At 54.9% G+C, this 116739-nt stretch overlaps 9 protein-coding genes and 1 non-coding gene across 25 annotated transcripts; 5 read left to right on the top strand and 5 right to left on the bottom strand.

Annotated features, from left to right (window-relative positions):
• Window positions 1-2407: 2407 nt before the first annotated feature.
• On the bottom strand, window positions 2408-2489 carry Trnas-uga. The gene has a single exon. It is a non-coding gene; the product is annotated as a tRNA-Ser (tRNA).
• A 2488-nt stretch (window positions 2490-4977) lies between these two features.
• Window positions 4978-35626, bottom strand: LOC117639885 (UDP-N-acetylglucosamine--peptide N-acetylglucosaminyltransferase 110 kDa subunit). Of its 2 annotated transcripts, XM_034375836.1 has the most exons (13): window positions 35111-35626; window positions 34442-34595; window positions 34114-34357; window positions 33957-34025; window positions 28093-28289; window positions 9106-9195; window positions 8386-8887; window positions 8019-8300; window positions 7371-7931; window positions 6887-7291; window positions 6531-6783; window positions 6285-6408; window positions 4978-6200 (listed from the first exon to the last, which is right to left on the bottom strand). In XM_034375836.1, the coding sequence occupies exons 1-13, from the start codon at window positions 35196-35198 to the stop codon at window positions 6032-6034; spliced, it is 3138 nt and encodes a 1045-aa protein (XP_034231727.1). In that variant the 5' UTR covers window positions 35199-35626; the 3' UTR covers window positions 4978-6031. The 2 variants fall into 2 exon arrangements, with proteins under 2 accessions (XP_034231727.1, XP_034231728.1); XM_034375837.1 differs by lacking the exons at window positions 28093-28289; window positions 33957-34025; window positions 34114-34357; window positions 34442-34595; window positions 35111-35626 and adding an exon at window positions 15467-15663.
• A 9415-nt stretch (window positions 35627-45041) lies between these two features.
• Window positions 45042-53080, top strand: LOC117639974 (period circadian protein). 6 transcript variants are annotated; one of them, XM_034376095.1, is made up of 25 exons: window positions 45042-45190; window positions 46551-46643; window positions 46724-46804; window positions 46897-47077; window positions 47160-47313; window positions 47404-47688; window positions 47760-48035; window positions 48116-48301; window positions 48374-48528; window positions 48607-48729; window positions 48822-48968; window positions 49064-49188; window positions 49320-49325; window positions 49434-49547; window positions 49626-49733; window positions 49820-49910; window positions 49996-50366; window positions 50452-50606; window positions 50746-51071; window positions 51158-51268; window positions 51361-51458; window positions 51533-51644; window positions 51719-51799; window positions 51890-52165; window positions 52243-53080. In XM_034376095.1, the coding sequence occupies exons 1-25, from the start codon at window positions 45054-45056 to the stop codon at window positions 52348-52350; spliced, it is 3900 nt and encodes a 1299-aa protein (XP_034231986.1). In that variant the 5' UTR covers window positions 45042-45053; the 3' UTR covers window positions 52351-53080. The 6 variants fall into 6 exon arrangements, with proteins under 6 accessions (XP_034231986.1, XP_034231985.1, XP_034231984.1 ...); XM_034376094.1 differs by having other exon boundaries at window positions 49070-49188; window positions 49320-49547; XM_034376093.1 differs by having other exon boundaries at window positions 49320-49547.
• A 230-nt stretch (window positions 53081-53310) lies between these two features.
• LOC117639978 (sodium-dependent phosphate transporter 1-B) lies at window positions 53311-65258 on the top strand. The gene is made up of 16 exons (XM_034376108.1): window positions 53311-53463; window positions 59409-59556; window positions 59635-59697; window positions 60150-60932; window positions 61275-61373; window positions 61447-61590; window positions 61666-61848; window positions 61932-62060; window positions 62150-62363; window positions 62435-62510; window positions 62624-62699; window positions 62779-62837; window positions 62924-63060; window positions 63136-63321; window positions 63425-63577; window positions 63662-65258. Exons 4-16 carry the CDS (start codon window positions 60737-60739, stop codon window positions 63750-63752), a joined length of 1743 nt encoding a protein of 580 aa, XP_034231999.1. The 5' UTR covers window positions 53311-53463; window positions 59409-59556; window positions 59635-59697; window positions 60150-60736; the 3' UTR covers window positions 63753-65258.
• LOC117639981 lies at window positions 65250-67279 on the bottom strand. Its single transcript, XM_034376114.1, has 3 exons — window positions 67119-67279; window positions 66670-66944; window positions 65250-66567 (listed from the first exon to the last, which is right to left on the bottom strand). The coding sequence occupies exons 2-3, from the start codon at window positions 66934-66936 to the stop codon at window positions 66244-66246; spliced, it is 591 nt and encodes a 196-aa protein (XP_034232005.1). The 5' UTR covers window positions 66937-66944; window positions 67119-67279; the 3' UTR covers window positions 65250-66243.
• Window positions 67280-67308: 29 nt separating this feature from the next.
• LOC117639977 (protein O-mannosyl-transferase TMTC4) lies at window positions 67309-70529 on the top strand. Its single transcript, XM_034376107.1, has 9 exons — window positions 67309-67554; window positions 67650-67881; window positions 67967-68150; window positions 68225-68413; window positions 68496-68813; window positions 68888-69090; window positions 69163-69340; window positions 69417-69990; window positions 70066-70529. The coding sequence occupies exons 1-9, from the start codon at window positions 67482-67484 to the stop codon at window positions 70377-70379; spliced, it is 2265 nt and encodes a 754-aa protein (XP_034231998.1). The 5' UTR covers window positions 67309-67481; the 3' UTR covers window positions 70380-70529.
• On the bottom strand, window positions 70511-72148 carry LOC117639979 (aprataxin and PNK-like factor). 4 transcript variants are annotated; one of them, XM_034376111.1, is made up of 4 exons: window positions 71931-72148; window positions 71284-71728; window positions 71003-71211; window positions 70511-70915 (listed from the first exon to the last, which is right to left on the bottom strand). In XM_034376111.1, the coding sequence occupies exons 2-4, from the start codon at window positions 71721-71723 to the stop codon at window positions 70680-70682; spliced, it is 885 nt and encodes a 294-aa protein (XP_034232002.1). In that variant the 5' UTR covers window positions 71724-71728; window positions 71931-72148; the 3' UTR covers window positions 70511-70679. The 4 variants fall into 4 exon arrangements, with proteins under 4 accessions (XP_034232002.1, XP_034232003.1, XP_034232000.1 ...); XM_034376112.1 differs by having other exon boundaries at window positions 71987-72148; XM_034376109.1 differs by having other exon boundaries at window positions 71845-71986.
• A 77-nt stretch (window positions 72149-72225) lies between these two features.
• Window positions 72226-74046, top strand: LOC117639982 (eukaryotic translation initiation factor eIF1). Its single transcript, XM_034376115.1, has 3 exons — window positions 72226-72428; window positions 73132-73289; window positions 73376-74046. Exons 1-3 carry the CDS (start codon window positions 72401-72403, stop codon window positions 73520-73522), a joined length of 333 nt encoding a protein of 110 aa, XP_034232006.1. The 5' UTR covers window positions 72226-72400; the 3' UTR covers window positions 73523-74046.
• Window positions 74047-75840: 1794 nt separating this feature from the next.
• On the top strand, window positions 75841-90126 carry LOC117639976 (la-related protein 4). 7 transcript variants are annotated; one of them, XM_034376100.1, is made up of 17 exons: window positions 75841-76092; window positions 78655-79063; window positions 82925-83033; window positions 83117-83377; window positions 83865-84001; window positions 84087-84199; window positions 84285-84425; window positions 84507-84830; window positions 84919-85094; window positions 85174-85321; window positions 85405-85610; window positions 85691-85936; window positions 86049-86438; window positions 86527-86668; window positions 86786-86932; window positions 87037-87226; window positions 87305-90126. In XM_034376100.1, exons 1-17 carry the CDS (start codon window positions 75856-75858, stop codon window positions 87484-87486), a joined length of 3558 nt encoding a protein of 1185 aa, XP_034231991.1. In that variant the 5' UTR covers window positions 75841-75855; the 3' UTR covers window positions 87487-90126. The 7 variants fall into 7 exon arrangements, with proteins under 7 accessions (XP_034231991.1, XP_034231990.1, XP_034231992.1 ...); XM_034376099.1 differs by having other exon boundaries at window positions 85685-85936; XM_034376104.1 differs by lacking the exons at window positions 75841-76092; window positions 78655-79063 and adding exons at window positions 80840-81009; window positions 81506-81628 and having other exon boundaries at window positions 85685-85936.
• Window positions 90127-90696: 570 nt separating this feature from the next.
• LOC117639980 (ras-related and estrogen-regulated growth inhibitor-like) lies at window positions 90697-115886 on the bottom strand. Its single transcript, XM_034376113.1, has 6 exons — window positions 115591-115886; window positions 112185-112369; window positions 96714-96770; window positions 93643-93719; window positions 92330-92511; window positions 90697-92041 (listed from the first exon to the last, which is right to left on the bottom strand). Exons 2-6 carry the CDS (start codon window positions 112243-112245, stop codon window positions 91768-91770), a joined length of 651 nt encoding a protein of 216 aa, XP_034232004.1. The 5' UTR covers window positions 112246-112369; window positions 115591-115886; the 3' UTR covers window positions 90697-91767.
• Window positions 115887-116739: the final 853 nt, after the last annotated feature.

Raw genomic sequence — 116739 nt, 5'->3', positions numbered from 1 at the left:
GGGCCCCAAGTGCGGCAACTCGACGCGACGCTACTCCCATGGCCTCAACCCTGTCGCGGCGTCGGAGCCAAGCACCGCGACGACGATCCAGCAGGGCCGGGCTACACTAGGCCGCACTAGGCTGCAGAAAAGACGGCGGTACACTGTGGACTTGAGGCGAACCTGATTAGCCGCGCCCTGAAATGCAGCCATCAAGCGCAGCGTGGAAATTAGCGCGCGCGCCTTCCCTGGCGGCACTTGGCGGCGAGATTCATCGACGGGGAAGTCCCCAGCCTCGAGCACTCTGTCTCTCTCGCTCCCCTCGGGGACGCCCCGTGCGTGCGACAGAGACAGAGCGACAAAGCGATCCTCCGGTGCCGGTGGCCTGCCAGACACACTGCCAGACGCGTTGGCGACGCCGTCCCGCCGGCCACGATTTATGGACGACAGAGTTAAAGTTCGAGTTTGACGCAGGCAAGCGCAAATTAAAGTCGACCGCACACAAAAAAGGCGCGACTGGATCCGAAGAGGTTTGCCGTCTATTTCTAGAAGCTCGCGTGCATCTCTTCTGCTGCAGTGTGGCAGTCCCACTCGGAGCGCAGCGCGCTAGCCTCTGCTAGCTGCAGACTGATTCCGAGAATCACTGTCGTCGCGCTGTCTCTCTCGCACCTTTACGGGACGCCCACGAGTGCGAGAGAGAGAGAGACGAGATCGACTGGGTTGCAGCTGCTGCAGCTGCGGCAGCTCGCCTCGCCGCGACCTCCGTTTTTAGGTCAGTGGGTCGACCACACGTGGGGCTCTAGGCTCTAGGACCAGCCAATGGGAGGCTAGCATCTCCCCCCTCCCCCAAGCTCCCCCTAGAATAGCACGTGTCGAAAACGAAAAGGCCCCCCACTCTCCTCGCCGCGCCATCTCGCCGTCCAACTGACTCACTCACTCCTTTCCCGCGCGTTCCTCTAGCTCTCTCACTCCTTCTGCAACCCGCCAGGCCCGCCAGCAGACCGATTCCGAGAGTCGTATTCGTCGCTCTGTCTCTCTCTCTCTCAGTCACGGGGCGTCTAGCACAGGTGCGAGAGAGACAGAGCGACGAAAACGGCTCTGGGAATCGGTCTCCACTACACTCGCTGAATTCTCCCTTGCGTTCTCTAGCCTCCTGGCCGCCAGGACAATGTCGCCGGCCGTTTTTCGATTACAAAAGAGCGCGCTGGTTTGTGTTGTACGCCCCTTGCGATTGGCCGTCGTCCGGGCGACCTGCCCCGCGCCGCGCCGCGCCGACCAATCGGGGAGCGTGTTTCAAGCGGCCCGCCCTCGAGTACTTGACTGTTGACTGGCAGACGGAGTGCCGGTGGGGGTTGGAGTCGTTGGAGTTGGAACGAACGAACGTGCAAACCAGCCGAGGGGTTTGCTCTGCACGGCCGCGGGGCGTTCCGTGGCGTTCCGTGGCGTTCCGTGGCGTTCCGTGGCGTTCCGTGGCGTTCCGTGGCGTTCCGCTGGGGTGGCGGGGCGCGGCCGCACTGCCGCACCCGCGAGTAAATATTATGCAGACACGCGCGTGTGCTGCAGTTTCGGCGAGCGCCACACCCTACACTTCACCCTGCCAGGTCGGCTTCACCGGCACACCCCCTCGGTGCGCCCGGTACACTCTAAGTACGCCCCAGCCCGGGCGCAGCGCGCAGCAGCGCAGCCCCATGGCGCTAGTATAACGCAGCGCTGCAGGGCCGGCCGGGCCGAGGCAGGTCGTCGACCCCAGCCCGGCCGAGCCCGAGCAGTGCGAGCAGCACGTGTATCTGCCGTCCTTGCCGCACGCACTGTGCTAGCACACTGTGCACCCACCCCCTGATGCCTCGCGCTCCCTCATCGCTTCCTCGACTTCCTCCCCTAGCGCAGCCAGGGCGCAGCCAGCCGCCTCACTGCGAAGCGCGCCGATCCGTCTCCGTCACACTCATGGGGCGTCCCGTGGGGGCGCGAGAGGGACAGAGCGATCGTTCGGAAACGGGCGGTTGGCGAAGCTGGCGGAGCGGCGGAGCGCACCCCATCCTCCCTCTCTCCGGCGAGCTGGCGGGCTGGCGAGCTCCACCCCACCCTCCCGGGCCGTTTCGCCACCTGTCCTCGCCAGCGCTGCCGGGCGTCGCCACCCCACCCCACCCCACCCCGAGCTGCCCCGTGAGAAAGGTGCGAAATTCAGCTCCCGGCCGCGGTGCCGCGGTGCCGCGGTGGTCCTGGCTCTGGTCCTGGTCCCCAGGGCCCGCTTCGCCGGCTTCGCCTCCCTCCCCATACTCAGCAGTAACAAACTCAAGTGTAGCAGTAAAATGGCGGCTGTATCGTTCTCGGAACGACGCCCTAATTTAATCGCCGTCTCCTTCGCGGAACCCCTCTGATGCACACGTCGGCGAAGGAAGATGAAGCGGCGGGATAAAAAAAAAAAAACCGCTGCGGACAGGATTCGAACCTGCGCGGGCAATGCCCAATGGATTTCAAGTCCATCTCCTTAACCACTCGGACACCGCAGCTGCCTGGGACGGTCCCCGGCCGGGCGTGATAACGAGGGTGCGCTGCCGCTCCGGCTGGCTCCGAAGAGTCGCCTCGTCGCTGTCTCTGTCTCCGTCGCACTCGCGGGGCGTCCCGAAGGGGTGCGAGAGAGACGGAGCGAATCGTTTGACTGGCAGGCAGGAGCTGAGCCGAGCTCCCCGCCTTGCAGCCCTAGCGGCCCTAGCCCTGAAAGGAGACGAGAACACTTCCCTTGTCTCTCTGGCGCGGCACCGCGCCGGGGTCGCTCTCGGGCCTCTCGGGTCGATCGCAGTCTCCCTTCTCTCTCCCTCTCTCTGTCCCTCACGCACACGGGGCGACACGTGTAGGCAGCCGTAGGCAGCCGCGGGGGTTCGAGCTTCACTGTGCTTCGCTTCGATCTTGACATTACCTGGCGTTTCGTGTTCGTGCGACCAGTCGCGCGACCCCCTACCCTACCAGAAGCACTCGTAACTTCGTCCGGCGCAGCGAAAGTTAGTGCGGCGGGCCGCGGGCCTGGTGTGGGTCACGCCTGTACGCTACCTCCGGCCTGTCCAGGGGATGCGGATGAATGCGCCGACGCAAGTCTCAACCCGCGGACCACAGATCATACAAGGTCTTCTCGGAAAAGCAGTCGACTGGCGAAAGAGTCGACAGAAGTGACCTCGCGCTCCTTGCCGCTTCCGCGGCCGCGCGGCGCGCAGCTTCGAGTCACAGAGTCCCCGCGCGTTTCGGCGCTCACGGAGCTGGCCAGCACTGGACGCGGATTTGTCCTTTGCAACAAACAATGTATCGTCGATACGATACGCGATAGCGGTTCTTCATTGCGTATCGCGCTAACGCTAACCCCCTGGCAAAAAATTAGCGCGATACGATACGATAACGAATATCGTTATCGTATCGTCGTATCGACGCTCACCGATAAATTAGCGTTCCCAACCCTGCCTACCAGAAGCACTCGTAACTTCGTCCGGCGCAGCGAAAGTTAGTGCGGCGGGCCGCGGGCCGGTGTGGGGTCCACGCCTGTCCCAGCCTGCCCCGGCCTGTCCCCCAGGGGGTGGCGGCATGAAGGCGCCGACACGCAAGTCTCAACCCGCCGGCCAGCAGACTCATACCGAGAGTCGTGTTCGTCGCTCTGTCTCTGTCGCACTCATGGGCGCGCCGTGTAGGTGCGAGAGAGACAGCGCGACGAGAAAGGCCTCTCGGAATCAGACTTGCAGCTCGGTGCTCGCGGTGCATGTCCAGTTTCGCACTCCACCCTTCAGTCCCCTAGCTGCCACGGCCGCCCCGGCCACGCTGGCAGCCCTGGCAGCCGCGGCAACCCCCTCCCCCCTCCGCTCGATGGAAATTCGCCTGCACACTCATAGTGTGTCGCCGTCCCGTCGGGACTTGCGGTTTCGCTGCAACCAGCCGATAATTCGGTTTTCGAGGGTATTCGGTCGAGGCGCGGGTTTTCCCGTAATTGGCGGTGCAGGCCGCAGCGGGCCGTCGCTCTGTCTCTCTCGCTCTCACTTAGGACGTCCAATGGGTGCGAGAGAGACAGAGCGACGAAAGCGACTATCGGAATCAGTCTGCAGAGGGCCCGACTCGGGGATGCGGTCATGTTCGGCCTCGCCATGATGCGAGCCGCGTCGAGCTGCCAGGCTAGAGCCGCAGCAGCCCGGGCACGTCGCGCCGAACGCCGAATCTGGTCTCTAGTCTCTAGTCTGCAGCTCTGCCCTAATCAGGCCATGAGGGCCATGAGGCTGGAGCCGTGCCTGCGAAGCGGCGAAGCACTGCGAAGGCTGCCGAAGGGCTCGGCTACGCTCCCCCCTCCCCTCCCCTGCGCCCGCTTCTGTGGCTTCGTGGTCTAACGTTCACTTGACACAGTTTTCGCCAAATGATCTTTTTTTAGCGGTTTATTTCCGTCATCCTGGGACCCGCCTCGGCCGTCACGCTGCTGCCATCTGGCGGGCGGGCGACGAGCCGCGGCCGCGGGGTATGGACGGAGTGAAGGGGATGGCGCTACCCCGCGTCGAGGTGAAAGGGCCCCGAGCCGCGGGGTATCTGCGAGTGTTCGTGTACTCCTCGACGTAAGCGGACCTTTCGCCTTGCGCGAGGAGTCTGTCTGGCGCCTGGGGATTACCCCGCGGTGCAGTGGTTGGGGCTGCAGGGGCCGTTTCTCATTTCTCTTCACTAACATTGTAAATGGACTACAGTAATCCTAGTAAACTTTTGTCATTTTGTTCAGTTGCAGATTGACAGGGATAAATAAAGACAAATGGAATATTGTGATTTTTTTTTTAAATTTTAATAGTAACTATGTACACTAAAACATGTTGGGACTGGACCCCACTCAGGAGGCAGTTCAAAGCAAATCTACCTATAAATAATGTAATCACAGCAATCTAACATGTGCGAATAATAGCTCCACACATAATCACACTCACTTTCACACTCACAAACATACACATTTATATTTTTATAGGACGACACTTAATGCAGTACTTGATTGGGACAATTAATTACAAGAAAGGAAGGAAGGGACATCAAAGTGAGCTGCAATATTCGCACATGCCCAATTGCAAAATGTAGTGCTTTGTACCACTTAGAGAATAATGAGACATCAAATAAAATCACAATGGACACGAACAAATTGACACAGTATCAAACGAAAATTGAACTTTATACAGATTATATCACACAAAATATTCAAATAATACGAGTCAATTTGTCAAAGAAACATAGACATTTGAAGAACATAAATAAATACAACATGTCATTCATAGATTCTTTCAACATGTATAAATGTATACATGTATGCATTCACATACATAAACATATGTCTGTACATAGAGTTACAACATCCAATATGTAATCCAGAACATAGTCAAAAATATCAATTAAAATATTAATTCAGACTTGTTGAACAATAGCAGCATGCATCATCATACTCATCATAAGAGGCAAATTACGTTCACTTATTTGATTACATCAATGGTTCATGATTTCTGAAATTTGTCCCATAGATGCTGGTCCTCTTTTTTTGTTACCTTAACATAACTAGTTTCAAAGGGAAACATCAAGCTTCACACAAATTGAAACCTAAGCAATGTTTTAAGAAGGACAGTTTGTCAAATCTTGCATCTGAGAAGACATGATTACATCAAATTAATCAGACAGCAAATTAACTGCAGTCATACTAATAACAAAATAAGGGAACAGAGGATGGAATACGGAACTTCTAATGCAGTCTTAAGCACCACCATCAAAATATGTGCATCACAGTGGAATAACAGTGAACGTCTGGTAACCTAAACTTCTTCAAATGTAAGCCCTTCAAAGTAAAATAAATGATAAAGAAAAAAAACAAGACATTCACTTCACAGAAGTTACTAAACCACAATTAGAAACTTCAAGAACAGGAAATATAACTATATACACCAGCAAAAATCTAAGAACCAGCACAAAGCAATCTGCTTGGATTATCAGCAATTAAAAGGACGAACAAACCATTTGAAAAAGTTTAGATAAGAAAGATGATTGTGAAGCTATAGAGAGAAAGAATTCAGCAAAGCTGTTTCTTGACGGCGTGAACGTGGTCAGGCCTCTCACCACGAGCATGCTTCTCCCACATTCGCTCGTAAAGCATCTCCATTCCTTGAGCATACTTCCGGCAATCGAATAATGGGCTCTCTGTTCTTGTCAGCCATACTTGAGCCCTGATCGATTTCAAACTGAAAGTAAACAGAATATAATATTAGGATCATTCATTTCAAGAGTCAAGTAATTGGTGAAACGGAAAGAAAAGATCAACTCACTATTCACGATCAGTTCCCAAACGAATGGCAATATCCTGGTACTCCTGTCTTGTGCGAGCGATCAGCTCAGGAACACCCAGGGTGGCCAACTGAGAAGCTGCGACTCTTGAAGCAAGAGTCTCACCTAAAAAACAGCAAAGAATTTATTTTTTAAAAACAACAATATAACCAGAAGGAGAGGGGAGAGGTCAGCCTGCGAACAAGGTTTCTTGGCTCCGTACAAGCAATGACAAAAGGGCTTGCTACCTGGCAGGGTGACGACGGGGGTGCCGGTCCACAGCACGTCCATGCTGGTGGTGTGGCCGTTGCACAGTGGCGTGTCCAGACACACGTCGGCCAGCTGCCCGCGCCTCACGTGCTCCTCCTTGGCGGCCACGTTGCTGAACAGGATGCGGTTGGGGCCGAGGCCCAGGCTCTGGGCCGTGGCCTGCAGGTTGGCCTCGCCCACGGCCGGGAAGCGCAGCAGCCACAGCACGGACTTTGGCACATTCTTCAAGATCTGCGGGCAGCACAAGCAACGCGGGGCGTTAGGACGGCCTACGCTCCGACAGCGGCAGGAAGGGAAGATGACGACACACCACTGCGAGTGTGCATATACTTACATGGACCCACATCTGCAGCGTCGAGGGGTCGATCTTGTACAGCTGGTTGAAGTTGCAGTAGACGATGGCGTCGTCGGGCAGGCCGTACTGCTGGCGCGTCGTGATGACGATGCTCTGCGGGACCTCCTCGCCGGTGGCGGCCCGGTTGTTGGCCTGGGGCGTCGCCAGCCCGTTCTGCAGCACCACCCCGTTGACGGAGGTCTGCACCTGGCCGGAGGCGATCATGTTCTCGATGGGGGTGGTGGTGGGCAGCTCGGCCACCTTGAACGAGATCTCCCTGGGCTTGCCCTGCTCGGGCCGCACCACCTCACGGATCTCGTTCACGTCGGCGCTCTCCATGATGGGCGAGAGGTCGGTGGCGTTGATGACGGCCACGTTGTCGGGCAGCCCGTCCTTCTTGGGTCCCTGAGGGGAGAAAAAGCGAGTTAGCACCGCGCCGGGTCGGGGAGCGGAACACACAGCGCGCAGCGCCACCAACACAAACCTTGTCGGAGATGATGAGCCGCTCCTTGAGGTGGGGGAACATCTGCCTGTGGTCCCCGACGAAGTAGGTGTGGGGCATGAAGGCGAGCTTCTCGGAGTACTGGCTGGCCAGCTCCAGGGGGCAGGTCACCTCGTCGGTGATGAGGTAGTCCATGAAGGAGGCGCCCGACGTGCCGGGGTAGCCGAGCCACATGACCTGCACGGGGGCCGGCCGCAGCGCGAAGATCTCGTTGCGCGCGCCCTTGGTGTAGCCGTTCATGTTGACCAGGATGTGGATGCCGTCGGCGTGGATGCGGTCCGCGGCCTTGCCGTTGCAGGGGATCTGCGACAGGTCCACGAAGTGCTCCGCCTCGCGGGCGATCTTGGCGCGGAAGGTGGTGCCGTCGTCCGGGCTGATGGCGTAGCAGAACACCTCCACGTGGGCCTTGTCGTGCATGCCGGGGATGGACTGCATCAAGTGGGAGGTGGGGTGGTTGCCGAAGTCGGACGACACGTAGCCGATGCGCAAGCGCCCGTTCAGCTCCCTGGGGTACTTGTAGGGCGGCTTGTGCAGCACGTGGATCTGCAAGACAAGAAGGCAACGTCAGCCCCGCTCAAACAGAAAAAAAAAAAAAAAACATTTTCCGCACTTCGTTCCTCGTCGGCTCACCTTCTCGATGCAGAGGTTGGCGTGGCGGGCCGCGATGGCCCTGCGGAAGTCGTGGGTCAGCGGGTACAGCATGGAGTGGTGGGGGTGCACGGACGGCAGGCGGTTCTTCTCCAGCTGCTCGGCCACGATGCTCACCAGCTTCTTCATGCGGGCCTCGTAGTCGGTCCAGTCGCACACGATTTGCAGGCAGTGTGCCAGGTTGCAGTACGCGTCGGGGAAGTCGGGCTTCAGCTTCAGGGCCGTGCGGTAGGACTGGATGGCCTCAGGAATGTTGCCCGAATCCTTAACAAAAGATAGTTCAAAATCACATTAGTTTTAAGTATTTAATGGGTACCTTGCGCGGCCGATTCGATGCTCCAATCCTTACCTTGTGGATGGAGGCCAGGTTGCTGTGGGCGTCCGCGAAGGCGGGGTTGATCTGGATGGCCCGCGTGTAGCACTGCAGGGCGCCCTGGATGTCCTGCATCTCCTTGAGCGTGTTGCCCATGTTGCTGTACGCGTCCGCGAACGTGGGCTGGATGCGGATGGCCTCCTTGTAGTGCATCAGCGCCTCGTTGAGCTTGCCCTGCTGCTGCAGCACGGACGCCAGGTTGCTGTGCGCGGCCGCGAACTCGGGGAACACCTCGAGCGCCTTGAGGTAGAGGCGCGTGGCCTCCTCGATGTAGCCCTGCTCGCGCTTGATGTTGGCCAGGTTGTTGAGCGAGTCGGCGTGCGTCGGGCTGAGGCGCAGCGCCGTGTTGTAGCACTCCTCCGCCTCGCCCACGCGACCCTTCTCCTTGAGGGCGTTCGCCAGGTTGCAGTACGCGTCAGGGAAGTTGGGCTGCAGCTCGATGGCGCGCCGGTACGTGTCGATGGCCAGGTCGATGAGGCTGGACACCAAACAGACCCGTCAGACTCATCACGGAGGAGAGAAACTCTCCAACAAGACGCGTTGGGCGGGGCGAAGCGATCCCCGGAGAGCGCCCGGCGGAATGAGGTGGGCCGGCCCGTCACGCAGCCGAGCGCGCGAGTTGCCTACTCGCCGGGCGCTCTCCGGCGGCCGCCGGGAGCCGCGGCCGCCGTACACTCCAGTTCACTCGTCACTCACCCTTGCTCGTAGTAGACGCACGCCAGGTTGCCGTGGACCACGGCATTGTTGGGGCTGAGGTTGAGCGCCCGCAGGTACGCTGCTACCGCCCTGAAACACATGAGACACACGCCGTCAGACACATGGGCAGACAGACAAACACACACACACACACAGGGCCAAAGTGCAGCACAACACTGCCGGCCCTTGCCGGGGTACCTGGATAAGCCTTAGCGGTGGCGACGTGGCGGCCCTGCACAAAGCCGTCATCGGCATGCCACAGAGTTGGGGGGGGGGGGCGCCCTTGCCCCCGATATCCCCGCAAACGCCACGAAACCACCCCTCGGCCCCCTTCGGCGCGGTTGCCTTTCCGCGTGCGACAAAGAGGAAGGGGGGGAGAGGGGGGACGTTACGCCACAGGCAGACCGCAAGCCCTTAGCCTTGGATCGAGCACCCTTCGCCTTCGCCGCCAATCAAAATGCGCGACGACGCGGCCGCCTCGCCGCCCTCCTCGGGCTGGGGCTGTGGCTGTGGCTGTGGCTTGGGCCGTGGCAGGCCCGTCGTCCCGGCAAACAGCGACCCCCTCCCTCCCCACTGCCCCCGCTCCCGGATACGGCCGGACGATATGGGCCATGCCCGCCGCGTCGCCGCGCGGTCAGACCAAATTGCAGTCCCGCCCCGTCGCCCGTCCATTTGTTCGCTTTATCGTTTTACACTCGGCAATTGCGCGCGGCCAGGCTGACGCCGTCCGTCTCTCTCGCACTCGTGCGGGGGCGCGTGCGGGGTACGGGTACGCGTACGAGAGAGACAGAGCGTCGCCCGGAACGGCCGCAATACACTCGGACTCGGGTCGATGCCGTGCAAATGGGCAGACCAGGCCGCAACACTCGAGTTGACGGGGCGTGGCGTGGCGTGGCGGGGCGTGGCGCGACGCGGGGAGACACTCGAGCCCTCTTTCTCGGCCACTAGAAGCTCGCCCACCGACACGACCCTCGTCACACGGCGCCACTTAAGCCCCCGTCACGGCCCCCAAACACAAAACACTCACACCAACACACACACACACGTGTTACGTAACGCGAACATGGCTCCCTCCGGCAGGGCGAGCACATCGTGTGGGGCACGCCGGCGCCCCGCGTGGCCGCGGCCATGCCACGGCACTCGCGCGAGAAAACAATGCATAAATTGGGGGCCGGCGGGACGGGACACGTCGCGCTCTCTCACACCGCCAGGGCGCGCTGCCCGCCAGGCAGGCGCCTCCGTCTCCCTCCGTCCCTCCCCAAGACACCTGACACTCCGCGCTGCTCCGGCAATACAGCGGCAAAATGTGGGACGACTCCCCGGCCGCTTCGCGCGGCGGCCCGCGTCACAGGCCTTGGTATTCCGTCGGCAAGTCGTCTCCGTCTCCCCCCCCCCTCTCTCCCTCCAGCCGCCCCCTTCCCCCTAAAAGAACCGAGGGAGCGCGAGCGCGCCGCCAAAGGAGGAGGCAAATTTTACTCTTCACTCCGCCACTCAGCGGTGCGCGGCGCTACGTTACTGGAGCACCGTACACCAAACTCCACTCCCGGAGGCCACCTGTCTGCCTGCCCGTCTGCTCGCCGCAAGCCAGCAGCACGTGCGCCGCCCGTGCGGCCCACGCACGTGGCAAACGACCCAACAACAACAAAATGAGCAGAAAAACAAGAATTTGTCATTTCCGCGCGCGTGGTATCAGCGCCGCAGGCACGCGCTCCGCACGTCCCTCCATTTATCAAGCCTCTCCCCGCCCCCCCGCTCCCTCCCCCGGGACGCGCGTCGCGTCGCTCCACCGGCCCAAACGACCAATTCCGCGACAGTCCAGCTCACTGAATATCAGGGCGGCGGCCGTGGAAGGGAGACAAACGTCGACCCGGGCGGGGCGGGGCGGGGTGGGGCGGGGTGGGGCTCGCCAAATGAAACGACCCCCGCCCCGCCCCGCCCCTTATCAGAGCGCCACGCTTCCGACACACGGTGTCGCGCGGTCGCGCCTCCACCTAACCGCCGCCATCAACTCGCCCCAATCGCCCCCCGAAAAGCATTACGCTGCATCAGGCGGCCACCACATTTGCATGACCCGCCTGCGCCCTTCTCTCTCTCTCTCCCTCCCACCCTCTCTCTCCCCCACGGCCGGCGGCGCCATATGGAACGCGCCATTAACCACGACGCGGCTATGTCACTTCGCCCCGCTTGGCCCCGCTTGGCCCCTCGACCGGGCGGCCCGGGCCCGGCGGGCCGACCCAGCAACCAACCGGCGGCGGCCAGTTCGACAAGCCCTGACATCGGTGGGGACTCGCCCGTGGCGACGCGCCGAATATTGACCGCGCCGGCGATAGCAATCATCCCTTCACTTGACAACCCTCCCTCTCTCTCTCTCTCTCTCTCCTGTCGGGCCGCAGTGTTATGACACGCACACAAACGCGCCTGGCAAACACAATCACCATCGCACACACCCCCGCGGCCTAATTGCTGACACGAGGGCGACGACGGGGTGGTCGGTGGCGGGCAGGGCGATCGAACCGCCAGACAGTTCGAGAAGCGGCCGCCGCCTCCATCGCCGTCGAGGCCACGGAGACCGTCGGCGTGGCCGCGACGGCACCCGGGACCCAGGACGACGACGACAGGCCTGTGACCACTCACTGGCGGCTGCCCCGGCTGCCCCGCGTGGCCCGCTATCGACCGGGCCGCGCGACCCAACCTGGCCAGCGCCAGCGCCGCCCGCGCCAGGCCGGCACCCGAGCAACAAGTCGACGCCCCGCCCCGCCGAGCCCCGCCGAGCCCCGCCGACACCATGTCACCCGGCGGCAGCTTTACACGCCGCCGACGTATTCAAGCAGGGGGAGAAAAACGCGACACGCCAGACTAAACACGACGCCGGCCTCGCCCTCACGGCCTCGGCAGGTCCACGACGAGCGTGTTTCCACACTCCCCCCCGTTTCGCCAGCCCTCGGCCCCAGAACCACTCGGGGCGCCGACAGACCAGCGCCCCATAAAGGGGACCGGCGCCTTCGGGCGTTATGATCCACCGCCGTATGCCCCCCCCCTCTCTCTCTCGCACTCACGGGGCGCGCCGTACGTGTGCGAGAGAGACGGCGCGACGGGCTCGCTCCACCACACGCACACGCGGCGGCATCGGGCATCAAAGCGCATTCATCACACCAAACTACACATAAAAGCGGCCCCGTCCGTGCACCATCCGAGGCCGCTTCGGCCGCCATTCGCATCATGTCCGCCCCACTGGAGGCTGCCGGCCGCGCCTAGGCCGGAAGCGGGAGCCACCCGGAAGGCCGGGGCCTCGGCCGGGGCGCCGCGCGCATCCCAAAGACGGCCCCGCAGAGCGCCGGGCAGCGCGGGCAGGGCGCGTCGCGCAAGCGAGATGAGCGAAGAAAGGGCCGAAAAAGGATAAAGAACAAAGAAAAAGGATGTGTGTCCGGCGGGCAGCGAGCGAAGGACGGCGAGAGGGAACGGGCGGGGGCGGGGGGTTAAGCCGCCCCTAAACCAGCCCGCGCAGCGCGCAGCCCCATCCCACAACTCTCGTTGCAAATCAGCGCGCCGCGTCCGCGCCACATGCGCCCCGCCCCGCTTTCAGAGCCCCGGCGTCGAGCAGACACTCTGGTGTCGAGAGGACCACATGTCGTCCATCTCGGGCCTAAGCGCGCGCAGTGCGTGGCGGCGGGCCGCAAACGACCCTCCGCCACACCGGCCGCCACGCACAGCTGCACGCACACTGATACCGACAGACCTTCCCGTCGCTCTGTCTCTCGGGGGCGCCCCGTGCGGGTGCGAGAGAGACAGCGCGACAAGTCTCCAGCCAGGGTACCGCCGGACTGGGACTCGTCAAGCGGCGGACTGGGACCGACTCGTTCTGTCCCTCTCGCACTCTTAGGGCGTCAGAGGGACCGAAAGCGAGAGAGTGCCGCGCGGGGCCGGACTGTAGGGTGGGCGACGAAGGGCGCCGGCAGGCGTCGGGGCATGGCAACGGGGGAGGGAGGGAGAGAGAGGGAGGATAGTGGGAAGCGCCGGCCAATTCCCAGAGCCAATCAAGCCGCAGGATACGGCTGGACCGTGCGGAGGAAGAGGAGCAGAGAAGGGCAAGTGGGGACGCTAGCCAGGCCAGCCAGGCCGGTCAGGCCACCCGGCTCGGCCCAGGGTACGTGGACCCCCCGCGCACCCCGCCGAACCCCGCGCGCCGCGCTCGAGTGCTCACCGACACACAGACACAGAGAGATTGTGATAAGTTTTGGGGGCGCGCCCGGGCGAGCTGGTGCCGCCCCCGGTGCGCCGGCCAATAATGCTCCCACGCCGCCAACAACACCGACGGCAACATCCAGGTAGTCCGCCCACCGCGCCCACCCACCCCCAGGGGGGCGCCCGCCCGGGCAACTGCACCTCCACGAAAACAAGTCAACAGCGTATACACGCCCGGGGGGCGGGGCGGGAGCGGGGGCGGGGGCGGTTCGACAGAGAGGAGGAACCACGACACCCGGCAAGCGGAACAAAGACTTCCAGGACCTCCAGGACCTCGAGGTCGTTAACGGGGCGGCCGGCACGGCACCTCCCCGTTGTGAAAGCGCCACTTGGCCCGCGTCGCCGCGTCGGTCCATGACAACGGCCACGCCGACAGCCAAGCCAAACCCGATCGCTGCTGCCAGTGCGCCAGCGCCGCCAGCGCAGCCGGGTGAGACCACCCGCCACCAGTTTAGCTTGGCAGCCCTGTCACAACTTCCACTCCGGAGGGACGCCCCGCCCCGCCCCGCCCCGCCCGGCGGGGGAACCAGGGGATGGGACGGCCCCACCTGCAGCCCCGCCCCGCCCCGCCGTCGGCACCAGCAAACACTCTCAGATTGGATTATCGCAAAGCATCACAAAACGGGACCCCAGCCGCCACCTTCGACAAGTGCCTGGGCGGCGACAGGCGGCTTCGTTCTTTCTCTGTCTCCTTTCCCTTGCCAAGCCGCCACACGCGTGGCTCGCAGTCCCACGGGCAAAACAAGGCCGATTCGTGGCTCCGTCTCCGTCGCACCCCTCCGAGAAAGGCACGAGTGCGAGGGAGACAGCGCGACGACAGCGGCCCGACGGCGGATGCAGAACGATGATGCGACGCGACGGTCGCGCCGCCCGCCATTATTCAATAACGGGAAAACATTCAAACCCCGACACACAAAAAGCACAAACGGCTCTCGGCATGCGACAGCGGGCGAAGAAGGGAGGGGGTGGTTCGGGGTAAGAGATTGGAAGGGTGCAGAGGGGTGGTTTAGGGAAAGTGAGCGCGATGGGGTTGGTTCAGGGTTAGGGGTTGGACTGAGGTGCGCGCGGGTCTAACCTGGGTAAGCGGGAATTCGGACAGTGGGGCAGAGAACTGGTGGAGGCGGCCAAAACTCTAGACGCGTTTGAGTCGCTATACAGGACCCGGACCAAACGTGTGACCCCACCAATGGATTCCTCGTTCGGAGAGCGATCCATTGGTGGGGTCAAACGTTCAGTTCGAGGCCCGTTTAGCGACTCTGGAGCTCAAAACGCGTCTGGAATTTTGGCCGCCTCCACCGGTCCTCTGGCCCACCGTGTGCGGTTGGAGGGGAAAGGGCAACGCTGGCGTGACGTGAAGGTAAGGGCCGTGCCGCCGTGCCTCGGGCCCTGCATTCTTCATGGAGGCCAAGTGCGCGCGGTTCAGACCCGGCGGTGCAGTCCGGTGCGGCACACTGTGAGGCGCCACGGTGTGGCGGTCGGGGCGCGTGCATAAGTAACACGCGCAATCGACTTGGCCACACCGACGCTCCTAAGGTCGGCAGGGCCGGGCAGGGCCGCGTCGGACACGACAAACCCGTGCTCCTTGCCCACGCACCCCAACCGCCAAACACTGCGCGCGCGGCGACGCGTAGCCACACAGGCCGGCGCCGTCCTTCAAAGCGGCGGCGCCAACAACAACACGGCAAATTCTTTCCCCTTTGAGGCACACTAAAAAAAACGCGCGCACAGTCTCACCGGCGGCGGAAGCGCGCAAACACATTTCACCGCGTCGCAAAAAAAATGCGGCAAAATTCTCTTTTTGGCGGCAAGCCGTAAAATAAAGAGGTGCGCAGGGGCGAGGTAGGCGCCGGGCAGCAAGGTAATAAGGTAGAGGTGGGAGGCAGGGTTGCGTGGAGCCCGGCCCGCCCGGACCCAGCGACCCGGCACACTGCTGCGGCCTCCGGGACGGGGAAGGCCGGGCGCGCTGCCCGCTCCGGAACGGCTTCTCAACTGCCGTTTCTCAACCCTAACAAGCTCCGCCGTGAGCGAAAAAAAAACAAAAAAAAAACCTTTCCCCGAAAAATAAAACCTCGACCGGCACGCAGCGACGCGAGTCACTCGGCCATGCGGCAGGCATCACCTCTTGATCCAGCGCTTGATCCAGGCGAAGCAGCGGCGGGCGAAACCGGCAGCGCCGCGACCAGAGCCAGGAGCGCGCACAGGCTCCACCCAGGGCTCCCACGACGACCGGTCGGGCAGGATCGTGATGATGGTGTACACAATGACGCACTGGTAGTCCATGGCGGCGACGGCGGCGACGGCGCGGTGCAAGGTGAGCACATGGCGGGCGGCCGCCACATGACACTGGGGCCTGGCCGGCCCTCGCGCCCTCGCGGTCGGGGCGCCTAGCTCAGCCCGCCGTCGGGCCCGCCACTGTCATCGCGCGAAGCTCGCTCGACGGGGAGGGGTGGGGGCAGCGGCGCGCGTGGTCGCCGGGGAGCGCGCGCGAAGGTGTGTGTGTGTGTGTAGGTGTGAGTGTGTGTGTGTGTGTCGGCGAGGAGGTGCGCGCCCGTGTGCGTTGGTACTTGAGAGCGTGACGGTGCAAAGGGGTGTGCTCGGGGCGGGGGGCGTGTCGGTGCGAGAGACAGACGAGAGAAGAAGAAGGAGAAGACAGAGCGGCTAGGAGGGACACTACACTACTCTAGGCTAGAGAGGACCGGACCGGCCGGGGGAAGCACTACTGCCCTGGCTGGCTGGCGCGCCGAGACTGAGGGAACGGAACGGCGGCGACGGAGCCGAGGGGAGGCGGAGCGCGTAGCCGTTGGCGGAGCGGCGGAGCGACCGCCCGCCGGGGGGAGCCAGCGCGCAGCGAGCGCGGGGGGGGACGCGGCGGCGGGGCGGGTGCGGCCGCGCCACCACCCCCTGCCCCCGCCCCGCGCGCCCCGCGAGCATGTCCTGCGCCCGCGAGCGGAGAGAACGGGAGGTCCTGGATCGCCCTGGATCGTCCAGGGGTGGGGGTGGGGGCGTCCGCGACACTTCCCAGCCCTCCAAATGTAATGCGCGACCATTTACTTTGCGATAGGAACGCGCCCCCCTCTCGGTCCAGCGGCCAGCGCGACTTAGCCAAATTGCAACCCCCTCCCCCTCCCCTTTCCAGAGAGGCGAGGATTGCGACAGTCGTCGCTCAGCAGTTTGGGACGCGAGGCGCGAAGCGACTCCGGCTCAAAGTTGGTCGCGCAGGCCGATGGCGAAATCCAGCGGCGGCACGGCGTGCATCCCCATGCAGGGGGCGCATCCAGAGGCAAGCCGCGGCCGCCATGGTGGCGGGGCGGGGCGCCCGGACGCCACGCAAACAAACTTTGCGGGTATCGGGTTCCTCCCGTCTCGGCCGTCCCGGCCCCTGCCGCCCGAACATGGGGTCCGGCACGGAGTCTGCCAAACTGCGGTGGCCGGAAACGAGCGGGTAGCACGGGGGGTGGGGGCGGGGCGACAGGCCACCCTCGGGCCCGCCGGGCCGCCGGGCCGCCAACAAGAGTCAACACGCCCCCGACGGCCGAGCCGACCGGCGACATGGCCGAGCCCAGTGCAGCGCGGGGCCCCCACGGCCTCGCCCACGGCCGAGTCGAGCCGAGGCCGCGGAGCCAAAAGCCGGGAAGCCGAGGCCACCCACTCCCAGGGCCGGCGGCCGAGGCCCGGCCAAGGCCGCGAGGACCACGTCGGTCTTCAAAGCCACCCCACCGCACTCCGCCCTCTTAATCTCGCATGGCCAGTGGCGCAAACACCTTTGCAAACACGCCGCTACGCCACAGCCTGAGGAGGCCGAAACGAGGCCAGGCAGGCTGACGGGAGCGCTAAGCAGGCCACGTGCTCGGCTCGGCCTCGGCTCGGCCCGCAGACTGATCCGTCGCGCTCTCTCGCACCCATAGGGCGTCCAGTGTGGGTGCGAGGGAGACGGAGCCGACGAAACAAGACTTCAGGGTCGGTCGCCTGTGCTCGGCCAGCACAGCGTGGACCACACGGCGGGAGGGCTTGGGCGTGGTTGCGCCCTGTCGGCCTGCGCCGCGTGGGGTGGCCGTCAGGCCGTCAGGCCGTCCGGGGGGTGGGTGGGACAGCGTGGCGTTAGCGCGTCGCACGACTTGGCCGCCGCGGTACTGGGTCAGGGACGGCGCGTGCACGCCGCGGCGGGGCGGGGCGCGCCGCACGCAGTCAGCCTCTGTGGCCGTCGGGCCCGTCGGGGTCCGCGAGTTCAAACGGGTCCCCGACCCCCCGGTCGTCGCGCCTTGCGGTCCGCTGGGGCCTTCGGCCACGCCTGGCTAATCCCTGGCGGCTTCCAAGGACCCCCCACCTGGGGCCCTCTACGAGCCCCGACTCATTCCGGGAGTCGTTTTCGTCGCTGTCTCTCTCGCACCGATACAGGACACCGCTTGAGTGCGAGAGAGACAGCGACGAAAACCGACTTTCAGTCCGCTGGCTTACAAGGAGGCAGACGACCCTCGAAAGGTCGCCGTCGCGCCGCCGCTACACTGCCCAGCGACCGGCCAGACCAGCCGAGGGATCCATTGCCGCCACAAACAAGGCACTTGGCGGAGCCACTGTCTCCCTCGCACCTATAGGGAGTGCGAGAGAGACAAATCAGTCTCCGCCCAGGCCGTTACCTTGACCATTGCCCGCCCCCGTCTGACTCCGGCCCGAGACGAGATGAAGGGCGAAGGAAAGGAGCGGGCCGGGACGTCGTCAAAGGGCGGCGGAGCCCTAAAAGGGACCGTCCCAACGAGCCCCCGCGGACCCCGCGGCGCGAAGCGCGAACCTCCGAACCGCGACGCCGTCTCCTCAAACGCGACTCCGGCACGCCAAGGCTTTGCCTCCGCCTCGCCTTCCCTCGCCGCGCCTCGCGGACCCGAAAGCAAATCACCCCAATCGTGGGTCCGCCATCAGATTGATTCCATTCCGGCACGCCCCCCCCCCCTTCTCCTTGCTAAAGCAATTGCCTGCCGCGCCACCCGTTCCCCACCGCCCCCCCAGCCCGCACGTCGTACACCGCCGACGGCTCAACACGGGGCAACAAATTCCCTTCGCAAAATGAAATCCCACACGTCACACAAAAATAAACGACGTCACCGCCACCACCACCGCCTTCACCTTCGCCAGCACCGCGGCGGCGGCGCCACCGTCGGTGCGCGCGCCCCGCCATGCCTCCATCCATCTCGCCGCCACGCCACGCCACTAACAAGTTTCCAAATCAGCTCAGTTCCGGGGCCCGGCGGCCCGGCCCTGGGCCCAGCCTAGGGCGAGGCCTAGCGCCAGCGTGATTCCGCCCGCACAGCGTTTCGCCGCTCTCCCTCTCTCTCTCTCTCTCCTACAAGTGCGGGCCCGCACGGGTGGGAGGGAGAGAGAAACCCAAAGCGACAACAGCAGAAAAGTGTTCAGAATCCGGCCGCCGGCCTCGTCATCCACGACGACGACGAGGAGCGGAACCAGCAACGCCAGCACCGCCGCCCTTAATCTAACTTAAGTGCGCCCCGCCGCGCCCCGCCAGCTGCTATTGCAGCAGCAGTTGCCCTAATTGGATGGGATCACACGGACCATCATAAATACAGCCGCGTCCTTGAATCAAGCTCAGCCCCCCACCCCCCTGCCAACCCCTTCAATCTCGTCCCTCATCCTCGCGCCGTGACGCGCACAGCCACTGTCGTCGCGCCGTCTCTCTCGCACTCGCGGCGCGTCCCGCAAGGGTGCGAGAGAGAGAGAGAGAGAGAGAGAGAGAGAGAGAGAGAGAGAGAGAGAACATCCTGCAGCAGGCGCACGCAAGTGGCTGACGTACGGTACGGCCCGCAAGTGGCTGACGTACGGTACGGCCCGAGGGCGGAGGACGGAGGGAGAGAGAGGGCGTGGCGGTGCGGGAGAGCCGCCGAGTGAGGGGCGGCAGAGGTGAAAGGGTGGGAGCGCCAGAGCCGGTACCAGAGGTGTCGGTACGCTGGCAGAAAGGCTTTGGTTTTACCAGTCGACTGATTCCGAGGGCCGCCTTCGTCGCTCTGTCTCTCTCGCACTCGTGGGGCGTCCCCTATAGGTGCGAGAGAGACAGAGCGACGAAGGCGGCCCTCGGAATCAGTCGACAGTGTGAAGCGTGTTTAACGGGTGAGATAAGGAGGGTAGCAAAAAGGAGTGGGGGGGGGGGGCGACGACGAAGGGCCTCGGGACGCGCTTCGGATTGCGGTAGTTGCACGAACCCCAGCCGCCCCGCCCCGCCCCGCCCATCCAAGCAGCACAGAGGGCTTCGCGCTCGGCGCGCTTGCCGGGGCGGCTGGGGCTCGGAAACCGAAACCAGATTCCCCACTGGGGGATCGCTGCGCCGCCGTGCCACGCCAACCACACCAGTCTGCGCCTTACATACGTCCCAGGCCTTGCGCCAGGCCGCCAGCCGAGCCAGAGAAGACCACGGAAAAGCAGCTTCCAAGATTTCACCGCGGTAGTCCAATTTATTACACAGTACCCCCGGGCACCGAGGCAGGCCGCGGCAGGCCAGAGCCAGGCCCCGCTCGTCTACAGCTGCCTGGCGGGGCCCGGCTCCGCGTAACAGGTTCGGCGGAGGCCCTCCCCAGCGGGGCCCCCGTCCGAGCCGCACCCTCGTCTCGTCTCCGCTCGGCTCCGAGATGAATTATCGACATGTCGATTCGCTGTCGGGCCGATTCGGTGTGTTCGGCCCGGCCGACGCGTCGGATGACTGCCCGACCGATTCACTCGCCCATCAAGCCTCCAGTCTCACGCTACACTGGTAGAGCCCGCAGCACCCCATCGCTCTTGCTCTCCCCCCCTCGGTGCAGATGACGGCCGCTGCACGCGACGGCCAACTGGCAGCCCGGAGCGATGCCAGCTTCCAGGAGGGGGGACGGGAAACTGCGCCGTGGCCAACATCATTCTCCAGCCAGAGTGCACCTCGCCGCTCTCAGCCGCTCCCAGCTTCCAGGAGCTCGGGTAGCGGCGAGGCGAAGCGAGGCCGCTTGCTCGGCACAACCCGCACACTCACACACCGACACACACACACATCGCAGAATCCACCTCCCATCCCATCTTCCGCACCAGCTCTGCGCTTCCTCAAACATAACGGGCGCTATCGCGAGCGCCAGAAGAGAGACAACAGCACAGGGGAGAGAGAGACAGCCGCAGCAAGAAGAAGATACAACAGCAGAGCGAGAGAGACAAACAACAACAGAAAGACAGACGCGCCAAGCGAGTCGGCGGCGCGCGGAGCGCCGTGACGTTAGGCAACGCGGCCGCACCGCCGTCTCGGTGCTGCCTACCGTCACGGCGCTCTCCAGCGAGCCGCAGTGCTCTCTTCGCTCCGTAGCGACTCCGCCGCGCACTCTCGGGCCATCGCGGCTGGATGCCGGGCTGACAAATGGCCGCCGCGCCAGTGTCGATGTTGCAGGGGTAGTGGGTGGAGTACGCCCCGACGGAGGAGAGGAACGCCCGCGGGAACGCCCCTCGGCTCAGCCGGCGGGGCGGGGCGGGGCGGGGCGGGGAGGCAGGCAGGGCTCTTGCATGTTGATGAGCGCGCCGAGTGCGGGCTGCGCGCCGCACGGACGGGCGGGCCTTAGACCCTCCCCTCTGCCTTCCTGCCCGTCTCAGCACACACACCAGAAAATCAAGAGACAGCGCCAAGGCTTTGGCCAAGGCCGGACGCAGACACGCGGCCGAACCTTCATTTTTAGCGCCGAGGCGTCGACCGTCGACCCCCAGGCGAGAGGCCCCCACGCGGCCATCGCCATCGCCCGCAGCCAAAATGCAAATCCTCTGGCAGCCAAATGAAACGCGTAACGAGGTAAGCCCAGGCCGCCCATTTCAGAGTCGCCCGTGGACAAAAATTAGAGCAGCAGCACACCCGGCGCCGTCGCTCGCGCTCTCTCGCACTCGCGGGGCGCGTCGCGGCGGAGTGAGAGAGACCACTGCTACTACGGTCCTCACCCGCTCGGCTCCCGCCACGCTCAGAATGTCCCCGTGCTCCGACCACCTCAACCGACCCTCCGGGCTCCGGGCCGCCCGCTCGCCCAGAGAGCCCGGAGCAGCCCGGGGCAATCCGCGCCAACTAAAGTGAAAGACTTGAAAGGCGGGGGCTGGCAATAAAGGGGGCGGGGCCAGGAGCCTGACGCTCATCGCCTCGCCATCGGCTGAGCCGCCTTCATCCCAGTCGAAGCCGGGCTGGGGCGGCGGGGCCGGGCCTGCACCACGCCATAGACGTGTAGCCCCCGGCCGCCCCCGCGGCCCTCGGACCAAAGGCGGGGACCTAGACAAGAGGAAAATCGGGCTTCGGGTTCCCAAAGGAAAGGCCCGAGAGCGGCAACGCGTTTACCCGCCCGTTTGAATCCACACACTCCGCACCGCGAAAAGCACCGCCACCGCCCACTTCCAAGAAGACACGTACGTGCACTCACACACGCAAACACACATGCGCCCCTACAGACGCGCGCGGGAGGTACTACACTGGTTTCAGGCAAACGCCTCTTCCGTCAGAGACGAGGGGCGAAGCACGCCGCCAAGTGGGCAACAAGGCGCACTGGAACAACAACTGTTACATTCTGGATGCATGTGTGTGCTGTACGCGCATGTGCGTGTGCTTCCTGAACACTCGCCACACGACTCGGCCGAGTGGGCACGAGGCCAGCGTCGCCAGGGACGCCGAGCTGTGCGTCAGAGGCGGCCCACCACCACCACCACGACGACGACGTCCACGGTCGCAGCAACCCTCCAGATCAGACCGGCTCAGACGGAATGGTAAAAAAGAAAGGGTGGAGGAGGCAGGAAAGAGAGCGAGAGAGAAAGAGAAACGCAAGGACGACGTCTCCCCCTCGAGCCCGCATCGCACCCTCGTCAAGGAGTCCAAGGAGACGTCAAAGGCAAATAATTGCGTTTCCATGCTGCGTCAGAAGCTACTACGCCAACCCCTTGCCGGCCTCTCTCTCTCTCTCTCTCTCTCTCTCTCTCTCTCTCTCACCTGAGCGGAACGCCCCACGAGTGCGAGAGAGACAGAGCGACTGTTTGACCCCCGCGAACCGGCGCGCACCAGCTTCTCGCTTTTCGCGCCACTTTACGACCGCGAAACGCGAACCCGCACGCCTCGCCAAAACAGCGGCAGCAGCCCTCCGTCTCACTCGCACCCCTACGGCCCCACGGGGCGCCCCGCGAGTGCGAGCGAGACACGCGGCGACGCCGTTCGGAGCCACCCGCAGGAGGCGGAAGCTGTTGGATAGCTTCCACCACGCACACTGCACTAGCAGCGCCGCGCTCACCCGCCTCGCTCGCTGCAAAACGCTTCAAAAGCACACCGTTGGCGGGACGGCGGATCGACAAGGGAAATCAGCAGCGTCCCCCGCGACTTGCAATGCCCACGCTGTGGGGCACCACCAGCTACACGCACTACGCCCCACATGAAGTGCGGCTGACGTCGAACAGGCAGGCCCCTTGTTCCACAACAACAACGACCCCCGAACCCCTTCCCCGCCCCGGGCCCGCCAATAGGTCGCGCGCTCGAGCGACGCCTCGCGGGGCGGGGCGGGGCGGTGGGTGCACTCGAGCGTACGGCGAACACCGGCACGACGTGCAGGATCAGCCCCCGCAGCCAACCGCGAAATCGGCCGCCAAGGCGGGCGAACGCAGGCCGCCCCTGCGCGACGACCTCCGCGTCGCTCCGCGTTCGTCCTCCAGGACGACACGCTGCTCGACAGGAAGGCAGTCCGTCTCGGCGGCAAACCACCCTCTCCCCGACGACGCCCACGACCAGGAAGCGGAGGGGATTAAGTCCAATGCGGCGCGAGGGACAGAAGCCCCAGTACAGTCTGGAGCGAAACCACTCGAGCTGAAGTAAGCCCCTGCGGCGGCGGTGGCGGCAGCGCGCAGAGAGAGCAGCCCGTCAAACATCGCCGTCGCCTCCCAATACCCTGCCGGACCTGCGGCGGCCAAATCTCTCTCACTGCGCATTCGCCAAGGACGAGCGTGGGAGAGAAGACGAAGACGACGACGAAGAAGAAGAAAGAAAGTAGCCGCGAGGGTTCTGGCGCCGGGCTGTGCCCCAGCTGGTGCGGCCGAGGACCGGCAGCTTCTGTCTAATGGAAGGGCTAAGGGCCGGGCCCTGCAGGCAGAGGGCGGATCAACTGCACTCGGCCGTATCGACAAAGCGACGCGCATTCTCCCTCTCTCTCGCTCTCCCGCGCCGCGACGGCACGCCCCGCGAGTGCGAGAAGGATAGACGGCCGGCCTGAGGTAGTGGCGGGCCGACACTAGTGCCGTGTGGCAACTTGAGGCACTCCAGGACGAGGTAACGGCGTCGCGGCGCACCATCCGAGACGCCCCGGGGCTCCGCGGCGCCGCGCCACCGCCCAATCCACCCGTCAATCAAGCGGCCAATCAATCAACGGGGAGGCTACACCGTCACGGAGGGCCACGCCGACGCCCACCCCCGCGCCCTGCAACCACCCCCGCCCCGCCAATATCGTGCTGCACGTCCAGGTCCGCGACACGAGATGGCTGGCGCACACCTCAACCTGTTGCCCTCCTCGGCGCGCGTCGACGCGGTCCTCGACGTCGTCGCGGTGGTCCGCCACCACCAGGTCCGCGGCCATGCACTGCACGGCCACGCCCAGCTGCCGCTACAGGCTGATTCCGAGAGTCGCTGTCGTCGCTCCGTCTCTCTCGCACCTGTCGGGGATGCCTCACTGGTGCGAGAGAGGCAGATCGACGAGAACCACTCTCAGAATCAGTGTGCTGGCCGCGAGCCACGGGGATGAACATCCGCCGGCCGCGTCAGAAATAATCCCCACACTCATTGAATCTGGACAAGGCCGGCTCAAACGGGACGTGGGCTATTTCCGATTCGAGGCGCGCTCGAGAGAGAGAGAGAGCGAACGAGCGCGCGGGCGTCTAGGTAGTGAGAGCACGCACACACACACAGACGGACTTCAACATCCCCCCGCGCGCAAAAAAAAAGTCGGTCTGCCTCGTCCAATCCATTACACACCGGAGGGCACCAAAGGCATTCAGAATGGACCGGCCTGGGTCTGGCCGCGCGCCGCGCAGGCAACAACAGGCTGACGTCAAGTGTTCAGCCGACGCCCACGCCACCAGTTCGCAGTGCGAGTGGGGGGCGGAACCAGGAGGGGGCGGACCGCACCGCGCCGTACCGCCACCATCCATAACCCCCATTCAACAGACAAGTGCGCATCGCGGCATCGCAGCACCGCGTTCAATGGCGGCATTCTGCTCGAGCCCCTCCTCGCCGTGACGCCAGCCTCATTATCACTCAGTCCACCGTCGTCCTCATACATTTCTACCCCCACCTCGCCCTTCTGACTAGATAGCTGGCCCGGCCGACTTTGGAAATACTTCCCATCAAACGAAGCAGAACTCGGCGGCCAGGAAGCGCCGCGAGATGAGGAAGCGAAGAACAAGAAGACAAAGAAGAGTCCCGCCGGAACGGGGCTGCCGAGTTCGCCTCCCAGGTGGAGAGGTAATCAACAGTCGCGAAATTCCCCTCCGGCCTCCCCCAAGTCATCAGCCCGCAATTATTTTCGTATAAAACTCGGGCAAGGCTCTTTTTAAAAAGCGAAGAAAAAGACGAGAAAAGCCGAGCGGTGAAACAGAAAACGAAGAGAAAAAAAGTGGTCGAGGGCGAGTTCGTGCCGTTCCGGCCGAGTTCAACTTGGCTCGGGCGGTGGCCGCTGTGCTCCGCCACTGCAAATACTTTGCAACAGCTGCACCCGCCCGTCGAGAGGAGAGTGGCGGAGCGGCGCCATTCCCAAATTATATTCCAACTCGTAGAATGCGATCGATACCCCGCTCCTCACAAGTCCTCCTCCGCGTGGCCCGTTCCGAAAGACGCTCTTCTGTCTCTCTCGCACTCGTGGGGCGTCCCGTAGGGGTGCGAGAGAGACGGAGTCGGCACCCCGCGGGCCGACACGCCCGCCAGGGAAAGAATGCTGGAGCGTCCAGGTCGCGGGGCGCGGGGCTCTGGAGGGGGGACGGACATTCTCCAGGGGGCTGCAAAAACAAGCCGCGCCACGGGGCAAGCTGGGGCAAGCTGGGGCAAGCTGGGGCAAGCTGGGCGAGGCAGGGCAGCGGACGACGCCCTTACAGCGGAAAACACCGAGCACGGTCGACATCACGAGGCAGCGACAGCAAAACACGGCGACGGCGCCAGCGCGCTAGGGCTGGCGGCCACGGACGCTGCGGCCTCCCCGCCAAGGTGAAGGGCAGGGGAAAGAAACAGACAGACGAACGCACAGACAGACAGACAGACGGACGGACGGACGGACAGCGAGGCGCCCACGTCGTCAGGACCCCATTCTCAGAGCGCCATCAACGCACTCATCACACGCCCCCGCCGCCCCGTCCACTCTCCTCCCAGCCCCGCACCGCACAGCCGGAACAAACAACAACGCCGATCCAGCGTCTCCGTCGACTCCATTTCGTCTCTGTCGCGGTGAAAAAAGTGGCGAAAAACATAGTCTTACGCGACACGAAAAAGGGCGAGGACGACGACGACGAGATACTACAAGGAGAGGGCGCCGGGCCGGGTAGGGACAACCCCCAATCTAGCTATAAATCAACTTGGGTCGGGTCCACCGTGGCCGCACTCGAACAGCACGGCGAGGGAGCACGGCCTTGGGGCACGGCCTTGGGGCACGGCGCTGCAGAGAGCGCTCTAGACGGCCCCGCCCTCGAGGGCCTCGCCCCCGCCGCGGACAAGGCCTCGCGCCCTGACCCTGCGAAGCGAAACCACCGCGTCCGCGACGAGGCGCGAAGCCTTGGCCAAGCCTTGGCCGAGCCCGAGGCCCGAAGCCAGGCAGCGCGCGTGCGACACGAGAATAGAACAGTGTCAGGGTGAGGCGGAATGGCAGCAAACGGAACTCAAAGGGACCGGGCCGACCGCCAAAGACTGCCAAAGGCACACCGCGCCGCCGCAGCGCCGCGCCAAGGTAAGCCAAGGGCAGGCCGTCGCCCACCACGTGCCCACCACGTGGCCCGGCCGGGCGAGGCACTCCCGCCAACCGCCAAAATCACTGCGCCTCTGGGAGCCCACCGAGCCCACCGCGGCGACAGCGGGGCGGGCAGCGGGTACCACACTGGCGCCGGGTCTACGCCCTGTAAGCCCTCGGCACCGACCCTCGCCCCCCTCCCCTCTCCAAACCGGCGTCCTCTTTTATTACTGCCAACGCGTATTTCTTCCCCCGCCCCTTTCCAGTCGGGTGCTTTCCACTTTACGGGGAGGTAACCTCATTTGCCCCGACTCGACGCGCGCCCTGCCGTGCCGCGCCCTGCCCTGCCCTGCCGCGCCCACAGACGGGCCACCGCAGTGCGGTCTCCGGGCGAGGGGGGAGGGGGGGGGAGAAAGCGCGTTATGAAACGGCGCGGACGGCGAGCAAGACGATGCCAGCCGAGCCGACTTAGTTCCAAAACTGGGAGAACGTGGCGCCGCCACCGCAGCCCGTACTGCGTACTGCTCTGGTCGGGGTGGAAACTCGCAAACAGCAAGACCCAGCGCGTGTCGAGTGTGCCAAGCTCAGCCCGCCACGCCCCGCCCCGCGCACTAATTGTTTCTCATTTGTCCGGGGACGACGAAGGCGGCGGCGACGCGGCTCCACGACATCGGAGCGAAAAGAAATGAGCGTAAGTCGTCGTGGCGTCGTCCCTCGAAGACAGGTGCTCAGTCACTGTCCACCGCGTGCTCCACCACGGTCCGAAGACAGACAGACAATGAAGCCCCCTCCCCCAACCCCTGCGACGCCAAATCCTCGCACAATTTACACGCAGAGTCGCGGTAATGCTCATGCGAAGTGGTGGGGGAACCCGCATGCGCTAAGCAGGACGTAGGGCACGACACCCTCGGGGGCCACACACACACACACACACGCACACACACACAGCGCGATATGAAAACGGAAGGAAGCCCGGCCAGCAAACAAGGGAGGGGCGGAAAAATAAATGACACACAGAGGGATGGTCGGCCGAGGCCTTGGGCTCCGCGCCCGGCCCGGCCGGACAGACGGGCAGGCAGGCAAGCTAAGCCACAGTACAGCCCCCTCAATGCGACACACTGACGCACTCCAAGGCCACCGGACGGAGCCGAGCCGGACCCAGCCGAGCCACATCTGCAGCGGTTCCCGGTGGCCCCCTTCTTAACCCCGCAAGAACCATTAGGCGAGCGAGGTCGACCAATACCTCAACGAGGCTGGGCCCTTTTTTGCCGCCTCTCCGCCTCAACCCCGGCGGAGGGAGAGAGAGATCTCAAAGACGGCGGGTCTAGACTGTGTTTTTGCAGTGACCGCGGTGTGGGGGAATTCCGCCAAGGGGGTGCGTCAGCAGCACCCCCCGCCCCTGGAGCAGCCAGCCTCGCGCCACCCCTACCTCAAACCACCCCGCGTTGGGCAGGCACGGCAGGCGCAGCAGGCCCCACGCCGCGCCTGGCCGCGCGCCAGCAGAGTGCCTCTCTCTCTCTCTCTCTCGCACCCGCACCGAGTGGTACGCAATGCCCCGTGAGTGCGAGAGAGACAGAGCGAACGCCTTCCACCGCGCTGCGCACCGCTGCGCCGCCGGCCAAGTAAATTCCAGGGCGGCACTTGGGCGTGCCAAACACAGCAAAGTCGCTGGAAGGAATTAACCCGACGCGACGCGCTAAATGGAGTGAGCGGGCACCTCCACTGTGGCGGAGTTCAACGCGCCCTCCCACACACCCAAACACCGCAGCTGAGCTGCCCTACGAAAGGGACCGTTACTCACCGGTCGAAAATGCGGGCCTCCTTCAAGACGTTGCCGAGGTTGATGTAGGCGTCCAGGAAGTTGGGGTCCAGCGCCACGGCCTTCTCGAAGTGGTGGATGGCGAGCCAGATCTCGCCCTGCGCGTTGAACACGCACCCCAAGTTGCTCCAGGCCACGGCGAAGTCGGGCCTCGTCTCGATGGCTTTCAGATAGCACGCCTGCAGGGATGGAGGGGAGGGGCGGGAAGAGGGGAGGGGAGGGGAGGGCAGAACAGAAACCGCGTTGTAGACAAGAACAAGACTCGCAAAGACAGGTCGCCAGCGCGCGCAAACCTTAGCACAGACATAGCATCCGACCTCCCCTGCCAGAAAGGGCCCTACACCCTACTCGAGGGTAGTGCTGACGTGTCATCATGAGCCTCGCCAGTGCTAATCCATGCCAGAGTGGCCGCAATGGCCACAATCGACATCACAAAACCAAACCAAACGTCGACTTGAATCACGTCAACACTACCCTCTCTCTCGCACACACTCAGTCACTCGCTTCTTTTACGCCCCTCCAGTCGCATTCTCTCAAGGATGTGTAGTGACGCGCAGCGCGGCAGCCAGTCGACCGGGCAAGTCGGGCAAAAAGGAGAGAGAGAGAGAGAGCTCTGCCGAGACAGAAGCCAGGTAAGGGCGCCCAGTCCCACAATCCCACAGGTCGACGAGGCGTGCGTGTCTCAATGACTTGTTCGTGATGAGTCGTGTTGTAATGCGCAATCGAAAAGGGGTAGGTGTCGCAGGCGCGGCACGCGGCTCACGGCACGCGGCAGTGTGTGCGCAGCTACGCTAGGCGCGTGGGAGGCGGAGGAAAACAACTTCAGCATAACCTAAAAGACCAACATGTTGTATTATTGGAAATTTTACTATTACGTCAGCCAGCCTCCTTCAACTACAACTAGTAAGAAAGAAAATCAAAACAGGAAAAAAATAGACCAAAAAAAAAGGCAAATCAGGAAACGCAAATTTCTTGAATGGACTTCACATAATTCTCAAATACCCCCTATATCTCATTGGATTCATTAAAGCCAGATCAATGTCATGTATTAAAGCAGGGAAATCAGAAAATTCGAACATAAGGAGACTGGCTACCATGTCTACTTTACCTGCTGCAGTGATTGAATCGATTACCAAGCCACTACATAGATACACTGGAGCCCTGCCTCGTGGCTATTTCGGGAACGCCAAAGTAGATCAGCAACCGGTCCCAACGCTGCAGACCCAAGAGGCCCCAGACCTAGCCTAGTTATACATTACATAGAACAGTAAAAACCACACTGATTAGAAACTTGTTGAGACCAATACAATGTACCATAGCAATTTCAACTCCATGCCCAATGGACATGGGTCAGAAACGGGCATAGTCCACAACCTTTGTATTTCAGAACACCAAAAAGGCATTGATGAAATATAAAGGAAAAAGGAGCAAACCCAATACACAGAGCTACGTGCTTCCTTCCATTATTATGCCTAACATGCATTCTTTCAATTAAACCTCTAGATGAGGAGAAAAGGAAAGGAAAGAAAAGGCCAAATGAACAAGAGAACAGTAGAGGTTTCAGTAAGGCAGTTTGAATGTGATTTTTACATGAAACAGAAATTTCACCAGAAAAGAGATAGTCTTGAACACAGACAAAGGAAATTTATCAATAATTGTAAATTATTACTTTAAGACTACAACAAAGGGCAGTTTTCTTCATTCTACACAACATATGAGCTTTTGTTTTCAAATAAAAAATTAATTCTATGGGTAAATCAATGAGCGTTCAGACAAGATGATGAAAAGGAAGTGAGAAGATGAAACTGAGTGGCACCATGCACTTACAAGGGAACGTTTTCAGGTGTCAGGACCCGATTGCTCCTATACTTTGGGATCTTAAAGACCATTTCAAGAAAGAATTTTCGGCACCCACAGTTCGTGCTAAAAGTCACTACAACGCCATAAAATGAAAGTTGAAAATTGACCAATTTTCATAAACTTGACCAAAAAATTTATCTTTAAAGAACGTCCATGAAAGCAGATGATTCTTAGTTCCCGACGAAAAAATTTAAGAGCAGAAATTACAATTTGCCATGGTAATTGTTTTAGTTTGAAAAGGTCTTATGAATTTTCCCAGCCTATTAAAAATTGAAAATGAAATAAATTGGATCAGAAGAGGCTTTCCAAGGACCCACAGCACCGTGCGGGACACCATTACCCCTGCCACACCGCAGGACCTCTGACCATCCGAGCCTATCCTTTCCTCGTTTCGTTGTTTTTGTTTTTGGGGGTGGAGCACAAATACCCCAGGACATCTCGCAAGTGCCCGCGCCCGCGTACAAGCTCAGTGGGGCTGGCTAGGAGGGTCATTGGAGACGGTGCTCGGAAGCGGCCTTCTGGCATTGCGAGAGACTCTGAAGAGGCAACTCGCTCGCTTGCCCTCGCTAGACTTAACCTCATTGGGGAACTCGCTAGGCGCAGACGAGCAAGTACGACAAGTCGAACAAGAAGCTGGCTAGAGGCCCACTGGAAGTTTGGAGGCTCAACTGGAGCCAGGCACGCCTGACCTTTACACCCGAGGAGTCGCCACAGTCCCCAAAGGCTTGCCAGAGCAAGCGCCGACCCAGGCAAGGTGCACCAGGGATGAGTGAGCCACCCTCAGAAACAGAAACGAAGGAACGAGAAGAGGGTAGGAAAACAGGGATTCCGCAAGATCGTGCAGTTTGCGAAGTTGATTTCCTTTCTGTTCAGGTTTGACCAAACAGTGGTGGGGTGGATTTCGGTATAACCCGCGGTGGCAATGCCAACGGCCTAGTGGCCTAGCAACACTAGGAAGGACAACTCGAAGTGACACACGCACTTTCGTCGCGTGACCCGACTGACTGGCCACTGGCCGCCGTCCGACGGCTTGGCCAAAACGGGCCGGCCCTGACCTTACACTTTCATTTTAGGGCGTTGTAGTGACTTTTAGCACGAACTGTGGGTGCCGAAAATTCTTTCTTGAAATGGTCTTTAAGATCCCAAAGTATAGGAGCAATCGGCTCCTGACACCTGAAAACGTTCCCTTGTTAGCATAATACAAGCTCCTCCTCAACAACAACAACAAAAAAAAGGTGAAAAATAATAGCTTGGTTTACATCATGAGCAAAAGAACTACTGTTCCAGGCATGCAATGATTGACATTCCTAAAATGCAGTATGTGTAAGAACGAAATTAATGGGACAAGCAAACCACAGTTCCTCAGATTTATCAGCCCTGATCAGCCCATCAAAGTGATTCTAGCCATAAGTCAGGGTTTTAGAGAAACAATGAGGGTGCTATTAATTTCGACAGACTCTTTTTTTTAAGAGCCAATAAGGCTGAGACAGAGAAATATATTGATTTGAATATCAGGCAGGACACTAGGGTTAAATGTAAGCAAGGGAACCAAAGAAAGCAGCTCTTACATGCAAAATGGCTGAGGATAGTTACGGCAATACCTGACAACAATTACTTACCAACCACCCAATCAAAAACAGACATAATTGTTTATGCTATTGTTAGCTTAGATGCTTAAAATTCTTTGCTCATAATATAAATGCTCTTCAAACTAAGAGGTAACACATTGTTGCTTTGCTAGTAGTATAAAGGAAAACACTGCCAGAATTTTTAAAATTCCAAATAAGGGGAATATTTCAGTTCCTCAGAAGCATTGCCCTTGCAGGATACAATTTTTCTCTCAAATGAAGAAACGTCTGAAATATTATAACAAGTAAATTAGCAGAATACACAGTGGCAGGTCCCAATCAGAACAAAATCTGCTGAAAAATAAGACATGAATGGCAATAATCTTTAACATATGAGACTTGCTAAAAGGAAAGCCAACCATAAAAGGACTGACTTATCTTTCAGCAAACTTGTGCAAGGCGCGCATTACAGGGCTAGGTATGAAGGAATGAAGTTCATATGCACACATTCCACAAAGCGTTAGTTTGACTGACAAATATTTAAGACACACAAGTTATGATGCATTGCCCATGCGAAAAGTGCAACGATTGATCAGAATACGACTAACTCATTACAGAACCGATTGCCCGATTCCGGAGATATCATACTGAATAAACTAAGCTAGATTAGAAGTTACTTTTATCCTTTGTTTTTTTTCATACCACAGTTTATACCACAGAAAATACGATAATGCAAACAAATAAGTCCCGGCAAAATCAATGAAATCAATAAACAAGATCTTTCAACAAAGTCAATAATAAAGAAAGGTCCCATTACAGGTTCCAAAATGAAAAAAAAAAGGAAAGTAAATGTATCATGACCATTATTTTTTTCTGATTTCAGTTCTATTTAAGGTGTTTGTAACCAAAAACATATTTTCTGACTCAAGACGCAAGCGCACAACCAGCAAAGCGCTGCTGGGTGTCATAAATCCAAAGCTCTCCACCCAACCCTGATAAAAAGTTAAAATTGGTATGAAGAAAAAAATCAGCAAAGTTAAAAGGGGCTTAGAATATTCTAATAATAATTAGATCTCATTTGACAAGAATTGAGTGCAGAGGTTTGGATTGCAGATCAGTTAGAAAATGTTACTTACTTTCATATATGTATAGAGTATGTTGGCTGAGCCAAATTTGAATTACCAGACACATTAGCTAAGTTAGACAGAATTCAAAACAAAGAAGGTACGGGGAACACTTGTAAAATTCAAGTTCCACGATAATGAAAATCTATTTGCACAGGTTTGTGCAAGCGACCTGAGAAAAACTCCACAAGAAAGTATAACATTTCCTAAACCATAGCTCACTTAGTGTTTTTGTGATCTTGTCCCAAAGACACATTTATTTTTCAGTCCAAACTGGAATGTAGCTTCCAACCCACATAAGTGCCACATCAGGCAAAAGATGAACAATATTACATGACTAAGCAACGTCAAGTACCTTGCCTGAAGTTTATTATTATATTATTACATGGCCTAAGCCCATTCCCTAGGGACTGAAAAACAATTTTTATCGATGGAACTGTTATCTGAAGAGTCTTTGTCTTTCATAGGTATTATGAGACATGCAAATAGTTCTTCACTAGAAAACAAATTTGAATTAAATGATTTAGTTAAAAGAAATTTGCTACAAAAGTAACCGACAATAAGTCTGCAAATATGCTGGACCACATTTGAAAAAACAAAAAAATACTTTGAAGAGCAGACTTAACACAAAACAAACTAAAAATATAACAATACAAGCACAGTGCTCTAAACTAATAAAAAGGCACTTTGAATAATCAGTGCAGTCAAAGAAAAATTTGAAAAGACCAAAACTACCTCAGATTTACAGTAACAAGAATAAGTATCAGCTGCGCATTTTTACAAATCAGCAACATATTGAATTGGCTCAAAGCGATGAGGCCAATTACTGGGCAGGTACACCTAAAATGGGAAGAGGGGATTTAAGGCATGTCAATGCTTTGGATGACCAATTCAATTGACAACTCAAAACTTTCGCATGCAGCAGCAACCGAGCAGCAGCATGATCCATTCTGTCGTGGAAAAACTTCTGAATTAGCATGGCAACAGACAACAATACATGACCAAATGTTTGAAGAGCATCTGCTTAATGTAAAATGAAGAAAGCCCCTTATATTAATACCGAGTGTTCCAATACATCAAAAAATTTAGTATTTCCTTGCAAATCACTATCAGCTCACAAGTGGCTAGTTTCATTAACAAAATAAAATTTACTAGTTGACAAAAAAAAATAAAAAAATGGAGGTAAATGGATATGTAAATCTCTCAGAATAAAACTCAAGACAAGAAAAGGCCTAATACTCTTTGCTTTTGGACACTTGATATCATGATTTAGGATTTAAGCTCTTCCACCTACCTTAGCTTCATCAAGTCTTCCAAGAGCTTTAAGTAAGTTGCCTAAGTCACTGCGTACACAGTACAAGTCCTGTAAAAGAAAGAATAAGGATAAAAAAGAAGTTCCAAAACTAAGTGGGCAAAAAGATAATTTACTGCAATTATATTATTCAACTTACAGGGTTGTACTGGAGTGCAGTTACATATGCCTGGACAGCCTGCTCCATGTCCCCAGCAGCAACCAAAGCAGCAGCCAAGTTGATGTAACCATCAATGAAATCTGGCTTCAGTCGAACAGCATGTCTGTAGTTTTCCAAAGCTTCTTGAAGTTGTCCGCGTTCTTTGTAGACATTTCCCAGATTGGAGTATGCCTCTGCCAGCAATGGATTCTGCTTAATTGCCAAGGCACTGAAGTTAGCAGATCTAAAGGGAACAGAAAAATACTATAGTTTGCACAGACAAAACTTTACGTAATCAGGTAGATGAATAACGAAGTGGGATGCTCACTTATCCAACCGGCGGCACTGAAAGTGAATGGACGACAGCAGCAGAAGGACTCCAGTGTTGTTGCTCTCCTGGTGCCATAGTTGCATGCAGTGCCTCTCTGCATTCTCATAGTCACCAGCTTGATACTCACGGTGGGCCAGCTCCAACAGCCCCGCTGAAAATGAGAACGACAAATGAGTCAAGGGTGAAGCAAAGCCAACAAATATCCTAACCTCAATGTGAAAGGAAAATAGTCACAAGCTTCAATAAATTAATTGTCATGTGTCGTTAAAGTGACAGGAAGGAGAACTTGGCTCAAAACAGGGTTGGTCCCCCACGACAGATGCGCCCAGACCTACCATCGCGGCATAGATGCAAGACACAGAGTCCTTTGTTTTAACCACTAGCACAATAATAACATCATCAAAGCTAAGCCAAGGGTCGATATTTACTTGTAAACAAAAAAGGAGAAAGAGAGATGGAAACTCTGCACCAGCCATAAATTACAAAGATTGCAAATAGAGGAGTGAGGTTATCGCTAGAGATCGAACAAGTTGTTCATGAGGATGATCAATCATAGGCAGATGGTAGGTTATACAGCACAAGGTCGATAAAAGCAAAGCCACGCCACAATAACGAATAGGACCGTTCAACGAGTAAACAACAACGCAGCCTGCACGTCTGACTCACCTATGCTAGATATTTCGCTCATTTTTAAAATGACACTGGCCCCAGATGATAACTGGTGCTGAATCTGCTGCACTTGGGAGGACTGCATTGAAAATCCACTTGCTAAAAAAACTTGCACGGACGTTTAAAATGTCAATCTTTTTAGCCCTTCGCCAAAAGAGAGCGTCAATGGTAGCAATATTTGTCACGACAACGAATGAAAATAGTAAACAGACCGTAGCGACTTTCACAAAAATATGATCAACAAGCACGCGCAGAAACCCTTTCTAGAAATTAAGTAACCGTCCGGCTGATGCGATTGTTGGGTTGGGTGTTGGAAGCAACGGGGATACAGATGGCGCCACGGTGCGGCCGCATGGAACGGCATGGAACGCGGCCTCCGATTGGTCCAGGCCAGGGGGTGGGGGGTGAGGTGCGAAAAGTGACGCCGACCTTGAACTTCCCGATAATGGAATCAATCGTGTTTTTCCGAGTGGAAGGGACGCGCGAGTGACTGTCTGTAACGCCCCACCGGGACACTGACGATTTCGCGAGCGAGAAAAAGCCGCTCGCGAGTTGACCGATCGGCGCACTGCTAAGAGGACGCCGGCCGGTGCGCATGCGCGCGCGGCTGTCGGATCCGAGACGGCTCGCGCGGCAACAGCCCGCCCTTTGAAGCCCTGCGCGACCGCGACACTGCACGGGCCGACGCTCGCCTCCGCCGGTACTTCCTCCGCACGCGTCCGACAAAGACAAACACCACTGTCGCGGGCAGCGTTGCGGAATTTTCGAAATTTCACTGCGGACGGTTCGACGAGTGCCAACGAGGAGGGCGCGCGTAGAGAAACTCGGCCCGGCGAGTCGTGAGAGAGTCGTTTTGGCGCGCGCTGTCCCTCTCGCGCCTGCACGGGACGCCCCATGAGTGCGAGAGAGACAGCGCGACGAAAACGAAACGGATCTGGGAACGAGTCCGTAGCGACCCTCCTGTAAGAGATGCGCAAGCTCGAGCTTTGGTGGTCGCTGGGGAGTTGGGCACCTGCGCGAGGCTACGGTATGAAAAGATAGTCGGTCGGTTTATTGTCGCGCGTGCTCGGGCCAATTAAAACTTGTCAGGAGGAAGAATGCGGGTGGACGACGCCGGCCAGTCAGGAGCTAAAGTAATTTATTTCCGATTCAGTGCACTGCTTGGATCTGAAAATCAAGGCCAAGGAAACCTTCGCCAAAGTACAAACAGTGTGCACCAATAACCTCAACTCCACAAAGTTTCCGCCAGTTCTGAGCTGCAGTTATTGTTGTTTACCGCGGCACGGTTCCTCTCGGAGTAAATACAATTTTGATTTTAACATTTTGACGTTAGTTGCACGTCTTCACCAGCAAATTAAACTTTGTTTGGCGTCTTTGTGAAAACGCGTGTCGGCAACGCGGGCGTCTGCATTCGGGCGACTACTGTTTTCATACCCTAGCCTCACACAGGTCGTTTTTCGGTTCCCCGAGGCCCAGGGACCACCAAACGAACCAGGAGGCCGGATTCGGGCTCGGCTTGCGCATCTCTTACAGGAGGGTCGCTACGAGTCCGCTGCGCGCTGCGCACGCGCGAGCAGCGCGCTCTGCCGGTTGCGCGGCGGATGGCGGAAACTGGAGGGGAAACGGGGCCGTGGGGAAAGGGGGGGGGGACGGCATGGTGCGGACGAGGGAATGGAGCGCGTTTAGCTTCGCATTTCAACTCGAGTCGTGTCCCCAAATCGCCGCACGCTAACAGTACGGCCGCACACGCTGCCAAGGGCTTGTTTGCAGCCTGTCAAATCCTGCAGGCGCCCTGGATGTGGATGCCCACTGCCTTCTCCACAGCAAGCGGCAGCCGCGGCAGCCACCGCACCAAATCAACTCGCAGTGGGTACATGAGAGCGCGCTGTGCAAGATTTGACCTATTGGGCGAGAGCGCGTTGTGGCGGACGTTTCGAACCGTCGCCGACGTTTTACTTGAGTGTATGTGGAGTCAGAGTGTCTGGCAGCAGCATCATCGTGGAATTGCTGTTATTTATCATCGCGGCGTGTCGTATTCTATGCAGTCTCACGAGACTCCAAATCGAACTTCGCATTGATACCAACTGTCCCAGCTTCGATGACCCGGCGCGGATTTCTAGCAGCTACCCGACCTGTGGAACGCGTGCTGGGGAGCAGGAAGTAATGGGTCCGAGGCAGTCCCCGGAGGAAAAGGCGGGAAAATGCGCCAGAGCTGCATGCATATCCACAGCCGGAAAGGAAAGAAAATTAAATTATCAAACTTGTGCGACAGCGGGCTTTGACCGCAATCGACTCGCACAACGGGCAAGTGCATTCGGGTTGGGTCATTGCAAAGGGTAGAGGCATGCACTGGGTTTCAGCTTTCGCTTTCCCAGTGTGGCGGTACTGAGAGTTACGAGGCGCGGGCCGCCGGCGCCGCTGCGTCCTACTGCGTCGTCGCGGAACGCGGAGATGCACGCGCGGAAACACGTGCGCATGTATATCGATCGGGAAAAGCCTTCCGAGGCACCGCGAAACGGCAAGAGCGAAGCCTGGCGAAGCAAGCGAAGCACAAAGCGACAGCGATGGGGGTGTGCCCCGCCCCCTGCAGGCAACAAGTCGCACTTCGCGCCCGAAGGTACACTGAAAAACCAAACGTGGCCAAACGTGGTCTAGACCACACCAAACGTGCCCAAACGTGGTCTAGACCACACCAAACGTGGCCAAACGTGGTCTAGACCACACCAAACGTGGCCAAACGTGGTCTAGACCACACCAAACGTGCCCAAACGTGGTCTAGACCACACCAAACGTGGCCAAACGTGGTCTAGACCACACCAAACGTGCCCAAACGTGGTCTAGACCACACCAAACGTGCCCAAAGGCTGCCCCCAATGGTCTAGACCACACCAAACGTGCCCAAACGTGGTCTAGACCACACCAAACGTGCCCAAACGTGGTCTAGACCACACCAAACGTGCCCAAACGTGGTCTAGACCACACCAACGTGCCCAAACGTGGTCTAGACCACACAAACGTGCCCAAACGTGGTCTAGACCACACCAAACGTGCCCAAACGTGGTCTAGACCACACCAAACGTGCAACGTGTCTAGACTACACCAAACGTGCCAACGTGGTCTAGACCACACCAAACGTGCCCAAACGTGGTCTAGACCACACCAAACGTGGCCAAACGTGGTCTAGACCACACCAACGTGCCCAAACGTGGTCTAGACCACACCAAACGTGCCCAAACGTGGTCTAGACCACACCAACTGATGCGGTCAAAATGGCACCCATTTGACCATACCAGTGGTGTGGTCTAGACCACGTTCGGTTTTTCAGTGTAGGCAACTTTTGCGACGCCCTCACGCCTTCTGAACCCGTTTCTGGATCCGCCATTGAACCTGGCGTTAGTTCGGAGCGTACGCCGTCGTTGCCCGTTGTCGTGCCGGTGTCGAAGGCTACGCGCCGAATGGTATCAAACAGTGCTGCCGACGTGCGGCTCCCGTTTGTGGCGTTATGTTGTTGCTGTTGTTCTATGGCGCCGACTCGTCGTCGCATAGAACTTTGGCTGGATTTCGGAAGAAAAGCGGGAAAACCGGTGTATTCACTAGTGTATTAAAACTGTAGCGTCACGTGGCTCGCGGAACCTTCCGCTTGAAGACTTTCCACTGTGCTAGGCGGGGAGGTTGGGGGGGGGGGCTCAAAGTATCACTTTTTGCCTGACAGAGGGACAGAGGCAAAGAATGGCTTTTGCCTACCTCCACCCCATGCAACCGCACCTGTCCGTTAGCAGCGAGCAAAAGGGAAATTCCGCAATGCCTTCCTTTAAAAGCATGGATTGTGTGTCGATGCTCGAGTCACTCTCCGAGAAAGAGCAGAGGCCAGTGTACGCTTGATGAAAGGCCCTGTGTGTTGCGCCACACCGTATTCCCGGTGCTTCTATACGAGGAGGTGCAGCTTGTCCTTGAAGCCGGATGCGTCCCGGGCGCGTTAAATGCGGTCCCTTTGTCCCGAAGGGCTGAGCCTATTCCGACAACCCCCTGAATGGCCCGGATGGCCTCAATGGCCGCAGGCCGTGCCTCTCTCCATCTCGGCCGTTACCCAACGGGATGCGTCGCATCGGGGACGCCAGGCACGCCACTGGATAAAAGGGTTGCGCGTCTCTCGGCCCGCTCTTCGCCCTGCTCGCCCGTTCCGGGCTAAACATAGCCGCCACGCATTTGTCCGGCTTGCCCGGGCCGGGCTTGCCGCGCGGCACCTCCGGGGAAAGCTTCCTGGGCTTTCGGGGCTTTCGGGGGGCCGCCTTCGGTGTTCGGGCCGCTTCGGGCCGCTTCGGGCCGCGGCCTTCGGGGCTTCGGGCAACGGTCTGCAGCGGGACTGGGGTTGCGCGGGGCACGTTGCCGTTATACAACCCCCAGCGTGGCACCCCCCCCCCCTCTTTCCCTACCGTTGCGTTGGCCGGTGCCAAACAAGAGTATCCGTACCAATGTCGGCCGGCAGCGTGATGCTATTTTCAAGCGGCGTCGTGTAGGCCATTCCGGGGGGAGAAATAACGAGGTCTTTTGGCCCGTTTTTGTTTCTTGTTGTTGTTGTTCCTCCGGAACGTGCCCTCTGCTAAGGGCGGCTCCATGTCGTGTCGTAATCCTGATAAATCGTTAACGCGAGTCCTTGAGGACCGCCCGTCCGCCCGTCGCTAGACGAGGAGGCTGGGCTTTACTGCTCATCGTCCTGCAGCCCTCACGTAACCACGTAACGCAAGCTGCCCAAGCCCTATCCATTACCTAACGTTAAAAGATCCCTGCCCCCTGTCGCGGGCCTGATATAGCCCCGGCCTCGCCCCGGCCTCGCCTCACCCCGGGTCCTTGGCTCCTACACTACTCACACCTGCGTTGCGAGCCCGCTAGGGGACAGCTCCTCGCGCCGAAATAAACGGCCAAAGGGCAGAAATAGCGAGCCTTTCTGGAGGAAGCGTACCGCCCACGAGTCGCTATCATTGTACTCGAGTGCACGCACTGGCCCGGCCGTTGACCTGTGTGCAGTGCAGTCACGAGTTTTAAAAGAGGTTTTATAACCTAACCCGACCTAACCTAACCTTAACCAATTTTGGCGGGATTCAGAATATCTCCGTCGTTAAAAGGCGTTAGAACGTTTACGATAGAATTGAAGAGTGCTTGTCGCGGGTGTATTCAGCTGCACGTGTGCACTCGTGTAATCAAAACGCTGAGTGATTCCTCCCTCAGTAACGCGCCTGTGCCGCTCGAAATAGGCGGTATGACCCACACGTCATGATCCCCCCCCCCCCCGGCCGGGCCGGCCCTTGTCCCGCCCCTCGGACATGGACAAGGCGGTCCAGTTTGAGCCCCAGTGCCCCCACCCGTAAGCGCGATCTTAAGGACCTTCTTCAGAACGAGGCCGGTCTATTCCTGTCCACCTCCGAGGCACCCCCCCCCCTCCCCGTTTCACCGGGAAACGCGAGTCCCTCCCTCCAGGCCGTCTCCGTCTCCCCGGCGGCCGCGACGGCACCCCCGGCGTGTGGACCGCTCCTCCTTCCCCTCCGCACCGCGTCCTCCCCCCCGCGCCCGGGGCCGGCCCGGCGCGCCGCCAGTACACCCTTAGCGCCGGCTAGGACAACGCGGTGGACGCGCTGCTCCAGGACTGCCCGCCCCGCCCTCCCGTTGTGCTTCTTGCCGGCCAGGACGTGCAGCTCGTGCGACGGTGCTGCACGCGTGCACGGACCACTCTCCGGTCCAAGGTGAGTCTCGCCGCACTCGCATGCACACTGAGAGTCGTTTCCGTCGCGCTGTCTCTCCGTGCATGCGAGAGAAACAGGGCGTCGAAAACTACTCTTAAAATCAGTGTGCTGCTGCCAGCCGTCGTGTTGTTGCCTCCGGCGGCCTCTGGCTCCCCACCGCGGGGGTGTTTCACCAAGGGCCGCGCCGGTCCATGCAACAGGTGCAAGGGCGTGCAAGGGCCTCTCTCTTGCTCCGTCTTTCCATCGAGAGAGAAGTTCCAGTTCGTTTCGCCCGTGCGTAGAGAAACGTTGTCGGCCTAGCCCTTAGTGGTAATGGTAATGGGCCGAGCGCCCGGCGCGTAGGCCATCCCGCTACTCGCGCGCTCGGCAGGCTTGCCTACCCCGAGGTTCGCAGGCGCCATAGGGCGAGAGGCCGCAGATGCTGCGGGCAGGGATCGCACCGAGCTGGCGACCCTTTGCTGTGAGCTTACATCTTGCTGGAGTCTTGCTGGAGTCTTGCTGGAGCCTTGCTGGAGTCTTTCACACCTTGCTTGTCCCTTGGTCGAACCTTTCTGGCAAGATTTCTGCTGTATTTGCCACACATTTCACCTATAGGCTCTTTTACCGTGGAATGCGTTCATGTTTTGCGCAATGAAAGGGGGTTTGATCCAGCCACCTTGAATCCTGCCACATGCTGGAACCTTTCCACTCGATTTCCACCCTTGCCGGAACTGCCCCCCACTCTTCCCCGCGTAAGACGACACTGCCGTTGCAACCCAAGCCAAGCATGCCTCTGGGCGGAAACCAATCCGCGCGCCCCGCTCACAGAGTCTGTCTCTCTCGCTCCCTTGCGAGGCGCCCCGTGAGTGCGAGAGAGAGGGAGACAGTGCCAAGACATAACGGCTCTCCGGTATCACTCTGTCTGCAGGGGATGTATTTCCACGCACGCGGCGCGTGCAGCGCGTGCTGTCGGAAAGGCTGCAAAAGTGACAGATTTTGGGGCCGACTTTCCCTGCCTCGATTGGCCGCGCAAAAAGTGGTTCATGGGATAAGACTTCGGCAGCTTTAGCAAAGACATAGGCAGCTACAGCTAGGACTACAGGCAGCTACAGCTAAGACATAAACAGTTCCCAGGGAGTCCCTGGAGCCGTTTTCGTCGTGCACGCTGCCTGGCTCCGGAAATAGAAACATGCTCATCCTGGAGGGCCGCACGTTTCTCTGCCGCCCGGCCCTGAGGGCTCGCTGCTCTACAGCAATCTCATTCGTCGCTCTGTCTCTCTCGCACTCACTGCGCGCCCCGTGTGGGTGCGAGAGAGACAGCGCGACGGCGGCATGGCGGCGGTCCGAGCGTCGCTCGTCGCTACGCGGGCTGCGACAGCTGCGCTGCGCTTACGTAAAGCGGGGTGGACGGTCTGATTGGACCCGAAATACGCGGAGCCGTTATTAGCTTCGGCCGAACTGGAGCGAGCCTCGACTCCACGCAGACCAGACGACAGTACGACAGTCGCGTTGATAATGAGAGGGGGACAATTAAAAACTCGAGCGTGACGACGCGACGCTTCGTTCGCTGAGACGGTCGAACTCTTTGCTGCGCTTTTTCCTGAAGCGTGCCGAGGAGATTAAACCACCCCGTGCGTTTAGACAGGAGGGCTGACTATGTCACCGGGCGCCTCAGCAAGGGCAGCGCGCTAAGGAAAGCTCCGAGTTGCGTCTGAGTTTTGCCGGCGAGTTCCGATTTTCACTAAAGTTGAAACAGCAGCCCTGTTATAAACTTTGCTGCAGATTGTTTTGGATTTAATTATTCGACATGAGTCCATACCGTCTTCAACAATTAAATTTGCTATTAAATACGCACAGTCTGACGTAGGAGCGCTGAGAACGCGACGCGCATGCGACTATCACGCGTAATGACGATTTCGTCGCTCTGCCTCTCTCGCGCCTGTACAGGAACGTCCCACGAGTGAGAGAGAGGCGACTCTTGGAATCAGTCTGCTGTCAGACCCACGAGCGTAGGGCTCCAGCGGGGGACCTAAAAAAAGTCGGGTTATATGATCCACCCCTTGCCCCTCCTCGGACAAGAACGCATCGTGCCTCCACTGGCATCTTGCGCAACGAACGCCGGCAACACCGCGGTGGCCCCGGCATGGCCCCGGCACGGCCTCGGGGTGGAACGGAGGCAAGGGAGAGAGGACAGGGGCGGCCACGGCTCTGCTAGAGGGCCTCCCAGGCTTGCCGGCGGCAGACTGAGTCGTTTTCGTCGCGTTCGTGTGGGTGCGAGAGAGACAGAGCTACCCCCGGACTGCAGGGCTCGCCCGGTACGCCGCCTCATGACTACTGCGCTTGCGTAAGGTGTGCAATCCAAAGCTGAGGCAAGCTAATCGGTCGTTGTTCTGGGTCTCCGGCGGCTCCAGCCACTCCAGCAGCCAGCAGGCTCCTTGCAGAGCTCTCGTCTTTCTTTCTCTGTCGCTCTCGAGGGGCGGCCCGCTGAGGTGCGAGAGAGACAGCACTATTTGGAATGAGCCTAAGACCCACCCTTAGCGTTTTTGTTTTTGTTTTTCATTTTATTTTGCGACTGTTCGTTTGAGTCGGGCGTTATTTTGGACTTGCCGCCGTTCCGCGGAAACGCTCAGTTTGAAGGTCGACACTGTGCCGGCACCTTCATTCACTCTTCATTTTCCTGGAGGACGGCAGAGAGAGACAGAGAGAGAGAGAGGGAGGTGTGCACGTGCTCCTTTCGGCCCGCTCGCCCATGCAGCGTGACCGCGGAGTCGCCGCGCCTTGGCCGCGCCGCACGGGCCCAACAGGCTAATTCCGAACAGGATTCGTCTCTCTCGCACTCATGGGGCGTCCCGCGAGGGTGCGAGAGAGACAGAGCGACGGAACTCGGTGCGGAGTCGCCTTACGCCGGCGTGTGATTAGGACAAAGATCTCCATTTCTATTTATACGTCGCCTGCCGCGGGAAATGCGACCGCGTTTCTTTCTAGCAGTTTCCGGAAGGGCTTCCCTCGGCTTCCCTTCGGGGGAGGGGAAGGGGAGGTGGTGACGCATGTTAATCCTGGGAAGGTTGGGCAGGTTAGGCTAGGTAAGGTTGGCTCCTCCTAATCCAGATTCAGGGAGTCCCCCCCGTCTGGGAGTCTGGCTGGCCGGCGCGGTGCGGACAGCCTCGGCGCCTCGGCCAGCGCCAGCCACGCCGCCGCGCCGCCACGCCGCCACGCCTCGTGGACTCGCAGCCTCGCCTCACGTGGCCGTCCTCATGCACGCCGTGCACGGCCGCCGGCAGACTCATTCCGAGAGTCGCTTTCGCTCTGTCTCTCTCGCGCTCGTGGGGCGCCCCGTACAGCTGCGAGAGAGACAGAGCGACGAAAACGACTCTCGGAATGAGTCTCCTGGAGATCGTCAGCGTCGTCAGCGCGAACCGAGCAGCCAACTTATGAATGTTTTGTGTTATCCTTCATCAGGTGGACGGCTGTCGTCGGCGTCCTCAGAGACGCGCCCCCGAGGCACCGCCCCCACCAGCCCGCTCCGCGGCCCCCTGGTGGCCAAGCAGGCCCAGCAGGCCAAGCTGGTGGCAGGCTAGCCGGGTAAGGTGTCCAGACGGGCGCAGGCGACGCCGTAAGGCGGCAGCAACCTGTTGCCTTGCTTTCCGGGCCGTTCCGGGCGTTTCCGGGGCTTTACCCGCGCCCGGCACGTCCGCTGGACAGCCGCTAAAGCAATCCCGTCTTCTGCCGGAGCTTCAGGACGCGTGGTGATGGAGACATGGAGTGCGGGGGCCCAGGACGGCGCGCCCCTCTCTGCGCCCCTCCCTGCGCCCCGCCAGGCCCGCGGCCCCAGCAGCCCCAGCAGCGACAGCGCCCAGGACAAGACCTAAGTGCCGATCGCCACCAGCGCTTCCTCCTCGACGCCGTCTTCGCTCTTCTCGGCCATGTCCCTGCCGAGCATCGCCTCGCCGCCCGCAGTGGTGCCCGGGCCCGCGGTGCCCGTGGCGCCCGTGGCGCCGTGCTCGCAGGTCATCGCCGGGCCCGCCATGGTGGGGCCCGCCATGGTGGCCGCCAGCCCCGGCCTCGTCCCAGCCGCCGCCCTCGGCGCCCTCAGCCCGACCTGCCCCGCCCTGGGCTCCGCACTCAGCCTCGGCCCCGTGGGCTGCGGCGCGGGGGTGGGCTCGGGGGCGGCGCAGGCGGCGGCGGCCACCACCACGGCCACGTCGTCGTCGTCGCCCTCGGGGATGCCGTCGCCCCAGCCGGGCCCGAGCATGACCACCAGCATGGCCTCCAACATGGCCTCCAGCATGGACACCAGTACAAACGCCGCCGAGCCGCAGGCCCAGTGCAGCGCCTACATCAGCGACGAAGTCACAGCCAGGTACGCGCTCAGCGGGCTCTGTCTGTTTCACTTCAAAATAACAGGGTGTGCCATGATGTGGGGCTGCGATAGAGGCAGAACGACGGAACGACTCTTTGGAATCGGTGGACTAGGGAGATAGACTAGACTAGCGACCGGCTGGCTCTGGCTGCCGACCCCGGGCACCGCTCCCCGCACGCCGGCTGCCGCGGCTGCCCCGGCCCCCGGCCCTAACAGTGCGCCGAGAGACGCTCCGCACCACGTGACTTCCTAGCGGTCCACGTGTGGTCACGGCGCCTAGAGCCCCGAAGGTGCCCGAAGGTGCCCGAAGGCGAAAGCCCCAAAGCCACGGCCCGATATCGAATGCATGGGAACGTTCCGAGGAGAGGGGCGTAGGGCGTAGGGCCCGTAGGGGCGTCGAAGTGAGACTCAAAATCCGGCATGGGGCACGTGCCTCGCGGACGCTCGCGGACGGCCCCTCGTGCTGTTGCTGTCTCTCTCCCACTTGGTCGGGGACGGCACCCTGTCGTGCTGTCTCCCTCGCACTCGCTCCGCGGCGCCGCGCCGTGTCACGATGACAAAGGAACCGGCGGCCTAGCTGCGCTAGCGCTAGCTGCCTGACGTTTGAAACTGGCGCCACGCGCCGACCAATGGGAGCCGCCGGCCGACACGGCCGACCAATCGGAGGCCGCCCCCCGGCCGGTCCGGCGCGGGAAGGGGAAGCCCGTGGAGGGGACGACCGGGACGGCAGTCACGTGTACGGCATCGTGAGCGGAGCGCGGAGCCATGAGAAAGAGAGAGAGAGAGAGACACAACATGTAAACGCCGTCTGCTACCGTTAGGACTCATGTGGCATGCAGCATGATCGACATCAAAACAGAGTTTCCCTACTAACTTAACCTCTCGCGAATAATACGCAGATGAGGCTGAAGGGCGAAAGGACTAGTTCGCTGCTCGAATAGTGGCTGGCGCTCGCCAAGCTGCGCTAGGTGAGCTGGTGACGTAAGGGTGTTGTGTGATTTTTGTTGCCAGCCGTCCTGTTACTGAATGCACAACGTAGTTTTTGGCGCATTGACGCGGTGCACAGCAATTCTAGGCCGCAATTAATTTGCGTGACACTTCGAATAACGCTGTGCATTCTGGTGGAACAGACTTGTGGTGCTGTTGTGTTAAATATCACCTTTGAGTGGAATATTAAAAGTGGGTTGTCTGGGACGAAGTTTCTCTAACTTAATTTTTTAAGGGATAGTTGTCTCCTTTTTATGACACTTTTAACACTTTATTTATTTGACTTTTCTGAAGTAATCTTTAGTGGTTAGTGAATGAGTTATTGCTTTCCGTCATTATCTTTTATTATTTATTCTGTACACTTATTTTGCAGGTCGTCCGACATGGAAGAAACAGATACTAATAAAACTAACCAGGTTTCGGATTCAGCATATTCTACAAGCTGTAATAGTAGATCCCAAAGAAGGTGTGTTTTTATACTTGAAAATTAAAGTTAAAAATAAAATTTCAATGACCAAAGTTTGTAAATTTTTATGTTTAAAACAGTAGTGGCAGTTCGAAATCTCGTAACAGTGGATCCAGCAATAGCAGTGGCTATGGAGGCCATGCATCCACTTTAGGCAGTGTGTAAGTGAGATGCATTACAGAGATTGATTTGAAATTTTGAAACACGAGAACCCATGGACTCTAACACATTTCTTGCACCATTCCTCCAACAGAACTGAGTTTACTCAACCTGCCACAAAACGAAACAAGGATAAGAAAAAGAAAGGTTCTCGGACAAGCTCTACACTACCTGCCCCTACTATTGAAAGATCAAAGGAAGATGAGGAATCTACTTGTATTGTAGGTAAAGTCCCTGAAATTCAACCAGAAGAAGCAGGGTCTGATAATAATGGGGTACGTTTGAAAAATCAAAAAGAGTTCAGGACAATTGCTACTTAAACAATTGCCAATTCAATGTGATTTCTTTTTCTCATAGAATGCGTCTAGTCTTGGGCTGGGCCCTGAATTGGTATTTGGTGGAATTGCATCGCCTCATGATAATGAGGCTCTCCAAATTGCTGCCATCAATCAAACACTCAGCTTTATCCAAAAGCTTAAGAGTTCCACAGAGGAACCAACTATATCATCTGGTATTTTTTCACTTTTAGAATTTTCTGTTTTAAGAAAAAAAAATTATTTGCTTATTTTATTAAATCTATTCTTTGTCTGACTGAATGTAGAAACTGTAGAGGAGAGAGAAGAAGAAGTCCCTCCTTCCACTTCAACTACTTTTCCACCGACCCCTGAAAAGACTAGCCGAACAAAGGAAGAATTTACTGCAATTATTTCAATGAGTGATGGCATTGTGAAGCATACCTCTACTGGGATTGTTGATGTCCTTGGTTTCCCTATTGATATGTGGGTAGGGAGGTCTATTACTGATTTTGTTCAATCCAAAGATCGAGCTGCATTTGCTTCACACATTACCTCTGGAGTGGCAAGTCCGCTTACCCAGGTAGACAAAGGTATGCAACTTCCATAACTAATGTTACATTTTCTGTTTATAAAATATTGTTCTAATTGTGTCTTTCTTCAGATTGTGGGCGCAGGTCACCATTTTTCTGTTGCTTACGCTGTTATCGAGGTTTGAAAAGAAGTGGATTTGGTGTCAAAGACAAGGCTGTTCAATATCGACCTTGTCAACTCATGTTGACGTTCCGAGAGCATCTGAATGGGTTCCCTCTGCCAGAAGAACCTAATTTCGATCATGGTGATACAGTATCAAACGCTGCTACTTCAAGTGGTGCAGGGAGAGAGCAGCCTCACATATACCTGGTGGTTACAGTCAATCCTATCAGCTCGGCATATACCTGTAAGTTGTGTCCCATGCTCATTTTGGTTGGTCATCCCCTTTCAGTAATTTTTAAAGATCATGAAATTATTCTTTTGCAGATCCAGAAGAAACTCAGGTTCTTCCCAAATTTGCTACTCGCCTGTTGGCTTCAACTCACCTTAGTGAGGTGGACCCAGAATGTGTTCCATATCTTGGATTCTTACCTCAAGATATGTTAGGTCGGTCTGTTCTAGAATTTTATCATCCTGAAGATATGCCCTTCATGAAAGATGTTTATGAAGCAGGTGAGTTTTGATGCTATGTTTTATGGTATTTTGTAGAAACATTTCTTTTGATTTTCCAAAATTCTTTCACAGTTATCAAAGAGCAAGGGATACCATTTTTGAGCAAACCATATCGGTTTCGTACTCAAAATGGTGGATATGTTCTGATGGAAACAGAATGGTCAAGTTTTAGTAATCCTTGGTCTCGTAAGCTAGAATTCATCATTGCACAACACAGGGTACTAAAGGTAAAATAGAAAATATTTTATTTTTTGATTGGTCTTGGGGCTTTGACTTTTCTCTCTAATCACTCGATCTATTTGCAGGGACCGCCAAACCCAGATGTCTTTGCAGCACCCCCTGAAGGTGATACTTCTGCACAAATGTCAGAGGAAGTCATGAAAGAAAGTAAAGTGATTCAAGAAGAAATTCAAAACATGCTAAATGAGGTAACAATAATATTTTTTTGAAACTGTTTATTTAAGAATTTTATTGGTTTGTTTGGTTGATCTTTGACTATTCTTGCTCCACAATTTTCTAGGCCATGTCTAATACAACCGATAATTCCAAGAAAAGAAACCTGTCGAAGAGGTGCAAAGTACTTGCCTCATTTATGGATTCAATGCTAGAAGAAAAAAAGAAGCCTGATTTACGCTTGGAAGTGCCACCTGAGGAACAAAGCTTTTCAGTGAGTTTTTCTTGTACCCATGGGCAAATTTTGGGTGGCTTCAAATTTATAACTGGGCAAGTTGAATTGTGTATATTTTTTATTTCTCTCTGTTGGAACAGGAACGAGATTCTGTCATGCTAGGGGAAATATCACCCCACCATGAATACTATGACAGCAAGTCATCCTCAGAGACTCCACCAAGCTACAACCAACTCAATTACAACGACAACATACAGAGGTGGGTGGGACCATCACTGCATATTTAATTAGTGGAAAGGACCCAAATAATAGTTACTTTCATCATTAACAAGGAAAAGTAATATTTTTTCCATAGTTTTCAGTAAATTAATCACTCCTCCTCTTATCTAGGCAAGGGTACGAATTGTGTGCTAGTAAAAAAAATGGTCGCTTGAACTCTTTATCCCAGATTTATTGGCAGAGTATTTCACATGTGTTGGTTGCTTTACTTTTGTTTCTGGCAAGGTTTTTCGAGAGCAAACCAAAGACTACAAGATCAGATGAGTTGAGTAAAGAAAAAAGTGGATCCCCTGGAAAAAATTCACCAGAGCAAGACTCCAGCCTTGGATCTGGGGACAGGTGAATATATTCCCATGTAATCCATAAATATTTAATAACAATTTAAAAGTAAAACTTAATGGTTTATTCTTTTTTTAGCGGAAGTGGTGGAGGAAGTGGGGAAATGACTGGTAGCCATGACAGTGCTACGTCATCATCTCACAATTCTTATCTGCAGCCAATGCTGACAGAAGCCCTCCTTACAAGGTAATAATCTATAGAAAAGAAAAGAAAATTCCAAATGTCACTGAATTATTAGGGTGTTCATGTGTATCTGTTTTGATCCCTCTAAGGCATAATGAGAATATGGAAAAGCGCCTTGTTCAGAGACACCGAGAGCAGCGAAGTAAGGGGGATAAACGAGACAAGTACCATAAAGCTATTGTAAGTTTGTTATCTTGCATCTATACTGCTCTTTGCAAATACTTTACCAGTAATGGTAGATTAATCGATTCCATTTTTATTTCAGCCTGGTGCTCATGCTAATCATGGTGTGAAGCGTATAGGATCCCAGTCTTGGGAAAACGATTCCTTCAAGGGAAGCAAGCACTTGCACGTTGAAAACCAGGGTGGAGCACAAACAGGCCAGCCCCCCAACCCTGGGACAGCAGCTCCTGTGCCAGTGACTGATGCCAGTGTAGCTAGCATAGCTAACATAGCACCTGTTGTGGTGACAAGCTGTGCAGCCACTACAACTGGCAATACTTCTACGACCACCATTCCACCCGCTCTCACAACGAGTATCCCATCAATGTACCAGAACTCAACAAATTCTGTTTGGCCTCCTTTTTCTGTCACCGTAACACCACTGCCATCATCCCAAGTAGTCGGGCCTTTTAAGTAAGTAAGAGAGGTAATTACATTGAAATATTTGTCTGTCTATTTTTTTCATCTGTAAATTAACTAACAAATGTAATTATTCTAGCTCTTATCCACTTGTGGGTGGCACTCATCCACACATGATGCCAATGTACTACATGGGATTAGGACCTCAAGAGCATCCTGGCCCACCTCATATTGCTACTAGAAATCCCTTCCTTCCAGCTCAAGCTTACATGCCAACAGCACCGAGCCCACACCGTAAGTTGAATCAACTCTATTGCAGCTGAAATACTAGGCACATAGACTGCGTCAGGCTGAAAGCTTCGTAGGTCAAATGGCTTCTTTTTATGTCTGTTTTCCGTTTTTCACCTTTATTTTCTTTTTAATTTGGTTGCAGTTCAGCTAGTTTACCAGCCTCTTCCTCAGTCTCTCTTATACTCCCCATTATCCATGCTTCATCCTGCACCCACCATGTTGCCTACATCCCTGTTTCCACCTGGTGCATGCCTACCTACTGAGCCTACGCAGTCCAATCAGTCACAATCCCAAGCTCAAGCCTCGACTCGATCTGTGGTGGGCCAAACGTCCCAACACGGTCAACAGCAACAACCGTTACAGCCAAACCAGCTGCTGCAGTCTCAACAACAGCAACTTCAACAGCAGCAACAGCAGCACATATTTCAGCAACAAAACCAACAACCCCAGAAACCCACAAATGCTGAGGTAGATTCCCAAAACCAGTAACCATAAGTTTATGGTGTAAATTTGTGATGTTAAAATTAAATTTATTCATGTTTTGATCATTTCAGAGTGGAAGTTGTCACATGCAATGTAAGTTTCAGCGGCCCCCTTCTCAAGCTACATCAGTCAAAGCTGAACCAGGTTCAGCTCTTGGTAGTGTTGCGTCGGCTTCTCGAAGGGTAAAATCTCTTTTGTGACTTTTATAGAAACTCCAGATAAAGTAGTTAAGAATTTACTCATGAAATTAAATTGCTGTTTTTTGTTTTTGCAGGCTTTATCAGTATCATCTAACAAAAATAAATCGTTATCTCCTTGTGACAATTTGAGTCCTGATGAGGACAAAGTTATGGAAGACAGTAATCAGTGCAGGTTTGTAAAGAAAATGAATATTTTGGAAGTTTTGTATTTTGTGATGACTGATTATTTTTCAACATTTTTTACAGTGAGCAGCGTGGGGATGAAGGCAGCTATTATTCCTCTTTGTGTTCATATTTATGTACAGATATAAATTCTGATGAGAGTATGAGAAGTTGCAAAGATGCTAGACATGAAGAAGTAAGTTTAGACAAAGACTGGTGTCAACCTGAATACCTTGCATCAGAAATCAATTTGTCCTTTGTACTTTTCAGGGCTGTAGTTGCTGGTCTCAGAATGAAAGTATAAGCAGTGATAGCAATGTTGCATCTTCTAAACCTAGACCTGTAAGATCTGTAAGTATATCCTCTTATGGATCTTTAGCTGCATGCTGTAAATGTGACTACTCTGTTTTTATTCTCCATACTTTATTTTGAAATTTTTAGGGTCCACCTCCTTGGATGGAGGGTGTCTCAATGACAACAGATGTGATTTATGGGTATCAGCTGGATAAGAAAGAATTAGATGATGTCCTATCTTCAGATCTATTGGCACTTGCCAAAATTGAACAACCAGCATTGGTTAATGAACAGCTAAACCAATTGTATCAGGATCTGACAATTGAAGGTGCATCTCCTCACCTGGCATTAGAGGAGGGCATTATTTCCTCAAGTGGAAGTAGTAGTGAAGAAATGCAATCAACATCACAAAAAATTATTAAGGTCATTTATTTTAATTTATTTTCTAATAAGCTGTGTTTTTACCTTATCTTTATTGTAATATTGATCTTATATTTTAGACAAAGAAGAAACGTCGGTCTCTGGAGTATGGACGTTTGATTATGATCTTTGAAGAGGATGCTCCGATGCCACCCCCCATCAGTACAGTCGCTACAGTGGCCTCTTGACCTGTATTTCAGTAGTTTGGAGGCTGTGCCTTTTCATTCACCACATGTGTCTTTTCCCTCGTATATTAAGAACAAACAGTGTTCATGACTGGTTTCATTTAAACCTTGAAATTCTTCTGATGTACAATTCTAATGCTGAATCAAATGGTAAAATAGTTTGCTCTCTTTTTGCAGGGAAATAAATTATTACCTGTATTTTGCTGGATTTGCTGACAAAAAGAGTTAACATTAGGAATTAGGATGAATATTTCAAAAAAGAATGTATTTTAGCTTTCCCTCAACACAGGGTGCGGTGGTTTCCAGAGATCTTTATTTGTTTCTGCATGGAGCGCCTTTTCTACTTTAACTTTGTACTCAAGATTTTATCCTTTGTTGCATTGTAGTCCATGAATTTTGTGTTTCCTATCACAGTCTATTAAGGCTTTTTAAATCATTTCTACTCCTATATTTGTAACTATTATCCAAATTTACGAAGAATTACTGTTTGAAATTATATTTATCCAATTTTGTTACTATGAAATCAAAACTTTTAGTTGAAGCATATCTTAAATTTATATTTGTGGATTGTGACCTCTTAATTTTGCTTGAAATACATTCCTTGTAGAGTTTGTAGTTATTGTGATCAGTATTTTATTATTTTGTACAGATATTTAATATTTTTTCCGTAGCCTAAGTAAAATATGGATGCAACTTTCAACTACTTCATTAAAGAAATGTGAAATGCATATTACACAGATGTTGACTTATTTCACATCCAGTTTCCCCCGAAATGGCATTCCCCAAATTTGGCGAGACGGCTAGAGTCTACTTGGGTCGGAGACGTGGAGTAGAGCCGGTTGAGTCCTAACTCACAGTCGGCTCCCGCAAGTGGACGTTCTCATACACGCACCTTCACAGCCTCGCGGCAACGCGAATCCGAATCTGACTTGGCGAGTGCGAGCAGGGGGCGGTAGGGAAGTGTCAGCGCGGCGCGAGAGATGGCGCTGCGGCAGGCGCACTTTCAGCGAGTTTCGATCCAGCAGAAGCAAGCCAGTCAAGCCGCTCTGGTTCGCCACGCTCAGTGCTATCCTAGTACTGCGTGGAGACCCAAGACTTCACCTCTTGTGCGCGAAGGTAAGTTTGAACTGAGTGAGCATGTGAGTCCTGTCACCTTGTCGATGGCGCTGGGCGGCTGGCACGCCCGTGACATGCCCGTGTTTCGGCCGGTCGCGCTCGCGGTCCGCGATTTGGGGGTGGGCAAGGCACGACACGGCCTCGGCGCCCATGGCGGGGCTGTTTTAACCTTACCCACGTGTTGACCGACGCCGTGCCCGACGCCGTGCCCGACGCCGTGCCCCAGCCCCAGAGTGGCGGGCCGCGGTCCAGGAGGCCCTGCGCGTCCACCAGCGTCTTTTGAGTTTGCCGTCCGCGGTTCGCCTCCAGTGTGCGGTGTGGTGCAATACGAGGAGCTCGGCCTTCTCGCGGACCGCCCCTCGACCCCTTCCGGCCTTACGCGCGCCCCCCGCCGAGGCCGCCGAGTCGGCGTTTCCTCCGGTGTCCGCGGCCACCGCGGCGTTGTGCTGAGGCGTGTCATTCTGCTGGACACCGCCACCGCCTCCGTCTCCGCCACCGCGGTGCTCCAGCAGGGTGTTGTTGTCGCCGTTCGACGCGGCACGGCCAAGGCTCACCCACCCCACCCCACCAGCTGCATTGTTTTCCCGCATTTAATGCTGGAGTGGTGTCGGGTCCGGTTTCTCTGGCTCGCGGGCCTTGATCCCCGAGCCTGGGGCCCAGGCCGCCCAGGCCCTGGGGCTGGGCGATGCACTACACGGCCACGCTGCCACGCTCGGCGTGCGTGGCCCCGCGGCCCCCGCGGCCCCCGCCCCGCCACCCCCTAGTAAGTCGCCACCCACTGCCGCGTCCCCCCCCCCCTCGCCGCTTCAGGGCCACCCCCTCCGCCCCCTCCAGGACCCGCCCCTGCTCTGCCTCTACCTGCCCCGTGATGTCGCCGCCGCACGTCACGGTCGTGACACGCGACGCGTGTGACGTCACTGTGACGTCGCCGCGGAACGTCGCAGTCACGATGCTGGTTCGAGGAAGCGACCGCTGCGACGCCATTCCTTGCCATGCACATTTTGTGCACATTTGGCTCGTTGCAAAACTCGATCCGCTGCGCTGCGGCAGACTGAGTCGGAGCGGAGCTTCCTTTCGTCGCTCTGTCTCTCTCGCACCCCAACGGAACGCCCCTTGAGAGCGAGAGAGAGACTGCTGATGGCACTGGCAGGGCTGTGGCGCAACATGCGAGGCAACATGGCGCCCTGGGGAGTGCACTGCAAAGTTCACGGAAGTGAAGCCATTCCTTGCCCTTTCGTGCACCGTCCGTTGCTGTGTGCTCCTCCTCGGCCGAAGCGTTTGCACCCTTCTCCCCCTCCCCCTCCCCATGCCCCGCGTCCGCCGCTGCCTTTCACCCCGAGGTGCCCCGATGCCTCACGTCTAGAGCGCTCTAGACGACTCCCCGCGCAGCACCCGCTGCCCCGCTGCCACGCTCCACGGACGTCTCGCTCGCGCTCCGCCACGGCGCCGCCCAGGGGGTCGTTAGCAACAGGTGCAGGCTGCGTGCAGCAGGGACAGCCGGGACAGCTCACTCATTCCGAGAGTCTCTCTCTGTCTCTCTCGCACTCACGGGGCGTCCCTTATGCGTGCGAGAGAGACACAGACGAAAACGACTCTCGGAATCCGCCTCCAGGGTAGCCAACCCAAACCGCGTCGTGGTAACGACCCCCTTTCCCTGCAGTGCTTGTCTCTCTCGCTGCCCCACGGGACGCCCCATGAGTGCGAGAGAGACAGGTCGACTCCGTGTTTCCCATCTCCGGGACGGAATCACATTATCCCGGGTCGATGCAGCTTGATGGCCAAGATGGCGTCGGCCTTCCCTTGCTCCGGGCGGGCTTGGCGGGCTGCAGCAGGTGGGCTGGGCGGCCGTCTCCCTGGACGACGAAGCGTGCAAGCTGGACGACTGGTTGTGGGGCGGCAAGTTTCGCTGGCTGGTGCTGCTCGCGCTAGACACCCCAGGCACGATGCACGCCTCTCGTTCTTTGAGCCCACCTTGCCCAGCCTGCCCGGTCTGCTCGCCTCGCAGCAGCCAGGTGCCGAGCTAACAGCCATCCACCTCGTGTCAAAAGGCAGCCTTTGCATAATCCGGCCTCCCCCTCCCCCTCCCCTCTTTCAGCAGCAGTGCTTTTCAACCGTCGCCGCCTCGTCGCCCTTTCCACCAGCCTCCCCTCCGTGTGGCCTTTTTCATTCGCAGCGACTCCGCCGCCCCCTCTCCATCCGACCGTGGAAAGGTATCAAGCAAAAAAGAAGTATTTCGAATGAGAAATAAAATGCGCGGAGCCGGAGAATTTTAGAAATTTTTCCTGCGTCGGCCGAGAGTGACCGTGAATTGTCTTGTCTAGACTTTGTTTCGTCCTTTTCGCAAGGCGGAGGATCTTTTTCGGCGCAGCGCTGCGTGCAGACGCGGCCTGTATGCACTGATTCCGAGAGTCGTTTTCGTCGCTCTGTCTCTCTCGCACTCATGGCGCGTCCCGTATAGGTGCGAGAGAGACAGAGCGACGAAAACGGACTCTCGGAATGTCTGCTGATGTGGCCGCACCCCATTTCCTCCAGCGGATCCCGCGAGCTCCTTATCTACGGGTCGCTCGGGAAGGCTGCAGAGAGGGGGAGGGGGAGGGGGGAGGGGGAGGGGGAGGGGGAAGGGGGAAGGAACTCATAGCGCAGCCAGATCCCTTATCCGCGGCAGCAGCGGCAGCGCAGGTGCAACGACCCCATCCCCGAGTCAATTTGGCTGCGACACGCCCGCCCCGCCCCGCCCCACGCGTCGACGTCGGGGTGAAAGTACTTACCCGCCGTGCCGCCGTGCCGCGCCACCGCGAAAACTGCCGCACTTTGTTCATTCCGCGCCATTCCCCCGTCAGGACCAGCACGGCCTGCAGGCGAGAGGAGAGAGAGAGAGCGCCTGCGGAGTGGCGGGTAGGCAACGCGGCCGGAGTGGCGCGTGGCGGCCGCGCGGGCCTGCCTACCCGCCGCTTCGCAGGCGCTCCGCGCTCCGCGCTCCGCTCCGGGAAAGGGAAAGCCGTTCCCAATGCCGAAGAGCAAAAACAAAAACATAAACAAAAACGGGGAAAACGTGGACGAGAGGCTTCGCAAAGAGAACAGGGAGGAAAAGTCTGAATAGGAGACCCCGTCTCTCGCCGCCGTCCAGATCAGAGCCAGGCAATTCGCGCTGAAATTTGCTAATTGGATTGAGCCGCCCCGCGCGCGCTCGGCAGTGTCGCTCTGTCTCTCTCGCTCTCGCGGGGCGTCTGGTAAAGTCGTGCGAGAGCGAGACCGACGGAAGCAGTGTCCGGAATCGGACAGGGACGCAACAGGCGTTCTACGCGCCAATCGCGAGGCTTCTCGAATCATCCCCGTCCGCGGCTCCGCGGCGCTCGTGACCCAGTTCCCCCGGTTCCCCCCTTCGCACCGTCCGAAACACAAACAAAACAACAACAACAACAAGAGAGCCGATCAATGATGCATCCGTTATTGCGTCATCGACCTAAACCGAGGAGCCAAGGCGAGCCAAGGCGAGCCAAGGCGTTACGTCGTGCTTCTGGCTGCTGGAGCCGCGAACATTGCGTCATGGCGGTCATGTGGGGCTGCAGCGGCGGCGGGGAGGGCTGCCTGTGGCTGCCTGGGCCGAAAGCATGGGCCGGCCTGGGCCCGGCCGGGCGGCCTGGGCCCCATCTGGGGTCGCCGCGTCGCTGCCGCGCATGGCGGCGCGCAGCCATGTGACGAATGGAGCGGATGGTTATTTCCCCTCATGAATAGAAATTACGCTCCGCTGGCCGACCGCCCCGATAGACACGCCGTGTCATTCATTACTGCAGCAATTTGCCCCCCGCAGCAAGGTGCTGGTGCTGAGACCGGCCGGGCCGGGCCGGGGAGGGGGTGGTTTACACCGCGAGAGAGGCGCTCGAACCGGGGCCCCGCCGTCGTGGTGCACCGAACTGTCTCTCTCGCTCTCGCGGGGTGGGCTGTAGGGGTGCAAGGGAGACGGAGCGGCTTGTGTGTTTCTTCGGGGGATCGCGCTGATTGTCTGTCACGCGAGTTGTTTGTCGCGTCGCCGGATTCGGCATTCGGCGACGCAAAAGACCGGCAGGGAGGCTTGGGGCTTGGGGGCGGTCGAAGGTTCGAAGGTGGGCGACGTGTGGAGGAGGGGCGGCTGGGGCGCGCCGGGGCGGTCGGGGCCGGCACCGCGCCGTCGGCATTGCCTCAAGACACGTCAAGGACGTCTAGGACGTCTAGGACGTCAAGGTCGCCGAGCAGAAAGACGCGGTGGCGGCCTGCCTGTGGCTCGGCCGGCGGCGCTACCGGTGTGGCGGCAGTGGTGCACATCCCGATCGCGCTGCGCGGTGCTGCGCGGTGCTGCGCGGTGCTGCCCCGGGGGCCGAGGCCGTGCCAGCCATCAACATGAACGCCTTCGCATGCACCGCTGCCTTTTAGATTCGACCCAATTCGCTGCCAGAACGGCTGTCGGCGTCTCCGACTCGGCCTCGTTTACGTCGTGGTGGTGCGGCTGCCGTAGCGCGAGGGAAGGCGACGGCAGCGTGCGCGCGGTGCCTCGCAGCTCCAGCAGTAGGCTTCCATAGAGTCCCGGTCACTAAAGAAGAGAGCTAGAAAAGGGGGTGGGGTGATTACTTCGATCGCTCTCTTTCCCTCTCACTGGATGCGAGCCAGTCAAGGTCCTCCCCCCTCCCCCTCCCACCCTGGCGGGCTTGCGGGGCTGGAGGAGACAGGGCCCCGCGGAGCGGGATCAGCGTGGAGCGGAGCGGAGCTGGGTGGCGGCGGGGCGCGGCGGGGCGGCGCGCAGGGCCCTGCAGGATCGATGTGGTAATTGAGGGAGGGTCCGGAAGAGAGTCCGTGCGTGAGGCTGTGCTGTGCTGTGCGTGAATGGCTGCCGGACAGGCGGACGGACAGGCTGACAGACAGGTGCGTGGGAGGCCCCAGGCTGGGCGCCGTCGCCCCCCTCGCGTGCGGGCAGGCAGCCCGCCGAGGAGGTGTCCGCGGCCCTCGGCGCTCTCGGCCGCGCCGCCGCGCCGCCTCGCGCTGCCCTGCCCCCTTCGCGGCGCGCGGCTGCTTCGCGTGGCTTCGCGTGGCTTCGCGGCGCGACGGCGGGGCGCGGGTACCCAGCGCAGGCGCCCACCCGCCCCCCTGCCACCAGGCGGCCAGCGAGCGCAGGAGGTTGCCTGCCGCCCCGCCGCGCGGCGCCGCGAACAGAGGCTCAGAGAGCCGCGGTGCCGAGCCGAGCCGAGCCGAGCCGAGCCGAGCCTGCGCGGGGGTGGCCGAGCCGGGCCGAGCCGAGTGGAAGGCGCAGTGGAACGCCCCGCCGCGGAACGCCGCGCCGCAGAACGCCCCACGCCGTTCCCCTCCGCGCCGTGGCCCTTCTTCGTGTCGGCCAGCACTCTGGCGCCAGCCGGTACTCAACGGGGTGCGAAGCAGAGCAAAGCAGTGCAAAGCGCCGCGGTCACGAAGTCTCGGCGGCAGGCAAGGGAAGAAGGACAAGCTTTATCGCCGATTTGCCGGTCGTACGGAGGAGTGCTCCGGAGAAGGCGGCGAAGGCCTCGGCGAAGGCCAAGCCCGTGGAGTGGGTCGTTTGACGAGCCGCGCAGCCGCGCCAACAACAGTGCTTCCGTTTTTTATAACTATCGATTCTATCGTGAAAGCGTCCCAGTCTCTCCTCTCGCTCTCTCCATAGACTCCTCGCCTGGCTGCCGCCGCTGCCGCCAAGCGTCATGTTCTTGTTTAGTTTTTGTGGTTGGTGTTGTCGACATGTATTTGTGGGAGCCAAGTTTGGGCACGCTGTCTCTGCCGCTCAGCTTGACAGAGACAGACACTCCCCCATCGATTTCCCATTGCCGCGCAGTTCCGTCCGGTCTCGATGCGGCGACCTCTCTCTCTCCCGCATGTGTTTCCGCCAAACGGTGACCTTTTGCTTTTGCTCTTTCGTTTCAAATCTTTTCTTCTTTATGACATTTCAGATGACGAACTTCTCGAGGAAAGCGAGCAGCTCGTCTAATCACCACGCCTCTGTCATCGCATCTTAGCGAAGACTCCCAGCACCAACACCACCACCGCCAACTACACCTCCTCCACCACCAAACACCACCACCACTCGCCAACTACACCGTAAGAGAAGTCGCGGCGCGGACTCGCAGAGTCGTCTCAAAGCGTGGCGCCTCACTGACACCGTTCTCTGTTTGGCAGCGAGCAGCAGCCCTCCGCACGCCCCTCCCCTCCGCAGCCGCCGCAGCCGCCGCACCCCGCAAGGTAAGACCGCCCGGCCCGGCCGTCTCGTCGCTTGCCGCGTCCACTGCCGCGTCCCAGAGCCGCGTAGAGCACAGTCAAGTTGAGGCGAACCTCGCGCTGCAAACTCGCCATTCGCCACTCGTCGGCTTGTGCTGCCCATTGCTGCCCATTGGCCCGCCTTCACGTCGATAGAGGCTGACCCTTGACCCCTGGCTGCCCGCCTGGCTGCCCGCCTGGCTGTCTGGCGCGCGGTGGCTGCCCGTCTGGCCCTCCAGGCCCCTTCCAGGCCCGTTCCCCCGGAGCCCCCCAGAGGGCATGGGTGTTTCGGCGAGTCGCGCGCTGCCCCTCACTCGAAGGCCAAGGCGTCACCGCGACAGTTTGGCACTCATCCCCGTGCATGCCGAGGCAAGCACTTTGACCGGCGTTCGAATCCCCGCTCGAGCTCATCTCTTTTTCCGCTCCTTTTCTTGCAGACAGAACCGGCCGGTTGCAACGACTCCTCCGTGACTTGAAGCAGTTGCCGGCCAGCCCGCCGCTCCTCCTCGCCGCCTCCGCGCCTCGTCCTCGTCCAGCCGGCCCTCGCTCAGCACCGCCTGAGCACCCGGCCTGAGCCTAGCCGCTCGCAGGCGGTGCAGGCCCAGCAGTGCCATGGGGAAGTCACCGCGCCCGCCCCGAGCGCCCTCCGCGGCCAAGCTTCGGACTGAAACGGGGTAGTGGGCCCTGCCGCGGGGCCCCGCCAAGCTCTCCAGCCCCGCGGGGGTGCAGGCCCTGCAGGCCTCGGCCGCTCGTGTGCGCATCTGTGATAATGTATTAAAGTTGTACCAGAGTCTATTTTTGGCACGTGTGTCTGAGAGTGTGTATGTCTTAGTTAGCGTAGGGAGCGGGTGGAGCGAGAAAGGGCTATTTTAACGGTGTGAATGAGTAGTGCCAGTGTGAGGGTTTAGGAATAAAGGGGGTTTACGTTTAAGTCCGGCTGAGGTGATTTTTTTTTTCGGTGGTCGCAAATACTCGGAGAGAGTCCATCTCTGTCGTGCATGTCTCAGTGAGGGTAGAAGGGACAATGATCGAGCCGTACGCGCCTGAGATGCTATGGCTCATCATCGTGGGCTTCTTCGTGGCCTTCGTCTTGGCGTTCGGCATCGGCGCCAACGACGTGGCCAACTCGTTCGGCACCTCCGTCGGCTCCAAGGTGCTCACCGTGAGGCAGGCCTGCGTCCTGGCGACCATCTTCGAGATCGCAGGCTCCGTCCTCATAGGTGAGTTTGAGTTGGGGGTTCCCACTCGCAACCTTGGGTGCGCCCAGTGCGAGCGCTCCACCCCTCCAGCTTCCAGACTTCCAGGCGGAGCGCCTGCAGCCGACGGGGTAGGCACGCCCGTTACGCTGACGTGTCGAGCGTGTTGCCTATCCCCGCTCCGCAGGCGCTCTTGCAGCAGACTGATTCCGCACAGCATTTTGTCGCTCTGTCTCTCTCGCACTTGTGGGCCGTTCCGCATGGTCTGTCTCTCTCGCACCCACCCGGAACGCCCCGAACGCGCGCGAGAGGCAGAGCGACGCAAGAGAGCCTCGCCTCAAGCCTGTCTGTGTGTTGTTGCGCCAGGCTACAAAGTGTCGGACACCTTGCGCAAGGATCTGCTGGACCTGTCCATGTACGAGGATGACGAGTACGAACTGCTCCTGGGGTGTCTCAGTTCACTCTGTAAGTAGCCAGATTTTTACTTCTCTCCCATTTTTGTTTTGAGCTGTGCTGAACTTGACGCTATCTGCTGCAGTGAGCAGTGCCCTGTGGCTCCTGCTAGCGACCTTCTGCAAGCTGCCCATCTCAGGCACCCACAGCATTGTAGGGGCCACTGTTGGCTTCTCGTTGGTCTGTCGGGGCACCCAAGGCCTCCGCTGGACAACACTGGGGATGATTGGTAAGCATATTTCTCGAAAACAAGATGTTTTTTCATGGATTTGTTTTTCAATGAAAGTGTTTCCTTTTGTTGCAGTGGCGTCATGGTTTATTTCCCCAGTTTTGTCTGGTATGGTTTCAGTGGCCTTTTACAAGGTGATCGATAATTTCATTCTACAAGCTTCCCAGCCTTTTAAACCAGCTCTGAGGGCAATGCCTCTGTTCTACGGTTTCACTGTTATTGTCAATGTGTTTTCCATAGTTCATAATGGGCCGAGATGTAAGTATACATGTGCCACTCTCGTCAGTTCCAGTTCTTATCACAGAAATTTATTATTGTAATACACTGTATTTTTGTTGCAGTGTTTCACTTCGATAAGATCCCATTATGGGGTGCACTATTGGCAAGTTTTGGGATTGGAATCTTTGTATCTTTAATGGTACAAATTTTCTTGGTACCTTACCAAAGGAAGGCCATCTTGGGGAGTCTTGGTAAATAATTACTTACAAATACTGTACCTATTCCTTAAATGTTTGTTTCTAACTTTAAGCAATAACAACAAATAATTTGCTTGTTTCAGATCAATCACGCAAAGATCGAAGCCGAGGAGTTAGCTTTACTTTCGGAGGATCAACAGATTCTTCAAGAGATCCGAGCCCTAGACCATCAAGGAACATGTCAGCAGAGGATCTTCATCATTCTTCTTTGCCTATGATAAAAGAAGGAAATGAACTCTCTATGCCTTCCAATAATGAAGCGGCCCCTTCCACTCACAGTGCTCAGCACACTTATAGGTAACTTAATCTTCTAGAATTCTTCTGGAATAAATTTTTTATTTTGTTTCTGAATGTCTATTGTCCATCAGATTCAGCATTGGAAACACCACAGCAAAGGCTAATGGCTATTCACTGGCCGAAACAACTTTAAACAATGCACTGATAGTAAGTCAGAAAGCACTTGTAGTTAATTATATTTCCAGTACATTCTCATACAGGTCTCATACACGTCCCGTGTATTTATTATGATAGGAACTGAACCTTTCTTTTCTTTCTAGGGAGGCTCAGAGACCCAGAAAGGTACTGACCGTCAATTGGGGCTGCCTGGGAGTGGCCAAGTTACTCCAGCTTATGGTAAGCCCATTAATTTGCTTGGTCAAGTTAGAATTTGTGATGAACATCAGTGTTTAGAAAAAGTGTTACAATTTTGCAGGGCTTTCTCCGAACAGCAGTGCTGTACCTTTGATCAGAGAAAAGTTGCCAGAGTCTTTGGTATGTAATAAAAAGTTATCATAATGTTATCAATTTCTGTAAAATGAAAGAAATTTTTATTTTCAAATGTAATGTTTCATTTTTAGAAACTGATGGAAGAGGGTGGCAATGGCAAGGCGTCCGGAGTTGATGATGAACCTGTAGAAGTTGCCAAGACTTTCTCATTCCTTCAGATTCTTACTGCTATTTTTGGTTCTTTTGCCCATGGAGGAAATGATGTCAGGTAAGACGCGTAGACATTTTTGCCCCATTTATTTTCTTTCTGCACAAAAGTTTGAATTGTGGATTCCTTTTTCAGCAATGCCATTGGTCCTCTTATAGCCATGTGGCTAATATACCATGATGGCTCTGTACGCCAAGCTTCTGAGACACCTCTGTACATCCTCCTCTATGGTGGACTTGGAATAACAACAGGATTGTGGCTGTGGGGTAGGAGAGTCATACAAACAATTGGGGAAGATCTTACCAAAATAACAGCCACTGAGTAAGTTTTGTGAAAATTGGAGATTTTAATTAAGCTGATTGGCTTTTATAAATTATTAGTTTTTTTAGTCGAAGCCCCCTTAAAATCTTGTGTGCATTTACAGGGGATTCACCATTGAAATTGGTGCTGCATTTACAGTCCTCCTCGCGTCCAAAATAGGGATTCCAATCAGCACAACACATTGTAAAGTAGGGTCAGTTGTGTTTGTTGGTCTGGTGTCCTCCTCTTCATCAGGTGTTGATTTGAAATTATTTCGGTAAGTAACCTGTTTGTTCTTGCTAGGTGTGAATTGAATTTGTTTTCCTTTCTCGTATGAATAAATTTCATCTTTTTATTACAGGAACATTATATTTGCTTGGCTGGTGACAGTGCCAGCAGCAGGTGGATTAAGTGCCCTCTTTATGTTTCTGTTCCGTTCATTCTTACTTTAAACTGCATTTGGTGACTGTCTATACTTCTGCTCAGCTCTGCTACTGACTTCTGCTCACAATTATTTCCAAAGTCTGTCACTTGCTTTTCTGATTGTATCAGTTTCATGTTTATGAAAGAAGCAAACAATTATGGTTTACTTATGAATGTATTTCAATTGTGTTTTGCTGTTAAGAGTCACATTCGGGTCAATTTTGTTTTCAAGAGAGGAATAACATTGTCTCAGCACGAAACTGGTTAAATGTGGAATGGAAATCCCTTAACTAAAACTTCTTGTTATGTGGATCTGTGAAGAATATGACTTATGGAAAGCTGCTAATACACTACTTATCTGCAATGAGCCTCTAAAAAAAATAATTAAAACTAAATAGTAGTATCCCATTTTGCTCAGCCTCTGTCCAAGGCATAGGGGGATTCTTTTGAATGTTTAGTCGTTCTTCTAGAATAATAAATCTGTGTTTGATTGTTAAAAGCTGTTACTTGTCACATGTTCACCAGACAAGGAAGTATATATTGTATAGCCATTATGGAATGTGTTGTCTTGGAGAAAGTTGTAACTATTAGATTTTGCAGAGCTTTACCCAGAAGTGATTTGTTTGATTTGCAGTTATGATCCATCCTTTTAAATTCTTAACAAATTGTACCATAGATGCATATTTGTTGGTTTACATTTTTCTTAACAATAAAATACAGTAAAAGCTAGTTGGTTGCATGACCAATAGCTGGTTTTCAGTTGTATGCATCTAAAACTCAGCTTTCTTAAAGTTAAAATGATCTGTAGTATCATCTTGAGGCCATATTTGAATACCATTGAATTTTGGGTTGACCCACAGCAGCAACTATTCTTCATAAAAGTCCCAACTCTCCTTCCTAGACAAATTATTTTTAAAAAATTGTATGAGAGAACTAGGGTAAAGACTTAAAAGCACCTTTTTGACCATAGCACTTCAAAATCCTGTTGTCAATTTTCCTTTGTTGATATGAGTCACTGGACTTTCACTGTTGATTGCATCACACTTTTCCATAAATTACTATCTTGGTCAATTTAATTGTGATAATTTCTGTTTTGAGTTGATCATCAGAGGAAGTTGGGACATGTCCACAAGTTGGATGTGACTATTTGTTCTTTTTTCATAAACTAAGCTTCAGATACTTGTACATTCTACCACGTGAACTTTAGATTGTAAAATTAACTAACCCTCCATATAGAATGCCCAGAGTTGTGCAACTGCGGTGTATTTGAGTTTTTGTAGGGAAAAAATGAAGTGTCCTAGGATGGTTACTGTCCTGACAGTTACATTTGTTGTTCTGATGCCAAAGTAATGGTTGTCAGATTTTAAGACAGGCTGATCTGAAGTAGGGTCCTCAAGATTAAGGACTCTAACCTGAAGCATGCCCTTCTGTCATTGTGATTATTCTTTCTATTCCATGGTGTTAAGCATCTCAAGATGGAAATGAAAATGTACTGAGTAGAACTGAGAAAATAAATATGGTGATGGTTTAATAAACGTTTTCTTGTTTAATTTAATTGAAACACAAAGATCCCTTTGAATGCTTGAATGCCCTAGGCATTCTGAACATCAGTGTTCATCGCATTCTTTAGTCAGAAATTAATTTTACACCTCTACTCTCCGTGGTTTTACTCAGAACATAGCAAGCTTATGCTTCATTTTAAAGAGAGAAAGTATGAAAAATTTTGTAAAAAGATTTACAAGTTACACGCAACATGGCAGTTTAAAATTGTTACAAGTGGAGAGTAACAAGCGAGCAGAGTTCTACTCTCCACATACACACATAGACACACAGAATAAAACATATGGAATGAATGATTGATTTTTCTCTTTTTACATAAATTAAATGGAAAGATCTAACCAATACAAAATCTAGGAAGTTGGTTGCCGAACAGCCTGAGGGAGGCCACAGAATGAGTAATACTACAAACTACTTTATCACCCTCTTGAGTCATCATATAATTGCTTAAATGGCAACATACTTTCTTAGAGGTAAATTACAAAGTCAAATCTTGTAGCACAAAGTCTTTAAAAATTGAAAACGCTCACATAAAAGAAGAACAAAGGACAGAAAAAATATTTTGTTTAGACCGGGGGCACCATTGAGTGACAATAGAACATTATTCAATAAATTAAGCAAAAAAGACTAGCACAAAAGTCTAAAATAACAATTTTATCACTTAACTGACTCCATATTTTAACATGAATATAATTGACAACAGAAACAAATAGATAAACAACAAAAATATTCAAGCACATTGACTGCAAATGACAGTTCTTGTGAGATACTTTAGCCAGATTGAGTAACAGTTTCACAGACATAAAAAATAGGTGATTGCTCACTTGCCAAGTCCATATACAAGCTTATTGAGACCATGGGCAAAAATTTCCATTGGCAGTATATATAACACCCCCATCAAATCTCAAAAAGAGAACAAAATAAATTAGAGGGCTAGATTTTACAGCCTTTTACAATGATGTTTCAATCTGAAGCTTTTTTCTTAGGCTTGCCTCTTTCTTCCTCCGCTGTAACCATCTCATCCAGGAGCATAAATGCGCGAGTAAGCTCTTTCACAATACTATTATAGCGTTGAAACAAATCTTGAGCTTGCTCATTTAAAGCCTCAACACCCTGAACGCTGTCTATGGTGATCAAAGTCAATTTTTCAAGCTGACCTGAAAGTCCAGAAACTGCTTGCATACTGCTGATGGCATTCTGGTTGTCCAGGACATTGGAGACGAGTCTTTGGGCCTGCTCCAGGTTAGACAAATCCTGACGAAGCTCTTTTTCTCGAGCCAAAATAATCTGACAGAAATAAATGAGTGTTAATACTCTTATAAAACTGAAATAGGCAAAATATTAATTTCAGAAACGTGTACGGAAGAGTAGCATTATGAGTAAACCTACCTCCAGTTTTGCCTCACACGTCATTGTTGAGTCTTCAAATGTAGGATCCATGTAGCGGTTTAATTCACTGATTCGCTGCATAACAGCAAGAGCTTTCTCACGCCCTGACAAAGCGGAGTTCAAGAGCTGACTGGCATGCGACAATGCTTCCAGGAGTGGAAGTTTATCTGATGGTCCTCGCAATGATGAGGAAGCAGCTCCACCATTTCCCAGAACTCGCTGCTCTAACTGAGAAATGCGGTCATCCAAGAGATTCAGGGGATCCATGGTGAACGCTGTGAAAAACATACGAAAAAAAAGATGGCCATCTCACAATCTGATATTATTTTCGACAGGTTGTAGGGCCAGGTCCAAAACCATTTTTGGAGCTTGAAGAAACCCATAACCTAAGCAACAGCCTCGACTTGGAGAAATCATAACATGAGTACAATGAATGAAAATCTCATTACCTTGATCCAAAAAGAACAGCCGTAAGAAGGTGCAAGAGATAAAAGAGTCTTTGTAAACTATCAATAAACTAATTAGAGCCAAATGTTATGGGTAGGATTGGATTTGACAGCAAACTGACAGTCGCCATTAAACAACCCATTCATATTCGTATTGAAGCGGCAGTTGGTGTGTTGCGAGACTAAAGATGAAAACTGTAATTTTCGGAACAGAGCAGAAGCAGAAGAGATGTCAACGTAAACGTAAACAGCAGCCGGTACAAGTAAATGCGCTAAAATGGGAGCTTCTGATTATGTGTGGGGTAAAGTAGCATTTTGCCCCGAGTTTCGTGAAATTAAGTATTTTTAGTTGTCCATTTAGTTAAAATGGACCATCCAAAATGTTCACAAGAATGCCGAAGTAGTTCCAAAGAATGGGACTCAGCATTTCCTATTTCAGGTGAGGTCTAGCATAAATTTTTGTCTAATAATGTTTTATTTGTTGCCTCATTGTATGTACCCCTCAACTTTAACCAACATGAACAATTCTTTCAGCAATTTCATTGAAGGTTTCTGCATTGGTTGTGTTCATTATTGGTATCGTCACATTCAGTAACTCATTGAACGGACAGTTTGTTTTTGATGATTCTGAAGCTGTATTAAACAACCAAGATGTATTAACTGAATCACCACTATCAAATATTTTAATAAATGACTTTTGGGGTACTCGTCTTACGCTCAACAAAAGTCACAAATCGTATCGCCCCATCGCTGTTTTGACTTTCAGGTGATTAATGAGCTTCAAAGCATCTAACATTGTTTCATGTTTATGTCTGCTACCTGAATCAAAAACCATTATTCATGTTTTGCAGATGGAATTATTGGATTGCAGGTGGTTTGCACCCATTTAGCTTTCATGCCACAAACATTTTGCTTCATGGAATTGTGTCTGCCCTTGTAGTCCCAGTGACGAATGATATGTTTGGAGGAAATGCTCCTCGAATGGCTTTTATAACATCTCTTCTGTTTAGTGTCCACCCCATCCACACCGAAGCTGTGAGTACATTTTAGTCTGAACTGGCACCAACATTTCGTTTTGTAACTAAAATGTAAAATATTTTTGCTTTTAGGTAGCAGCAATTGTTGGAAGGGCCGATCTACTGTGTGCTTTCTTCAGCTTCCTCTCCTTCCTCACTTACTCAAAAGCATGCAAACTGTCTATGCAGTCAACCACATTAGAGAGTGTTGTTTATCTTATAATCTCATTACTTTTGTGTACTCTGGCATTATTCAGTAAAGAACAGGGCATCACGATTCTGGTTGGTATACTTCAATTCTAGCCTGGTTTTCTTTAGAACCATTGCTTCGAAAAAATTAACACGAGTTTGATCTTCCTTTCAGGCAATTTTTCTTGCATATGATGTACTTATACTTCATAGAATCAATGTGTTTTTCCTTCCTGTATTTGCCTTGAGCTCCCTGTTCTCTTGGCCTTGTGGGAATTTTAATGCAGACAGCAACACAACAATGTCAAAAATCTCCAAAAGAAAAGAAGACATGCAACATCTATTCAAGAAGCCCTTTCTAACACGTTTTTCAGCCCTCACAGTGGCAGGCGTGCTTTTGATGTTTGTACGATGGCGAGCCATGGGTTCAAAGCCTCCAATTTTTCAGGAAGTGGATAATCCTGCATCATTTGCGGAGAATTTTTGGACTAGGGTAAGTGACTTTGCTCCTTATGTTTTGTGGAATCAATTTCTTTGATACTAATTTGATTATTTCTTGCACTTCAGGTGTGGACTTACAACTATTTGTACAGCCTTAATGCTTGGCTTCTTGTTTGTCCAGAGTGGTTGAGCTTTGACTGGGCCATGGGATGTGTTCCATTGCTTTCTCATGTGTATGATATCCGTCTCTTGGCCATTACAGCATTTTGGGCATCTTTGCTTTCTTTGTTGTGGTGTGCAATAACTTCTTCGGACAAAAAAAGTGGAAGGTAAGCAAATAAATACTGTCATCTGACCATTTTGATGTTTCATAACTTGACAATTTTTTGTCTTGTGTGCAGGGCTGTGACCATGGCTTTGGCAGTATCAATTATTTCTTTCTTACCAGCATCAAATTTATTTTTCCGTGTTGGTTTTGTCTTGGCTGAACGAGTCCTATACCTACCATCATTGGGATTTTGCATGCTAATAGTCTTAGGGTTGCGATCTATTTTCCTGACAAGACCACAGTATAACCAGGTAAGTTTTACTTTGTACCCCTTTATCATTTCAACTAATCAATAGAAACTATAAAAATCGAACATTGTGATTCCAGGGTATCATGGCCGCCTTTAGTTGCATTCTACTCCTGTTCTTTATTCGCTCTATGCAGCGCAGTGGTGAATGGCTTGAGGAGTATACTCTGTTCCAGTCAGCTCTGAGAGTTTGCCCTCTGAATGCTAAAGTTCACTACAATGTTGCAAAAAATGCAGGGGATAGGGGAGACACAGCATTAGCTGTTAGAGAATATAGAGTTGCTCTCAAATTGCACCCTGAATATGATCAAGCAATGAACAATCTGGCTAATATATTGAGAGATCAGGGAAACTTGATTGAAGCAGAATCCCTTCTTAGGAAAGCTCTCAAAATCAGACATGATTTTGCAGCAGCTTGGATGAATCTAGGCATTGTTCTTGCTAGCATGAAAAGTCATAAGGAGGCAGAGTTCTGCTATTCTCAAGCACTTTTCTTCCGTTCTCACTACCCAGAGAGCTTCTACAATCTAGGCAACCTTTATCTAGATCTGAAAATGCATGACAAAGCACTGAAAGCATTTCAGAATGCAGTCAAACAAAAACCAACATTCTCTATTGCTTGGAACAACATGGTAATCATGTTAGAAAACTTGGGTATGTGTGATTCTCTGAAACTACTTTGAGATTTTTTTCTTTATATCAGCAATGTGACCTAGTATGATTTTTCAGGCAAGTTGATGGATGCCAAAAGTGTTGCATACGAGGCCCTGTCTGTACTACCTCATGACCCTGGATTACACTTCAACCTTGCAAACACACTTGGCAAAATGAGTCTTTTCCCATCTGCAGAAGAGCATTTCAAGAAGGCTCTAAAACTGGTTCCCAATAATGCTGTTTATCATTCGAACCTGGGTGTCTTGTATCATCGATGGAAAAAGTATGATCTTGCTGAAAAAAAATACAAAGATGCTCTCAAACTTGATCCACTGCTCAAAAGTGCTGTGACTAATCTTGCTATGTTACGGAAATCTAGAAATCAATAGGGCTTAGCATAATTTACTATAAAATGTGTTTTTGAGAGGTCTTGATCCAAGTCCAATGTATTTTTCATGTCAGATCAGGAGCTTTCTTTGTTGTTGTATTAATTTATTTAAACAAAGAAATTTTTTAAAACTTTTTCCTATTTATATTTTTATAAATCATTTTGACTTATTATCCATTATAAAGTAAAATCTAGAACTGATATAAACAATGCTGACAGATAAAAAAAGACATAACAATCGAAATAACATAAAAAACATAAAATCTTTCGAGGACAGTAAAAAATTTGTTCTGCTCATAATTCAGTCTTTCTTGGCCCTTTTCTTTTTGGCATTATCGTCTTTCTTCCTCCTCTTTTTGGCTTTCTTCTCATTTTCCTCTTCATCCTCAGGATCGAAATCACTGTCTCCACTACCCATGGAGTCTGAAGTAACAAAACTGTCATCTGACTCACTGCCTTGCCCAGGTTTATAATCCTCTGAGCTGAAGCTATCGTTGAAATCCCCCTCATGGTCTGATGGAATGTCTTGTAAATCAGCTGTTGATAAATAAAATAGTTACTAAGAAGACTAGAAAGAAATAAGTTCAATTTACAGAACACTGCAGTAGTAATAAATTTACATACAAGGCCGCGCTTTCCGTTTGTGAGGGGCATCATGTCTAAAGTCACGTCGATGCTGTGGGTTCTTGCGGTAACATGCTGTACCATACTCGCACAAAGGCCGAACGTCATTAGCAGGTGAGCCACCAGTAGAAGAAGTGGCTGAGCCGCCAGCATCAGAGAAGTCAGCATCACCTGGATGGGCAAAGTCTCTTCGATGCTGAGGGTTTTTCCTGAAAAGTCAACAGTCAAAGTAAGTTCAGGTTTAGGCCCTGAAATGAATAAATGCTTTGTAGATGACTCACCTGTAACAGGAAGACCCATAGAAACAGGACTTTCGAGTAGCAGGTGGTGAGGCCATTCCATTAGTTACTAGAATGGGATCATTTATAGTATCCGCCACCGTAGTTCTAGTTGTGTCAGGTGTGACTGATCTTTTAGGAGAGGAAGTTCCTTCATCGTCATGATTGTCTTCTACGATTGCACCACTGGTATGCGGTGAATTATCTTGGTTAAAGTTATTAGAGCTGTTGTCTTCAGTATCACTTATCATATCTTTGAAATTTCTTAGATCTTTGTCCTCAGGTGCATCAGAGTCTTCACCATTAGCATGGCTCAGTGTAGATAGTACTTTAGGGCTGGTGAGAGTGGGAGACGTCGACACTGACGCGGAGACATTTTGCTGTGTAGAGGTCCCTGGGTTTTTCATCCAAGATGGTAAACTTCTCTTTTTCTTGGAGGACATGGCAGCTGAAATAGGGAAATTTCAATGCATTAATAACAGAGGGCTGGAGTCATAACCTATTACTCAGAGCAAAAGTTCCTGAAAAACAAGATCGATAACGTACAAAATGTGAACAACGTACAATTTTTCAGAATAGAAAAGTTTGAAACGAAAACGAAGAGCACTGTGCTTTGTCAAAGAAATACCACCACAGTTAGTCCACTTTACTTTTCGTTCACATCCAGAATATTTAGAACCAAACAGTTACTCCCGCCATGTCGTACCGCCACTTCAAAAGTGCCAGGAGAGGCAACTCCGTAGCAGTATGCAAATAAAAAGCAGATTGAAGCAGAAAATCCAAAACGTATGAAAAAATTCTTCTACACTAGATTAAACGATGAGATAGCTTTTATGTTTAAATTCTTGCCAGAAACTTCGTACAGCACTAAGCCGAGTAAATGTTTGAGATGTCAATGTTTGCACTACCCTCAGAAAACGTTTCAGAGCAGGTTCCAAAGGCGGTGAGCTCGTCACGTGACCGACCGTGACGTCAGTCACTTCCGGCCATTTACGTTTCTCGTCCCATCCCCGTCAGATTTCGTCGAGCTACTGTGCGGCCAAATTTATCGCGAGACATCCACTGTTCTTGTTCACGCAGGGCAGGTGTATTTTCGACCAAGGATCAAATTTATCTGTCTATGTCCATCCAGAATTTAAACACATTCGGTAAGTGCAGCTCGTTGGTGTATTGTCGCTAATATTTATTCTTGTCATCTCTTGCACAACCAAGATGGCGGTATGTTTTCGTTTTCTTGTGACCTCGCTAATTTCTGCCAGTGCGAAGTTCAGATCAGACATTTACTTGGTCGGCTTGAAAGAGGCAGTATCAGACAACCTCCTGTCTTTTAAATACGTTCGGTATCTGTTTCTTTCTTCCGCAAGTTGTTGCAATTTTCTTATTATTTTTCTGACCCTTCTGATCCAAAAATAGATGAACCTTGACAGTGGTTATTTTGTCACGTCACTGTAAATATTATGATGCTTGAATGTGTCTAATAACATAAAGTCCTTTGTGTGAAGTAGTATTTAAATTAGCATTCTAGGGCGTTCCAGCCCCTTGCCTTGACCCAGTTTTATTAACAACTGAACAAAGTTTCATGTTGAATTTTTTATTGGTGACCCAATCATTTGTTGCCCTCATTCATTCAGGCATTTTTCTCCATTTAACGTCTTTCCTGATGCTGAAACTTTTCTCTAGTTCTTTTACTTCAAATTCTTGGACTGATAAAGATAACCTCTACTGTATCCCTTGCTGTATCTTTTTTCATGATTACTCTTCTAGTGTTTAGATCTCTCTAGAAGAGCTGCTGTATCTCAGCAAACTTAACCAACACCTTATCAGTAATGCTTGTTTTGTTTTGTTTTGCAGACCCCTTTGCAGATGCAATCAAGGGTGCAGATGATGATGTCCAAGACGGTCTCGTGCACATAAGAATCCAACAGCGCAATGGTCGCAAGACTCTAACTACAGTGCAAGGACTTTCTTCAGAGTATGACCTGAAGAAAATTGTCCGAGCATGTAAAAAGGTACGTCTATGAAAATATTTTATTTGTTTGTTTCATGAGAAGATATTGGTGAAATAATCTGTAATTTTGATAATTGTGTTTTCCAGGAGTTTGCCTGCAATGGCACTGTAATTGAACACCCAGAATACGGCGAGGTGCTTCAGCTGCAGGGCGACCAGCGGGAAAACATCTGCCAGTGGCTCACCAAGTCTGGTCTGGCCAAGCCAGACCAGCTCAAGGTGCACGGCTTCTAGGCATGGTCTCTTATTAGCTCACTGTTCGGAGCTAAATTCCTTTCTGTTTCAAATTTTCGATTTTACCCTTCCACGATTTATATTAAAAATGACAGGAATTATGAGTTAGCATGTACCTTGGCACCATTGATGACTTCAGAGAACTAGTCCCTCAATAGGGATAAAACAAAATCACTAGCTTTCAGTTTCTGTTTAGTAGAACAACTCATCAAAATGTCCAAGTTTGTACTGTACAGTTACTATTTTTGTATAGGGTGCCTTTCTCTTGAATGTGTCATAGTTGCCTCAACAACTTTGGGCTGATTGTTTTAAATGTTTTAATTTTGACATGACGCTGCCCTAATGCAATTGTTTTATCAGGGTTCATTAACTTCATTCAATTCAAGAGTAAAGATGTACTACCTCTTAAACTTTGCCTAGCTTTTTAATTTCCCATTCATGTGACTTCATTTATTTGTAGTCTTTCTAAATTATTTCTTTTCACCATGCAAGTTTTCACTTAATAAATGCTTTTTAAAATAAAATGTTCAAAACCAAGTTTTTAATTTTTTAATGTTTCCTGTCTAATGCATACATGTAGGACCAGAATGGGTTCCCTATCATCTGCCTGGCAACGCAGTGTTGATCAGCGTTTGGTCGATCAGCATGGGTTTACCCGGGACCCCTTCCGGGCATTTTGATTCCACGGTGTTGCAACTCAAGGGCACGTCGAAGAGTTCAGGCTGGACATTTTCCAGGGGGCCATTTGGCCGAGAGGTCCGCGGCGACATCGACTGAAGTAGTAGTCACCTGAGTGAGAACGGGACCGTGCTACCGCACTCACATAGCTCAGAACTCTTAGTTTGATCCATCACCGTAAACCAACAGCTGCACCCACACATGGCTGCCAGAACGCACTCTACAACCCTGTACGGTGCCAGCATAGGCAGGTGGTTCGATTCCCGGCGGGGGCGAGGTAAACATTTTTATGGATCACTCACCCGCCTAGACTAGGCGCGTCACACCAGTTGCACCCTCTCGCTCTGAGGCGTGCCTGCTCTGCCAAGGGGAAGCCCTTGGGGCGGCGTGGGTTAGAGGAGCCGGGGGGCTTGTGCGGGAGCAGGCTGGAGTCTGCAGGCCCTGCAGGCCGCGCGGGGAGCTAAGCGTGACAGGTGAAGTGTTGTCATCGATTGGCCGAGCTTCGCGACGGCGGCCACGGACCAGGCAGGCAGGACCAGGGCCCTGCAGGGCGGGGACGGGGTTGGCGGGGCGGGATTGACTGGCGGAGAGTCTGACCGAACCTGGCGGCCTCTCGCCAGGCTGTCCATCTTGGCCGCTTCAGCCCGCTTCCGCCGCCATGACAGCTCGGCTTTCCCCGGCCGGACCGAGGCAGGACAGCCTGGGACACTGGGACAGTCTAGGCGGCCCCAGCTGGGTATCTGAGGCGCAGATTGCACATACTCGTCGGCCTCAGATTTGGCGGGTGTGGTCGCAGAAGTGGCTTCCCTTCCCTTTCCTGTCCACCTTGGCTGGGTCTAGGACTAGCAGCTCCACGGCGACGGCCCCACGCCGGAGCGCCAGGCGGGGGAACAAGCCATGCGACGCCACGCCGCCATGCCCCGGCCAGAGCAAAGCCGACACGGATGGCGACACTGCTCTGTGATTTAACCTCTTTATTTTGCCGAAGGGGAGGGGGATGATGCCGTCATGCAGCCACCCGCAACACGGGGGTGGTTTCCGGTGGCGGGGGCGGTCCTGTTCCCGGGGGAGGGGGGAGCGGGCAGGGGCGGCGCGGCTGGAAGGGGTGGGGGCGCGTCCCGGGCTTGTCCCGGGCGAGGGGGGAGGGGGCGGCGCGGGCAGGGGCGTCCGTTCCGTTGCCGCCATGCTACGCGCTGCGCGGTGCTGCGCGGCGCTACGCCTTCCCTTCTCTTCAGTCGGCTTGAGCAGGCCGCGGCGCGCGGACGAACAACGACACGGCCAGCAGCAGGAGCGCGGATCCGGCCTAGGCCTCACCGAGAGGACTCAGCTGGGACTGACCAAGAGGCCCAGGGGCAGTGGGCAGGGCAGTGGGGGGCCGACGGGGGCACAGGCGTTGCAGCGGGGCGCAGGCGGAGCCCCAGCTGCGGGCGGCTGCGCCCCGTCCACCCCGTCCACCCCGTGACGCGGCGCCGCGCCCCGCCGCCGTCGTCCGCCTCGAGCCTCGCCCGCCTCGCCCGGTGCCGAGGATCGTCCTGCACAGTGCACCGACCACAGCCTTGCAGGCCGAGGCCGCTGAGGCGGCCGAGGCCCAAGCCTTGCCAGCCGAGGCTGTCGCCGGCGCAGGCGGTGGGGGCTGGGCAACAGGTTGGCATGTGATGCCGCTGCGGACAGCCGCCCGGGCCTCCTCGGCGTCCACGGCCTCCACCACCTCCACGACGACGACCACGTCCGTGACAACGTACCAGCCGCCCACGCCGGGCTCCTACCCGTCATGCATCATGTGCCTCGCGGAGCAGGCCGCCTTCCTGGACCCCAACAACGTGTACATGTGCTCGCCCTGCCCCGGGGACACGTCCGGCGCCGTCGGCAACCGGTGCTACATCGTGCACAGGGTAAGGCAGTAGAACTGCACCGCCTCGGTGCCTCGGTCGCGTAGCGGGAACCTTCACGCTTCCGCGGCAAGTCCTCGCCGCGCATTGGCGTCCACCTGGCTCAGGCCTGGCCCAGGCCTGGCCTTCCCTGGCGGCCAGCACGTCCGCGACGTGCCTCCCCAGCCGCGCCCCGCCCTGCACGCCCTCCATATGGTGCAACCCGTGCGTGGGCGTCAACTGCAGCGATTCTGACGTTGGGGAGGCTGGGGTGCTGGCGGTGCTGGCGGTGCTGGGGGCTGCGGGAGGGGGCAGCGTGTTGCGCGTCGCGCTCAGCCCCTCGGCCCCACGGGGTGCGGGCAGCGCGGGGCAGCGCGGGGCAGCGCCGCCGCCTGCGCGACCCTCCCCTTCCACCGCGCTGCCGCCGCCTGGCCCGCCTGGCCCCAGGCAGCCCGCCGGCTCACCGAACATATGTTTGGGCTTTAGCGGCTTGCGGTGCGTGGGCCAGCGACCCGCGGGGGCTGCGGGGCCCCCGAGGGCCGCGATGCACCTGCCGCGGTGTCCAGCCTCCGCGGCGGGGCGGCGGGGGGCCGCGGGGGCTGCCCATCACCCGTTTTGTCCCCACCATATGGCGTGTCACTCGGCACCCTCGCCGCCGTGCCATGCCGCCGTGCCATGCCGCCCCCCACGCTGTCCCTCTGGGGCGTGGCGTGGCGCGGGGCACCGCGTGGGGCCTTGCGGGGGCGGTTCGACAAACCCCGCCAGCCCCGCCAAGCCTCCGGCAAGCCTCGCCTGCCCAGCCTGCCCAGCCTAGACCTGCTGTTCGGACCGCGGAGCCGCGGAGCCGCGGAGCCGCGGAGGCTGACTGCGTCTGGATCGATAGCTCAGCCCTCCGAAAGCCCAAGCAAGCCCAAGCAAGCCGGCGGCGGGAGAAGCGGCGGGCGGGCGGCGGAGAGGCGTCGCGCGGCGCAGCCAGGCGTAGCGGGCTGGCCGGGCTGGCCCCCGCAGAGGCGGATAAGGCTGGCGTTGGCGGGGCCGCGGCGGGGCTGACGCAGATGTGCCCATCCCGTCTGTCTGCAACCTGTAAGGCGCACGTCGCAGCCGCGGCAGTCGCGGCCACGCCCCGCCAAAACTCAACAAGTCGGGCCAGGCAACAGGCAACGCCAGGGCAACGCTGGGGCTGCACTCTCTTCCGACTAGTGCACGTCGGCGATGTGCCGATGGCGGATGGCCGACGGGATGCAATTGATGATTGCCAATCGCGCCGCGTCGCGTCACGTCATCGCCATCCAGCTCTGCCGATAGAGCAGTAGTGCCTGCCTGGTCCAGTGGAGGCACTGGGAGTGAGGTCCTGGACAGACAGGCACATTCCACACGCGCGTCCATCGTGCCACAACGCGCCACGTGAACGCCAACAATCGTCTCGTCGCGCTGTCTCTCTCCAGCCTCCGCGGGTCGCCTGAGTGCGAGAGAGACAGCGCGACCGCCCTGCAGCTGGATGTGGCTGAGCCGGCAGAGCGCACGTGACGTCGACACACCCGCTTCGCCTGCTTCGCCTGCTTCGCCTGCTTCGGCGCAGATCTGGTGTCTACCCCATGGCGGTTTACATCACCCTGTTTTCTGGCCTTGTTGTACCGACGACACAACGCTGCGGATAACTCCAATGACACGGATCGCCGCGGTGCCGCGGTGTCGGATTTCCGCCGCCGTGATGTCAGCAGTGCGGCTGCGCGGCTGCGGGGCTGCGCTGCGGTACCCTGCCCGTTCGCTTCGCCTCCCTTCGCTTCGCGCGAGCCAAGTGTCTTGCCGCGCGCCTGCAATGCGTGGGGTAGGCAGTGCCGCGGAGCAGGGCTGCGCGCGGGTTGCACCAAGTGCCTACCTCGCAGGCGGTCTTGCAGCTCGACGCGGTGACGCGGTCTCGGACTCGCCGCTCCCAATCCCAATCAAAGCCCGCGCGTGGGCGTGGACGGCGAGGGCGTGGAGGGCCAAAGTTAAATTGCGTCCCGAGGAAATGTATTAGGCGGGAGTGGGTGTCTTTGATGCCGCGCTGCGAGGTTCGGCCGTTCGGCGCACGACGTTGCCTCAGCCGAGCCATGGCCGCCATGGCCGAGCAGCGGGGTGGCCAACCCCCGGCCGGCGCTAGCGCAGGCTAGCGCCGCTACCGAGCGAACCAATTCCTGCGGACGAACGGGCAGACGGGCGGACTGGCTCGCTGGGCTCACTGCCGCGCGCACTGCGAGCGCATTTCCTGGCCTCCAGAATTCCGGGCGAACGCTGTGAAGCTGTGCGCTACGCGGTGTGTGTGTGTTTCCCCACCACAATGGGGCGGTGCGGGCACAGAGCGGGCACAGAGCGGGCACAGGGCGGGCACAGTGCGGCGAGGCCCCGCCCCGCCCCGCCAGCTACTAACGATAGAATTCAATCAGAACTTGCGGAGGGAGACGGAGGGGCCGCAATCGAGTTTGCCCACATGCTGGTCGCCCCGCGTCGCCCCGCGCCGGCCAGGGGTTCACGTCGACCACTGACCCTGCTCGGCCTGGCGTGGCCTGGCCTGGCCCCGCCCTGAGCTGACTGGCTTGCCAACAGGTGACGTCCACCAGCACGGCGACGGCCTGCAAGGACGAGGAGCCCGCCAAGGACGCGGGCACCGTCACGCTCTTCGTGCCCAACCTGGTGCCCAGCCTGGTGGCGCCGCCGGGCTTCGAGGTGGGCCTGGGCGCGGCCAGGAGTATCAGCCTGCCGCCCCTGCCGCCAGACGTGCCCGTCGCCATCGCCTGTCCGCCGGGCGCGGCGGGCTGCAGCCTCAACGGCCTCAACCCGCACGCCGAGGTGTTCCAGAGCCAGATCGTGTACCACACCAAGCAGCACGCTGACGTCGCCACCGTCGCCACCGTCGCCACGACGACCACCATCACGACGACCATCCCCGCGGCCGCCTCCGCCACCACCACCAGCACCGCCCCCACGACCACCTCCACCTCCTCGCCACAGGAAGGTAAGCCAGACGGCCAGATGCCTGAAATACCTCAGACACTGGGGGCGTGGGTAAGCGGTGAGGGCTCTAAAGGGCAATGCGATGCATGTCTAGGTTCGTCTTATCTGCCTCGTGCCTGCCCCAGATGTCTGCAAAAAAGGCCTCTTAAATCGGTCGCACCGCTCAAGCGTGCTGAAATAGTTTTGCTGCGCTTCTGGTTACGTTCCGCAAACCCCCTTTGCGCCCTCCCCCTTGTCCCCTCGCTCCTCTCCCTTGGGATGGTGACGGTTGAGCCCCAGGGCAACCCGGATTAGGCCCTTCAGGAGACTGATTCCGAGAGCCGCTTTCATAGCTCTGCCTCTCTCGTACTCTGGGGGTGTTCCGTATAGGTGCGAGAGAGACAGACCGACGGAAACGACTCTCGGAACCAGGCTGTAGAGCATTCTCTGTGAGTCCATCGTTGCTGCTCTGTTGTGAACTTTCATTCAAATCAGCCGAGTTCTCTATAGCTGTGGTATGGACAGCAACAGCAGTCCCGCCACACCGCGGTTTGCGGGCATTCGGAGCGACACAAGTAGCGAATTCGGTGTCGGCCTCTCGGTCTATCGGCGCGATGGAGACGGACTCTAACGGCTCTCGAGCACCAGGCGAGCACCAGCCGCGCGCCTCGAGTTGGCCTGACAGCGCGCTGGCACTGCCTAGGCTGCCTAAGCACTGCGCGACTGTACAGAGTGCATCATTCAGGAAAAACGTCGCGAGCACTCCCGCTGTTGTTTCCAAGCTTGAGCGGCTTGCGCATGGACTTCCCCGCCGCGTTTCTTCGAATCCGCCTCCTTTCAGAGCCGTTCCGTTTCCATTTCTGGTGGGCATTCTAGGCGGCAGGCGACTCCAGAGACTGGGGACTCAAAGGAAGAGGGGACGGGCTGCGGGTTGATTTTGAACACTGCTTCGTTTCTCCGTCTCCCGCGGGACCAGGCGGGCCGCCCCTCGAGTGCGAGAGAGACGGCACCGCTGGGCCGCGCACGTGCCATATGGGAGGACGGTGAGAGACCCAAACGACACGTTCTGCATTCCGTCGGGTCATGCGGACCCCAGGAACCACCAGGAACCGGCAGCGCGGTGCCGCGCTCGCCGAGACGATGACGAATCGAACAATCTGCCGGCCTACAGCAAACTGACGTTTTCGGACCCCCAATTGCGGGGCCTGTGGGGGCATAGTACAGTGTCGGGTCCCAGAGAAAAAAAGATGTGTCTGCCTCCACCGCGGGTCAATGAGAGTGACCTAGAGAGGAAATGGGAACTCGTTTCCAGTTCATCGATGTGCAAGAACGTGCACATTGTTTTCGAACGCGCCGGTGCAGTTTGAACAAAAGCGCACGTCATTGAAGCCTGCGTGCTTCATCAAGAGGCGTAAGTCAGCTGTTTTACCCCTCGAACTTTGCGCGTGATGCGCGCCATTCTTTTCAAATTTAGGCGAGTTAGTGGGTTTGTGTCTGGCCGGGGCGATGGGGCGACGTGGCAGCACTTCTTGTCTGCGCGGAAGTGCAGGAATTCCCGGGCGCTCGGTTCGAGCGAGAGAGACAGCCGCTAGCCTGCCGCCAGCCGCCCGCAGGTTTCGGGCGTCTTGTCGATCGGCATCTTGCTCTGGCACACTGGCACGGGGTGGGAGTGGAAGGGAGAGGGGAGGGTGGGCAGGGGAACGAGGCACACACATGAAAGTCTTTTTGCCGGAGCACAATGCGTGGATAAATATATTCCAAAATATTTCTACTGATTTATAATACGTCTTACCCATGTTAAAATTGCCATTTTATGCAAAGGGCAGAGGTCAAAATCGGGCAATTCCGGAAAGGAGAGGTCTCATGTTTTCTTCCCATCATGCAATGTGCGCCCTGCATGCTGTGCCTGTGTCGGCCATTTTGGATCTCTAGTGAGAATTTGTGTTGAGTTGGAAACTCTCCACTCTAGTAAGTAACGATTGATAAAGATACTTGACATGCTTTCAGATTAGAAAAATAAAATATGGCTTTCTTTACCGATTCGAACAACTGTGGGCACGATTCATGAAATGAATGAGTATGCCGTAGACCCGTCAGTCTTTTCTGTGGCTGTGCGGAGTGCACGATTAAGGAAGCCTAGGCCTAATAAGGCACATGGTTTCCGTGAATTTTTACATTCCGAAAACTTTTAAAGGTCGTTGAATTCATTTTTTCGTTCCACCTATCTGGCATAGGTCGATGTATGAGTGACACGTAGTGGAAATCTGTTGTTTTCAAGTTGTTGGAATCTTTATTTTCTATATTCTGCTACCGAATCCTTCACGATGTTGCCCTGAAACGTGCTAGAGCCTAGGCTGGGTATTTTATTATTAGGCCAGGCCTTAAACGGGGGTAATTGTTGCTCAGTGACTCAGGTTCGTCCTCTCAAGGAGTATTATTAACAATAGCTCCTAATTGTCCGTAGCACAAGGATTCCTTCAAGTTTGATCACATGACTGGTTAATTCCACTGAACAAGTTTTGGTTAGTCGTCCGTCCCCATATTTTAACATCCAAATTTCTTCTCATGGACGTACACACATGCACAGGTATGATTATCAGTCTGTTCGTATCTTCTTAATTGTATTATCAGTGGTTCTAAGGGTGAATGAGTTGAGAACAGTATGTTTGGTTATGTTCAGCCTGATGAGCTAGTGTAGGGTTTGGGTAGGGTTGCTGGACGCTTTTGGTGCTCTGCAGAGGCAATTTTATTATACTTGTGACTTCAGGGTCTCCCTGTATTTTTAAACCTTATTGTGAAACAGTAATTATTTAGTTGTTTCAATATGGGATCAACAAGGCCTTGGTGAAGCCCTATAAAGATTGCCTTCAGATTTTCTGGCCATGCATATTTTGAATTTGACTTTAGGGCATGATAGGCGGTCTAGTTCTGCACATGCCACTCAACAGTATCAGTCAAAATTTTGATCCAAATGCGTATTGGTGGTAGTGACCTGGTTAGGCTTGGAGGTTATGGTGCTCTAGCTGGAATGCTGACTTATGTGGGTTGATTCTTGCTTTGACTTACTGAATTAATGCTTTTGCATGTGTGTCACAAAGATACCTCTTCATTGAAACCCTTCAACCATATAATACCTGCACTTGCATATTATTTGAACTTGTCAGCATGACATTCAATTTCAAGCCAAAGTGTTCCTTCTTTCTGACTTTCTGGTTAAGAAAGGGTTCTTTCCATAATTTTATGATGATCAGGGCTACAGTAACATCGGTTTGGTTTCAATATGCCTGTCACTGTGAACATCAGAAAATTCTACCTGAATTTGGATCGTATGCGGTTGCACTCAATGTCATCAGATTCTTTTATGAGGCGTTTGTCCTCTGGCTGATTACTGATCTGCTGTGTGTGTCTTAATATGCGCATTGCACTGCTGTTTCTACAATGTGATTGACATTCCCGTGTATGGCTTCTAGTATGATGTAATAGTCAAGGTTAGAATGTGTAAGAGTACTCTTCTAGCTTTGAGCTGCTATTGCAAGGGCATGTGTGAGAATGATTACCTCTGTCTAGACAAAACCCTACAGAATTTGTGAGGACTGTGCAAAAATCGTTTCTCTCTGTTTGTGCACTTTTTTCAATGATGTAGGAGTGATAAATATCTTATCATGTTGTCATAATTTGACCAAATTTAGATGTACCCTATAGCTGAAGCTATCCTCAACCGCATAATTGAATGTTACCATTTTTGTAACCTGTTCTTTGTGGAGCTTTAACATTTCCATCTCTTTCTTCTTGCTGTGACCCAACATCTTGCTGCCATTCTTTGCTAGGTACTGGAATATCTGCAAGGACCATTTGAACATGCTTCTTTTTGTTTGCTTTACAGGGTGTGTGTACATGAATGGGGACATTGCGAAGCTCCCTTCAGGGGCGGTATTCTCTACCACCCCTGAAAATATTCCCTTGGCCACCTCAATTAACAACACAGACTACAGGTGAGTGGCTTTGCAACTGGAGTGTGGTGTTTTCTTTTGTGTGCTTGGCAGCCTCTGAGTGAAAATTGATTGGCCTTTTGCAGCACCTTAAATGGGATCAGTGCGGATGTCGACACAGATGCCACTGACTCAACAGAGCCAGTGGACTTGTTGGAGTGCAGTGATGGTCTGGGGGATGGAGCATCTACACCAACTCACAGTGTTGCCAATAGTACAGCAAGCATATCTGCCAGTGGTGCTTCAAGCAATACAACAAGTGCTGCAGTATCACCACACGATGGCTCCATTCCCCTTGAGCAACTTAAACAACTGCTTTCATCACAACTAGAATATTACTTCTCTAGGTGAGTGGTTCAAACTGCCACAATCTGTGGCGTAATGCACACATTAGAGCCTTGCTCTTGCCTTTTGAAGTGTAAGGTGTCGAAGCTGTGCTATATTAATATCCTAGTGTCACTATTATATTTTTTATCCTATTTAGGGGTGAGGATTGTGATGCTAGGATATATTCAATGCTTTTTTTTTCATAAAAGAAAACTTTTTTCTGTTGTGCACACATTAGAACCTTTCTCTCAAATATCAAAGTTAAAGGTGTCGGAGTGATGCCAAATCAAAATGCAGCTGGCTGTTACTGTTTCAAATTCATTTTCTTGTGGATGCTGAATTGGAGCTACCTGCTATATTTACAGTATTGTAACTGAATAAGCACACATTAGAACCTTTTTCTCAAATATCAAAGTTGAAGGTGTCGTAGTGATGCCAAGTCAAAAGCACCATCACCATCACCTGTAATATGTGTTTTGTTAACCCTCCTTTTTTTCCTTTTTAAAGGGAAAACTTGGCTAATGATACGTACCTGCTCTCTCAAATGGACAATGACCAATATGTGCCCATATGGACTGTTGCCAACTTCAACCAAGTTAAGAAACTTACTAATGATATCAAACTTATTACTGAAGTCCTTAGAGGTATGTTCCAACTGCTGGTAAAATCTATTGACTATAATTTCTTTTCAAGCTTTTAATGATACTAAAATTTATTTGATGCTTGCAGAGTCTCCAAATGTACAAGTAGACGAAGAGGGGCAGAAAGTACGACCTAATCATAAACGATGCATAGTCATTTTGAGAGAGATTCCTGATAGTACTCCTCTCGAAGATGTTAAGGTGAGTTGAAACTCAAACCTTTCTATTCATGCTGATTTCTGGCTTTTAATTTATTCTCTATATGTGTTTTTAATATCTTTTACAGAATCTATTTTCTGGGGAAAATTGTCCCAGATTAATATCATGCGAATTTGCACATAACTCATCTTGGTATGTTACATTTGAGTCGGATGAAGATGCTCAAAGGGCCTATAGATTTTTACGTGAGGAAGTCAGGGAATTTCAGGTAAGTGTCTTAATGGCTATTTACCAAATTTGGTTGAATTTAGCAAAAACATTGATTTACAATTTCAACTTTGATTTCCAGGGTAAGCCCATAATGGCTCGAATTAAAGCAAAACACATGAATAGGTTACCCGCACCGACTGTGGGAGTAGGGGTAGGTCCAGTTCCAGTGGGTGTTGGGGTTGGGGTTGGAGTAGGTGTTACAGGGCAGCCATTGGGTCCTGGTGGCCCTATGAAGAATGGCTACAGAACACCCCCATCCGGACCCGCGGCTGCAACCCCAGGCACCTCAACCACAGCCCCAGTGTACGACCCTAATGCACAGTACCAAGGAAACCAGCAGCGATATCTCTACAATGGAAGCCCTCTCCCTGGAGTCAACTATGGCAATCAAGTTCAAATATTTGTAAGATTTGATCTGAAGAATGGATAACAATAATCTCTCTGTTAATTTAAGCTGACCTGTCTTGTTTCATGGTTTTTATGTTTTGCAGGCATTTCAACAGCAACCTTTCTATCCGCCTAGTATGCTTCATCAACCATGGACTCACGCACCTCACTCAAATCCTCCTTACTTTGAAATGAGCAATGTATTTTCAATGAACGGAATCTCCCCTCAAGGATCATACTCTAAGCCACCTTCAAGGTTTCCTATTCAAAGAAACACAAGGTCAGCTGCAAAATATTGAAATTTACTTGATGTCTTCTCAAGAATTCACAGAGGTCTAATCACATCTTGTTTTGTACAGAAATAGACGTGAACCTCGCTCAGGGGACAGAAGTCACCTATCAGACAGTGGGCGTCATCATTCAAATTTGAGTCATCATCATCATCTTGGACCTGCTCCTGTTGTTAGTGCTGTAGCCTTAAAGAATTCAAATGCTACATCACTTAAGGTAAAGTTTGATTGATTGAGTATGTGTGTGTTTGGTCATGTTTGAGACCTGGCCTACAATTGTTCTTTCTTATAAAATTTTAGAGTCAACACACATCAGTGCCTGGACCAGGTGACTTGAGAATTTCTCAGAGTAATTCATCGACTGTCACCGCACCAGCTCTTACAACAGCATCAACAACCACAACCAGCACTGCTTCTCAAGACAGCAGTGATGTTGTGGTTGATGAAATTAGTACGCGGGGTCCAACCAACAGCAGAGATTCATCAAAGGAACCTCTACCTCCACGGTATTATCTAAAATGTTTTTAACCAACTAAGCAAATGAGTTGTGGCAAATTTATAGCGGAGCAATTTGTGTTAGACACAGGCGGAGAAGGAAGGAAGAAGACCCACCAGCCGCACGTGGAAAGCCAAGCAGCCCGCTCCCTGCCTCAACAAGCAATACCCGTCCTGGACCTCAATTTGACTTGGAAGCAAATGCGTTTCCACCTCTCCCAGGCTTTCCACCTCTCTCAGAAGCACCAGCCGCTGGAACAAACGCTGCAAAGACTGTGGCCGCCCCCGATAGCATTGTGTCTTCAGTAGAACCCTCCCAATCACATTGGGAAAATAGGTAAGCTTTTTTCCTCCCCTCTTTTGACATTTGTGTGCGCGCGCACGTGTGTGTGTGTGTGTGTTTGTGTGTGGGGTTGTGTTGGAGCTTTCATGTGGGCTTGGTATTTCAGGTTAGCAGATGTTGTTAAGGGCACTGCAAAGCCTAAAGGACAAAGTAGCCATAGCAGTGCAAGCAGTGCAAGCAGCAGCAGCAGCAACAGCAGTGTGACAAAGGAGAAGGAGGCAGGCAGCTCTAGCTCACCACGCACACTGACTCCCCCCCCTCAGACTAGTCAGGCAGGGACGGGGGTTGGGGCGCCCCCGCCCCAGTCCGTAGCACCTGTGTCTTCGTCTTCGTCGTCTTCGCAATCTCACCCCCAGCCACACCATAATTCTCAAACTCACGCTCCAGCTTCGCACACTTCTGCGCAGCCGTGTGTTCATTCAGGCATATCGTCTTCAACGGGCAGTGATTCTGCACTTGCCACTGTAGCCATGACGCCGCCATCTTCGCCTGAAAAGTATGTGGTGGATGCTTGTTGTGGAGTTTGAATGGAGCACTGTGTGAATGTTCAAGTGAGCAATTATTTGACTCAACCTTTGTTTTAGGGTTGTTCCTGTCATTAAAAAGAGCTGCACCACTGCAGACAAATCTACAAAGACTGAGGATACTCTGCTTCATTCTGCAGAGGAGAGGGTTAAAGAGACTATTACCGACACTAGTAGTTCTAGCAACAAACAAAGTGGTCAAGTGAGTATCAAACAATTCTATTTCCCTAATGTTTTTTTTTGGAGAAAAATGTGAGACCCACAGTCTACCGGGGCACTGTGTGATGTGGTTAATTATGTGACTCACTCCCTTTTGCAGAGCATGTCCGCAGCGGCTGTTGTTGCAAAGTCTGTTCCGACGACCACAAACGCATCCACTATGACTAGCACTGTGCTGACTGAATCAACTTCCTCATCAAACACTCCTCCTTCACAATCTGCTCCAAGTCCTCCTCCTGTTGCTGGGGTATGTAAAGCAGATCATCTCTCACAATTTTCCTCTGTTTTCGTTCAATTTTATTGCCTTTACAAGGGTAATTGATACTGAACTGGTGTTTCTTTTGTTTCCAGGAGCCTGTACGCCTAAGTTATGCTCAGGTAGCCCAGCATGCCAAGGAAAAAATGGAGCGAGCAGCGAAAGAAAAAGAGGAAAGTGTTTCACCTGCTTCAAGTTCCACTACTACTACTACTAGTGTCTCTACCAGCGCTAATACAGTGGTTTCTAGAGTATCTGCACAACATTCACATGCTGACAGAGGAGGTTAGTTGAATGATAATCACTTTCTTGCCAATTGCTCTTTCCTAGCATTATCTCAAGAGTGTGCTTTTCCTTTTACAGACTCATCAAATTCGGCACGATATTCAGGCCGAGGTAATTCTAGTGCTAGTAATAGTAATAATAGTAGTAGCAATGCAAGCACCAGACCGGAACGAAGTGGTTTTAGAAGAAGAGATAATCCACCTTCAGAGCGATCGGATCGCTCAGATAGGGTGCATCGCTTTCGAGAGTTCCTGAAATAGCGGCAAGGTTCAGGCTGTATCAGTGACCTGCCATTTCAATTATTGTTGCTTTGTTTGAGTTGTGAAAAGAATTATCTGTTCTTTCTGGCAGAATTGTAGTAGGTAGGTTGTTATGAATTGCACTGTAGTGAAATCAGAGACAAAGACTCAAAGCCCAAAGTTGGTACCAAGTGCCCCATACTCGTGTGTTATACAGTGGTCCATTTGGACGAAACTTTTATATAGTGTATAAACAATATCATGAATTAATGAAAGTTTCTCCCTCCATCTTCATTATTATTCAGTTGTTATTATGTGCCTTAACTTTTTGGGATTCGGTGCACCCTGTTGTTAAGGATATCACACACCTGATAAAAACAAAATTATGTAATTATTTTTGTTTTCAGTAGTTAATGTGTTATCTTTGTAATAATAGCCATAGCTTTGATAAGCTCCCTGCAAAGTTGATTGTTTTGTTTTTGTTTTGTGTGGCCAAGCAGAGAAGCGATTTAGGAGAAAGTGTGGGAGCAAAGAGACACATCTGAAGGTTGTTTGCATTGTATGCATGTGTGTGCAGTAACTGTGATACCCCTTAACCACAATTTTAAGAATTATAAACAATTACTGTTTGGTGTAATATATCAGGGATAGTTGAGTACATTGTGACCCAATTTACTGCTCTGGCATTCTTGATTATTGGAATTGTGCTATGTATGGGGCTTGTCGTCCGATAATTTCCCCTCCCTCCCCCTTCCCCCTTCCCCCGACAATTGTTCGAATTTTAAGACAAAAGTTATCTTTCATCGGCCCAATAGATTTAAGAAGATTTATGTAAAGATGTGGTAATGGTATTTTAGAAGTGGAGTAATTTTTCTTACCACTACTTTTCTTACTAAACGACGTTAACATTTAAATGTAGGGATGATTGTGTGTGTGTGTTCGTGTGTGTGCGTATTGGAGGATTGTTCCATGGCAGACACTAAGTCGGAAATGCTGGTGTTGGGTCTGGTGCAGTGTTCTGAATGGGGTCGTTGGCAGCTGGGCGGAACCCCGGTGCTGGAACGTAGTTCTGATGGGCTGGTCTAGCCTTACCTAGCCCTCCCTCGCCTGCCTCGCCTCGTGTAGCCAAGCCTAGCACAGCCCAGATTTCTCTAGCCTTGCCTAGCCTTGCCTAGCCCAGCCCGATGGTCTGCTTATGACGCGCCGGTCTCCGGACCCTATCTCTGGGCACTCGTGGCCAGTGAGCCAGCTCAACTCTCATCTCGCCAGAGTTTGGTCGTTGGGCTGTGGAGACAACCCACACACATTATTGGTTGCTTTCTTTTGGGAAGATCTCTAATAATGCTCTTGCTGATTGTTAACAGGTGTGTGTAATAATTGTGTAAAAGTGATTGTGCATTTGTCCCCTCCCCCTCCCCTTGTACAGAATTTGACTAACAAATTTATTTTTGACAAATGTATAGTTTGCAATCAGTGTAGTTGTTAAAGTAAGTAATTATTATTATAAAGTGGTTACAATGTAAACTTATTATCCTATTACATTTGTTGGGATTTTTTTTTTAAAGGACAATACTATTGTACTTTTGTTTCATTTTTATATGAAATAAAACTTGCTAAATTGAATTTTGGATTGGCAGGTTGGTGTTGGGAAGATTTTTATTTAATTAATTTTGTTGACTGGAATGTACAGAGCATGATCCAGGCAGCCGTTCAAGTAATGTAGCCATAGGTGCAAGAATCAACTTAACTCGAACGACTGTGAGGCATGTGTGAGCCTGAATGCATTGGGTGTAGCTTCCTCAATTCTTGGCTGTAGCTTCTTTAGTGTATCCTGCCAGCCGAGGACGGATCACAGTGCTTCCACTAGCTTTAGGTCTCCTATTTCTGTTGCAGACTTCCTCACTAATGCCAATCCAGCATATCTTTGAAGTAAATCTTTAAATGTGTGTTACATTTTTTTCTTTTTTATATATACATATTATATATATATTTACATATATATATATATTGTAATATATATATATATGAAGGTACAAGTCATTTAAGTGCTCATTGTAAAATATTTGATCGTTATTACTTGTCGAGGAATGTTGATCACAAATAACTCATTCGCTATGTTGTATGTGGTATTTTTGCTCTTTCAGTGTCGTATAATTTCTGACAAAATTTTTGATGTATTTCTCAGGAAACTTTGTTAGGGAACCAACATACATGAAAACTTGCATAATCCTGTCATGTTGTGACAGGGTACTTAAAAGTTGTGTGAAAAATAATGTTTACATTTACTCTCTAAGCAAATATGAGAAAAATAGTCGATTTTTGATTGCCTTGTTCAACTGTGTGTTGTTCATAGGTAAGAGAAATTGTTCATAATGTATAAGCTTATTTTTACACAATGGTCATTGTGAGGCAAATGAGTTTTGTGTGTTTTTGTTCAATAAAATAATAAAAAATTGCATATGGAACGTGATTAAGCTCCCCATAATCCCACTGGGAATCCTGCACTTAACTTGAGTACTGTATTTTTTCAGTATAGTTTTCATGCCTTAAAAGATTTCTGAGTTTTGTATAGAGTATATTTGATATTGTTGAAAGATTTTATAATAACAATTGTGGTGTAAAGTGGCCTTTATTACTGGCCAAATTTATCCTCAGTTTGCCTGAGAGTTTGTATAATTATCTATTTTTTTATAGTTTCTTTAATGGAAACTGTTTGGAGAATGCCTTGCTGTATTGATTATCTATTGCACTCCAATCAGATAGCCGGCTTGAACACAGAAAGGGAATACATCACTTTGTTAACACAAACACCAAATTCTCATGTTGCAGCAATCGTTTGTTAGGATTTTATTTTATGAACCATTAGCTCAAGGTGTGTGGGTGATATGTGGTGACAGATTTGTTTTGTGTAAGTTGCAATTCTTGGATTGATGGTTCATACCATTGTTATTAATTTGTAAATGTGAATTTAAATGCCTTCCAGCAAAACTGAAGCTGTTGCCAATCTTTGTTTGGTGCGTCTTTTATTTTTGGCTATGTCTTGATTGCTTTCACACTGCCTGGAGGGACACGAAAGTAAAAGGGGAGGGAGTGAGGGCATTTTCTCTGACTGTAATGTATATATATATATTTAAATATATATATATATAATTATAAATATTTAATCTGTTGATAGTCTTTGCAAATGTTTCTGTGCATGAAGGGAAATTAAATAGCTGTTTATTACTTGTGTTTAATTTTTCTATGCCTGACATCTCTTGGTAACATTTTAAACACGATGGGAATGGGGGTACTATCCAATCAACCAATACTGCATGAATTGAAACGGGAATTGGCATGAGTAAAAAGACAATGCCAGCATGCAGGATATATAGAAAATTGGGCTCATTGCCACTCTGTCAATACAGTCAACAAACTTGCTATATATTTTTATTTGATTTATTAAAAAATTGTGAAAGGCTTAAAATGTTTACATGGACACTCAGAGCCTGGCAAACAGAGACTTATCTAGGAATGTACTTAACTAACGGACAGAGGAATGGGAATGTACAAGTCACATATCCTGTATTTACAGAACTTTACAGAACTTAAAAACAATTTCTCACGCCATGATTTGAAGTGCACCAAAACAATATACACACATAGGCAATTGTCTGAAAAGAACAACAAGGATAGTGGTTCCACACACACTAAGGGGCAGATTTTGGTACTGTATCCTAATGCATAATATTCAATGGTGCCCTGGTTGTGCATTACCATATTCGTCTTTGCAAATGCAAAAGGTACCGCGAACATAAAATTTTACAACCGCTTCGTAGGAGGTGATAAGTTAACAATATTTTGTACCTTGACTGTGTCTAGAGATAAAGCATCAGTCTTGCATTGGATCTTAGTTTATCACATGGGCAATTTATCACAGAGGATCGTGCAAATGGCAAAGCTAGACGGCCTCATACATCTCACTTCTTTCCAGCAGAGCCAGCGTTAAATTTACACACACGCACACAACAACACTGGCAGCGAGCGAGCCGCGTGGTCGTTTCTGTCATTATCTGCGGGACTCGTCGAAGCCGCCCGCTTCTTCTGCAAGGGTAACTGCAGGGGAGGAGGCTAGAGAGGGGACCCGGCCCGGCCCCGGCGATGTCGAAACCACCGAAAACGCCGTGGCGGTGGCGATACTCCGCGCTGGCGGCTGGCGATGCGGCTAATGCCGCAAGGGGTATCGCCGAGCAGCGCGGCGGCGAGGTGGGCTAATGCCGCAAGGGGTATCGCCGAGCAGCGCGGCTAGATGGGCGAGATGGGCTAGATGGACAGCGACGGGCGCTTCTTCCGGTCCTGGCCGGCCGGCCGCTTGCCCGCCGCCTTGCTGAAGATGTTCCCCAGCACCTTGGACACCGAGTTGACGCCCAGCTTGCGGCGGATGGGGAGGGTGCGCAGCAGCTGCAGCGACCGCGCCTCGCGCAGCAGCGACTGGAAGGCTAGCGACACGCCGGCCCAGTGCTCGGCCGCCGACACCTCGTAGAACTGGCAGCCGAACTGCAGGGACAGCTCCTGGCCCGCGTCCACACCCACCTGCCTGGGGGCAGTCAGACTTACAGCGCACCGACACACCGACACATCGAGCAACACAGTGGGCCAGAAAGCCGGTGCAGGCGGCAGAAATTCTAGACGCGTTTTGAGCTCTAGAGTCACTAAACAGGACTCCAACCAAACGTGTGACCCCACCAATGGATCGCTCTCAGAACGAGGGATCCATTGGTGGGGTCACACGATCGGTTCGAGTCCCAGCGACTTTTAGCGACTTTTTGCCGCCTCCACCGGTCTTCTGGCCCACTGTGTGGGGATCGCGCGGCGCGTGAGTTACCTGGAGTGGTCGAGGTCCCTCTTGTTGCCCAGCAGCAGCGTGGTGCAGTAGCCGGGCAGCTTGAGGGCCGCCACCTTGTCCAGCAGGTCCCTGGCGTCGTGGAAGCTGAGCGCGTCGCACACCGAGTAGACCACCACGAAGGCCTCCCCCCAGCGGAGGTGCTCGTCCAGGCAGCCCATGGCCTGCAGCAGGGAACAGGATTGTTCTTTTATCACGTGGCGACGCGGGGAAGTGGCACAGCAGACGGATGCCGAGAGTCGTTAAGGTGGCTCTGTCTCTCTCGCACCCATACGGCACGCCCCATGCGTGCGAGAGAGACAGAGCGACTCTCGGAATCAGTCTGCGGGGCCACTTCCGGAAGAGACACTGCAGCCACTTCCGAGTGCAACGCGCAACTCGATCGGTGCATCGGCTAGATCGGCATTCGATATCTCGAACGCCGCAACAACGCGTGGCGTGCCGCCGCACCAGCCCCAACTAAAGTTCAGGCGTGTCTATCTCTTAAACGGCGAGGGCTAGAAACGTACCGCACAGGGCAACTTCTGTTTCAAATTCAATTTCCTGAATTTTTTGGCTTCTGCACGACGCTTGTGGCGCACACCGTTTAAGAGATATAGACGCAATTTTCTTTTTCTCTGCCGCCGCCTCCGCCGAGCGCCTGACGAGTCGAGGGTAGGCAGACCCGCAGCGCACGTCTGTTCGACGGGCGGGGCCGCCTGCCGGGCGCTCCATACCATTACCATTAAGGGCTAGACCACAGCGACTTGGAGCACGAGTGGGCGGAAATCTTCGAATTCACCCGTCTTGACAGGGTTGCCAACCTCGGACTGTATTCTAGAAACTGGGCTCCAAAAGTTGCCCGATAAGTTGGCGGAGGTTGGCAACCCTATCGACTCTGGTGCACGGCGATGGCAGCACTGCGTCCCCGTTGCGTTTCCCCGTTCCCGGCCGTCAACGAGGCCGTCATTACCGGGGACCTTTTGTCCCGCGAGGCGAATGGCGGCCGCGACGGAATGGCCATAAACGCTCGTATAAATTGAGTTATCAAAATCTGGCTAATGAAGGCCCCACCCGGCCGGCGCTGTTTACGACTGCCGCTCTGTCTCTCTCGCGCTCGCGGGCGCGGCCCAGAGCGGCCCGGAGCGGCGCGAGAGAGACAGACCGACGAAGCGCACAGTTCGGAATCCCATCTCCTGACACTGGCTGACGCGTCTCGCCGTTTTACTCCCTCGCCATGAATCTTGCATGCGGAGCAAAGGGGGACAGGTACTACGCAAAAAATAAATATAAACAAGAAGGGAGAGGCAACTTACCGCGCATTTGGACGTGTCCAGGATCTCCACTTCCGTCGTGGCGCTGTCGAAGGTGACGCAGTGGCGGTACAGGAAGTCTGCAAGCAAGAAGCCAGAGTTCAGTTGGCCGAAAACGACAAACGGACTTGGCGGGCCTCTGTTCCGTTCTCACACGGCAGCACATGCCCGTCGACCTTTTTCCCTCTGAAATTCTTTGAAGCCCCGCCGCCGCGCCGCCTGCGCCGTAAATTGCCTGCAGAGTCGTCTTCGTCGCTCCGTCTCTCTCGCACCCATGAGAACGCCCCGCGAGTGCGAGAGAGACGGAGCGACGCACGGAATCAGGCTGCTGCCGGCCGGAGCCAATGAGCGACGCGCGTGGCGGCGTGGCAGCGGGGCGGCGGGGTGCTGCTGCACCTTGTTCAGTTACGGCGGCCACCCGCGCGCCTGTCGCTGTCTCTCTCGCACCCCGACGGCGCGGCCCGTGAGTGCGAGAGAGACGGAGCGACAGGCGGGAAAAGCAGCTCGTTCCGTCTAACGACGCGTCGGGCCAAATTACGATCGGCAAGGCGTTGGCACGGGCTGCGGCCGCCAGGGCCCCGGCCGGCCTGTTGCCTACCTTCCGGGCCGCCGCTTCGCCGCTTTGAAAAATGAAGCCCGTTGGGACAGAGTCCAGGCTGCGCTAGGTGCGACGTTCGGTGCGGCAATGCGGCAACCCGCGGCAGCGCGGCAGGCAGACTGTGCGAATGTTGTTTACCGCGTTCCACGCGCGGACTGGGCTGCGCTACGCTGCGGTTCTCTCCGCCACTGGGACAACATCTCCAGTATTAAATTAAGCAACGGTTGCGCGCGTGCCGATGAAAAGAAGAGCTCGCGGAGCGCCTCGCTGTCTCTCTCGCACCGCTACCGGGCGCCCCGCGAGTGCGAGAGAGACGACGGCGCGGCGCCGTCCGGGATCAGGCCGCCACCCCCCGCCGGCATTACCAACAGGCGGGACATTGTAGCGATATAAAGTGACGTGGTTATTGCGCGGTGCCCAGCCTGCCTGCCTGCCTGCGCGGCTGTGCGGCGCTGCCCACGCCGCGAGCAGACGAACAAGGCCCTCTCCTCCGACGTGTGGACTCAAATGTCAAAATGTCGAAAAAGCTGAAACTGCTGACTTTGGGCGGCCACTGCGTCCAAACCAGTCCAAACTAATTGTGATTAACGGCCTCCCTCAAAGTCCTGGTGCCCTCTAGACCCTTTTCTTCCACGTCCCGCCCCGGGAACGCCGAAGAATAGTTTCGGAGCATCAGCCTCGCAAAGTTGGTTAAAAAGTCAGAAAATACAATGATTCTCTCCGGAGGACGAAAGGCAATAAATGTGTCGACTTGGGTGTGCGTGGTGTGCGACTCAGTGACCGCGCGCGCAGTGTCCAAAGGCGGTGTCTCCGCCTCGGTCACCGCGCCGCGCCGCGCGGCCTGGCCGGCCTGGCCGCCCCCAGGAAGTACGAGAGCGCGTTGAGCGCGTTGCTGTGCGTTGCCGCGCGTTGCACAACCCGCGCCGTGCGTACTTTTTCCATGTTGAACAAATTGAACAGCGACAATGTCGTCTGGTCTAGCGTGGCTGTCCGCGGCGCCACCGCGCGGAGGGAGCGGAGGGGAGGGGAGGGGGTTCTAACCTCATTTAGGCCCATCTAGCCGCGCCTCACGCGCGCGCCGCGCCGCTGCGCGCTCTGGCGGCGGGCAAGCGAAGACATCGAGATCGCGCTCGGATCGCGCGCCGCGGCGCTGGCCGCCTCGCCGCGCGGGGAGGCATCCTATGTAATTCAATACCCACACCGGTGGTCGAATGAAAAAGGCGGGAAAAATAGAACCGCGGCGATAGTGTTACATCACCGACTGTTATTGGGGGAATCTGAATGGCCGTTTTCCCGCGCGCACGTACACCACTAAAAGGACTCGCGGGACCCTCCACTGGAAAAAAAATACGGAGAAAACATAAACAGATCAAAGTACACAGAGGCGTGTGGTCAGCGGCATTGGCCGTAACAAGAGGCATCATCGACACGCGCGTCTCTCTCTCTCTCTCTCTCACTCGCGGGGCGCCCCAGGGGTGCGAGTGAGACAGAGCGACGCTGCTCGGAGTAGGACCCACATTCTCGCGGCGCGGCGTGCCGGCGTGTCGCCCATTGGTCTGTGTCAGCCGGTCGGGCCGAGTTGGGCCGTGCCGCCCCCACGCTGTGGCCGCCGAGGCTGCCGAGGCTGCGCGGCGCATCGCACACGTGCACGACGACGCTTCACTTTTCATTTCTTCTTTCCCCTCCCTTTCACTCTCGCAGGGAATCTCCAGGGGGCCGAAATAAGCCCCGCTTATCCTCTCGCAATAATCGCAACAAATAATTTTTGCGCGCGCAAAGTCACCGTCACCGGCGCCGCCGGCCGGCCGGCCAGACAGTCAGTCAGACAGACAGACAGACGGACAGACAGACAGACAGACAGACGAGTGGCGGCAGTCCCTGTGGTCCTTCCGTGTCCACGCTTTCCCCTTCGGCTACTGCACCGCCAGGGTCAAGGCTGGCTGTGTGTGTGTGTGTGTGTGTGTGCGTGCGTGATTCGCGAGGCGTCCTGCCGGCCCTACACGACTTGACTCTCGATTTTCGACTTCCCGGCGACCCCCGCGGTGCAGCCGGCTGCGGCCGGTCGCAAGGGCCAGTCGGCCAGTCCCGTTGAAATTGTGGAAGCGACGAGGCGACGGCGGCGGCGGCGGACCGGGTCGCTATCCGTCTCTCTCGCACTCGCGGGGCGCCCCCTAGGGCCCCGAAGGGGTGCGAGAGAGACTGAGAGAGAGCCCCTCAAAGGACGCGACGGCGGCGGGGCATTCAGCGAACGGTCGCTATCGCGGCGAAATCGCGTGGAAATGTAAATTCGGGAAGCGACGCAAGAAGCGCAAGCGGCGCAAGCGGCTCGCCAGCCACGACACGTCGCGTCCCGTCCGGCCGGGATTCCTTCCAGGAGGACTTCCAGGCCTTCCGAAGAAGAAGAAGAAGAAGAAGAAGACATAGCTATAGACCCGACTTTGCGGGGAAATTCAGCTACTTCAACAGTGGTGCTTGCCTGTGCTGGAGCTGTACTCGCCGATGTAGCGCTTGGTCAGGTACCGCACGGTGACGGCTGGAACAAAAGAGAGCACTGTTAATGAACAACAACAACAACAACAACAACAACAACAAAACGCCGAAAAGTGACAAAAAAAAAAACAACAACAAGCGTGGGACACTGCTGCGTTATTACGCAGACTCTTACGCCAACGCCCCCTCCCTCCCCCTTTTGTGCGTCGCGACGCGTCGGCCGGAGGACGGTCGGTGCGGGCGACGCGCTGAATCGTCCGAATCGAGCGATCGCCAGCTTCTTATCGGCCCATCTGACCACGAAGAGCGGTTCGCCGCTGCGTCTCTCTCGCACCCTTGCGGCGCTCGCGGGGAGCGCCGTGAGGGCGACGGAGACGGAACCGCTCGGCTGGAAATGCAGCGTGCAGCGCAACCGAGGCACTCTGCACTGCGAGTCTGCCGCGACTGATTTCGAGGGCCGTCGCTCTGTCTCTCTCGCACTCGTGGGGCGTCCCGTAAGGGTGCGAGAGAGACAGAGCGACGAAGGCGGACCTCGGAATCAGTCGACGGAGTGCGGAGCAATGCGGAGTGCGCGCAACGCCGGTAGCAAACGGCATCATGCAGGCCGTACACACCCGGAGAGGACCCGGAGTCCCGGATGTCCCCGGGGGTCGCTCTGTCTCTCTCGCACCCTTGCGGGACGCCCCACGAGGGACAGAGTGACGACGACGGCGATTCGAAGCGTCGCGCCTTTTTCCTCCCCGTCATGTTTAACACGTGTTTAACCCCGCCGGCCTGGAAATGATGCCGACTCCTAGAGGGCGGTGCGTTGGCTGCGTTGGCCTGCGAGCGGCAAAGATCAGCTTGCGCGAGGCTAGCGAGCGCACGCCAGCGTACGCCAGCGCACGGACCGTATGGTGCTGTTCGTCTTCGCAACGGACATTGATGCGTCGTAAAGGCGGCCCACGAGTGTGTGAGTGTGTGTGCGCAGGGCCCGTTAGATAATTAAAGTGCAGCCAAGAATTTGAGGGCGAAGCCGCGAAGCCCGGCGGGCGTAGGTGTCGAGCTGCACCGAGAGATCCTATCGCCAAAATTAACGGCTTTGTCACACAAATGGCCGAGGAGCGGGCAGCGCCTGGCAGCGCCGCGAAAGGCAAGGCGGTGCAAGGCAGCAAGGCGGTGGCGGCAGGAAATAGCCCTGTCACCACTCCCGGCTAAAGAATTTAGTTCTCCTTCAATAGAGTTTCCCTGCTTGTTCCAGCTCTGAGGATGCAAGCACTTCTTCGGTAAAGAGAGGAAAAAAAAGTTTTGCTAACCCTGAATCCGGTTGAAGGGGGCGGCGGTGTCCTGTTGGGAGTTCCCTCACTGATTTTTATTACCGTTGCAGCCTGTCAGGTCGGTCTAGTCTTCCCGGAGGTTTTTTTGTTGTTAGTTGTTGCCGGTATACAGCACTGACTATGACTCTCCTCGTGCACCCCGGGCCAGAGATAGGGTGCACAGAGAAAAAAACATTCCCAACTTTCTTCAACCGCCAAACTTTTTCTCGATTGTTTTTGTTGTTGTGCCCGTACCGGTGCCGCCATGCGGGCACACGACGTGGCGTGTGTGTCTGTGTGAGTGCGAACGAGTACGCGCCATTTGGCTCAGCTTGACTCGCACGCGCGCCTTGCCAACTTTGGAAAACTTCGCCTCATCGGCCGGTCAACGCCCGATCCAGTCAGTGTTACCAACTGTCACCAAGCCGTGGAAACAATTATTCATTGACCAATTTTCGAAAAGTCATTTTTTTAAAAAACTTGCGAGCAGTAAGTACAAGGCATTCCAGCAGTTTAAAACGTTCAAAATAAACCGCCTCCCTGTCTGTGCTGACTGATTTGTACTCGCGGGAAGAGGGGGGCTGGGCTTGGCCTGGCCTGCTAGGGGGCGGGGCCGGGCGGGGCCGCGGGCGGGGTCTACACACTTTGTAGCGTTACAGAGCGTTACACCGCGGCAACATTCGCAGCAGGTCTCGCTCGCAGGGCGTCGCAGGGTCGCTGACTCGTCCGGCGGACTTTGATCCGTCGATAGCCATCTTTCTCCCTCCTTAATTCAGGCCGACTTGACTGGGAGACACTGTGTGACAGATCGCACCCCGCGGCCGGGCTAACCTATCTGCGCCACGCATTCCTGACTGTGTCCCCCGGGAGGCGAAGGTCCGAGGTTCGAATCTCCCTTTCTTTCTCCTTCCCATTTTTACTTTCACCCTGTTAACAATTCAACCAGGAAAGGGATCTCTGTCCCACATTGCCGCCACTGCATTGTTTAGAGGGCGCAGATAACGGTAATCCAGTGCTAAATCGCGTCACACACACATACGCACGCCGAAGGGAGAGAGAGACGGAGAGAGTCATAAGGGGCTCTCATCGCATCCAATACTAGTCCTGTGTTCTCCGTCCGGCTTGTGTGTCTGTGTGTGTTCGTGACTGTGCGTCGCTGTGCGTGCCACATCTACCAAGTAGTAGCTCCCTGCAGTGGCGCGCCGGTAAAGTGTGTTCTGCGCGAATAATCGCACCCCCTTCATCTCCATGAATAAAAGAACCAGACTCACGCGCGCGCGCGCACACACACACACACACACACACGAGCACAAAAAAGGAAAACCGTAGACGCGCTGAGGTACACGAGCTCCCCTCTAAACAGACAGACAGACACACACAGAAACACGCAGGCACGCGGCTAGTGGTATTTTCAGTGTGACACTGTAGGTTTTGGAGCGATCGACGACTATGCCCGTGACGGCCTCTATGCGGCCACACTGTGGGACCGCAAGGCGCCGCTAGGACGGGAAGCGAAGCCAGGCCGATGGGGTGAGCATCAGGATCACCGAAGGCAGAGAGGCAGGCGTCCGATGTCCTGCCGGATCACTCGGGGCTTCGATCCCACACCTCGGTGTGTGTGTGTGTGTGTGTGTGTGTGTGTGTGTGTGTGTTGACATTGCTGAGATATTTGTTCAACAACATCGTAAGCCTCCAATTCCACAGTGAGATGCACCGCTTAACTAATGCTTTGGTCACCTGTGCGGCGTTGACGCCTCAGCCACCTCAACTTTTTCAAACAGCAAAAATTAATAACCAACCATTTTTAAAAAAAAATAATAATAAAAAAAAAAATTACTTGCTGAAACTTTGAATACATGGATGTCCAAACAATCGGAAACGACGGCAGTAGCCAGTCAAGTTCAGTCTTTCCAGGGCCACGGCGGCGGCGGGCGGCGGCGGCGCAAGGTTTGCCTACGGAGATCACCGAGCTCGTTCCACATCGGGACGAGTTTTTCTTCTTTCCCTCATTATTATTTAACAGGCACATGCGCGCTCTGTGTGCGTGTGCGTACCGGTCTGTGTGTGTGTGTGTGTGGCCGGTGTCATTAGCAAATTTCCGGGCTGCTCGTTTTGGTTTGTGTGTCGTGCGATGCTGTCCGCGTGCGTTTCCGCGCGGCGCCAAAGCTGCCTCTGTCTCTGTGTGTGTGTGTGACTGTGTGTGTGTACCCTCCTTTCCCTACACCCCTTTAGTCCGTTTGCCACGAATAAGGTATAGCGAAGCATTGCGTCACGCCGATTGGGTGGCGGCAGGTACATACGTTTGGTAATTACTCAACGCGAAACGCACAAATTCCTAATCGGCCAGCTCTCTCTCTCTCACTCACTCGCTCACACACACACACACACACACACACACACACACACACACGGTACTGTCCTTCCCTGGCGACCGACACCAACAAGTTGGCAGCGCGAGGGCCGAGGGCTTCCCCGTTCCTCTATCAGTGGCGAAACAGGCAAACGCTCGGAAGAGCCCTCCGTCGCATTCGCGTGCCGCAAAGTGGCCGTCGTCCAGACACCACGCCAAATTATGTATTTCAAGGAGGCTGCGCGCGTCTGTGTGTGTGTGTGAGAGAGAGAGAGTGTGGTTGTGTGAGTTCGCTCCAATTTGACGGACCGCTTTCGACACGTGACCTCTGTGGAGGCGTCCCCTGCGTCCCGGCCCGAGGCGGGGGCCTGCCGTGCCATGCCGTGCCATGCCGTGCCGTGCCGTGCCGTCCAGCCGATTGTTGTTTGCTGAACAAAATATATTCCCTGAAGACTCATTCCGTCATTGCCGGGGGAAGTGCCAAAGCGAGTCGCCAAGCTGCAGGCTGCGGCTGCGGGTGTGCTGAGAGGGGGCAATGACTCCGCTTGCAAAAAAAAAAAAAAAAAAAGAGCTTACCATAATTTGACGCGGGCAGTACTCGAACCCGGGGCGCAAAAATAATACCGTGCACTTTCACTCTGGGTGCGCTGCAAGGCCGCAAGGCCGGGCCCGCCGTGGCCGATGCGACTGCCCAGATAAAGAGGAGGGGGATTTTGACACGAGTCATTTCCCCGGAACAGCGCGGCGGGGCGGGGCGGCCGGATTAGAATGGGATTTAGAACGGGTAATTGCGGCAAAGACACCGGGAGAGGGGCTCGCTGGGGGAAACGGGTTATGAGCTCCTCTCTTCTTTCCCCCCTCTCTCACACACACCAACACACGCATGCAACACAGTGGTCGTGCTGGCGTGGTCGCACACACACACGGACATACACCCGCACACACTCACACTCACTCACATTTGCATACCGACATACACGCAGCATTAATTCCATAGGTGTTCCGTCGATTTTCACGCTGTTTACACGAAGCGACAGGGCCTGGCTGGCGGGGCACCTGCGCGCGGGTCGAGCGCAGGCCGAGCGCAGGTGAAGCAGGTCAAGATTCAGCGAGCACGCGCGAGAGCTGCCACTTGCCCGTTAAATTGAAAAATTGCGCGCCGCGTGTTATTACCGTGTAAGTTGAATTAGCGGCGTCGATATTCTCATTCCGCGCTACAAAGAAGTTGTCGTAAATAACGCAACTCCCGCCGCATCGCCACGGCGCGCCAGGACTCTCCCGCCACTTTTCCGGCCAGTTCTGCCAATCTTGAAATTTTATGGTCCACCATCGGCAACTGGACACCCAGCACTCGTAATGACAGAGCAGCAACTACTCGGGTCACATCAACAAGCCCATTCGTGTGTGTGTGTGTGTGTATGTGTGTGTGTGTGAATGCTACCTGGTGGTACGAGTCAGGTGCACGGGAGTTAATTTTATAAGGGCTCCTTGTGTGCAAGATGCAGTCGGGAGGGCAGCTTCGCGCATTGCCGGTGGCAATGTCTTTCATTCGTTTTTTCTTTCTCAAATTTTGTTTTTAAAGAACGGGTGTGCCAACTTTGGGGCCGCAAGTGATTTACGCGGGGAACGTAAACAACGAAAGGCACCAACCAAAACGACGAGCGCGACGCGCCAGTGTAGTAACTCTCCGCGGGGGAACGAGTCCATATCCACGCTGTTACGTTGGCGGTCCGGATTCCGATTTTTACGCGCGCTATTTTGGCGGCGCGAGGTTGGCCGTAGTGTGCGGCGTGCGGCCGGCGTGGCGTGCGTGCCCCATTTGACCGGAAAGCCGCATAAATTAGGAGCGGCCCGGTGCAAGCTCGCTTGTTTCGTGTAAGGCAAAAAGAGACAAGTATTGATTGCCGCCAAAAGACGCCGCCAAATTTGCCCCATTTGTCTGCGGCCCGTAAAGAGCGAAAAGTCGGGTCGTCGGGCCTCCGCGTTTTGCGAAACCAGCTGTATAAAATACAAAGTCGGGGCAATCCTTCTCGTCAAGTAGGCCACCCGCGTTTTACGGCGGGTGATAAGGTTCTAATTAACTGCCTGACCGCCACATTGCGCCAGCTGCTTTCGTCGGGCCGCTCTCGGGCACATTTCGGTAACCCGACCGTTTTTTCGCAAGAACCAAATGACAAATCGGAAAACTGGGAACAAGTTCGGAATTTTGTTTGACGGTGCCTAAATGCGGTGTCAACGTCACGTCTTGACCCTGGCTCTCTGGTAACACCACACCACGACCGCATCGCCACGGCGCGCCACAGCGTCAGGGTGTCCACCACAGGCCCGGCGTGGCGTGGTCCGTCACACACAGTGCACCTGCAGCACACACCTGGACCAGCGCGCACTATTCGCAGTCATTTCACGAGGCGTTGTATCGATCGCGTGGGCACGACAACAACAACAACAACAACAACAACAACAACAACAACAAAGGAAGCGAAACGACCGACGCGACAACCTGATCGTTTTCCTTTCTATCTTGTCACATGTGTCCCTGACGTTTTTTTGGCTGTCGCATGCTTGGATTGAATCATTAATGGCAAACGACGATGAGAAAGTTATTCATTCACCACTACCGGACCGGACACGCCGAAACCATTCAGCAACATCGTTAAAGTTTTGGCAGGCCTTTTTTTTTGCTTACAAATTTTATTGTGCTCGAATATTACAGACGAGGTCGTAACACTGCGCGGATCTTTGCGTCAGCGACATGCGTGGTGGGGCGTGGCGGCTAGAGAGAAACTTACGTTGGCGCTAAGGACATAAACTCCTGGACTTGTGGCCCCCGGGGGCGCTCGCCGCTCCAAGAGCTCTAATTGTAAGAGGACGTTGTTTAGCTGTGTCGTTCGGAGGTGACCCGCGAAGCTTCCGCACACACACGCACGCACACACAAGACTTGCAGAAACGCGGACAACACCGCCAACAACCGTGTTCTGTTTTTTGTTGTCGTCAGCAAATAAACACAAAACTCGATCAACTTTTCTTTTCGATCCTTGTTTTGCTACTACATCGATGCTTCCTCGGCTCCTCTGAATGATCTATTCGCAAAGTTGCATAATAATCAGATTAGCTGAGAGACCACAAAAAGGCCCGTGTCGCCCGTTGTGTGTGTGTGTGTGTCTCGCGGTGGGTTCCGGCCTTTTTATCGAAACGGGTAGCGACCTCGCCCAGAGCAAACATCCATCGAGCTTCACTTCGCACACGTCAAGTGACCTAATTCCATACGCATCACACAAACACACACACACAGGCACACGCGCACGCTTAGACACAGCACACAAAAATAAATTGGGTGCATCATTTTTATTTTCCGTTTGCCTGGCGTCCGTGTGCGTGACTTTTCCGAGTGCATATGTAAATCCCGACCGAAGTGCCCATACGCACCTCACCTCGCCAGCTTATCGTTCGTCCTCTTTGCAATTTTTTTTTATTTTGCTTGTATTTCCCTAACGAGCGGGCCGCGCGTTCGTCACGCCCGAAATCTGTGGCGCACTCAATTTTCAGGTCCGTTTTGGAGGATATTTCGCGCGCCGTCGCCGAGGAACGAGTTTGAGCGGGTCTCGCTGGCGCCTGGCGCCTCGGGAGTGGGTGACCCAATGCAGGCGGTAATCCTCGAGAGGTCCAACGGTCGGGACGCCGGTAAGGTCCAGTCGGCGGCATTTTTATTTCATTGCAGTATGGCATGCGTCGGCTTAAAAAATATAAAAAATAACTGCTTTTTTATAAAGTTGTCGTTTAAAAACTTTCAAGTTTTTGTTTTAGAGATTCCTGAAGCGCGCACAACTCCGGTGAGGTCTTGCGTGCCCGCCTCACCCCGAATGGCGCATTTCTTCGACCCCGTTTCAGTTAGGACTCGTAAAGCCAAGTGCATTTACGCAGCGACCAGCTCTGCTCTGGCTCTCTCGTACTCGTGGGTCTCTCTGTAAGGGAGCGAGAGAGACAGCCTGTGGGCCCCATTCGGCGCAATCCCCCAGGACGCGAGGCGCAGCGCAGCGCGGAGAACGACAACGACCCACTGCGACCAGGCAGTCATCCTCACACCTGCGAACAGTCACGCACTGCAGGCACTTCCGTCTCTCTCGAACGCACGGGGCGCTCCGTCTCGAGTGCGAGAGAGACGGCCGCGTGGGTCGCGCCCCACGCAACAGGCGGCAAATTCATTCACGGCTTGCATGCGGACTGTGAGTTTGTCATCGTCGTTTTAATTTTCTCGTATTCCCCAGCCGCCCAGTTACTGACGTTTTGAGGTTAGGTCGCCACGGGTCTGGCCGGCCCGGCAGCGGATCGACGAAATTCGATAGCCTGCTCCTCCGGGAGGAAAGGAAACCGCATTTCGGTTTTGTTCCTCTCCAAAGCCGCATTATACTCTAGAAATAAATATTTTTTGGGCGGCAGCTTGCTTTTCACTGACTCTGCAAACAAAAACCGGGCCCGCCGAAACGCGGTCTCGCGGCTACCGGCTTCTTTTTGCACTCTCACTGACCCTAATGGGGAAAAAAGGGGGAAACGGCGCGTCAATTAGATAACGCAATAAGCCGGCTGCAGATTGATTAGACTGGTCTTATGTTAATCCGAATGCACCGGGCAGACAGCCCGCGAGACAGACGTGAGAAGGAAAGTCAAAATGGCGCTCATTCGCCAAAAAGGCAACATCCGCTTCTGTTTCGCTCGTGACTTGGCACGGGTCACCCGACACCCCGGATTCCGAAATGATTGTTATGAACCTGGACGAACGACGACGCCTCGATGCAGTCGGCTGCAGTCGGGACAGGGTTATCACGGGCGTGTTGGCAAACAGGTGTCGCTTCTTCTCCTTCTTCTCCTGCTGACCACAGCCTTGTGGAGGCTGCGGCACGTGACGAGTCGTTGGCTAACTAACAAGGCGGCGGTGCCTCGACTCGTCGCGGCGCACAAAAGCAGACGCGGCCAGACACGTCCACCGGGGCGCCTTTCAGACACATGCCGTGCATTCATGCATCCCTCAAGGACGGCCAAAGCAACCCTTTTACCGCCACGCCGTCATAGCGCCAAAATGAAAACAACAACAAACAACAACAGCTTCGGACACGAACATGTCAGCTCTCTTTGGATACGAGTACCCATACACCACGGCTCGGCAGAGAATTCGGAAAACTTATCGAACACAGGGGTAACATAAATGCCCGGGGCGCATCGTTTACTCGTTCACACACACACACATATACACACACACACACACACAGACAGAGTTGCATCACAGGCATCGTAGGCTCATTACGATGTGCCTTGCTGTGATTGGTCACCGAGGGCACGCCGAGCGCAACTAACTGGCCAATAAGACGACACTCCTGCCGCTGACCTAGAGCCTGGATAGACAGACGGACAGACATGCGCACTCAGACGGGTGTCCATTATCACAGCACGAGGAAATTTGAATGTACGAGGCGTTTAAAGTCAATAGAGCCAGTGCGCACTAAAAGTGGCAGTCCATTACGCTATAGTACTAATCCACGACCTACGGCGTTACACAACCGCGTGCAGTATCGTATCGTCGTCACCCTTTACCCTTCCATCAATTATAATGCCTTCTGGGGACCTCCCCCACCGCTGCCGCCGCGCCTCCCGGGCCCATTTGACGGTAGTTTCGTCGCTCTGTCTCTTTCGCACTCAAATGTCGCGGTGACGTCGAAGCTGTCCCCAATCTTGACCCGAAAGTGACATTCGGCTTCGTCGTCATACTGACACGAAAATAACTGAGCGATACTGCACGTCGATGCTACACGCAAGGATGCGGGCCGCCTCCTTTCGGCGGGGCCCGCGGCGAGGCTGTGCTCATCCACCCCGTGGAGGCCCCGCCCGGCCGGGACCCTGTCCGGGACCTTGTCCGGGACCTTGTCCGGGACCTTGCCCGGTCGGGATCTTGTCCGGGACCTTGTCCGGGACGGCAGCCGATCGACCGCCTAATCCGCCGGCAGAGTTCTAAATCAGGGATCCGAGACTGCGAGCCGCACAAGAAAGGGAGAAGAGGGGGCTGCGACCCCCACTGCACTTTCACCTTCGGTGCCGTGAGGCGCCAACACGCCAAATCAAAACAAAATCAATTAACGGGTAAAACGGGAGGGTTACGTCGACGACGGCGGAAACTCGTAGTTGGTGGCGACGCTCCGCCTTGCGCGGCCCTTCGTTCGTCCCGCACGACTGCACGTCGGGGGCCTTTCAGGGGCTTTTCAGGGTCGCGGCCGGCCGGCTAACCTCAAACCCAAAACACACACACGCCCCGAGGATCCCGCCGACGAATTGTTTTCGAATCATGTCGCTTACACAACCAGCGCCTCGTTCGTGCTCATGCTCATGGAGACGTCCCTTGTCAAATTACGGAAAATGACAAGACCCCTCGAGGCCAAATAGAAAGGGCGCCGAATCCGCCGGGCCTTTCTTCCGAACACACACGCACACGCACTCATACACGAACACACACACACACACACACACACACACACGGCCGAGCATGATCCGTCAGAGAGATTCGCCCGGGGCACTACGGGCTGAGGACGAGTCGGGATATTTATTTGTCTGATTAACGAATTTCCCCGCCTCCCCGTCCCTCGGAGGGGCTCCCTTGAAGGGGGGCTCCCTTCCGCGGCTAGCGCCCCACCTTGCGGTAAGACACTTCAATTAGTGCCGCCGCCTCCCCCTCCCCTCCCACGCCCCGCCGGATGGCCGCTGAGGTCGGGCCGCAAGTGATATAACGTATCTATCACCGGACAAGTGCTACACGGAGCCGCGCGGCCCCGGCCGGCCAGGCCGCGCTTGGCCGCGCGGGCAGCGTGGTGCCAACCTACACACTGCGACAAACACACCGCCAGCAAAATACCGCCGCTCTCTTTTGTTTTCGTCCGTTTGGTGAAAGCCGAGCGCGGCGGCGCGGCGGTCGCACGCCACCCTGGGAGGTTCATGCTCTTCACTTCACCTCCGACCTCCTTGCACCTGCTGACAGTGGAACGCCCCGCCCCGCCCCGCCCCGCCCCGCCCCGCCCCGCCCCGTCACTGGGCTGACCGCGATGGGCTGGCATGAGTGGCCCAATTCGACCGCGGCGTACGTACACTCGAAAAAAGGAATGTCGTTGAGGAATCTATGTCGCGTCCGCACGTCCACGCGAAGCGCGCCCCGGGAGGGGCGTCCCGATGCCAACACACGAAAACAACAACAACAAGCAAAGAATCGTAATTGTGTTGTCTCGGTTACGTGCATCCCACACCCGATGATTCTCCTCACTTATCGATCCAGAGGGCATTTCTCCGATTGTCGACGCTTTGTACATTCCCCCTCCCCTCTCCACCGCAAAAGAAACGCCTCCCCCCCTTCCCCCCGTTTTGGGGGTCAAGGTGCCCGGGCAGGAGATAGTGTGTCCCAGCGGGCAGTCCACCGAGGCCGGCGCGGCCCGGGGGGCACAGTAGTGGGTGGTGTCATGTTGACGCGCTGCCGTGCCGGACGGACCATTTCTCCAACGACAACAAACAACAACAACACCAACAATAACAACAGCCAACAACACACAAAAATATTTAAAATAAACTACAAACGCGACGTAATAAAAATAAAAACAACAGCAAGTTGCGCCCTCCCCCGCTGACCTTTCAGGGACCATTGAAGTGTGATTCAATAAAGGGCGCTGCTGCCAGTGCTGAGGCGCGTGTCGAATAGTCGATCACGCTCGCTGCGTCGATGTATCGAAAGGGGGATCGACCGCCCCGCGCGATGCGGCGCGATGCTCCCACAGTGTCGCTGTCTCCGTCGCACTCGTGGGCCACACCGTAGGGAAGCGAGCGAGAGAGGGGTTATCGAAATCAATAACCGCCCGGCTGGGATTCCTCAGATGCGTATCGCGTTAATTGTTGCCGAGGGAACGGCAGTACAGTCGCCCACACGCTGCGTCGCGCTGTGCGGGAAGCCCTCGCTGAAACGGGACGATGCCCTTCGTCGCGGGGAGCAACAAGTAAACAGAGCGGACGACGCGGAGCGGACTGCCGCCGCAGGGAGACGCAGCCGCCCTGGAGACTTGGACGCACGAGTGGGGCGCTGATTCGATTACTCGATCGAGGAGTCGAAGACGTCGGCGAGCCCTGACCACGTGGACGCCACCACGCAGGCCGTGTGCCCGGCCCGCCGCGTCCCGGAGGGTCCGCCTGCACTGCGGACGAGTGAAGCTCGCTGACGCTTTAATTCCCGCCCGCCGGTCTAATTATTCGAACGCGCGCGGGAGGAGGCTGCGCCAGGCCGGCCCTCTTCCCTAATGAAATGTTCTCGACGGACAGGCTTCCGGACGGTGCGTTTGTGTTCCGTTTCAATTAGCCCTGGTGCAGCGGGTCAACCCACATCCTCGGTGGCGGGCGGGGGACCAAGGACGGGGGACTCGGAGGGCGAAAGTGATCGGGAGGGAAGGGACCGTGGGGGAGAAAGAAGGGTTATGGCAAGGTGGGACGGCCAGTAAATCTCCACACTGTCAATCCGAGGGCCCGTGGGTACGGGCCGCGCCTCGCCACGCCTCGCGTAGCCTCGCGTAGGGCCCCGTGGGGCCCCGCAGGGCCGGCGGTGACGTAAGGAAGGGCCCGCGCGTCCAATGCCAGGGGCCACACTGGTGTGTGTGAGTGTGTGTGTGTGTCCGGCATGACCTTTCGTCGACACGTTAGTTATCGCCCGAAACGTCCCCGCACTGTACCGCACCGGGCTGCTAGCTCCTGAATGGAATGCAGTGGATTTTTCATTATCAGAGGTGCGACATACGGAGTGAAAGGAATCCAGTGCCGGTGTTCGTGACAATCGTAGAATCAAATTTTTATTGTTTTTTTAAATAGAAAAGTTATTTTCCTGCGGACGCCGTGCTGTTTGCGGATCACGACGCTGTTTCCTCCACTTTGTCTCGAGGGGGCAGAGGTTCGAAGGTTCGATTCCCACCCGAAGCGGTGCGTTTTAATTCTTCTTTTTCGTTTACTTGTTCCAAACGATGCAGGGCCCCGATAACATTGACCGCGCTGCGAGCCGATCCTGAACAGTGCAGTCACTGTCTCTCTCGCACCCCGCCGCGCCACCGCGCGAGTGCGAGAGAGACAGACTGCGTGTAATGCTGTAAGCGCCGAGCGCGGGCAGGGCGGCGGGGCGGCGGGGCCCGTGGCAGGGCCAGTGTGCCAAGTACAGAGAGATTCCGACGGGCCGGCCGGCGTGGGCTACTTACGCGAACGACATCTTTGTTTGAAATCGAAATACACTCGAGTAACGGGATGACAATGCAGTGGAAGGGCCCCCCGAAGGGCCTCCAGGGCCCCAAAGGGCCGCCAAGGGCCGCGCACCGAAAGGGAGGAGGCCCTCGCAGAAGGAAGGAAGAAGAAAAAAAAATCCAGGCCAGCGCAAAAGGTGCCGTGAGCGTGTGTGAGTGAGAGAGTGCGCTTCGTTGTTGAATGTCGGAGGCTGCACCAGTGGCGTGGTGGGGGTCCCTTTTTCGACTTGGCCGAATGCACTCTCGCGCTCGCACACAAACGCACACGCACACACAGAGACACTCACAAGGTGCGCGGTGCTAAGTCCAGGCGCCGCGGGTGGGAACCTTACACCCGAGTCTTTTTGCTGGCGAGTCTGTCCGTCTGTCCGTTTAAGTGCGACCTAGGGTGCGCGACGGCGGGCGTGATGAGGCGCATTTGGCGACTTCAGCATCAGGAACATCACGCGCAAAAAAATTGAATAAACGAAACGAGCGCACAAAACGCGCCCCGCGTTTCCAGTACTATTTTCAGGTTCTTGATCCGATGTGCACGTAAATCAACGCGAACATGGGCGCGCTCTCATCACCGTCATCATCATTCCGTTTCCGATAATGTAAATAATAACACTGGTCGGTCCGGTACCGCGAGGCAGCGCGAGGCAGCGCGAGGCAGCGCGAGGCAGCGCGAGGCAGCGCGAGGCAGCGCGAGGCAGCGCGAGGCAGCGCGAGGCAGCGCGAGGCAGCGCGAGGCAGCGCGAGGCAGCGCGAGGCAGCGCGAGGCAGCGCGAGGCAGCGCGAGGCAGCGCGAGGCAGCGCGAGCAGCGCGAGGCAGCGCGAGGCACCGCGAGCCAGCGCGAGGCAGCGCGAGGCAGCGCGAGGCACCACGAGGCAGCGCGAGGCAGCGCGAGCCAGCGCGAGGCACCGCGAGGCACCGCGAGGCAGCGCGAGGCTGCGGACGCGCGGGACTCCGCGGCGCGTTACCGCCTGGGCTGGGCGCCCTCTGAGGGCTCCGAGGACGCCCCCAGGCCACACCACGCACGCGCGTCGCTCTGTCTCTCTCGCACCTCCACCGGCCGGGCCGTGAGTGCGAGAGAGACAGAGCGACGAAAGCACGATCGGGAGGGAGACTTTGGCGGTGGCGCGCCATGGCGGTGCCGAGAGACGTCACGGCGTCGTCGAAAGTCTATCGCGCGCTTCGTGACAGGCTCGTCTCCTGTGAAAACAACGGCGCGAGATGCGAAATCATTTTGATCCAACGCGCAGTGAGATGCGCGGGGCGCGCACACTGGAAAGCGAGGATCATTGAAAGTGGCCAACGCGTTTCAATTGCAGTTTTTTTTTTGGCGAGTGGCTCTGCTTGCTCTGCACTGTGGATAGGATTTCAGCCAGCGAAAGCCTTGAGGAGACACAGTTGCCATCGTGCGCCCCGCCCCGCCCCGCCCCGCCTGGAACGGCCCGGTGCCACGGCATAGCGCTAATCTCCAACGGTGTCACTAATAAATTAGTGCGAGATTCATGATTCATTCCATTCGCACACACCGAGAGTCACGCCACACTGCCACAAACGCTATTGAGATAAGCCAAAGGCCGGGCAGTGTGGTGGTGTCACTGCCGGCCGCGCCACATCCGGATGGATTGATGCGGGAATACGCCTCAGACACAACGGGGTCAGGCTTGACACCCCGGACTCCTCTGTCTCTCTCTTTCTCCTTGACCCGAGCAACAGGGCCAGCGCGCCTGGGCCGCCGACGCGTCGGAGGAGAGTTTCTATTTGAGTTTCAAGTTAATAACTTTATCTGCGTGTTGTAAGGTAATCCCTCCGCCCCCTATCACACGTCCATCACGTTCGCCCGGTGCAGTCTGCAGTCGGCTTCCGCGACTTGATGCGCGGTCGATCTCTCGAAGTACGAATCAGAAAAAAAACTTTCACGGTTGTGCATAAAAAGAAAGGTTATTTTCGTGTTCACTGTTTGTTCGGGGTCCTTATCTATAAACTGAAAAAAATAAATAAAAAAGAATCGCCACTTCAATGAAAATTAAAAAGAAATAATAAATTTGCTTTAAACCGTACTTCAGCAACAAAACAACGCATCTTTGTTTTGTTGAGCGGACGAGGACGTGCCGTCGATGCGTCCGATGTGATGCGTACGCCGCCAGAAAATTCCAAATATGCTGCGTGTATAGCCGTCACAATCAGAGGATATCAAATCGCACGCCACCTGCACGCACACACGAGGTGGTTTACTGACTGGCCGGGATGGAATGCCCATCCTGTGTTTTATGGGGTTCGTAAACCCGGTACCTGACGCCGCCTCGCGCCGCCCGCCTCTTGATTCGAACGGGGCGAAACGGGCGGTGCAGGCAAACACTGTTTTCCCCGGCCAGGATAATGAGTGAGGAACTGAAGCGGGCGACGACGCGACCGCAGCGCCATCTACCTAAATGCACTCTCACTGCGTTTTCCCGCCAGTCTGTCTGCCTGTCTGTCTGCCTGTCTAGCTGTCTGTTTGTTTGCAAAAGCGCTACTACTCACCAGACTTGCCGACGCGCGCCCCGCCCATGACCACGACGCGGATCCTGTTGAGGTTGGTCATGTTGGCGATGAGTTCCCGCGCTCTTGCAGGACCAGGGAGTTCCCCTGGGAGTGCCTGGGACGCTCTGGCCCCACCCCTCCTACGAGGGCTGGGGGCTGCTCGACCCGCGGTCCTTCATCGCATCCTAGAACAGAAACAGAGGGCGCTCTGCTGAAGACAGTCAAATGGGACCGCGCGTCTTTGGCTTGGCGCGCCTGTCTCCCCCCTCTCTCGTTCACACACACACACACACACACACACACACACACACACACACGACACCTTCACACGCCCACACATGCACCCAGTGCCGACGACCCCGCGTCGTTGCCCCCTGCGAATTCAACAACATGAAAAATAACAACAACTCCAGTACCGGTACCGGTTGGTTAGAGCTTTGGGATGACCACCCGGCGAGCGTGTAATAATATATAAGCCAATAAGCAGCGGACGCCCCGCGATTTATTGAAAATCGAAGAAAAGATCGATTTCGCTCGGCGGTGGTTTTCTCCTGACGGAATACTCGCCAATCTCTTCACTCTCTTCCCGCGCAAAATCCGCGGCGTCAAGAAGAGAAATTTCCCCGCCCTTTTCGTCGCGGTGTATTTGTGTAACCCTTTTGATGGAGCTTCTCCATTAGAGCAACAATAAAATATGTTTTATTTTCCCCCAATTCGGTGTCTACTCCTTTTACAATCCTTTATTTTACAATCTCGGGGGTCATTTTCTCACATCGCCGTAAGATCGAGACCTTGGTCTGCGACCCCTAAAATTCGAGAACACGGTCAAATTAGTTCCGGGGCGACGCCTTAACGACGGCCGGGCGCGTCGCGCGTTCGGTAACGTTTTGTGGCGTTTTGTAACGCGTCGTCCTCAAAAAGATTCATCCCAAACTAAGTAGGCGTGAGCATTTCGATTTAACGGCCAGTAAAGGGACGCGACGACGTCGCGGCTCTGCCGGTGTTTCAACCCAAACTTCAGGGTGGCCAACCAGTTGATTCCTCACTCTCCCTCCTGCCGCGGGATATTTCCCGCTCACCGAGCCGGCGAGAAATTTCCCTCCCGCCGAAGGGCCGAGCCCTGGCACGACGTGTCGAACGGGAACGCGCAACGCGCATGCCTGTCAGACGTAACCTCAATAAACTTTGCGCCACGTAGCGAATTATCCTTTCAGGCCGGCGGGGCCCTCCGAGAGGCCCTTCGAGAGGCCCTTCGAGAGGTCTTCGAGAGGCCTTCGAGAGCCCTTCGAGAGGCGCGTATGTCGCTCGATATTGCACTCCGGAAACCCGCGGCCATGAAAGGACTAACAAGCTGATTTAAGCACCCCATTTGCAGCGCGGGTAGCGCACCTCCCTGCTGAGTGTACGTGTCTGTCTGTCTGTCCATCCGTCTGTCTGTCTGCGTGCGAGTCGTTGGTGAGATGCCTTCGAAACCAGCCTAAATTCGCTTGTCAGCAAAGCCCTAGGATGGCGCAGTGGGCTGCCTACCTCCTCGTCCGCAGGCGCTCCGCGCAGTGTAGCCATCGCTCTGTCTCTCTCGCACCCGCCCGGGCCGGCCCACGAGTGCGAGCGAGACAGAGCGGCAGATGGCTTTAACGACGGGCCGGCCGGGCCATAAAGTGGGCCTGTCCGATTCGGACCACCGCGCGTTAAATCGGCCGAGAGGGCCGCGTCGACGCGCTGATAATCGATCATCACAATCGATTATTAGAGTCGATCGCAATCGATTATTAGGACCGAATCATCGTCATCTTCATCGATTTCCAACGTGATTTATATTTTTTTGCGGCCCGTGTGACTTTTTTTCTCTTTTGTTTCTTCACCCGATAGGACTTCCGCGAGGCTGTTTCTGCTTCTCTGTCTCTCTCGCACGCATGGGTCAGGCTGGGTGTGTGCGAGAGAGACAGCGCGACGGCGACACTGCGCAGAGCGGACGAGGTAGGCAGACTTCTGCTGCTCCCCTTGCGCAATGGCACCGCCTTGTCGTGCGAAAAGTACACCTCGGCGTGCGAATAACGCGCGCAGCCTTACACTGTATTCGCAGCGGCGTTACGTAATTAACGCATTAGGCCCAATTGGACCGACACACCGACAGATCACACGCGCCGCGGCGCCGCCCCGAACACGGGTATTACCGGACAAGCCCCACGAACCAAACGCCCTCGAAGCGGAGAAAAAAATACGAAAAATAATAAAGATGGAAAGGCAAAAGAAGCAGGGTGTAATAAGCAAAAGCAAGTGCACCTCTGCTGTGCTGCACTTCTTCGGCTGGGAAACAACAACAAAAGCAAAAAACAAAATGTACTGCGTTCTGAATACGAGCAGTGACAGTTCACAAAGTTCATAAAACGGTAGGAGCGTAGTTTCAAGAATTTGGAGCCAGCGGAGCTTTCATAGTACTCCTCGGCCGTCAAAAGAAGGAGGGACCTCCGACGGCCAAGGAGTTCAAAACACTGGCAAAACCAAACGCAGTAAAAATAACTCTTTCGAAAATCCGCGCTTTAACGGAAAAGAAAAAATTCTGGGCGGGCCAAAAATGTTTCCGAGAGAAATGTAAGGCGGTGAGGTTTTGGCGGGAAGACACGTGCGTTTTGTTTCACGACCGGAACGGCACGATGAGGGGGACGCTAGCGGAGGTCCGGTGTCTGCAAAATCAACCCTCAATATCAAGCAGGGGGAAAAATCAGCGCGAAAAAAGGGGTCGAGTGGAATGCACCACATCAGCAAGTCGCGAGTCGCCGGGGCCGGACGGAGGACGGTTCCAGGAACACTCCGGCAGCTGTGTGTCCGGCCAGCGCGGCCAGCGCGGCCAGTCCCGACGCGGTGTCAAATTGAGCACCACGTGCACGGCGGATAAGTCGAGAGCGGGGACTCGGCAGTCCCTGATCCAGATCCGGGCAAAGTAGCTCTGTTTGCCCACTTACAAGGAGTGGTATTCTCCCACCTTTCAGGCGGCTATCTAGGAGCCAAGGGAAGGGGACAATTGTCCTCCCCCCCTTGCTGGATCCACGTCTGCGAATGGACTGCTTGGGGTTCGTCTCCCCTCGCCGCTGAAATGTTTAGCGTCGGATCTAGACGCTGCGGCATCTTTTTATGCACCCGGAGACATCAACGGAGGGCGATACCATTATGGTTTTCCGCGGCCGGAGTTATGGTTAGGCGCACCGTAAAATAGTTGCAATGCAGTTTTGATGGTGCCTAGCCCTAAAGTCCGGCCAGAGACATCCTAAGTGGAATCTTCTATACGGTGCCTTTTATGGGCGAGCAAAATGTAACACTGCTTAGCCGGTCCGTTGGGAGTCTGTTCGTGGTTTTGTCCGCGAGAGTTTGAAATTGCTACCCAGCCTTACAGTTGGACGGCACTTACGCTCCTGTCCGGTGCCAACCCGACGACGACGGCGGCGGCGGCTGTCCCCTTCCTGACGAGTCGCGCAAAAGGTTGCCCGTACCAGATCACACCCCGAAAGCGGGGCACGCACACACACGCACGCACACACACACACACGGGATGCACCAAAGTGCCACCAGACTGCAGCCGGGCGACGTGTGGGATTAACGGTGCAGCCTGTCGACGTGCTTGTGGTCGTCCGTGCGACGAGCGTGGCGACGCGGCGACGCGGCGGGCACTGCGCGGCGGAAGGGACGGCGGACGCGCTGGCGCGGTGTGTGCGGCCACTCTCGGCAGCCGACTGGAGTCGAAGCGAGGCGGAGACCAAGTCTCCGCTGCCGCGCTGCCGCCAGCGGTCCCCTCTGGTCCCCTCCCTCTCCCGGGCGCGCCGTGCCTTCGCCGTGCCGGGCCGGGCGAGCGCCACAGCGCCCCCCAGCGGCCGAAGCCAGCACCGCCGTCCAAAACAGACTCACACTCACGCCCCTCCGGCCGGGCCGGCGCAGCCTGGCGCAGCCCGTCCCGGCGTAGCCCGGCGGTCTGACCTTACTCAACAAACAGCTGGTGGCCTACCGGCAAGGCTGCCGGCGCAGGCCGCGCGGCTCCACTGCTTGCAGCAGACAGAGACCGAGAGGGACAGAGAAGGACAGAGAGACCGTTGTGTCCTCGATCGCCATCCTTCCTCCCAGGACGGGGCGTCAAAATGGAACATGGTTTCTCACGCGCGTGCAAACTATACAAATAATCCGGACTCGTTCAGTCGGCCGGGCGACTCTGCACGCACCGCTTATCCGCACGCGAAGTCCATCAGGACCATCCGCAGCAGCGCGGCGCTTGACTTGCCGACGATTGAAGCTCGAGCAGCCCTGGGGGACGCCGCGGCCACGACCGGACACGACACACGCCGCCGTCGGCGCCGTCGGCAAGGGCGTGGAGATGGCGGCGTCTCTCCGTTACGGCCATTGCTTTCTTCTTTTTTGACCCACGGAGCCACTGCCTCGGCGGATCACACTCGGGTGTGCGCGCTCCAGCCACCACGCGAAGGCTCGATGAATGTGTGAGTTAGTTAGGCCATTGTCAGTCGCATCGAACGAGGCCATCAAGCGCCCCATTGGCCACTCCCAGTGTGAT

Source organism: Thrips palmi, unplaced genomic scaffold (assembly GCF_012932325.1).
Source record: "Thrips palmi isolate BJ-2018 unplaced genomic scaffold, TpBJ-2018v1 HiC_scaffold_12, whole genome shotgun sequence".
Classification (NCBI taxonomy): domain Eukaryota; kingdom Metazoa; phylum Arthropoda; class Insecta; order Thysanoptera; family Thripidae; genus Thrips; species Thrips palmi.
The sequence above is the reverse complement of the archived record's forward strand: the minus strand, read 5'-3'. Positions and strand labels throughout refer to the sequence as shown.

Excerpts from the sequence above, each read along its gene's own strand:
- LOC117639885 (XM_034375836.1), bottom strand. The coding sequence starts at position 35,198 with ATGCAGTCCTCCCAAGTGCAGCAGATTCAGCACCAGTTATCATCTGGG. Across the intron at positions 7,292-7,370 it reads GGCTCATCATCTCCGACAAG|GGACCCAAGAAGGACGGGCT; the intron begins GTTTGTGTTGGT and ends TTCTCCCCTCAG. Across the intron at positions 6,409-6,530 it reads CCCCGTCGTCACCCTGCCAG|GTGAGACTCTTGCTTCAAGA; the intron begins GTAGCAAGCCCT and ends GCTGTTTTTTAG.
- LOC117639974 (XM_034376093.1), top strand. The coding sequence starts at position 45,054 with ATGCCGTCGCCCCAGCCGGGCCCGAGCATGACCACCAGCATGGCCTCC. Across the intron at positions 50,607-50,745 it reads AACAGCACCGAGCCCACACC|TTCAGCTAGTTTACCAGCCT; the intron begins GTAAGTTGAATC and ends ATTTGGTTGCAG. Across the intron at positions 51,800-51,889 it reads AACCTAGACCTGTAAGATCT|GGTCCACCTCCTTGGATGGA; the intron begins GTAAGTATATCC and ends TGAAATTTTTAG.
- LOC117639978 (XM_034376108.1), top strand. The coding sequence starts at position 60,737 with ATGATCGAGCCGTACGCGCCTGAGATGCTATGGCTCATCATCGTGGGC. Across the intron at positions 61,374-61,446 it reads GGGGTGTCTCAGTTCACTCT|TGAGCAGTGCCCTGTGGCTC; the intron begins GTAAGTAGCCAG and ends TATCTGCTGCAG. Across the intron at positions 62,061-62,149 it reads GGCCATCTTGGGGAGTCTTG|ATCAATCACGCAAAGATCGA; the intron begins GTAAATAATTAC and ends TGCTTGTTTCAG.
- LOC117639981 (XM_034376114.1), bottom strand. The coding sequence starts at position 66,936 with ATGGATCCCCTGAATCTCTTGGATGACCGCATTTCTCAGTTAGAGCAG. Across the intron at positions 66,568-66,669 it reads CGTGTGAGGCAAAACTGGAG|ATTATTTTGGCTCGAGAAAA; the intron begins GTAGGTTTACTC and ends TATTTCTGTCAG.
- LOC117639977 (XM_034376107.1), top strand. The coding sequence starts at position 67,482 with ATGGACCATCCAAAATGTTCACAAGAATGCCGAAGTAGTTCCAAAGAA. Across the intron at positions 67,555-67,649 it reads CTCAGCATTTCCTATTTCAG|CAATTTCATTGAAGGTTTCT; the intron begins GTGAGGTCTAGC and ends CAATTCTTTCAG. Across the intron at positions 68,151-68,224 it reads ACCCCATCCACACCGAAGCT|GTAGCAGCAATTGTTGGAAG; the intron begins GTGAGTACATTT and ends TTTTGCTTTTAG.
- LOC117639979 (XM_034376111.1), bottom strand. The coding sequence starts at position 71,723 with ATGTCCTCCAAGAAAAAGAGAAGTTTACCATCTTGGATGAAAAACCCA. Across the intron at positions 71,212-71,283 it reads TATGGGTCTTCCTGTTACAG|GAAAAACCCTCAGCATCGAA; the intron begins GTGAGTCATCTA and ends TTGACTTTTCAG. Across the intron at positions 70,916-71,002 it reads CAAACGGAAAGCGCGGCCTT|CTGATTTACAAGACATTCCA; the intron begins GTATGTAAATTT and ends ATTTATCAACAG.
- LOC117639982 (XM_034376115.1), top strand. The coding sequence starts at position 72,401 with ATGTCCATCCAGAATTTAAACACATTCG. Across the intron at positions 72,429-73,131 it reads CCAGAATTTAAACACATTCG|ACCCCTTTGCAGATGCAATC; the intron begins GTAAGTGCAGCT and ends TTTGTTTTGCAG. Across the intron at positions 73,290-73,375 it reads TTGTCCGAGCATGTAAAAAG|GAGTTTGCCTGCAATGGCAC; the intron begins GTACGTCTATGA and ends TGTGTTTTCCAG.
- LOC117639976 (XM_034376099.1), top strand. The coding sequence starts at position 75,856 with ATGCCGCTGCGGACAGCCGCCCGGGCCTCCTCGGCGTCCACGGCCTCC. Across the intron at positions 79,064-82,924 it reads CACCTCCTCGCCACAGGAAG|GGTGTGTGTACATGAATGGG; the intron begins GTAAGCCAGACG and ends TTTGCTTTACAG. Across the intron at positions 86,933-87,036 it reads GTCCTCCTCCTGTTGCTGGG|GAGCCTGTACGCCTAAGTTA; the intron begins GTATGTAAAGCA and ends TTTTGTTTCCAG.
- LOC117639980 (XM_034376113.1), bottom strand. The coding sequence starts at position 112,245 with ATGACCAACCTCAACAGGATCCGCGTCGTGGTCATGGGCGGGGCGCGC. Across the intron at positions 96,771-112,184 it reads GGCGCGCGTCGGCAAGTCTG|CCGTCACCGTGCGGTACCTG; the intron begins GTGAGTAGTAGC and ends CTTTTGTTCCAG. Across the intron at positions 93,720-96,713 it reads CGAGTACAGCTCCAGCACAG|ACTTCCTGTACCGCCACTGC; the intron begins GCAAGCACCACT and ends TCTTGCTTGCAG.